This window comes from Chanodichthys erythropterus, chromosome 3 (assembly GCF_024489055.1).
Source record: "Chanodichthys erythropterus isolate Z2021 chromosome 3, ASM2448905v1, whole genome shotgun sequence".
Classification (NCBI taxonomy): Eukaryota; Metazoa; Chordata; class Actinopteri; order Cypriniformes; family Xenocyprididae; genus Chanodichthys; species Chanodichthys erythropterus.
In genome coordinates this window covers 24,906,072-25,036,323 of record NC_090223.1, presented here as the reverse complement: position 1 = coordinate 25,036,323, position 130,252 = coordinate 24,906,072, and the positions used below count along the sequence as shown (strand labels likewise).

The window sequence follows — 130,252 nt, the reverse complement described above, 5'->3', positions numbered from 1 at the left end:
AAGCTCTAACCTGCAATATGCCCTTTAAGCTGGACAATCACACTGTTTTTGCTGCTGTACAGCCAAAATTATGTTCCCTCTATCTCTGTAAAACTACACAATCTGCATTGTAAAAAGAGCTGAATAAATAAAAGGTCAAACGTACAGAATACAGCTATTTATCTATAGACCAACAACTTTTTGACATGAACTGTAAATTACCACAATACATAAATAATTATTAGGCGTGCCTTAGTGGGAAACAACTGACCTAAGCGCCGCGGCAGAAATGTTAACTTGGCCTGCGTCTCAATGTGCATATCCATCCTAAATAGTATGTGACATCAGTCATTTTCAATACTATTTCGGGCGCACATTGGGATGCAGGGTTGAGCTCGTGAGAGAGATTCATTCTCCACAATGATTGGCCGAGAAGACGTAACATGAGATGAGATGGAAGATGTGCCTAACAAAGTTCACGTTAGGATCCACACAGCTAGATCAATGAGCCGATTATTACGACCATCTTTTAAGTGTCACAAAATACTGAAATTATCGTACATTATGGGATTTTTTTTTTTCATTATTGATCGTACAGAGGTCAAAATTATCGTACAAATACGCTGGCAACACTGCAGCGCAGTGATTTGATTAAATGAGCTTTATGACATGAATACAGTACAATCCAAAAGTTTGGAACCACTAAGATTTGTAATGTTTTTAAAAGAAGTTTCGTCTGCTCACCAAGGCTACATTTGAAGAGTTTCGTTGCAAAACGAGATAACTCCGTTTTTAACAGTTTTGTCAAAACATGTTTATTATTATGTTATCATGTTATTATTTTGTTTTATGGTGCTCCTTAGCTGTATTTAAGTTATGAAGGTTTAATCAAAACAAACCAACTGCAGTTGAATTGATTAATTGGAATGCACAACCAAAAAACAAGATTTTTGAAAAAATTAAAAAAACGGAGTTGTCTCGTTTTGCAACGAAACTCTTCATTTATTTAATTAAAAATACAGTAAAAACAGTAATATTGTGAAATATTATTACAATTTAAAATAACTGTTTTCTATTTGAATATATTTCACAAAGTAATTTATTCCTCTGATGGCAAAGCTGAATTTTCAGCATCATTACTCCAGTCTTCAGTGTCACATGATCCTTCAGAAATCATTCTAATATGCTGATCTGCTGCTCAAGAAACATTTAATGTGTACAATTGTACAAAATATTTGTGTACAATATTTTTTTCAGGATTATTTGATGAATAGAAAGTTCAAAAGAACAGTGTTTATCTGAAATCTAATCTTTTGTAACATTATAAATGTCTTTACTGACACTTTTGATTGATTTAATGCATCCTTGCTGAATAAAAGTATTCATTTCTTTAATTTCTTTTCCAAAAAATAAAAATTTTTACTGACCCCAAACTTTTAAACGGTAGTGTATAATGCTACAGAAGCTTTGTATTTCAGATAAATGCTGTTCTTTTGAACTTTCTATTCATCAAGGAATCCTGGAAAAAAAAAAGCACACAACTGTTTTCAACATTGAAAATAATCATAAATGTTTATTGAGCAGCAGATCATCATATTAGAATGATTTCTGAAGGATCATGTGACACTGAAGACTGGAGTAATGATGCTGAAAATTCAGCTTTGCATCACAGGAATAAATTACTTTGTGAAATATATTCAAATAGAAAACAGTTATTTTAAATTGTAATAATATTTCACAATATTACTGTTTTTTACTGTATTTTTAATTAAATAAATGTAGCCTTGGTGAGCAGACGAAACTTCTTTTAAAAACATTAAAAATCTTAGTGGTTCCAAACTTTTGGACTGTACTGTATGTCGATAATCTACGTCAGCATGTTCGAAAGTACACAGTGACGTCAGATTTTGTGATGTTACTCCGACTCAGCTTTTCAAGCAGCAACACAGAAATCGCTCTGAAAAATGCAAAAATAAATATTTTTAACTTATGAATAACATTAATGAGGAGGCCTACCTTTAGTGTTTTTAATGATGTGCAGCCTATACATATCTGTTTACATCTCAAAAAAAGTGTTTTGGGGTTTCATGACCCTTTAACATCAGTGGCTGCTTTATAATAATGTTGTTACAGGACAGGCCTAGGATGTAGATCCAGAATCACAGCACACAAGTAGATAATTCACAGTCAGGTTTGTAGCAAGAAATTCTAGTCCCTGAATGATAAAAGTACCCATTTTAGAGCATGAATCTACGGTGTGATGTGATGGAAGTTGAAGTGTAGTACCTGCTGTCTCTCGTGCACCAGGTGTGATCACATACTCGATCGGTATCGCCTGAGCAGCGCAGGACGAGCTGGAATACATAACAACCGACCCGGACAGAGAGCACTCTTTCTTTGTGGGTGAGTTTGACAGCCTCTACAAGTATGTACCAAAAATTATTCACAACATCTGCAATGATTTCAACCAACCACAGAACTGAAGCATTGTGGATTATCACCAAAAATGCAAGGAGCAAGTGCATTACCACACAGTTCAAGTCACAGTGTTACAGGGTAAAAATTGAGAAAAAAAAATCGCATGGATGGATGTGGATGGAGACACTTTCTTCTGCTCATACTCGATAATCCTCACTCACTGCCATTATAAAGCTTGGATATGTCAGGATATTTATTTATATTTCTCAGATTGTGTTCATCAGAAAGAAGAAAGTCATATACACCTAGGATGGCTTGAGGATGAGTAAAGCTTGGGCTAATTTTCATTTTAAAGTGAACTAATCTTTTAACACCCAGTTGAATAAACGCCTCTTAAAATAAGCCTCTGCAGGATAATTTCAAAATCCCGAAATTTTCAGAGACAGGAGAACAGATATTCTGATGATTGCAGTGTACAGAATTTATCTGAGAAAGCTGTGGCTCGTAAACATACATGATTATTTCAGCACACGGTTTCAGTGCTCATCTTAACTAGTAACTGCAACACTGCAGTGTGTGAGAGACTTGATGAATGAGATCAGATCAGAATGAACAAATGTATTCATTTCTATTAAATATTTTAGTCATTATTCAGTAATTTTTCATCGACAATCATTTCACTGTATGCAATTCAAAACATTTGTAAAAATTCATAATTAATATTCAAAGCAGTGGCGCTGTCAATGCATTTCTGATTAAGATTACTTACATTACATTTCTTTAAGGCAGTTGAGGCATATTCATTCATCTTTTTTAATACGGCTCTTACGAAAATTAACCATGGTTTTACTACAAGTAAAACCAAAAAACAATGGTTATAGTAAAACCATGGTATTTTTAGTAAAATTGTGGTAATACAAGTGGAATCAACCCCTGAAAAAACATGGTTACTACATTCGTGACCTTGGACCACAGAACTACTCATAAGGGTCAATTTTTTAAGAATTAAGATTTATACATCACATATACCTGAAAGCTGCATAAATATGTTTGTATAAAAATAAATAAATGGTTTGTTAGGATAGGACAATATTTGGCCGAGATGCAACCATTTGAAAATCTGGAATCTGAGGGTGCAAAAAAAAAAAAAAACGCCTTTAAAGTTGTCCAAATGAAGTCCTTAGCAATGCATATCCACCCACAAAAATACTTTTTTGATATATTTACAGGAGAAAATTTACCAAATATCTTCATGGAATATATTTACTTAATATCCTAATTATTTTTGGCATAAAAGAAAAATCAATAATTTTAACCCATACAATGTATTGTTGGCTATTGCTACAAATATACCTGCTTGAGTTATGACTGCTATTGTGGTCCAGGGTCACATTTTTCTATATTAAAACCATGGTTATTTTCATAAGGGAGCTCATCAGTCAAATTAATTTAAAAAATGTAAATTCAACAGGTACTATGAAATACGATCAGTATGAGAAAAACACTGTTAATAAAAATAATGGCCTATTAAGGTTGAACCACTGCAGTCACGTGGACTATTTTAACCTTAAAAGTGGTGGTTATCTTGCTGTCTATAGAGGAGTCAGAGCTCTCGGATTTCATCAAAAATATCTTAATTTGTGTTCCAAAGATGAATAAAGGTCTTAGAGGTTTGGAACGACATGAGGGTGAGTCATTAATGACAGAATTTTTGGGGTGAACTAATGTTAACCCTTTAATTGTTTAATTCGTTGATGAATGATTTTCGTCATTATTTTTGGGAACAACATTTTTCACAGACGAAAACGAGACGACGATTAAATAAAAAATAGTTCTGAATTACTAAAACTATGACGAAAATCTACTCTAATATTCGTCAAAGAACAAAAACGAGATGAAAATGATGTAGAGGGACGAAATTGTATCTTTTGAAAGATATCGAGTCATTGAATATCTGCACATTTGAATTGTAACGTGCTGATCTAACCGCGGGAAAACGCTTCTGGCTGCTTCAGACTGAGTGGGTAGCAATCAATGAATAGTGCACTTTTATGTCAAGCGATTGCTTATAAACTAATGTTGGTGACTTATGATAATGTTTGCTATACAATGTTTAAATTGTAATATGTTTTAGACGGTTATAAGAAAGCATATTTTATCTCTCTCATCTGAATTTGAATGAGCAGCCTGCTACAGTGTAGAGTGCAGCCATTTCAAAATAAGAGTCACAGTGAATTTTGGCCTGGATTATATTTAAAAATGTATGCATTATACCATAAATTATTTTTTTCTGGTCATTATTGTTTACACAATAAAGTGTTTTAATTTAATTTAAATCATAGTAAACTATAGCTTCTGCCACAGGAAGGAAAGACTAAGAACATTATTTGACACATTATTCAATACAAAGTTTATGGCCTGGTTTCATAGACAGATCTTAGATTAAGCCAGGATTAGGCCTAAGGTCAATTAGGACATTTAAGTAGCTTTTATAAACATGCCTTAGAAAATATAAATAAGAAATAAACACATATATATATATATATATATATATATAAAAGTAAACTTATCTTATTTTATCTGGTTTCTAAACTTAGCTTAATATGATGTATTCTAACTAAAAATAAAAACTATATAGACATTTAAAAGCCAAAACTAAAAGATATAAATCGAAATTAGAAATCGTTAAACTGTAGAAGAATAAGAAAACATGAGACAATGCCATACCGAGATAAATGAGCAAATATTCCAGGAGCCTTATTTGGATAAACTGTTATCGAATCATAACATTTATCCATACGACCAGCCCATAATAACTCGGAGAGCCGACCCCACATTGCTGCATCCATCCTCATTCATGGATAAGTTAAATATCTGGTTTACAGATCGTGGATATTATTAATTATCTTGTTAAGGCTATAAGTGCACATACCTGTGAATTCATAAAATTAAATAAATCTACAAATCACTTACCCAGTGCGTACAACATTTGGCTTACATACTTAATTTGGCTGTTGAAGTGTTGATTACAAGAAGACAATAAACAATATTTTGAAAAATGTAATTATACAAGCTTTGTTGTTCATGCAAGACTGGATAAAGCATCAGTACAAAATTATATTATAAAATTATATATTGTATTCTGGGTGCAATACATCAGCACATTTCAATCACAATACAATTCTATGAAATATTCAAGCATGCGCTTTCAGATTGGATGGTTTCTCTGTGGAAAAACTCAAAGCAGTCAATAATCTTCTGTGCAAATCATCTTCCCGTAAAGCTTCAGTTTTGCATATAGAAATGACAGTTTCATTTAATGTTCTGTAAATGAATGGGAAACATGAGAGATATGTGTTGTGCAGACAGATCAAATCAAGATCAAGATTAAGGTTAACAGAAGAATTTGAAATGTATTGTGAATGTTTGTTTCGTCTGGAATCAGAGGATAACGCCATAAAAGTTGCCAGGTTTGGCAGACCTGTATAACAAACATCAGACATCCTGTTCTTATCAAGTCCATGCTGCAGCTGTCGGTTCACTTCTGCACATGCAGATTACCATCTCCTTCAGCCTCCTGCATCTTTGCAATGTAAAGCCGATCACTTTCTCCAGCCTGATGGACCATAGTGTCCACTGACTGCATTGTGTTGTTCCTTACTTGGTGTCTGTGTGTGCGTCTCAATCTGCTCCTGAGCTCTTGAATCAGTATTGTGTACACAAGTTCAGGCACTGGCAAGGACTAAAAGCTGCTGTGTGACAGGATGTACAGCAAACAAGCTAAAAAAAAACCCAGGGCTAGATTTCCTGAAACCACAACTCTACGTCATTCTTAAATTATACCTTGAGGCACAGGTGTCAAACTCAGTTCCTGGAGGGCCACGGCCCTGCTCCAACACACATACCTGCAGTTTTCAAATAAGCCTGAAGAACTTGATTAGCTGGATCAGGTGTGTTTATTCAGTTCACTGGCTACATACTTTTGTGTATTTTGGGAAAAATTATGAAAACCCTACAGCTCTGAATTGTGGTGCAAACTCATCGTGCAACAAAACACATTCACTTCCACATATTTTACAATCTGAATATATCATAAAATTCATGATATAGTTAACAAGTTTGTGAATATTTTGAATAAAAAAGGAAAAACAAAATACCTACATATCTGTCTGCTGCATGACACATTTCCAAGGAATTAACACGTTTTAAAATAATGTTCTAAAATAAAGTCACCTTAAACTCACGCCTAGGGCTCAGCTAGAATACAGAGCCCCCAGAATATAGATAAATTACAATATATTTAGTTTGCCCCGCACAGAGTGAATTATCAATTCTCGAACCATCGATATTAACCAGTTCAGCACAACCGCCATGGACAGCACCTGGAAACATCGCACTGAAAGGGTTAGTTCACCCAAAAATGAAAATTATGTCATTAATGTCTCACCCTCATGTCGTTTCACACCCGTAAGACCTTCGTTCATGATGACAAAACACCAAGAGTCCAAACAAACATAACTGTGACATCATAGAGCTAAAAAGTAGAGATGCTACGATACTAAATTTCTCCACCGATACAGATAGCCGATTATTCAGAGTGATATCTGCCGATAACGATACAGATAGTTTGGGGGTTCTGCCTTTTATACCTTCTTTTAAATTAATGATAATTTCATTATAATTAATAATTACAATAATTAAAACTTTATTCTCCATTTCATCAACTTGTTTCAGAGTAACTGGTAAACAATCACATTACTCAAATTAATATTAACACACATTAACTAAATTCTGAAGATTAAATGAATATTTCCTAACTTTCTGAGTGTTATTAATTCATATAATTACTATTACAGTTTTTCTCCATTGGTTTGGCTCATTTCTTGAAACAGAAATTACATTCTCAAAACAACATGGACAAATCTCCGAACCACTTGGCAATTGTTCACAACAGAATTTAATTTCTCATCATTTCATCAAATTGCAAATGTCTAAGTACATGTCTCAATATCTCAGTACATCTTTGCAAATGATTAAGTACAGGAAGCCTACATTTAGCACAATTTTCAAGTGAATAGATCTTGTTGATCTAAACTGATTGTTGATTCTCAGTCTAATGGTCGTTCGCTCCAAAACGTGTCAGCATCATTTCATTGTATAAGTCATCACGTGCACAATAGTCTGTTCAATTGTCAAAATTAGTCAAGAACATAATACCATGAATATCATATATCAATTCTTGGAACATTTGATAAATTTATTACAGCAATTGACAGTCAGGTGAAACTAGAACTTGACTAACGAAGTAGGCGAGGGGGCAATATCTCATATCCCCAGACTTGGCCCACACAATACACAGAAGCTTCTCATCTTCTTGGACCGCCTTCATTTTGATTTGAACCCTGAAAATGAGAGAGGTCTCGTAGGGCCTCACCTACCATAATACGTCATTGTATGGGACAATGTGAATTTCCACCGTGGCCCGCTCACCTGGTACACTACTCATCCAAGGATGGTTATGGTGTTCCTACCACCTTACTCTCAATCCTATTGAGGAGTTTTTCTCTGCTTGGATGTGGAGAGTGTATGAGCATCGGGCTCAAGATCAGAGGTCCCTGCTCCAAGCAATGGACACTGCATGTGAGGATATTACAGGAGATCACTGTAGGGGATGGTTGCGACATGCACACCGTTTCTTCCCTCGTTGCATTGCAAAGGAGAATATACGCTGTGATGTGGACGAGAATCTGTGGCCAGACAGACAGCAGGGTGTGGATGGCCAGGAGGGTGAGGATGATGTCCAGGAAAGGGAGGGTGAGGACAGCGACCAGTGAAGAACTGTTAGTTGTGAAACTCCAGCTTTATTTACAGCACTGTAGGCTGCATATAATATTCACTGTATTTTGTTTGTGTGTTTATATTACAGTATATTATGCTGTATACAATTTCTTTTTACTCTGATGTATGGAAGTTACTTTATGTGTGTGAATGATAATGGTTACAATTTCCTTGGCAGAATGAGTGCAATGTGTGATGTCAAACCTTGGAGGCTACTCTTACCCTAAAATCCTATTTCATTTTTTCAGTTTTATACACAGTGCATGTCGCAACCATCCCCTACAATGATCTCCTGTAATATCCTCAGACACAGCGTCCATTGCATGGAGCAGGGACCTCTGATCTTGAGCCCGATGCTCATACACTCTCCACCTGCAAGCAGAGAAAAAACTCCTCAGTAGGATTGAGGAAAGGAGAGTAATGTGGTAGGAACACCATGACCATCTTTGGATGAGTAGTGAACCAGGCCCTGATGAGCAGGTCACTGTGGAAATTCACATCGCCCCATACAATGACCCATTACAGTTTTAATGTATTATGCTGGCTAGACAAAAACAGTACAGTAACCATTGTCAATGAAGGACTGGCCAAAGCAATTGAGAGTGATCTTTGCCATTTCTGTGGCACTGACTATTTATTTGGTAAAGGGATTTAGTTTTTAAACATGAGTGAACAGTTTTGGGAGAGAGATGAGCTTTTGCAAGTGAGCTATAGTGTTGTGCTGAACTGTAAGACTGTTTTGCTAAATGATCTTAGAGTTTTGAGAATGTAATTTCTGTTTCAAAAAATGAGCCAAACCAATGGAGAAAAACTGTAATATTGAACATCAAACTGGTTTCTTAGCATTTTCTTTACACAAAGCTAGCCTGGATGCCAGCCAAACTTAGCCCCGCCCACAACATTTTGAGGTCGGGGAGTTCGGTCTGGACTCGATCCGTAGAGGAGTAATTATGCCCGAACAGAAACTGTTCGGACCAATCACATTTGTCAGGGCGATGATTGACAGATTATCACCAGAAACGTAATCAGCCACCTCATCAAAGAGCGATTAGGTTGAATTAGTTTACAACAATGATGACTGTTGTTGAAGAACTGAGATGTGTAGATTCCGCCATCACGTCCGTTATAGAAGATATCGACAGCGCATTAATTGGCAAGTAGCTACTCCGTGTATACTTATTCTTTTTACAACACCAGCAAAGATTGTTTACGCTGATCTTCTACTAGTACCAGCATGTGTGCAGTTGAGTTCTGTTGACAACTATGCGTCGCTCAACATACATCACTTACTCTGTAGCTCTGATTGGCTGTAGGTCTATCCAATTGAGGTCTTTCCTGGATCGGTTGAAATACGCCCCCATAATCAAAGCCCAATGGAGCAGTATCAGACTCGTATTCGATTTCGAACTAGAATTGAGTATGACCACGTCAGGCTAACACAAAGCACAAATTCAGTGCATTTTCCTGCCCTCTTTTGATTGACAGGATATATCGGCCCTGACTATTGGCTGTTTATAAACTATCTGCTGATAGTATGAAAATTTGCTTTTATCAGTCGATACTGATTATTGGCCGATATATCGGTGCATCTCAACTAAAAAGTATGATTTTTCTTGTCATCTTCAATTCATACTGTAATTTTTATATTATATATTAAAAAAAAAGTATTTTTCTTTGAAATGACAAAACTGATCCAATATTTTAATGCAGTTTTTAATAAAAAATCATGGATTTGGACTGAAATGTACAGTGTCTGGGAGAGAATATCTTTCAACTCTGCCAAAATCTTGATAATTATTCAGGGTAATAAATGTGTTAAGCCATAGTATGCAAGCAAATTTGTTTGTTTCTGTGTAAGAGACCTTTGAAAATAGAAGTGAAATATTACTTTCCTGCATGCTTGAACATACTTGATCACAGATAAGTAACAGCACATATTTTCTTAAAATTAACTATTATCATATATTATTACATTGACTTTCATTTATCACTCTCAGACTGAGACAGAAATCTTTTATAACTGGCCCCAGTCTTCTTTTAATATTCACTGTGGAATCTAAACATGTCTGAATACTGGACGCATAGAAACCATTGAATTGTAAATGTTGTTGAGATTTTGCAGTAATAAACAGTGAAAACAATACAATACAAAATAACTTCCACCATTTTTTTATTCTACATTGTAAACCCCCTAAAACACAGGAATGAAACAATTCCAAGCAAATCATGTTGAGTGATTTTAGTATTGTTATGAGGCTGTAAATGTAATCCAAGCTCCAGGACCAGCAGGTTTTCACTTTTAATGCTTTTCTAAATGAACATCTGTATAACTATAAGAAAGCTGTTGTAACAGTGTTGAAACACCAAAGACACCTTTATTGAGGCACTCAATACGTTCGAAGTGTTTTCAAACAAAACACTCCTCCTCCTCCTCCTCCTCCTCCTCCTCCTCCTCCTCCTCCTCCTCCTCCTCCTCCTCCTCCTCCTCCTCCTCCTCCTCCTCCTCCTCCTCCTCCTCCTCCTCCTCCTCCTCCTCCTCCTCCTCCTCCTCCTCCTCCTCCTCCTCCTCCTCCTCCTCCTCCTCCTCCTCCTCCTCCTCCTCCTCCTCCTCCTCCTCCTCCTCATACAGAGACCGCATTTTTTTTTTTTTTTTTTTTTTTACAGTGTGTTCAGGGGACAGGCAGCTATTGGATAGTGAGGAGATGTTTGCTGTATGTGACAAAAAATGTTTTGGCCTAAAAATGCGTGACATCGCTTAGAGGACCTTTAAGGATTGCACATTTTGCCTTTGAACATACTACACAAATGTACAAAATACTTCTTGCATGTTAAAGAGATTTAATCCCTAGACATTTATAATAATAATAATAATAATAAAAAACACAAGCTGTACCAATTTAACTGCAGAGGTAAATCATTTACATTAACTCAAGTACGAAAAACAGCATCAATGCACAGTGTAGAGAGTCCACTTCTTAAAGAAGTGCATACATAGTGTACTGCATTTTTTTAGTGTTATTATCACTTCCAGTGAAGCCTTCAAGAAATAAGCAAGATCCCCGAGATGGAAAAAACACCCGTTACTGAGTACAACAGGTTTGAAAGTCACATTTTGGAATGTCTTTCCTGTTGGTCCGGTTGATTTTTTCACCTAGTTTTCAAGGGATCAACCTTTGGCTGTCCATTGAGTGCAATGATTCGTTCTATGTCAACTACCATTTCACTAAGTCTTTCTATGTGTTCATTGACGTTCTCCTCCAACCACTCCTCTAATGTGTCTGGGTAGAAGATAGCCTCCATACTTTCCCGGAAAGTTAGTAAAAAGGAATCCCATTCATTCATCAACCTGACAAAGAAGAAAAGCAAAACTTTAAGTTACTGTATATCCGTGCACTTTATTTATCCCACAGCATGAACTAGCTTTACTTGATCAACTCTTTCAACCAGAATTTCTAGTTGTTGGTTTATAGTAACCCCTACACCTGTTAGCAGACATTAAGTGTTCCAACACATTTTGACAAATATATTTCCGTGAGTTTTGCACGACCTCTCCAGTCAGTCTTAATTAACTGGACAAGGATTTAACAAATGCAAACCGTTTCTAACTTCACTAAAAAGTACCGTCTCAAAACAACAAATGCCTCACTATGACTGTGGAAACCCTGTATCTAAATAATAAACAAAATGTTTTATGAAAAATATAAGACGACAATATACATGCTGGTAATTGTTGAAAAATATGAGGAAAAAAAACAACTTACTTTTTCAGCTCATCTCTGAAAAATCCAAGATTTCGTGGATTTGCAAAGTTACGTTTGCGATTATAAGAACTGAATGATCCCCTGACATGGCTGCACAACACAAGACAAACAAAACAACAAAAAGTCCATGTGAAAGAGAATTAATACTGGCCTATGCTCTGTGTGAATGTCATTTGAGCTCATATTTATCTGACAGATGAAGCAGACTCAATCACTCACTAGCTTTCCATGATCTTTTTGACTGAACTCTCAAGGTTGTTTTTGATCTTCTTCACCATTTCATAAACATCCGAGCCAGGAAAGGAAACAACCTTACTGCAGAACATTTAAGAAAAGATCCATTATAAACATTACAACCCATTCCATTTTAAATTTATTTTAACATCTACCATTCAAGATTGAGGTAGGTATGTTTTAAGTCTCCTATGATCAACAAGCCTGCATTTATTTGAGCAAAAATACAGTAAAAACAGTAATGCAGCTTTCACATGCTCTCAGAATTATCGTAAAATAAGAGTTTCCTAGGTAAAAATTTCACATGAACGCCCTCTGATGTCTTGTTTACCACATACCCAAATTCCTGAGACGGAGAGCTGTTGTGACAGGTATGATTTATTAGTTGTTTTTCTTACAGTCGCTAGATTGTCTTGTCTTGTCATTAATGTAGTGCATATTTACATATATGAATAATCATTTGAAGCATATTGTATGTTTTATACACAGTGAAAATAACCTGCATTTGACTGAAATTACAGAAACATGAGCAAGCGGACTATTTATATGATTGTCAATGAATGGGCGACTAAATTTAATTTATTTTTTTTGTCTCCCATAATTTCTGTTCATTCCGACAAGCTCGTAATCACGACTTCTGAAGCGGGGAACTATTAAATTTCCGATAGCACTTGAAAGGCAGCATTAAAATAGCAGTTTTCTATTTGAATATATTTTAAAATGTAATTTATTCCTGTGATCAAAGCTGAATTTTCTGCATCATTACTCCAGTCTTCAGTGTCACATGATCCTTCAGAAATGGTTTGATATTCAAGAAACATTTTATTATTACTAATGTTAAAAACAGTTCTGCTGCTTAATATTTTTGTGGATTGTTGATGAATAGAAAGTTCAGCAGAAATCAAAATCTTTTCATTTAAATGTAAAAATATATTATATATAAATATGAACAATTTCATACCATTCATTTTTGCTTAGCTCAATTTCACAGCCAATGATGCGTTGTACCTCACTCTGTGCCTTGGCATCAAATGAACCTGACACAAACAAAACACATGACAGCATGATACCTTTGCAATACATCACATTTGATTTTATTCACTTAACCATTCCTGAAATAAAATATGTTGGTCAGCATATTCCATATTTTTTATATTTATATATATATATATATATATATATATATATATATATATATATATATATATATATATATATTTATATATATATATATATATATATATATTCATATGCACCATGTTTCATATACTCTCACCATATTTCAGTGTCTGAAGACAGACAGCCAGAGAAGGGATGGCCACTGGGAGAAGCTCACACAGCACAGTGTGATGCTCATACCTTAAACATACGTTGTTTTTCATTAACAATAATAGTGTATGGTTGTTGATATGCATATTCATTTACTAGATTGCAAACACAGTAATGCTTTAGGTTTGGGAGTTCCTAAAACATTTATATCTTTACGGTTTGCATCATTGCATGTTTGATGGCAAATATTTGAAGAAACAACGGAGTAAAACTGCAAGCTTACCTCTGCCAGCCAGTCAGTGCAATGCCTTGGTATCTCACAGACTTGTACTGCGGCATTGATGTAATGACTTGCTGCCACTGTAGGTGGTTTTTTAAATGGTGATCGATTGGAGTCCACATCTGGTCAATTCCAGAGGCTCCTTTAAATGCGCTAGCAAACCACACGCTGTGAAATCCAGCCTCCTCAAACTTAGCGATATAACTACCTACAAATAACAAGTAAATATGAAATGAGGGCAAAAAATGTGACATACATTAGTGTTCAAAAGTTTGGGTTGGGTAAGATTTTTTAATGTTTTATGAAGAAGTTGAATTGTTTCAGAGGTGAATTTTAAAAGTTTTTATAAAAGAGAAACTCTTTTCTTCTGAATAATGTGCATAGATTAAGCCATTGTAAGCTAATAAACACAGGGATGCAAACAGGTAAAGGGGGAAAAAAGGTGAGAACATTGTGTAGGGCGGGGGAATGCAAAAATGTTTTGCTTTACATGCTCATTTGTAGTTATTTTAAGGGATTTGTTTTTTTATTTATTTATTTTTATTACCTTATACAGTACAGTCCAAAAGTTTGGAACCACGAAGATTTTTAATATTTTTAAAAGAAGTTTCGTCTGCTCACCAAGGCTACATTTATTTAATTAAAAATACAGTAAAAAACAGTAATATTGTGAAATATTACTACAATTTAAAATAACTGTTTTCTATTTGAATATATTTGACAAAGTAATTTATTCCTGTGATCAAAGCTGAATTTTCAGCATCATTACTCCAGTCTTCAGTGTCACATGATCCTTCAGAAATCATTCTAATATGCTGATTTGCTGCTCAAGAAACATTTAATGTGTACAATTGTACAAAATATGTGTATTATATATTTTTTTTCAGGATTATTTGATGAATAGAAAGTTCAAAAGAACTGCATTTATCTGAAATACAAAGCTTCTGTAGCATTATACACTACCGTTCAAAAGTTTGGGGTCAGTAAGAATTTTTATTTTTGTTTTTTTGAAAAGAAATTAAAGAAATTAATACTTTTATTCAGCAAGGATGCATTAAATCAATCAAAAGTGGCAGTAAAGACATTTATAATGTTACAAAAGATTAGATTTCAGATAAACACTGTTCTTTTTAACTTTCTATTCATCAAATAATCCTGAAAAAAAAAATACACATATTTTGTACAATTGTACACATTAAATGTTTCTTGAGCAGCAAATCAGCATATTAGAATGATTTCTGAAGGATCATGTGACACTGAAGACTGGAGTATGATGCTGAAAATTCAGCTTTGCGTCACAGGAATAAATTACTTTGTGAAATATATTCAAATAGAAAACAGTTATTTTAAATTGTAATAATATTTCACAATATTACTGTTTTTTACTGTATTTTTTATTAAATAAATGTAGCCTTGGTGAGCAGAAGAAACTTCTTTTAAAAACATAAATCTTAGTGGTTCCAAACTTTTGGACTGTACTGTATATCCAAAACTAATTTTTCACACACACACACACAAAAAAAAAAACATTCAGTCAAAATCTCATCTTATAAAAGATGAAGTGCTACGCAGGCTATTTATGACAATATTGGCTGATTAGACGGCAATACTGAGCTAAACTGCAAATTGTTTGCCCTCTCTTTTTTCACAGTTCACACATCTCAGACCTCAAATACATAAAATATTACCATTTATAGACATTAGTTTTTAAAGTAAAGAGTAAAAGGAAGCACTGTACAGTACTTATTAAAACAGTAAGTTCTTTGAAACAAACCCCCAATAAAAACAGTTTCTCAATGGATCTATGCAAACCCCATAGGTGACCTATTTTGATCTCAAAAGGTGAGTTATCACTGAACAGTGAGGAGTTTTATAGATTTATAAGTTTTATAAGAAACAAAACACGGCCTCACCGATCACTTTTACATCCATGTCTGGGGTGTACGTCCATATCATGGGCGATGCGAGATCTTGCAAACCTGATGCTAAATATTGAACACTCATGTCAGAATCAAAAACATTACACTTGCTTCTCTGTGCTACTGACATTTTTGTATTTTTGAAAGCTTAAGGGTGCACAAAGTAACATTTTTCCCCACATTATCCCACCACTTTATTTACTTTTTTTTCCCTTCATATTTTTAAGGGATAGTTCACCCAAAAATGAAAATTCTGTCATCATTTACTCACCCTCAAGTTGTTCCAAATCTGTAAAAATTTCTTTGTTCTGCTGAACAGAAAGGAAGATATTTGAAAGAAATGTTTGCAACCAAGAAGATCCCCAAATATCTTCATCTGTGTTCAGCAGAACAAAGAATTATATACAGGTTTGGAACTACTTGAGGGTGAGTAAATGATGACAGAATATTCATTTTTGGGTGAACTAACCCTTTAAGTTAGAGAATAAATTATTTCAGAAGGAGACAAATACACATGTGAACACATCTACAATGGCATCAGTCACAATGATTTGCTTAATCCACACCAATAGGTGTCACTGTAATATGAATGAGTATAAAAACTTAAAAATCTTTTTTTACTATCATTATATGCAAATACATTACAGTAATTGGGCCATGTGTGCAATGTGAGTTTGCATATTTTGGTCATTTCCATAGAGTTTGGTTCGAAATAAAACCTATGCTTTTGGAGCTGTGACAAACTCTGATAATGAGAATTCATAAAAATAAATTTCTCAATTGACACCTGTATTTTAAAGAATTTAAGAATTTAAAGGCTTGCATTAAACCTTTGATAGAGTCGGAGCTGAGCATCCTAAACATGTCATCCCACAAGATCAGCTTGATTCCTCGCTTCAGTTTGGTCATAAATCTCCCCACTGCGGTCACATGATTGAGGAACAGCTTTGCCATGTCTCCATTGTTGGCTTCCAACCAGCGCTTGGAGTCTTCGCTTTCGCCCAGGCCACGCACCTAAATGTATTTTGGTACTTTTTCAAACATGTTAAATAACACAAATATACTTTATGTATTTAATCTCACTTTATTAACCAATGTCTTTGTTGCTGACCTTTGATGAACCAATTCAACCATACTCATAAGCAAAAATGGGGAACTGTTGGGGAAACAGTCATCGTGACTAGCTTTCGTTAACGATGCAGAACAGCAAGTTATGTTGTTTTATGGGAAACGCACCCCAGAATGGCAGCACAGCTGAAAGATTTTCCTTCAGGCTTATTCATTTCACTTTTGATGTCAAAGGGCCTTTACATTTGCCAACAATATAACTTTTTTATTAAGAAAAACAAGCAATTGCAGCCCAGGTGTGAAAGAGTAACACAAAACTAACATAACACATTACTGAAATACAAAATAAAAAGTAGGCCTAACCAAGTTACTTTTTAGGGAGTAAAACAATAAAGATACACAAACCTCATCAGCACCAATGTGGAACCACTCTGCTTCCGGGTGCTTGTTCATAACTTGCGTTAACATGTCTTGAACAAGGTCAATGCTTCCTGGGGCCAGAGGGTTTAAGCTATTGGGAAACGCTTCCACTTCTCTCAATCTGAAATACTTCTCGTGTTTTAACACAAACTGAAATGTGAACAGAAAGAATGGATAAGTGCAAGCAGCAGTGTTAGGCATGCTAATAAAGTCAAAGTAAAATCACAATGCATCTACAGCCAGGGGCGTACCACCAAATTTTGGGCCCTAGGTACAAACCATCTTGCTGGGCCCCTGTACCAAATACCATAGTGATATCAATGGGTGGGGTATTGCATTATCATCATAAAACGCTTAAAATGTAAACAAAATAAGCCACACTATGATTAATATGTTTTTGTTTTATTGTCAAAAGTACTACTAACTTGCTAAAATATCCTTTACTGTCACAATACCTTTTTTAAAGTGTAGGCTAAGTACAAGTTAATTGCTGATTATTTGTCTGTTTAAAATAAATGCAGACTATAGAATCAGTGTACACTAACCGCCAAACTAGACATTCAGTCTTTGAATTACATTTTAAAATAAGTCATTTTCAATCATTAAGATGTGCATTAAACTGAGAACAATCCTGTACTTGATGTAAGAGCGTGCGTGAGCTTAGCATTTGAATGTGTTTTGCCTCCAAACACAACCACCATGAATCACTGACCTCATTGCACATGTAAAAAAATGTGAAGGTGCCTTTAGCGCCTTACTGAAGTATATCCCAATCAGGCATAACATTATGACCACCTTCCTAATATTGTGTTAGTCCCCCTTTTGCTGCCAAAACAGCCCTGACCCATCGAGGCATGGCCTCCACTAGACCCCTGAAGGTGTGCTGTGGTATCTGCTCCAAGATGATAGCAGCAGATCCTTTAAATCCTGTAAGTTGCGAGGTGGAGCCTCCACGGATCGGACTTGTTCGTTCAGCACATCCCACAGATGCTTGATTGGATTGAGATCTGGAGAATTTGGAGGCCAAGTCAACACCTCAAACTCATTCCTGAACCATCTTTGCTTTGTGGCAGGATGCAGTATCCTGTTGAAAGAGCCAGGGAATACCATTTCCATAAAAGGGTGTACATGGTCTGGAACAATGCTTAGGTAGGTGGTAAATGTCAAAGTAACATCCAGATGGATGGCAGGACCCAAGGTTTCCCAGCAGAACATTGCCCAAATCATCACACTGTCTCCGCCGGCTTGCCTTCTTCACATAGTGCATCCTGGTGCCATGTGTTCCCCAGGTAAGCAACGCACACACACCCGGCCATCCACGTGATGTAAAAGAAAACATGATTCATCAGACCAGACCACCATCTTCCGTTGCTCCGTGGTCCAGTTCTGATGCTCACGTGCCCACTGTTGGTGCTTTCAGTAGTGGACAGGGGTCAGCGTGGGCACCCTGACTGGTCTGCAGCTATGCAGCCCCATACACAACAAACTGTGATTCACTGTGTGTTCTGACACCTTTCTATCAGAACCAGCATTAACTTCTTGAGCAATTTGAGCTACAGTAGCTCGTCTGTTGGATCAGACCACACAGGACAGCCTTCGCTCCCCACGTGCATCAATGGACCATGGCCACCCGTGACCTTGTCACCGGTTCACCACTGTTCCTTCTTTGGACCACTTTTGATGGATACTGACCACTGCAGACCGGGAACACCCCACAAGAGCTGCAGTCTTGGAGATGCTCTGACCCAGTCGTCTAGCCATCACAATTTGGCCCTTGTCAAACTCGCTCAAATCCTTATGCTTGCCCATTTTTCCTGCTTCTAACACATTGACTTTGAGGACGTCAAAACGTTCACTTGCTTCCTAATATAACCCTCCCACAAACAGGTGCCGTGATGGAGATAATCAGTGTTATTCACTTCACCTGTCAGTGCTCATAATGTTATGCCTGATTGGTGTATGTAGTGGCACATGTTTGAGAATTGAGATATCTATAGTTATGATACTTAGCTTCTTCTGTACTTGCCTCCAAGTGTCCGAACACCTGCACCAGAGGAATTAGTTCAAGCTTGTGCTGTTTGGCCAGTGACTTGATTTCCTCTATATCTTCCGGACTTTTATGTAAACAATAAAGATAAACAAGTGAGAAATATATGTATAAATAGAGATTAAGATAAAGAAATCAAGATTAAGATTAATAAATCATGAGTTTATGAAATTGCTGCATACAGTAACTATTCGTCAGGATACCTACTTTTGCATTTCACAAAAAAATAACAGCATACAGGTTTGAAATGACATGAGAGTGTGTAAATGATGGAATTTCTATTTTTGAGTCAAATTAAGTCAAGTTCAGTGAGAAGCTCTGAATCAATCACCCACCTGTATGCAAAGCTTGATTTGAGAATTGCGAGTTCCCCCTCATAGGGAAACATATCCTCATATTCCAGCAATATCCCATTAGCACCCAGAGATGACAGTAGAGGGAATATCTGTTAAAGAACATGAATGGAAATATTAAAAAAGGACACTAGTCATACAGGCACGTTTGAAACTATTCAGTTTGCATGCATTGATTCCCACCTCTTTGAGATATTTGACTTTGGGTGCTGCACCTTTCAGATCTAAGTGCACAATCTTTAGTGGATCTGTCGGTGTATTGTTTGGAATTTCTGGTTTCAACTCCTCTTTGTTTGATTGGATTGTGTCTTTTTTCTCTGGCTGAACCTCTGGCTTAACCTCTGGATCTGCATGTTCTATTTTGACAGGATCCTCCTGATTTTTATCCAGATTCAGCGGTGGGATATGCTGGCTAGCCCAGAACTTACCACCTTGTAAAACTTGGTGTGTCTTTTCACTTGCGCCTTGGCTTGTCCTATAAATAGAAGATAAACAAACTGCAGTTACAAGCTTCTTTAGGACAATGAAGCCTGGTTTGAAAGGTGCATAGAAACAAATGTGTACATGAAGACCTTTGAGAACTACAATCCTCACCTGAGGCTTAAGAAAAATTTCATCATGGCAACGATCACCAAGCCACAGATGATTAACCTCATTAACTTTTGACTGTTCATGTCTCTGCAGGTGAATGGGATATAAACCATAAAAATTAAGGCAGGCTTTAAACTCAGGTAACCTTTAAAATGTAAAACTTGCATTGAAATCCACAATAATGACAAGCTAAAAATGTTTACCTGTTTATAATGACAATAGGAAAAACTATTTTAAATACGTATTTATTAAGTATAAGCATTTATAATAATAATAATTATTATTATTATTATCATCATCGCCATAAAACACTTTAAAAAAAAACTTTACAAATGCAAATGAGTACTTGGTCTCATTTTAAAAAATAAAGAAAATGCATCAATAATCAAAGGCTATCGTGCATTTTATATATTTTCTCACAATTCTGACTTAAAGGAGAAATGTTTTCTTTCTTAAATAGAGGCTTTAAAAATGAATGCATATTGTTACTCTTAGAAATATCAAAACGTCTACTTACTTTGTTAAAGATCATTAATCCTTTAGGTAAAAGACTTTATGAATCATATAAACAGACAGATTTACTTCCGCGTGTAGTTTCTTGGTGCTGCAAGTGCATTTGTGCGGCTGAAACCTCGACAGGTTCAACCTGTACAACGTGATATACTCACAGCAGCTTATTTGCATCGATAATTTATGATGACAGATGGCTGGCAAACATCTTAATGCACATGACCAAAACGAACACCTGAACGCAAACAGTGAGCGTGACAGTGAAAGTAAGTGTGCGCGTCACGTCGGCGCTTTACGGCATGGGTTATTTTAGATACAACCCATAGACTGTAAAAGGTACAACCACAAATACCGACCGTAACATATCTTATATATGCGCATATAATATATATAGTACAACCCTGGCAAAAAAGTATGGAATCACCACACTTAGATGATGTTCATCCAGCTTTTTTACTTTATAGCAAACAAACAAATCACATTCCATAATTTTTGCCAAGGGTTGTACATCATGTGACTCATCTTTGTTTAAAAACCAATAGGATGTGAATAGTTCACATAGCATGTCAAGTGAGTCAAAAACAGCAGCATCTAAAAACATTTTTCGTAGTTATATTTTATATAGCAAGTCCAAATCTGAGTTAACTAGTGAAAATACTAGTATTTTGCTTTATTTTAATGTGATTGCAAATGCATGCGATTAAATCAGCATAACAATTTAAGTGAAACGTTTAATCTCTATGTTTTTAGAAAACCAATATATTGGTTGCAAGATGCAACAACGATGAATGAATACCCCAGAGTGACATGTGACAATATAGTTGACCTGGCTGTAGGCCTACAGTTTATTAATCTTAAGTCCCGCCCATAGCCTAGTACTGATTGCTTTGATTGGGCAGAGCCTCTTTCAGGCGGTCCATGATTGGAGAGTTTAGAAGTCATTCACAGAGCTCTACCAACCACATCACAGAGGCATCACTTGGGTAGCAGTGAAAGCAATGGCGTCGCATTTCAGCGGTGTGCTTCAGCTCACGGATCTGGATGATTTTATCACTCCGTCTCAGGTTTAATAGTTGTTTCTGTCTGTAACATTAAAAGCAGCCACATTTCTGTTAATTCAGCGCATTTGCATTATATCAGCTGAATATGTTAGGGGGGAAAAACACCGGTCAGCTGACCAAAAGATACATGATGTAACATTGTGTAGATAACTATACAGTTTCTAAAAGTGACACGTTTCTGACAAGTGTTGTTTTTGAGTCTTGTAGATACTGTAAATGCTAATGATCAAGAACATTTGCTTAGTTCCAGCTCCTGAGGTTGGGTCCACATTATTTGCACGATCAGATACAGAAAGTGATTGTCTAAAACCTAGTGAACTATATAAAATGAATGTACTGTGGCCCTAAAACGTTTTTTTTTTTTTTTTTAGACTTCAGACACACTTAAATGTCACGGCATTGGATAAAATGTCAACAAAGTGGTTTATTTCTAAGAAAAAACAAAAATAGCTAAATAGTTAATAGTTAAAGCTGACAAAAACACGTTTGTTGGGTATTATATTCTATTCAAAATGTATTTTTGTCATGCACTAAAAGTTACTGGCACATCAGTTAATTAAAAATCATTGCCGATTACACTTGGTTTGATATATCACATACAGTATTTGTCATCTAAAGCAATCAAAGTTATACATTTTTAACTATGACCTTACTGTCCAAAAACTTTTTGGGGCCACTTTATGTACACTACCATTCAAAAGTTTGGGGTCTGGAAAACTTTTTAATTGTTTTTGAAACAAGTCCATTATTTGATTAATAAATACAGTAAAAAAAAAAAAAAATAGTAATATTGTTTTATTACCAATTCAAATAACAGTTTTTGTTTTGAATATATTTTAATTTATTCCTGTGATGAAAAAGCTGAATTTTCAGCATCATTACTCCAGTCTTCAGTGTCACATGATCCTACAGAATTCATTCTGATATGATTTGATGCTCATTTCTTATTATTATCAATGTTAAAAACAGTTGTGCTGCTTAATATTTTATATGTAAACCATGATCTTTTTTTAAAAAAATTCTTTGATGAATAGAAATTTGAAAAGAACAGCATTTATTTGAAACAAATCTTTTGTAACATTATAAATGTATTTACTGACATGTTTGGTAAATTTTATGCACCCTAGCTGATAAAAGTGTTTAATTTCGTAAAAATCTTTTCGACCCTTAACATTTGAGTGATAATATATACCAGAATATAATTTCACTGATGTTAACTAATTTACCCACTAATTTATCAGGAATGTGTGAAGCCTGTAAAGGTGGAAAAGAAACAGGGCAAATCTGTGGCTAAAATCCAGATAGAAGATGATGGCAGTTATTTTCAGGTCCATCAGGTAAGTAACACATTTTATTTTGAGTCAGTATTGTGGAGTTGTTTCTAGTTTCGTTTGATAGCAAAAACCAAAGTATGTTTTTGATTTGTCACCTTTGATATTTATGTTGAATATATGCTTGTTACCTAGGATGGTCAAAAGCAAAAGCTGGAGAAAGCGAAGATTACTTTGAACGACTGTCTTGCTTGCAGTGGCTGCATCACTTCTGCGGAAAGTGTCCTTATCACCCAGCAGAGTCATGAGGAACTGTACCGTGTGCTACGTCATAATAAGGTGTTCAGGACATTACACTCATTCAGCTGCATTTAACTTTTTGCTCCAAGTGAATAGTTCACCTAAAAACATGTTTGTGTCTCTCAGCAGCAGGTTAGCAGTAGTGAGCAGAAGGTGGTGGTGGTGTCTGTGTCGCCTCAGTCAAGAGCCTCTCTAGCAGCACATTACGGTCTCAACAGCAGTGAAGTGGCCCGCAGACTAACCAGCTTCCTGAAAAATTTAGGCGAGTTGGAGGCCGCAATTCATCTGACCAGTCAAACACGTTCTCCTTATGCAAGCTTATTTACACCACAAAAGAAAAAAAGGAACTTTTTTTCTCACAATTCTGTTTTTTTCCTTCTTATAATTCTAAGAATTGTAAAATATAAAGTCAGAATGATGAATCAAAATTCACAATAACCTTTTTTATTTTGTGGCTGAAATAAAATCGCAAGATCAGAATTCTGAGAATCAGTCTAAATTACAAGATGTAAACTCATAATTCTGAGAAAAAAAGTTAGAATTATGAGATGGAAACTCAGAATTACAAGAAAAAAGTCTGAATTATGATATTTAAACTCAGAATTAGGTGAAAAACGTTGGAATTATGTGATGGAAACTCAGAATCACCAGGAAAAAAGTCAGAATTACGATATGTACGGTCAGAATTGCAGGAAAAAAGTCAGAATTATAAGATGGAAACTCAGAATTCTGGGAAAAAAGTCAGAATTACGATATGTATGGTCAGAATTGCAGGAAAAAAGTCAGAATTATGAGATGGAAAGTCAGAATTAGGAGGGAAATAGTCTGAATTATGAGATGGAAACTCAGAATTACAAGAAAAAAGAAAGAATTATAAGATGGAATCTCGGAATTCTGGGAAAAAAGTCTTAATTATGAGATGGAAACTCAGAATTATAGGAAAAAAGTCAGAATTATGAGAGGAAACTCAGAATAACAAGGAAAAAATCAGAAATACAAGATGGAAACTCAGAATATATATGTGCAGAATTACAGGAAAAAGTCAGAATTATGCGATGGAAACTCAGAATTAGGAGGGGAAAAAGTCTGAATTACAAAATGTAAACTCAGAATTACAGGGGAAAAAATCTGAATTATGAGATGGAAACTCAGAATTAGGAGGGAATAGTCTGAATTATGAGATGGAAACTCAGAATTACAAGAAAAATTGCGGAATTATGAGATGGAAACAATTACAAGAAAAAGTCAGGATTACGCAATGTAATCTCAGAATTCTGAGAAAAAGGTCAGAATTGTGAAATGTAAAATCAGAATGAGGAAAAAAGTTGAAATTACGCGAAACTCAGAATTAGTACTTTATACCTTACAATTGCAAGCTATTGTGAGAAGAAAAGTCCAAGTTGTAAGAAAAAAGTCTGAATTGTGACAAATTGTCACAATGTGTACTCACCTCTGTGTACTGCGATAATGGAAATGCCATACTGATCTTTCAGGTGTCCATCATGTCTTTGACACCAGCTTCAGTCGCTCTTTCAGCCTGTTAGAAAGCCAGAGGGAGTTTCTGGAGCGATTCAGTCGCAAGGAAGTGGACAAGAAGGCCCTACCAATGCTGGCGTCTGCCTGTCCAGGTAGTCTTTTCTCAATCTGTTCTTTACAGTATTTTCTAACATATTCATGGTAGTGTGTTTTATTATGGGTCCAACATGGATTTATTCCCTGTATTTCATTCAGGGTGGATTTGTTATGCTGAGAAGACTCATGGTGAATTCATCATCCCGTACATCAGCACAACGCGATCGCCCCAGCAGATAATGGGTTCTCTAGTCAAGGGCTATTTTGCCTCTCAGAAGGTACTAAACAATGAACTTCTGTTCAGAGAGGGAGGAACTGCCCACAATGCTTTGTCCCACATTAAAAACCTTTTTTTTGAATTATTTTTGGACTTTGATTTAAATGTTGAGGGTCACAATAGAGATAAAAGTTATTGCATTATGCCTGTATAATTTATAACTTTAAATTGTTTCATTGTAGCTTAACTTTATTGTAAAAAGCACTTAAACTGATTATAAACTGCTTTGGCCTCTGCCATGCTGCACATGTAAAGCCTTTTGTTTTGCAGCTTTCACAAGAGTCGGTACCACAGAAAAGGCTAATCTACTGAACACACACTACTATTGAACACACACCTTTATTTACATAGAATATTAGCATTAGAAATCAAAGTAAATAAAATGACAGGCATCCTGTAAATATTTTGCAGTTACGTTAACAGTGAGTCTCACTTAATTTAATTTACAAATCAAGGTTAAAATTAATTTTGTTCTCCATCTTATGCTTTGACAGGGTATTTCACCACAGAAAATCTATCATGTGACCGTGATGCCCTGCTATGATAAGAAACTAGAGGCTTCCAGACCAGACTTCTACCTCAGTGAGCACGAGACCAGAGAGGTGGACTGTGTTATCACTTCAGGTGAGTGAATCTAACAACATTAAAACATGAACAAACATGAACTACAAGAACGAGGCTCAGTCCCTCATCTTGTAAGAGTTTGGTTCACAGGAGAAGTTCTGAAGATGTTGGAAGAGGAGAATGTGTCCTTGAGAGATGTGGAGTTGGCCCCTTTAGACACAATGTGAGTTCTTTATGTTTGCCAGTCAAACCAATAGTATTAATACTTAATAGAAATTGTGTCATACATGAATGTGTGTTTTAGGTTCAGTAACGTCTGTGGGGAGGAGCTGCTGACTCACGCAGGAAGTGGATCTGGAGGATACCTTCATCACATCTACAAACATGCCGCCAAACAGCTGTTTGGGGTTGAAGTAGATGAACTCACATACAAGACAATGAAGTATGTCTGAACTGTTACAAAGATCCCAGAACTGGTTTATTTGTACACTAATATTTAAAAGGTTGGGGGTCAGTCTTTTTTTATATGTACATACAGTACAGTCCAAAAGTTTGGAACCACTAAGATTTTTAATGTTTTGAAAAGAAGTTTCGTCTGCTCACCAAGGCTACATTTATTTAATTAAAAATACAGTAAAAACAGTAATACTGTGAAATATTATTACAATTTAAAATAACTGTGTACTATTTAAATATATTTGACAAAGTAATTTATTCCTGTGATGCAAAGCTGAATTTTCAGCATCATTACTCCAGTCTTCAGTGTCACATGATCCTTCAGAAATCATTCTAATATGCTGATTTGATGCTCAAGAAACATTTATGATTATTTTCAATGTTGAAAACAGTTTTTTTTTCTCAGGATTCCTTGATGAATAGAAAGTTCAAAAGAACAGCATTTATCTGAAATACAAAGCTTCTGTAACATTATATACACTACCGTTCAAAAGTTTGGGATCAGTAAGAATTTTTATTTTTATTTTTATTTTTTTGAAAAGAAATTAAAGAAATGAATACTTTTATTCAGCAAGGATGCATTAAATCAATCAAAAGTGGCAGTAAAGACATTTATAATGTTACAAAAGATTAGATTTCAGAGAAACACTGTTCTTTTTAACTTTCTATTCATCAAATAATCCTGAAAAAAATATAATACACAAATATTTTGTATAATTGTACACATTAAATGTTTCTTGAGCAGCAGATCAGCATATTAGAATGATTTCTGAAGGATCATGTGACACTGAAGACTGGAGTATGATGCTGAAAATTCAGCTTTGCATCACAGGAATAAATTATATTTTAAAATATATTCCCATAGATAAGTCATTTTAAATTGTAATAATATCTCACAATTTTACTGTTTCTACAGTGTTTTTGATCAAATAAATGCAGCCTTGGTGAACAGAAGAGACTTTTTGCAAAAACATTAAAAAATGTTACCAACCCAAACTTATGAATGGTAGTATATACACTTGATTTCTAAAGTAGTATTACCAAAATAATAAATATTCATATTAAGGTTTAGATAGTTTGGAATTAATAAATGTTCCATCAGGAAATCCTAGAAATTTGAGAGCATTTTTTCAGGTCTGGAAAAGTCAAAATTAATAAAAATAATAACAACCTTAGTTCATGGTAATATAGTGGAAATTTCTATAGCCAATATTTTTTACAGTTATGCTGCTTGAAGGTAATTAGGGCACGTTACGTTTCACGTACAGGTATGAAATTCGGTACAGCCTAATACCTACAAAAAAGTCTCTTGGAGTGAAATCTGAAAACCAACAGGAAGTCAGATATTTTAATTTTTTCTTGCAAAATTTGTGCAGTATTTGCCATTTCCAGGTGTTTAACGAACTACTCCTGGAGCTTTAATCAGATCAAGGTCATATTTGGTCAGTCTAATCTAAAGGCCTTTGCAACGTTAAATTGCGAAGGTCTAGAGTTTTCACTAAGGGGCGTGTCTGTGGTGGCCTGACAAATTTCAATGTTTCACCATGAAACAGGAAGTTGTTGTAACTCTGGCATACAATGTCCGATCTGCCCCAAACTTCACATGTTTGATAACAGTCCTGGCCTGAAGACATCTACATGGCAGTATTCAGTTATAGTCAAAGTGCCACCTGTTTGCAGCAGGAAGTGTGGCACTTTGAAATGACTTTGCAATATTTTCCCTGTATTTACTCGCTTACATGCATGTCGCCCACTGTTCGCTGTTTTTCTGAGACCAACGAGTGGTGGTGAGCCCGGGTGCAAAGGCCCTTACATCGCTGCTTGCAGCTTTAATTATTAGAAAGAAATTACCTAGTCATTTCCAGTTTACTAATTACTAAATTAATACTACTAAATTAGTTAGAAGTAATTTCTATCTAAGACATTGTGTATAAAATAATTTTTAAAAATAACTATTTAAAACAATTTTATGAATGGAAATTGGTCAGAAATTGTAGCAACAATGGAATACCATGGTATTATTTAAAGTACACTGGAACAAAATGTAAATATGAATATGATAATATGATAATCATGAAGTTCCTTGGTATCAATGTTCCTTGATGTTAACAAGATACCCTGATACCTTTTCCATGGAACTACCAGAGAACTGTTATAAGGAATAATATGCATTGCTTGTCACATTTTATTTATTTAAAAAGACTGTTTTTAATAAGTGTTTGTTCTCCAATAAAACTTTCAAAACTCTTCCAAAAGTACCATGGTGCTACCATGGCAAGTTCTGGTAGTACCGTGGTAGCACCTCAGTACTTTTTTCGTAAGGTACATTTCATTTGTCTCTTTTTTTTTTTTTTTCAAACAGAAACAAGGACTTCCAGGAAGTCACTCTAGAGAAGGATGGTCAAGTTCTGCTGCGGTTTGCTGCCGTCTACGGCTTCAGGAACATTCAGAATCTGGTACAGAAGCTGAAACGAGGGAAATCACCTTACCACTTTGTAGAAGTAATGGCATGTCCGTCAGGTAGGAAATTACATCTCTAGTCCTTGAAAACCATCTTTTTGTATCATTCATAAACTTCGTGTAATGTGTTGCATACCTCTCAACGCATGTCGTATGACCTCTACTGGGAAAATCACTGCAGTTAGCATCACTGAAGGAAAATTTTCCTTTTTATAGTTATATTTTGTAATAAATTTTTTTTATTATATTTTTTAAAGAGGCCATATTAAACTAAAACTAAAGTAAGATGAAAATGGAAAAAAAAACTAATAGGTCGTCTTTAATATTTTTTTTTCAATAGTTAATTTAATGCTGTATTTTGACGCCATAGAGTGTAATTCTTTGGGCCTCAAGACCATGTCGTTGATATAATCTTCTGATGCTGTTCTCTTGAATAATATCTATTCTAAACTTGCATAAGCCAAGTCTGCTATAATACATTTAATTGAATCCTACAGGATGCCTTAACGGCGGCGGTCAGCTCAAGCCTTCGTCAGATCAATCCAACAAAGAGTTGCTGCAGCAGGTGGAGGATCTTTACCGTGGTGAACGCACCTCAGTGCCAGAGGAGGACTCGCGAGTGGCTGAACTCTATCAGAGCTGGTTAAAGAGCATGGGAGAGGAGAAAGCCCGACAGTTACTGCACACGCAGTACCACGCCGTAGAAAAAAACACTAGTGGCCTCAGTATAAAGTGGTGAGGAGCTGCTAAGACTCTGATGAACCAAATATATTGTTATATTTCTTCCTTTCTGTGTGCGTTAAGTCAATATTTAAAGTACATTTGAAACTACATCAGATAAACAGATATCTGCTGAAGAACGTTGACTTCAGATTACATATCAAACTGACCTTTATAAGCCTTTTTTCTGTTCATGAATGTTGCCTTGGATTATTTTGGTAAGACTTTACAATAAGGTTCATTAGTCAACATTAGTTAACTACATTAGATAACATGAACTGCACTTCTGCAGCATTTATTAATCTTTATTAATGTTTCAACATTTACTAATACTTAATTAAAATCAAGAGTTGTATAGGTTAACATTAGTCAATGCACTGTGAACTAAAATTAAACAATTGTATTTTTATTAATATTAACAAATGTATTCCTCATGGTTAGTTAATTAACTAAGGAACCTTATTGTAAAAAAATGAACATTATTGAAATATTGTTCCCAATTTTTCTTTCATTATTGTTTCATTTAGTTTCTTTGTAAATTCATTGTCGTTTTTGAGAATACATTTTGATTTGTGATAATAAAAATATGATCACATGTTGCCATGTATATAATCGTTCCATGAATGTAATTATATTTATTGAGGAATTAAACTATTCATATATTTTACTCAAATTTGTGATTCAATTTTATTTTTAAAACAACAAATACCTTTGTATTAAATTATTCCTGCACAGAACAGGAATAATTTAATTTTTCATTTGTGTAACATGGTATTTAAAATGGTATTATGAACCTTGAATTATGGTATACATTTATTTAAATGTTATACCATGATAAAGTTGAATAAGGACTGTTAGACCTTTAGTGTTAAAAGAACAATTAGTATTTTATAATTAGTAGTTAATATTGTTTCATACAAAGCGGGTAATAAAACTGCATCAAGAGAATGTGTAGCTGCATTTCTAGAAAAAAAAAACAGCTGCGTACATTTATATTAAGACTTTATTCAGTTTGAACACTATGATCATAATTACATTTTCTCATAGTTACTTTTGATAACTAGTGCAAGATTGATAAACAATAACTGGATGAGCTAAACCAAGACGAAAAGCTGAAACCAGTATGCAGTGTTGAATATTTTCTACATTCAAAATCATTCAATAACATCAAAATAAACGCAATTAAATCAAATGCAGTTTTCTTAGGACATTAAAACACACCAAATAAAATTTTGCTGGAACACCTCGCTTTGTTAACATTGCCATAACATCTTAAAAATAAGTCTTTTTGATTTACAAAATAAAACATTGCACATTAAGACGAAACATTTTGAAATAAAACTATAATTTAACCACACAACATTAGTTCAGACATGGCCTGGATCTTCCCCAAAATAAAACTTACGCAAGCTTACGTAAATACAATTTGGCCTACAACACAGACTTAGTACATCTGTATTTTTTTTTAATGCAAATCAACGACATGTATTCTTTCAATGATGAAAAATTCAAAATAAAATCTGATTTTGATCTATTGCTTGTAACAGTGATTTAAATACATTGTTTTACAGGTTAACAATCCTGCGTATTGCTCATCGAAGACGATACACTGCCCAAAATTGTGCTTTTGCTATAAACGAAGCGTATGTAAATACCAACAGAGTCCTGCTATTGTTAGAGAAACGATGAGCTGAGATAAGCGTAGCGGTGATGGCCATCGCAAAGACAAAGCTCAAAAGATCAGTTCTTCGGGACTCTAAAGCTGTCCTTCTCCTTACGGATACTTCTCATGGCTTCAATCGGGTCACTGGTCCCAGCATGCTCCTGTACGGACCTCTCTCTGTAGTGCAAACACGTGAGGAAATTAGTAAATTAAAATTAGTAACTTTTTTTTACAATAAGTTCTCATTTGTTAACATTAGTTAATGCTTTAACTAACAATGAGAAATATATTTTTAAAGCATTTTTTTTTTTACCTTTGTTGATATTGGCTAAGAAAATGTGAACGTTCATTTTAGTTCACAGAGCATTAACTTATGTTAGCAGATACAACTTTTGACCTTAATTTATTAGTAAATGCTAAGATTAACATTAACAAATGCTGTAGAATTTTTGATCTTTACCTCATGTTAACTAGCGTAACTTATTGTAAAGTGTTACCAAAAAGTAATAATTATTGTCTTTATTGTTTTTAAAGGTGCAGTGTGTAAATTTTAGGAGGATCTATTGACAGAAATGCAATATAATATACATAAATATGTTTTCAGTGGTGTGTAAAGACCTTACATGATGAACCATTATGTTTTTATTACCTTAGAATGAGTCATTTATATCTACATACACCGCGGGTCCCCTTACATGTTAAGTCGCCATTTTGCGCCAACATTCTACAGTAGACCTAAACGGACAAACTGCTCTACAGAACGCGTTTGATTCACTGGCTACTCTCTGCTACAAACTAAGGTTTTTAGAAAAAGTCCATATAATGGCATTGGCCGCTCGTTTGATGCTTGAAAACCAGCAATTGTGACAGTACTCCATACAACACCAGTGCATCAATCATTGTCTACTGAAGCACAAAGATAGGCATGTGTAAGAGTGTTGCTGTGTTCAGTAGTAGCTAAGTAGCTAAAACTGGTCACTAAATGTCACTAGATGACATCATACTGGCGCGTCCACTGAGCTATATCAATATAAATATAGATTAGTGGGCGACTCACGGAATCTAGATAAGGTTTGTCCAAGAAGTTGCTAAATTTGGCTCTAAGATTTTGAAAAATGTCAAAGCTATGTTTCCATTCACCTATTTTTATGTATGTTTAGGTGCCCTAGAACATCTTTTTAAAAGATGTAATATAAGTCTAAGGTGTCCCCTGAATGTGTCTGTGAAGTTTCAGCTCAAAAGACCCCATAGATTTTTTTAATTCATTTTTTTAACTGCCTATTTTGGGGCATAATTAACTATGCACCGATTCAGGCTGCGGCCCCTTTAAATGCTCATGCTCCCCGCCCACGGAGCTTGTGCTTGCCTTAAACACTGCATAAATAAACTTCACACAGCTAATATAACCCTCAAAATGGATCTTTACAAAGTGTTCGTCATGCAGCATGTCTAATCGCGCAAGTATGGTATTTATTTGGATGTTTACATTTGATTCTGAATGAGTTTGATAGTATGCTCCGTGGCTAAAGCTAACATTACACACTGTTGAAGAGATTTATAAAGAATGAAGTTGTTTATGAATTATACAAACTGCAAGTGTTTAATAATGAAAATAACGACGGCTCTTGTCTCCATGAATACAGTAAGAAACGATGGTAACTTTAACCACATTTAACAGTACATTAGCAACATGCTAACGAAACATTTAGAAAGACAATTTACAAATATCACTAAAAATATCATGATATCATGGATCATGTCAGTTATTATCGCTCCATCTGCCATTTTTCACTATTGTTCTTGCTTGCTTACCTAGTCTGATGATTCAGCTGTGCAGATTCAGACATTAATACTGGCTGCCCTTGTGTAATGCCTTGAACATGAGCTGGCATATGCAAATATTGGGGTCATACATATTAATGATGCAGACTGTTACGTAACAGTCGGTGTTATGTTGAGATTCGCCTGTTCTTCAGAGGTCTTTTAAACAAATGAGGTTTATATAAGAAGGAGGAAACAATGGAGTTTGAGACTCACTGTATGTCATTTCCATGTACTGAACTCTTGTTATTCAACTATGCTGAGGTAAATTCAATTTTCAATTCTAGGGCAAAAAAAATAAAACAAAAAAAGCTGAACGTAAATGTCAAGATGTGCATAAATTCTAAAAATGCACATAAAAATTAAGAAAAATTTTTTTAAGAAGACCTGCACAAAAAGTACGATGGAAATGCATTTACCGATTAAATCCCTCGATGCGCAACAAAGAACTCACGTGACTTCGCCTCAACAGTTGCTGTGATTGATCCGTTGATTAGTCCAGTTATCCAGTTTCATCGCACAGTAACTCAGATGTTGGTTTGATCGTTTTGAAACACCTGAGCTAAAGTGTGTCAGAATTATTTGGTTTAATTCCCTCCCAGAAGTGTCTCACATGATTGCATTCACAAACACCAGTATCCGAACACAAGATAACACGCGTTTATTGCTTTTCATTGGCATGCTCTGAGACTTGTTATTTATGATGAAGAAAAAGAAGAAAAAAAAAAAACAGCTTCTTCCCTGAATGCAGCAAATTTAAATTTTTATTACAGATATTTTGTGCAAATTTACCAGGAAGTGACGATTTTGCTCTCTTGAACACATGGGATGGAAATGCTGCTTTAATCTCAAATGTTTCATGCGATATTCCAATTTTGTTAAATTCGTAATTTTAATTGGAAACAGTGATGTGAAGCGCCCATGAGAAGTAAAGCAGAAGCACAAAGAATCACCACTTCTCACGTGAAGTTCACAACACACGCTTCACAACGTCCCTCTCGCGAACACTCGTATGACAGCAGACCGGAAGTGATGTTTTATAAGTTTATTAGTATTTCTCTTAAACAAACTTATCTTCTTGCTTCAGAAGATACAGATTACTGTCACGATCACTGGTTTTCAAGCATGGTTTACAATAAGGTTTTCAAATGAAACCTTACTGTAAAATGTTACCAAAAAATAAAAATCAATATTTATTTTAAAATAAATGCCTTTATTGTATTTTTAAGCATTTTAATATAGATTTTAAAATGTTTCATTATTCTATATTTTTTCATTAAAAAAATATAGTTTTTTATTTTTTCTTATTTTATTTGTTTCATTTTAGTCCCATAATGTTTTTTTTACCAAGTTCAAACCCATGCTAAAATCAGCAATATTCCATGTCAAGATCATGTGAAATGCACAAACAAGTAATGTGCAAGACGGTCTATCTGATGTATATTTGGGAATGATTTCACATACCTCACTCTCATGAAGGGGTTAAATGTGAACTCATCAGCCACCGTAGAAGGAATGGTTGGCTCTCCGTTATCGTATTTTTCCTAATCAATGTAAGACAAGGTTATTCAAACACTTGCACAATGACAGCATATTCAGCTTAAGTAAATGTATGTTAAAGAAGAGTTAAACACCTTAGCCCAAGCTAACTTCGTCCGGACGGCCTCGTTTTTTGGCTCAACATGACGTGCAAATTTAAGATTATTTATAGTGTACTCGTGCCCACAGTACACACGCTGAAATCAAAGGAAACTGAGTTTAGAACATGCAACTTCATATAACCCAAAATAAGAGTTTAGCACAAAGACAGAGATTTGAGTTTAGATGGGGGAATTGTTACCGTCTCTGGAGGAAGACGGCCTAAAACCTCGATCAAGGCTTTGTACATCTCATCAGCGGTACCTTCAAAAAACTTCCCACAGCCGGCCACGAACAGAGTGTCGCCTATTCATAATGTGAACATAACAAGAAAAACCGGCTTGTTAATACAGTTCTACAAAGTTTGCATATGTCAGACTGTCACAATAGTTTTTGTAGTCTCTGTTCATAAAGGTGGAACTTTTTTTAATTGAGCAAATTAAATCAGTAAGGTTGTTAAATAGCTAAAGGATTATTGCTTACTTAGTGTACACTACCGTTCAAAAGTTTAGGGTCGGTACGATTTTTGTCATTTTTAAAGAAATTAATATTTGTATCCATCATGGATACATTAATTTGATAGAAAGTGATGGTAAAGACATTTTTTTTAATGTATAAAAAGAATAAATGCTGATCTTTCTAATGCTAAACTTTCTATTCATCAAAGAACAACATTATTGAACGTCAATGTTTTCAACATTGATAATAATAAGAAATGTTTCTTGAGAATCAAATCAGCATATTAGAATGATTTCTGAAGGATCATGTGACACTGAAGACTGGAGTAAAGATGATCACATCACAGGAATAAATTACACTTTAAAATATATTAAAAGTTATTTTAAATTGTATTAATATTTCACTATATTTCTGTATTTGATTCTTTCAAAAACATTTATAAAATGTACTAAAACCCAAACTTTTGAACGGTAGTGTATGAAAATATGTCTTACCCGTAAACACAGCTGGTGGTTCAGTGCTGTTTTCTTTTGTTACAAAATAGCAGATGTGGCCGGTGGTGTGACACGGCGTAAACAAACACTTTACATTCAGAGAGCCCACCTGGAATGATCAAACAATCTCAAATGTGTCCAGCGGTATACAGCGGATGCTTCTGATTGGCTAAGCTGCATCCAAAGCCAATTTGTGCACATGTGTTTATACGCTACCATTGAAAAGTTTGGGGTTGGTAAGATTTTTTAATTGTTTTAAGTCAATTTATGCTCACTAAGGCTGCATTTATATGATCAAAAAATACAGTAAAAAAAACTGTAAAAACTGTAAAAATTATTCCAATTTAAAATAACTGTGTTCTATTTTCATATATTTTAATATAATTTATTCCTGTGATCAAAGCTGTATTTTCAGCATCATTACTCGTGTCTTCAGTGTCACATGATCCTTCAGAAATCATTCTAATATGATTTGATGATCAAGAAATATTTATTATTATTATCAATGTTGAAAAAATATATTTTTATGGTTATTCTTTGCTGAATAACCCTATTAATTTCTGTACAAAAAAAAAATCTTACTGACCCCAAACGTTTGAACAGTAGTATTTATATTATATAAACCAGACTTACTTTGAAAGTGTTGTAGTGTGTGACTTTCTGAGTTAAAGCTCCCACTCGGTCATCTCCGCCGTACACCGTCAGTCCCGGCATGAGCTTCACCAGCTTCTCATTACCTCCAGCATGATCCCTGGAAGTTATGAATTCCCATATTAGTAGTGCACACATGGGCTACATACATAACACAAAATGATTGTACTTTATCCCAGGTCTGACTTACCAGTGATGATGTGTGGTCAGGACAGTCTTGAGCTTCACGCCATGCTTTTTGACCGCATCTACAACCTGAGACAGATGACAGTTATGAAGCCATGGGACGCACAATGCGATGTGTAATATGCGCAGTGAAATATTCTTACTTTCTGGGGCTCTACTGGATCCACTATGGCTGCTTCCTTCGTGTCTTCATCGATGAGGAGGTACATGTAGTTGTCCGTGAGAGCAGGAAGCAGTTCGACCTTCATGTCTGACTGTTCCACCAGAGATGACTTCCTAAGAGCGGAGTGAAACCAGGCTGTAGGAACTTCAAAACAGAGATTCGGGATCAGGAAATGTTCTAGCTTGAATAACATCTTTTCGTAATTTCAAAACATGATGAAAAATGTACTAAGGTTAACATAGCTGCCAATAAAATACTAGTCGCTGCAATTTTAGTTACTGTACAATACATTTTACATATTTTCTAGCTGATAAAAGCTGGTTATTTGTGGTCATAAGCTGGTAGTTGACATTGTCTAAACTCTTGAGGAACTGGTTAGACTCATTTTGTAATTGTGCTTCACTGGTGTGACTACTATGGACCTGATTTTCCCAATGTTTAAATTAATCAATTAATCAATATGGCAAAAAAAAAAAAGCTTCTCAGTTTAAAGGAGATCCTACATTCATATGTGACCCTGGACCACAAAACCAGTCATCAGGGGTATATTTGTAGCAATATCCAACAATACATTGTATCATGGGTGTCAAAATTATCGATTTTTCTAGGATATTAAGGATAATAAAATACATTTTTGATATATTTATGGTAGGATATTTAGTAAATTTCCTACCATAAATATATCAAAAATGTATTTTTGTGAGTGGATGTGCATTGCTAAGGACTTCATTTGGACAACTTTAAAGGTGATTTTCTCAATATTTTCACCTTCAGATTCCAAATTTTCAAATAGTTTTATCTCGACCAAATATCCTATCCTAACAAACCATACATCAATGGAAAGATTATTTATTCAGCTTTCAGATGATGTATTAATCTCAAATAAAAAAAAAATAAAAAAAGACCCTTATGACTGGTTTTGTGGTCCAGGGTCACAAATATTATGATTATACCGTTATTAAGATAACAATTACTATTAGTAACTGTAGTATTTCGGTGGAAATTACAATTAGTAGTAATATTGTGAAACATTATTACAATTTTAAATTATATTTAAACATATTTTAAAGAATATATCACCAAAGCTGCATTTATATGATCAAAAATACAGTAAAAACAGTAATATTGTTAAATATTACTGCAATTTATAATAACTGTTTTCTATTTTAATAATTGTCATTTATTCCTGTGATCAAAGCTCCTTCAGAAATCATTTTAATATGATGATTTGATGCCCAAGAAACATTTATTATTTTTATTATCAAATTTGAAAACGGTTTACGATTTTTTGTGAAAACCGTGATACATTTTTTTCAAGATTTTTTTTTTTTTTGATGTATACAAAAGGTCAAAAGAACAGCATTTATCTGAAATAGAAATATTTTCTAAAATTATAAATGTCTTTACTGTCATTTTTAATCAATTTAATGAGTCCAAGCTGAATGAAACTTAATTTCTTTAAAAAAAAAATGTATTTGAGATCTTAGCATTATAATCAAATCAACACTTGGTGTTCATCTATAATGTATTATCTATAATTTATGGAAAATGCATATCTATTATGCTCAAATTGGGCAATGTTTTGATGTTGGTCTAGTCAATCCCTCCATATTGCATTTAATGCAATACTGTAAAAAATAAATAAACAAAATACTGTATGGCAAATACACATCTGTTAAATGGTTTTACAACTTTTAAATGAACTGAAAGCACGAAGTGTTTACAATCACGTCACTCCAAACGCACGACATATACAGTGTTGCATATACATATAATATGATGACTTTAATCATGTTTGCATTATGTTTACACACCACACGTCATGCTCACACATTCATACGTCAACAGCTAAGATGATGTAACTCTACTCTGTCTGAATAGGGAATAGTTCGTTTACTAGATCAAAACACTGACTGCAAATACAGCAAAGGTCCTGTGACAGCACTGACACACGGATGCGTCGCTAAACAAGACATTGCGATCATGCGCGAGTCAAGATCCTCGGGTAAACATACCGAATTTGTGCGAGACCGCTCCGAGAACACCGAGAGTGCAGGCACTCGCCGCCAGCGTCCTGAACCACATATCAGGACTTCAGCTGTCTGCTGTTACAGTCAGCACAGGGAGGAAGTAGAAAGTCTGGTTTAAAGTGCAAATCAGCCCACTTTTTAACTTTGACCCCTCGTCTAACCAATCCAGTACGAGGGAGTGTCGCGCGCTCCGCAACTCTGCTGTATTACGAATCCTACTATAGTGAAGGCGTGGCTAATTATTCACAACTCACGTCAAATGACCTAATCAATATTCATGAACGAGCCTTTTTAAAACATATGAAAGACTTTACTATAAAATACTTCATAATTACTATCCATGTAACTTTTTTCTTTCTAAATTTAAGTTGGACATTTCTTCACAATGCACATTCTGTAATTCTAATCTTGAAACAATACCACATTTATTATCTGAACGTGATTATGCAAATGATTTTTGGAAAGAAGTAGCCTGGCTTATTTTCTGTGCTTATAGCAAACTTTTTATTTTTGAAATAATTAATGTTCTGTTTTTGATGTGGGAAACAGGGTCAAAGGAGATGGACAATGTGTTAAAATTGCTAACTATCTGTGGCCTATTTCATCTTCATAAATGTAAAGTTACTGACTGTAAGCCCAACATTACGCTTTTTTGTATTGATCTAAAACTATTTTATGACTTTCTTTGTTCATCGCTCAACAAGAAAGCTGCTAAAACTGCACTACTGCTAAAAAAATTATGGTTTCATTATAATACCTCCTGTGTATTTCCTGAAAATGAAAGTTTTATATATATATATATATATATATATATATATATATATATATATATATATATATATATATATATATACAGTCTTAGATATTTAAATAATTTTTTGCTTGCTTGTTTATACATCTTTTTTTGTATTTTGTTTCAAAATCTATTTAATCTATCCCCTGTATGTTGTTTAATAATAATAAAAAACATAAAAAACATAAATATATATTGAAGAGTCATAAAAGTACAATACATTAAGAACGTCTATACAATAAGAAAACAACAAGAAAAATATAGAAAAGAAAATTAAAATATTTTATTTACAAATATTATGAGGGAAGAAACACCATATTTAAAATAAATAAATAAATAAATAAATAAAAGAGCCGTTTTGTGGATTGCCTTGCAAGCAATAAAAAATTAGCTAGAGACTTAGGAGATAAATCGAGATAAACCTTAGAATCGAGCGTTGTCATTGGATAGCCATAAGCAAAACCTCTTTAATATTCAATCACGCAGCTTTCGCCATTGGACAGATTTCAAGAACGCTTGTGAGACCTAATTAATATTCATAAGGTCAACCTTCGTCGTAGTAGGATTTTAGATCTCGCTTTCGGGCCTCGTGATTGTGATGAACTTCTTTTAAGCCAAATAATGTTTCCTTGACTTAATTCTAGACAATTACATAGGATTGTTCTTTGTTTTATTTGCTTTAGATTTTTATTTTCGTACTGTAAGTTACGGTGTCTCACCGCCCTCCGTTATCGAGCGACCAAAGGTCACTTTATTTCCGGCTGCAGGACTCGCTGGTGTTGGACTCCAAATGAGCGCAAGGAATATTGCTCGCTTTTGGGAATGGGGAAGGAAAATAATATGCGTCGGGAGAAACTATGCAGATCACGCAAAAGAACTCAAAAACGCAATTCCCAGCGAACCTGTGCTTTTCCTGAAGCCCCCGTCTGCTTACATTAGGGAAGGGTCTCCTATTCTGGTCCCCTTCTACACCAGCAATCTTCACCATGAAGTTGAGCTCGGGGTGGTCATTGGTAAAGGAGGAACTGCTATCCCTCAGTCTTCAGCCATGGACCATGTGGCTGGATACGTGTTATGCCTGGACATGACAGCTCGGGACATTCAGGACGAGTGCAAGTCCAAAGGTCTTCCATGGACCCTGGCCAAAGCTTTCAACACCTCATGTCCCATTAGTGACTTCATTCCCAAGGAGAAGATCCCAGACCCTGGGAGCATCAATCTGTGGTTGAAGGTGAACAATATCCTGAAACAGAATGGAAGCACATCCCAGATGATCTTTTCAATCCCATATCTCATAAACTACATCAGTGAGATCATCTCTTTGGAAGAAGGAGATCTCATTCTCACTGGGACCCCTAAAGGAGTGTCAAGCGTCCAGGAACATGACGAACTTCAAGCTGGGATTGATGGCATTGTGACTATGACATTTACAGTTGATAGAAAAACATGATTTGAAAAAGAATGAACATTCTTGAGTCTCAAATTGCTGAAAAGCACAACCATTTTGATTGTTTTAAATGCAAATGCAATGTCTGACAATGACAAAATCACTGAATGGGAAACATTGTATAATGTTTTTCTTTTCTAAATAAAAAAATGGCACTTAGAGGCTTTTGCATTTGAAGTCTTTACACACACACACTATATATATATATATATATATATATATATATATATATATATATATATATATATATATATATATATAGCTGACTGCTTATTCTTCAATTATAGCGGACACATTTTGGAGGCGTGTTTTGGGTCATTATCCTGTTGTAGGATGAAATTGGCCCCAATCAAGTGCTGTTCACAGGGTATGGCATGGCGCTGTGATAATTTCCTTCCTCAAGGTCCCTTCCACTCTGTACAAATCTCCTATTTACCACCTCCAAAGCACCCCAGACCATCACGCTCCCTCCACCATGCTTGACTGAAGGTATTAAGGTATTGTTCTAGCATCTTTCAATTTGTTCTGCATCTCACAAATGTTGTTCTGTTTGATCCGAAGACCTCAAACTTGGACTCATCTATCCACTTCCAGCCTTCGAGTGTCCAATGTCTGTGCTCTTTTGCCCATCTCAGACTTTTGTTTTTGGCCAGTCTGAGATACGGCTTTTCTTGGCAATTCTGCCATGAAGTCCAGCATCCTGAAGTCACCTCTTCACTGCTGATGCTGACACTGGTGTTTGACGGGTACTATTTATTGCAGCTGCCAGTTGAGGACCTGTGAGGCGTTTTTGTCTTAAACTACACACTCTCAGATATTTGTCTTCTTGCACAGTTGTGCATCAGGCCTACCACTCCTTTTTCTGACCTTGTTAGAGCCAGATTGTGCTTTTCTCTGAGGGGAGTAGTTAACAGCATAATAAGAGATTACGCATCAAGTAGCCTTCCTTTCTAAGGACAACAATAGACTGATGGGTCTCTAATGAAAGTTCTTTCTTTCTGGCCATTTTGAGCCTGTAAACTAACAACTGCTGATGTTCAGATACTAAACTAACATCTTATTCATTTGAATTGTTTGCGAAATGGATAAAATTGTTTGTGAATTGCATGAAAATGTGTTTATCTTTGCAAAACAAAGAAATTTGCAAGTGATCCCAAACTTTTGAGCAGTAGTATATAATATATATATATATATATATATATATATATATAAAATAATGTGATCCTTACTGTTAAGGCAGACTTTTACAGAGACTGTAAATGTGTCTTTATAGGTTCAAAGTGTCAAGCTCCATAATCATTCCCACAAACAATTTATTTACTAATCCCATTTTTTTCTGAGAAGAGGTTTAAGCGGGATTTTAAACTTTGAGCATCTCCTGGGCTTTTCATCAATATGCAACAACACAAAAATGCAGAAGTTTAACAATCAATCATAGTTTAAAGATTGAAATCTCTGTAGTGAGCACACAAACAGTGATACAGCAGAAATAGTTTCCACAATGGATCTTTTGGCATTGTTCTAAACACATAAATACATAAATTATTTCAAAAGTGCTAAAGCAGGGGTGTCCAATCCTGCTCCTGGAGGGACACTGTCCTGCAGTTGAGCTTCAACCCTACTCAAACACACCTGAACCAGCTTATCATGGTCTTACTAGGCATAGGCTACAAGAAACATACAGGTGTGTTAAGGCAAGTTGGAGCCAAACTCAGGACAGTGGCCTACCAGGAGCAGGACTGGACACCCCTATGCTAAACAACATCTAAAAGATGATCTCCACATGACCAAGTGAGGCTGCAGAAATGATTAAATCAGCATTTAGGATCCTTGTTATCAAGTAACCAAAAGACTAACACTTTAAAATGTAACTAGTGATCTATAACAGGCAAACTAAGATCAAATGTGCACTAACGTTCAAAAGTTTGGGGTCAGTATATGATTTTTTTTTTTAAGTATTATTATTTTGAAAACATTTATTGCAGAAGAGACTTTATTAAAAATTAAAATAAAAAAAAAACCCCAAACCTTTGAATGGTAGTGTATATTGTGCATATTATAACAGACTTGATCTTGCATAGTTATGCGTATGGATTGGTAGTAGCAGTTATTCGGAGTAAGCTTCTTCATGTTTCCCATGAGGCTGTTTTACACATCATCACTCTGAACGTTCCTCTGTGGGCTTTTCATCAGAGCGTTTCATTCACCATCCACACGGTAAACACATCCAAGCTTCTCCATATGCTCCTACTGAAACATCCTTATCCAACCATCTGGCTCTACTGCTGTTCATTCTTCACTGTGGAAGAAAGAGAGTGGGCTGTGAGACATTTCAGATGTAGAAGCAGTTATCAATTGCTTACTTGAAGAAATACAGGATGCTATTACTATGTATTTAGATCATTTTAACAGCCATTCATTTACAAATTCAGATTCTGAATAGTTTTCTATCACAGTGGTGCATTAGATATTTTATTTTAGAATTATTGTGGGGCTTTATTTAATGATAGATATACTATACATCCAAATATCATAATATGGCCTACTGGTATTGCTTGTTGTAAAAGCATATACCTTTTGGAATGAACTTCAGAGAGCTGCTGAATATTCAGAAGCGTGAGAGGCCGTGCTTGGGTCCGTCATTCACAAACTCATGGCCAAGACCATTTCCACATTTACCACATTTAACCTGTAAAAGATGTTACAAAATTCATTGTTCACATTGCCCAGATTAGAGATTAAAGGTTTAGTTCACCCAAAAATGAAAAGTTTCAAGTACGGCTGAGCTTCTGTTTACCATATATGAGTGCTCTATGTGAATAAAAGCCTAAATTAAATCTGTTCACCATTATGTCTTTTCAGAAATTTTTGAAACGTCAGTTTTTGGTTCAGTGGATGGGCAGAAATCTCTCAGATTTCATTCAAATATCTTCTTTTGTGTTCCGAGGATGAACAAAAGTCTTATGGGTTTGGAACGACATGAGGGCAAGTATGATGACGATTTTCATTTTTGGGTGAACTAACCCTTTAATAACTTTATGCGCCCTTCAAATGCTATAGGAAATTTTCTATTTCCCACTTCTGAAGATTACGAGCTTGTCACATTCAAGTGCTTTTGTTGTCGGAAAGAAAAGGAATCATTGAGGAATCCAGGTTTATTCTTGCCTATTTATTGGGAAAATCGGTAACACTTTACAATAAGGTTCATTAGATAACATTAGTTAACAACATTAGTGAACATGAACTAATAATGAACATGAACTTCTACAGCATTTATTAATCTTTGTTAATGTTAATTTCAACATTTACTAATACATTATTAAAATCTTGTTAACATTAGTTAATGCACTGTGAACATGAACAAACAGTGAACAGCTGTATTTTCATTAACTAACGTTAACAAAGATGAGTAAATACAGTAACAAATGTATTGCTCATGATTAGTTCATGTTAGTTATTACATTAACTAAAGTTGAAGTAATAAACCTTACTGTAAAGTGTTACAAGAAAATCTTATTAAAGCCAAAATGACATATGGTGTCCCTTTCATTGACAACCATATAAACATTCACAGCGTTATCTATAGTCATCTTGTTGACGATTCTGGAATGTTGGTCAAATACAGGCTATTTGCACTGTATATAAAACATACAATACGTTTCAAAAGGTTATTCATATATGTAAATATGCACTACTTTAATGATGGCAATGTAGCTAAACTAATAAAGAAGAATAGCAGTCACAGCAGCAATCGTTCTCCCCTCTGCCATGTTTAAAGTTTATGGCACGCCCAACTCTGGAACATGGGTATATGAGCTTCCCAGTGGTAAATCTGACTTGAGAGGGCATTCATGTCCGGTTTTTAGGAAACTTGTATTTACGACAATTCCGATAGCATGTGAAAGCAGCATGAAAGGATTAGTTCACTTCAGAATTAAAATTTCCTGAGAATTTACTCACCCCCCTGTCATGCAACATGTTCATGTCTTTCTTTCTTCAGTTGAAAGGAAATTAAGGTTTTTGAGGAAAACATTCCAGGATTATTCTCCTTATAGTGGACTTCACTGGGGACCTACGGGATGAAGGTCAAAATTACAGTTTCAGTGCAGCTTCAAAAGGCTTTAAACGATACCAGACGAGGGATAAGGGTCTTATCTAGCGAAACAATTGGTCATTTCCTTAAAAAAAAAAGAAAAATGTACATACTTTTTACCTACAAATGCTCGTCTTGCACTAGTGTCCACTTCATTACGTAATCATGCTGGAAAGGTCACGCGTGACATAGGCAGAAGTACCAATCTAATGTGTTTACAAAGTGAACGTGCAAAGACAAAGTCAAACGCCCTTTACAAAAAAAGGTAAAACAACGATGTCAGACCATTTTGAAGTTGGAGGAGAAAATGAGATATTTCGGTATTTCCCCCTACGTGACCTTTCCAACGTGATTATGTAATGTGTAAGGACAAAGACACTAGTGCAAGATGATTTTTGGTTAAAAAGCATATAATATTTCTTAATTTTTTTAGAAAATGACTGATGGTTTCGCTAGATAAGACACTTATTCCTCAGCTGGGATCGTGTAGAGCCCTTTGAAGCTGCACTGAACTGTAATTTAGTCCTTCAAACCGTTGGTAGATGCTGAATTTCACTATAAGGAGAAAAATCATGAAATGTTTTCCTCAAAAACCTTAATTTCTTTTCGACTGAAGAAAGAAAGACATGTGAGTAAATTATCAGGAAAATTTAATTCTGAAGTGAACTAATCCCTTAAATGCTCAGTGAAATAGAGTGATGTAGTGCAGTTCATCTACAGACTGCAAACCACTTTATCTTTCACCTTGTAAGCTCCCCATCTCTCCTCATGTTTAGACACACTGTTTTCATGGATGGTTTCTGTGAAGGCTGGCCAGGGTGATGAATGCTCGTATTTGGATCTGCTGGAGAACAGCTCATGTCCACATTCAGCACAAACATACATGCCTGCAGGAGAAACACACACTCAAGCGGTTTGAAACAGTCTCAGATGATCTTATTTTATACAGTTACAAACTTGACAAAAGTCAGTAATACTACTATTCAAAAACATTGTCTTGTAGCAAAAAATATTGTTGATCATCTCCTAACAAGGACACATATTAAAGGAACACTCCACTTTTTTGAAAATAGGCTCATTTTCCAGCTCCCCTAGAGTTAAATAGTTGAGTTTTACCGTTTTCGAATCCATTCAGCTGATGCACCTGCTGCAGCCATGGAACGGCAGCAAAGTTCCTTGATTATTACGCCTGAATGAGAGTATAGTTCCTAGCCATATCGGCCTAGAAAATCACAACTTTTCATTTTCCGTCGGTCTTAGTACACGATGTAACTACAGAAGTGTCAAGTTTTAAATAGGAAAAATATCAAAACTCTTTGGTCATTTTTGAGCGAGATGCTAACGGTCTAATCCGATTCAATGAACTATGCTAAGCTATGCTAAAAGTGGTACCGCCAGACACGAAGAGCGGCTGAATGGATTCGAAAATGGTAAAACTCAACTGTTTAACTCTAGGAGAGTTGGAAAATGAGCCTATTTTCAAAAAAAGTGGAGTGTTCCTTTAAGGTCTGGGTAGATTAGATGGTAAGAAAACAATCAGTTCTCGTAATCAATGTGTTCGATGTGGGAGAAAAGGGGAATGGGGATGAATAAAGATCTGAGCAACTTTGACAAAGGCCAGATTGTTATGGCAAGGCAACTGTGTCAGAGCATCTCCGAAATGGCAATGACACACTGATTCATCTGTGCTCCGAAGCTCATGAAGCAGTGTTTTGAAATCGGCCATCACTACAAGTCGTTATTTTGTTTTTTTTGGTGCACCAAAAATATTCTCGTCACTTTATAATATTAATATTGAACCACTGTACTCACATGAACTGATTTAAATATGTTTTTAGTACATTAATGGATCTTGAGAGAGGAAATGTCATTGCTCCCTATGGAGGCATAGGGAGCAATGACAGAAATATGACAAAATAATTTGTTTTTCGAAGATTAACGAAGGTCTTACGGGTGTGGAACGACATGAGGGTGAATAATTTATGACAGGATTTTCATTTTTGGGTGAACTTACACTTTAATACATTAGCTAATGTTGAAAAATGATACTTTATTGTAAAGTGTTACCTATTAAACTGATCACTGAAACTTAAGGATGAAGAAATGCAACTCGCATTAACATAAATCAACCTTTACTGCCACATTTTTATTGACGCTTTGGCAATATTACAGTCAAATAATAATATAATCATGTCTGAAGCAAAGGCTGAAAAGCATTTGTCTTCTCGAAGCAACAAGAACCATGTGTGATAACTTAAAAACAAGACATTCCCATAGTTGTATTAATCAAGTTAAATACACACACGATCTTACATAAGTTGCCTTGTTTACATATGTTATACAGCAGCTACATCGGGGTCAATTAACTTACCAGTCTCAAAATGATCTTTATAAACCTCCCCTCCGGAGAACGAACAGAAAGACATGACTGCACGACAGGACTGTGGTGAAGTTTAAACGACGGACAGAGAAACTTTCTGTATCAAAGAGTGGAAGAAGCGTGTCTGTACCACGTGATCACACAAGTGTGTCACAGCAGAGATCCGCAGTGTTAAAAAGGCGCAATATCACAAATTAGCTCAGATGTTATAGCAAAATAATAGTTTCTCAACCATAAGAACAACTACACAATAGATATCAGCTAAAGTACTGAGTGCTAGACGTCATTTACGTAACAAAACCAGACAAACATGTCTAGCCTATTCTGTGTAACATGATTACATAAATTACGTTACTTACAACTTATTAAACCTATTTTCGGTGGTTTTGTAAATGTAGACGATAATTGTTGAGGTTTTTAATGAGTGCCAGACTTAAAGGGATAGTTCACCTAAAAATGAAAATTCTGTCATCATTTACTCAGCAGGTGAAAAAATACTATAGTAATTTACAGTAAATACTACAGTGTTCTTGAACCATACTCAGGGATGGATAGTATTTATGATACATGTATTTCAAATACGTATTTCAAAAACAAAATAGTATTTTGTAATTTGTATTTGATAGGGTTGATGAAAATGGCTTTGTATTTTGTATCAAAATACTTTAGAGTTTTGTATTTTTGTAGTTTTAAAATACTGTAAAATACTTTGTAGGAAGTCTGCATGATCACATCATAAAAATGCGGCTTCTGATTGGTGCCTACTCAGTAGTTAGCAGAGACTTGTTGAGTTCAGAACAGATGTTAACTTTTGGTGTTTGTTTTAGTAGCCTAAGCTAAATAGTTTACCAATTTACATAATGTTCTAGAAAACTATTATACCGACCAGCAGCCCCCTGTATTTATGATTAATTAGTTAGAAAGTAGTTGCTATGAATACAGGTGCCATCAGTTGTCTTCTTATGAAGGACTGGTTTGTCATTGAGTCCGTGTTGCTGATGCAAAGTAGGCCCTTTGTTACCAAACACCAAGTAACTAAATTGGAATACAATTATGAGTCATTCGCAAACTGTTAAAAATTAAACTGTTGGTTACTTTAAAACTAACCTTCATCTGGGATATATGTTAATATTTGATCTGTTAAAGCTACATTATATAAATACTCACCATTAGAGGTCACTTATCCTTGATTTTGTGGAATCATGGGATGTGTTGTTTTCATGTCTACAGCTGGTGGAAAAGAATCAGGATGGGACTTGGGCAGAAATCATATTCATGGATGAGAAAAAAGGCTGCTATGAGACACTTGTAAGCTAGATCGATATTAGTCATGGTAAAACATGGTAATCGCAGTAAATCAAGAAAACAAGATTTAAACAAGAAGCTATATATCATGATTAGTTTTCAGTCGATGAATGAATCCAAATACTTTCTCATCTGTCTAGTAAAACATCAAATAGGCCAATTGATGGATGGTTTGTGAAGAAATTTCATGCTCCCTTGTAAAAGTATTTTTTAGTATTTTCAAAATACAAAAATACAGTAGTTTATTTTGATACATGGTGTGGCTGCTGTATTTTGTCATTTATTTTGATACACTTAAAATTAAGGCATTTGGTATTTTATTTTAAAATACATTTTGATGAATTTTTGCCCAACCCTGACCATACTATAGTAAATTGTAGTATACTGTATATATTATAGTGTTTACAACACTTTCTTAATGAATGCTACAGCATAACTATAGTGAACTGATAAACTGTAATAAATACTGTAGTATACTTTAGTTTTTAGTACAGTACACTAGTGTATTGTAGTATAATATACCGTATAGATTAAAGAAAACTTAGTACAGTACTGAGTAAAGTCATTTATTTATATATTGTTGTTATGTTACCACAGCAACTATATAATTACCATAACAAATTAATTCAAATACTTTACTATAGTATGGTTCAAAAACACTATAGTATTTACTATAATTTACTATAATATTTTTCACCTGGGTTGTTCCAAACCTGTATAAATTTCTTTGTTCTGTTGAACACAAAGGAAGATATTTTGAAGAAAGTTTGTAACCTGGCCGTTTTGGGGCACCATTGACTTCCAAAGTAGGAAAAAAAAAATCTATGGAAGTGAATGGTGTCCCACATTCTTCAAAATATCTTTCTTTTGTGTTCAACGGAACAAAGAAATTTATACAGGTTTGGAACAACTTGAGGGTGAGTAAATGATGACAGAATTTTCATTTTTGGATGAACTAACCCTTTAATGGAAAGCTTTGAAACGACTTATTAGTTTATAAATCACTATTTTCACATATTGTATTTGCCTTTTATAACTGAGAACTTTCTGTATTATGTATAACTTTATGTATCAATGCAGTTTTGAAATAAAAAAATACTAACTTACATTGTACAGTAGTGAAACGACGACCTCTGTTGGTAGAAAAACTAATTGCGTGCATAACCTTTCACCTTCAACCTGGCAGTTTATAAACGAAACGAGGATATAAAATGGGCAGTTTAATACAGATTAATAGCATGAGTTTAGTTTTTAAATAAATATCATTAAAAAATAAATAAAAGTAATTTCCACTGAGTTTTTAATCGTAGCTCGGTGACCTTTCTCGCCATGTTTTGTGAAGCGCGCATGCGCATTGTGGAGGAGAGCGAAGGGAGTTTGAGGTCGATTAAAGGGTTTTTGAAATTTCTCTTCCAATACATGGTCGAAAATGCCGGAGGATCACGATAAAGATGTGTACCCAGAGCCTCCCCGCCAGACTCCAGTGGTGGATAAACAAACGGTTCTGCCGAATCCCGCTTTAATATTGTCGAAGCTCTTCTACTACTCGGTGGATGTGCCTGTGACCACATTCAGAGGTGAAGCGACTTCACACTAGTGTTTACATCTGCTTATTCATACTCTCTTATATGTAGTAGCCTTTGTAGTGTGAAAAGAAGATTAGGGACATTTGTATAACCCTTGTATTTGGTGCTATATTGTATATACTGTATATCTATTGTTTTTATATTTATAATTGGCCCTAAATGGATTTAAGACAGTTCCCCTAAATCACACTATGAAAACAAAACGAAGCAAAAATAGGTACAGCAAACCTTAACATTAATACTTCTTACACATTACGAAAAATTAAACCTTTTTAAACCGTATATAACAACTTTATAACAAAAATTGTCGCAAATTATGAATATTATCAACAAAATTGCAACTATTTTAAGAAACATTTTAAACAAATGTCTTATCCTGAAGCTCAAACAGTAGAGCATGGTGTTCGCAACACCAAGATCATGGGTTCGATTCCCAGCAATATTAACATGCATGTAGGAGTAAAAATGTACTCCTTTATTGCAGTGTACCTTTCTCAGGATACAAAGCATCTGCCCAGAGCATAAATGTAAATAAATACCCTCAGAGGGTAGCTGAGAAATGGACATAATAAAAGTTTTTTAGTTTGTATTTTGGGTCTGTGCAGCCGCCTTTAAGCATGAAAAATGCAGGTCAAATTTAATGTTTTTCTTTCCCTTTTTCTTCATTGGTTGGTTGTTTTTATAATAGCAATGCATTTTAGTTTAGTTTCTGTTTTATTTATTGTCATTTCCCTCAAATACAAGTATATATTGAAAAATTCTGCAGCGCAAATTGTATGCTGGACAAAGATATCTCTACACATTGTTAAAGGGTTAGTTCACCCAAAAATGAAAATAATGTCATTTATTACTCACCCTCATGCCGTTCCAGGCCCATAAGACCTTTGTTAATCTTCGGAACACAAATTAAGATATTTTTGTTGAAATCCGATGGCTCCGTGAGGCCTGCATTGACAGCAATGACATTTCCTCTCTCAAGATCCATTAATGTACTAAAAACATGTTTAAACCAGTTCATGTGAGTACAGTGGTTCAATATTAATATTATAAAGCGATGAGAATATTTTTGGTGTGCCAAAAAAACAAAATAACAACTTCAATTTCAAAACACTGCTTCAGAGCATAATGAATCAGTGTGTCGAATCCGGAGCGCCAAAGTCACGTGATTTCAGCAGTTTGGCGGTTTGACACGCGATCCGAATCATGATTCGACACACTGATTCATTTGTGCTCCGAATCTTCCTGAAGCAGTGTTTTGAAATCGGCCATCACTATATAAGTCATTATTTTGTTTTTTTTTGGTGCACCAAAAATATTCTTGTCACTTTATAATATTAATATTGAACCACTGTACTCACATGAACTGAAAATATATTTTAGTACATTAATGAATCTTGAGAGAGGAAGTGTCATTGCTCCCTATGAAGGCCTCGCTGAGTTATCGGATTTCAACAAAAATCTTAATTTGTGTTCTGAAGATTAACAAAGGTCTTACTGGTGTGGAACGGCACGAGGGCGAGTAATTAATGACATTATTATAATTTTTGGGTGAACTAACCCTTTAACAAAATTGTAATAATCAATATCAAAACAATATATTCAAACTATATGTATTTTGTAATAAATGACAACTAAAATCTACTTGGCTTGTAATTCTTTTATTGGTCCTGTTTTTTTGCTCTACCAGGCATTATCGAAGGCATCCAGGGCAATAAGAAGTCTCACTACTATCATCAGAAGTTTCGCCGTGTTCCTGAGCTGACTCAGTGCCAGGAAGGAGATTATCTTTGCTATTATGAGGCTGAGATGCAGTGGAGGAGAGACTAGTATGTTCATCAAAAAAAGCATTGTAGAACTTTTGTTCATATATCTCTATTTTTGCTCACAATCACTATTTTTTATTGTAATTTTGTCTGCAGTAAGGTGGATCAAGAGATCGTGAAGGTGGTCCAGGAGCGTCTTCGGGCCTGCCAGCAGCGTGAGGGTCCCAGTTACAGACAGAACTGTAACAAAGAACTGAAGCAGTTTGATGAAGTGTCCAAGGCCTTTCAGTCACGCTGTGAGTATTTTGTCATTCAATATATAATACAATGGGACAAGCCCAGTTGCAGTAGGTATTGTCTGAAATCCTTTAGCTTGAAACCAAAGCTGTTTATATTAAAGAAGCAATATGTAAGATGTTTGCAGTAAAATATCCACAAAAACACTTGGCCAGTGTTATATTTTGTTCACTTGAGTACTTACAATATCCCAAATGTTTGCAACTATTTGTAAATCTTGAGAAAATTGCAATTTTAACCAAGGCTCTGGGACGGGTGAGGAGTCGCCTGTCAATTGCGTTACTCTCTGTTTCCGTTTTTATTTTGTAGAAACCATGGAAACCCCAAAGACGCTTTAATATTTACATGTTTTAATAGGCAAGAGAACAACTGTTTGGTTACGTTTATAGACAGAAAACGAATGGTTGTTCTATAGCTTAACACGTTTAGTCTTATTGTTTAAATCTAATTTTCTTGATTTTTTTGCGAGTACCATGCTTTACCATGCCTCAGAGAAAAACACTATTTTGTGAAGTAGATAACATAGCATAATCAGATGCAGCTTTATTTTTAATAACAGTAATACAGCATTTTCTCCATCATACAATACATTTTAAATTAATTGCATGCCATTTATCAACACAAGCCATCCAGCATTTAATATGATATTCTAAAATCGATCAATCTTACTGCAGTGTGTAACAGTGTCTCACAGCAGCTGCTGAGCGAACGCACAGAGTAACGTTATAACATCATTTTCAACACTCTCAAATGTATCTAATATGATAAACAGAGCTGCGTTACCTCACACTCATGACCGGAAAAGCGGAAGCAGTGCCGGCGACTGCGTCATAATAAAAGATCTGCTGCTCGTGATTTCCTCCGGCTGTGAGGTGAAGACCAAATGTCCCAAGGCCTTTGTTTTGAATAGGCCTCTAGTGGACAGAAAATATTACATATTGCACCTTTTAATGTACAGGAATTCGTTTTCTGGCTGTTAACCACTTTATTTCTTCTAGACGGGGACCTCGGAGCATACGCCAGTGCGCGAAAGTGTTTGATGAAGCAGAAGGAGAGGATGATGGCAGAGGCACAGAAGGCATAAACCTCCGGTCTTTCGGCTTTTCTATGTCCGTCTCTCTCATCTGTGTATCAAAGTGTAAAATAAAGTTTATTGGAAAGTGACTTTCGAGTAGCTGTTATTTATGAAATCCCACCAGTGTCAGAGTTACCTTAAATATTACTTTCCCTTCAGCTTACTATCAGTTTGTGTTGTTGGTTTTGCATAGACATTTCCAACATTTTAAAAATCAGATTACAGTTTATTTATTTCATGTACTGTGCATGTCTGTGCTTATATGCCAATTGCTGGATAGAGTCGGTATGAAACGGAGGGGGCAAGAGTTTTTGGGGTAACGCTTTACACGTGCGTTACACAATCAGATTACTTTTTTCAAGTGACTAGTAATGCATTACTTTTGAATTCACAACAAAATATCTGAGTTACTTTTTCAAATTAGTAATGCAAGTTTCTTTGTTTTTCACATTTATTGACTGACAGCTCCCCTGTTGAGAGAAATAAAGTACAGAGGTGTTGTGTGTGCTGTGTGAACATGATGGTTACTGTAGATCTAGACTACATGTGAGCAAGCATTTACTCATCTCACTTGCACAAAATTCAGTATTCCTCAAAATGAAAACTGAAATGCAAACTCAGAATATTACGGAAACCTGCAATAAATGTTAAATAACACAAATATACTTTTAACCTCAATTTATTAACCACAGTCTTTGCTGCTGACCTTCGATGATCTAATTCAACCATTCTAATAAGCAAAAATGACTTTCACATTTGTGTTTGATTTTTATGTTTATTTATTGCTGAAGGGTGTTAAACTCCTGCATCCTATTCTTCACCAGAATGGCAGCACAGCTGAAAAGTTTGAGCTTTGCGTGCGCCCTCTACTGTACAGATGTGACTTTGCATTTCATTCAGCCTCAGGCTTATTCAGTTGTGACCTAATAGTTAGAGAGCCAGACTTGTAACCTGAAGGTCACAGGTTTGAGTCTCAGCAAATGCTTAAGAGTCTATAAATGGATCATTATTGCAGTGATTATTATGTTTCTAGCATGTTTTATGTTTGGCAACAGATCTTTTAACTGTAATTGATGGAGTGTGTAGCTTTTCATTTCTTAAACAATCATGTAGGAAGACACATCGTGGTCATATTCCAAAAACTAAAAATTGATGCACTTCTTGATGAAAATAAATTTTGTGATGTTATTTCCATGAAGAGGTGCATCATTTTTTGGTCAAGATGTTGTATTGACAGTGGAAGAGGTGAGCTCTCTGTAAAGTCTCTTCTAGCACATCCCAAAGACTTTCAATGAAATTAAGGTCTGGATTCAGAGGTGTCAATTCATGTGTGAAAATGATTCTTCAAGCTCCATCCCAACCATTCTTTCACAATTTGAGCCTGATGAATCTTGACATTGTCATCCTGGGCTGGAATATGACCATGATGTGTCTTTCTACATGGTTGTTTAAGAAATGAAAAGCTACACATTCCATCTTTTAGGGTTAAAAGAACCGTTGCCAAACATATAACATGCTAGAAACATAATAATCACTGTAATAATGATCCATCCATAGACTCTTAACCATTTGCCTATTTAAATCTACACAGCGACTTTTTCTTTGGCTGGGCAGTATATATCCGATGCTGTCATTCAAAGGTTTGGGAACAGTGAAGTTTTAGAAAGAAACGTAATACTTTTATTCACAAAGATGCAATTGGTCTTCTTTGGAACTTTCTACACATCAGTCCTGGAAAGTATGTTTGCACAAAAATATTAAGCAGCACAACTGTTTTCAACATTGATAATTAGAAGAAATGTTTCTTGAGCAACAAATCATACCAGAATGATTTCTGAAGGATCATGTGACACTGAAGACTGGAGTAACGATGCTGAAAATTCAGCTTTGATCACAGGAATAAATTACTTAAAATATGTTCACAGAATTTTCTTTTGATATACTCCACAATATTATTGTATTTACGATCAAATAAATGCAGTTAACCAAGAAATTTATTGCACATTGAATCCATTGTATAAAAAAAATATGCTTATGCTACTTAGAAAGTGGATAGTTCATTATATTTCAGCCAAATACACTTTGGGGTGCTTCATTTATTTGTACACCCTTTTCTCAAGATTCAGCACTGATTTATGCCATCTAGTTTAAAATTAGTTTACAGGTCAAGGATTTTTTTTATTCTGCATTTAATGAATTTATGTCAAATAAGTGAATTTATGAGAATTAAAAGGGCACCAGAAGTCCCTTCAACCATGATGATCACACATCTCTTATTTTAAACCACCTAAATTACCTGAGAATTTTAACTTGTCCACTTTGTTGGTAAAGCTTTTTGTATGCAAATCAGAAACATCAATTCACAAACAGTGCTACTAGCCTTTACACTTTAATGTCAAACAGAACACAGAGACTCAAAAATGGTTACTTTCTGGACTTTTATTTCAATCCATTGTACAAAATTTAGGAGGCTGGCTGAAGAGCTCCCTGAGTCCTCTGAACAGAGACCCTGGTGTGAGTCTTGGCCAGATGATCAGTGAATTCCTGAAACAAAGACGACACTTTAGTCTCAATTATGACACTAAGCATTTGTTACGAGTCTTGGAAATGCATGTATTACCTGGTAAGGAGACTTGGTAAACACAGTTTCCTTCCAGAGATCAGGTGTCAGATAGCTGTAAGTCTTAGAGATCGCATCGAAGGTGGCCTTGGCTGCAATGAAAACACAAGTTTTTAAAATCAAAATACTTAAGCAAGGACAGCTCGATCCTGAACAGTATTCAAATAAAAGTCCCTTACCAAAGTTGCCAAGAGTGGCAGTGCAGCCCCTGGCAGAGGTGTAGCAGTCATCGATACCAGCCATCATCAGCAGTTTCTTGGGCACAGGAGCAGACACAATGCCGGTACCACGGGGAGCAGGAATGAGACGCACCAGGACTGAACCACAGCGACCGGTCACCTGAACAAATACATATTCAGTCAATGTAAAAAAAAAAAAAAAGTTCAAATTCAAGCTTAGCCAATTATAAAACAACCTTTGAAGTCTCACCTTGCATGGCACGGTATGTGGTTTTCCGATCTTGTTACCCCAGTATCCTCTCCTCACGGGAATGATGGACAGTTTGGCCAGGATGATGGCTCCTCGGATAGCTGTGGCTACCTCTTTGGAGCACTTCACTCCCAGACCAACATGGCCATTGTAGTCACCAATAGCAACAAAGGCCTAGAAGGTTGAGAAACATGAGCAATTATGAATCAGCTGCAAGAGTTGGACTAGTATTGAACACTCAGGAAGACGCAAGTCACCTTAAACCTGGTGCGCTGACCAGCCCTGGTCTGTTTCTGGACAGGCATGATCTTCAGAACCTCATCTTTCAGCGCTGAGCCCAGGAAGAAGTCAATGATCTCAGACTCCTACAGGAAAGAAAAGCATGTTAAGTTTCACAAAAAGAAAGTCAGTTTTATGACACTTTGTGGAGGTCTTTATAACTTTAAAGTCATGATACTGAAGTAGCAACAGATCTTTTTATGATTTTAACATGTAAACTAAGCATTCTGGTGCACTCTGAAAAGAAAAGTGGAAAAACAATTTGCTACAAGCAAAAAAACAAAACAAAACATGAACACATTTATTGACACTAGGGCTGGGCACTGACAAATTTCACAATTGAACTTGATTGATTCAGAAGCTTGCGATTTCAGAAGCTTGATTTCAATTTGATTACTTTCAATTCAATATTGATTAATTTGGGGCCTTTCAGGTACAGTACATGGCAAATTTCCTCAAAGAAAATCTCTCTCAACTAATGCTGTAAACTATACAGGGAACCACAGCTGGTACATCATTATAATATTAAAGGTTAATTGATTTGTAAGCTGCTTAAAAGTAAATTACACAAGTTTTTATAATAACGTTATAATACATTTTTAATGACAATTATGTTTCTACTCCTTTTATATAGGCCTAAACGTTTAAATGGTGGCTGTCATAAAACCGATTTATACATTCAATATTGTTAAAAGTACAATATGCAATAGCCTAGTCACAGTGGATATAAAAAGTCTCCTCTCAAAGTTATTTTTTGTAGTCGACTAACAAGTTTTTGGACATTGAACGGCTTTTCTGTGGTAAATGAACCTTTTTAAGCGGTTTTATTTACGTCTTTCCGTGGTTGAAAAGCTGATTGATCGATTAACATGACATATGGATTTCGGCAAGTTGTGCTGTATCCATCAACATACCTTCAGATATTTATTCACATTTATTTTGTGCTGTAAAGCGGAAGAGATCAGTTCACGTGCACTACAGCGATGTGTCAGTCACGCCACAGAGCGCCAAGAAAGATCATGACAGCTCGAGACATGTATGGTCTGAAGTCTATGGGAAAGTAGCCCATTTTCGATTCTTGTGAGGTTTATTGCGCCTGCAAATTCACCCTGACACCTTTTCGGATCTAAACGATTCACATAAAAGTCATATTGCGATTCAAAACTAATTTTGACTAATTTGCAGGTATGTAAATGGATAGTTTAACCAAGTCTTTAAATTGTCGATTACTCTCTTGTCTCTCCAAACCCATAAGACATTCATCTTCAAAACATAAAATTTTAAAATTTAATTTGAGATATCTGTCCCTCCATTTAAAGTCTGTTCATAATATCTTAATTTGTGTTTCGAAAATGAACGAATATCTTATGGATTTTGAACAACATGAGTGAGTAATTGAAGAGTTTTCATTTTTGGGTGAACTTTCCAGTTGTGACCATGATTAAACATTACTAACTTGGTGTGAATGAATTAATGACTTCAAGATTCATAACGGGCAATCATAAAATAGTGTGAAATTCACTTTCATGTCAACTTCAGTAACGTTACCTTGATTGGCAGAGAATACAGATAGATTTCCTCCAGGGTCTTGATCTTCATATCCTTCACCAGACGACCAAGTTTGGTCACAGGCACCCACTATATAATAACACAAATTAATCAATCTATTAACACACTTAAACGGAAGCTACAGGTTCACAACAATGACAGCTAACGTTACTCGAATAAAAGTCAATGGAAAAACCAACAGAACAGTACAGAATGAATATGAGTATGTATAACTTTACTAAGACATTTAACAATGCAAAATCATAACAGTCAGAGGAGGAGTAAGGTGATGCTTTACCTCCTTATCCTCAGATTTGCCTCCCCGGGCACCGCGGCCTCTTCCACGGCCCCTGCCGCGACCACGACCGCGACCCCGGCCGCCAGTGCCGAAACCTCCGCGAAAACCTCCTCTACCACCGGCGTCGTCCGCCATTTGCTACATAAACAACAAAACACCTCCGTTAATGTCACACACATGTTGAGAATAAATGCACATGCATTCAATTTCACTTGTTTGATATTTTATCAGCTAACATAGACAGTATAACTAAAGTACGTATAAGGAATGGTGTAATTTAACAGGAATCACATTATAACACAAGAACGTACAAATATCTGACTGGCAACACCAGTTCTCCGCCATCTTTGAGACCATCTGGTGTTAAGTGCCCTAAAATGATATTCCTGCTCATCTTATATGATTAATTTTGCGATTACATCGTTTGCAAGCCGTATGCATATGTTTTCTATACGAATGTAAAGTTTTTATTTAGGGATTGCGGAGATAAAAGCAGATTCTGTGAGGATGTGAAAGCGGCAGCGTCCACTTACGTGATGTACGTTCAGGAAGAAGAAGGCCGCACGAGAGCTCGAGGAGGATTTATTCAAGGGGGAATTCTCGCGATATTTTATCACAGCTATGATAGTGACGACCTCCAGTGGCAGTCGTAGCAAAGCAGTTCGTTTGAGCAAACAGGCTAACATATAGACTAGCTGCGAGTAATGACCATGGCATAAATGTTTATGATTTCATTAAAGATTAATTAAAAGAGAGAAAACAAAGTGCATTCTGAAATGGACTGAAAGTAGTTGGTAATTTAAGCCAATGTAGATGTTTCTAGGCAACTTTGTTTTGAAATAGACTGTTGACAAGACACTTCAGACACTGATTAATATTTTGTGATTCTGTCACCATAACAAACTTTCCTTCAGACAAGTGGAGAGAAAACTTCCAAAATGCACATTTTAGTTTATTTTATTAGGACTACACTTGATCTGTTTCTTTTGATTTCAATTATCTCCAGAAATGTCCACTTCAGAGGCACTTAAACCTAACTTTACAGTTTTATTCCTATATATTCTGTAGGTTGTTTGGGGGTTTGTTCATATATCATTTGCAAGGGTTATATATATCATTTTATTCCCAAAAACATGGTGAAAATGTACATATATATATATATATATATATACCCTCATGCCGTTCCACACCCGTAAGACCTTCGTTAATCTTCGGAACACAAATTAAGATATTTTTGTTGAAATCCGATGGCTCCGTAAGGCCCATAAAGGTACTAAAAACATTTAAATCAGTTCATGTGAGTACAGTGGTTCAATATTAATATTATAAAGTAGGGCTGGGCGATATATCGCATGCGATTGTCACGCGCATTTCGTCAGTAAAGCCGGTTCCCTGATTACCGCTAAATCGCCATCACCTGCTTTCAAATGGAGTGCCATTTAATAGACAGAACCGCAGATCACTGACAAGCTACGCAATATCACGTTCATTATCGCAGATGAATCGCCTTCGATAATGAACGCGATATTGCGTAGCTTGTCAGTGATCTGCGGTTCTGTCTATTAAATGGCGATCCATTTGAAAGCAGGTGATGGCGATTTCGCGGCAATCATGAAACCGGCTTTACTGACGAAATGCGCGTGACAATTGCATGTGATATATATCGCATGAAACGTGACTTTGGCGCTCCAAACCTCTGATTCGACACAAAAGATTCATCTGTGCTCCGAAGCTTCCTGAAGCATTGTTTTGAAATCGGCCATCACTATATAAGTCGTTATTTTTTAAATTTTTTTTGGTGCACCAAAAATATTCTTTATAATATTAATATTGAACCACTGTACTCACATGAACTGATTTAACCCTCTACCGCATAGTGTTGCCATATGGCAACATACACTTTGTGTTCATTTCCTTGCCACTGTCTCTTTAACAGAACATTCTCAGTTTTTTTGTTGGTAAGAGAAGACCTTAGTTTAGCCAATGATGTGCTTTGGTTAAGTCCCATGACATGCATTTTTTTTTCTGTGACGCGATTTTCTGACAGACTGCCGTCTCTTGTCGGTAGTTGCTGAAAGCAAACTAAAACGTCAGTAACAAACAAGGACCCGCCCATGTCACATTCACAAAAAAATTGTTAACATCATCTCAGGTAAGTTATGATAAATTATTCACCACTCAAACATTTTTTTATGAAATTAGTTTTTGATAAATCGATAAAATGTCTGTGTTGCCATATGGCAACACTGCGCAATAATGGAATGGCATTATTATAATAGGTTAGATAGCTAGCAAAAGTTAGCTGCAGTCTGTTAAGCTATAACAATAACAACATTAATGCTAGTGATATAATGTTGATTAGTCATATGTTAAGGAGTGCCATGGCATTTGTATTATGGATTAAATCAACATCGGAGATCTGCCACCACAGCCAGTATACTGGCCCAGATCTACCACTGTGTCTCAAAAAGGCAGGTGCAAGTGGCTGTAAGGGTATTGTTAGGGTGAAGTGCACCAAATGTGATGTCTACATGTGTCTCACCTCTGAAAAAAATGCTTTTTGAAGTTTCATACAGAAAAAAGGTGACATTTCAAGGATTATGGGGGGTTCATGTTCATAACCTTCCTCTCATAAGATTGCGTAATGTTGAATTTTCATGAACTATAATATTTTGGGTTTTATGTCAATGTTTTATGATACATGATGAACAGTATTAGATTTTGTTGTACTGTCTACATTTGCAATTCAAATAATAGTCACGAAAAACGTAATGAAATTCAAAGAATATAAAGCATTATTCAGCAAAAGAATAAATTCCATAAATGAAAGCACAAGATGTTGGAAAATAAGTATAAGGTGTTGTTTATATTTACTGCTAAAGCTTATAATAGCACCAATTGATTCAATACAAACAACATTTCTGAGGAAAAATATGAACTATATACACTTACACTTGTTTTAAGTTATTCCCACTATTGCGCATTGTTGCCATATGGCAACATATCATAAAGTACCTTAAAATAATATTTTTTTCCAATTTTTTTCCAAGTTAAGCCATTCTAAGAAAAGAAAAAGAGTAAAATATTTTTTTTTTATAAATTTATCATAATGCGTGCGGTAGAGGGTTAAATATGTTTTTAGTACATTTATGGATCTTGAGAGAGGAAATGTCATTGCTGGCTATGCAGGCCTCACTGAGCCATAAGATTTCAACAAAAATATCTTAATTTGTGTTCCAAAGATTACGGGTGTGGAACGACATGAGAGTGAGTAATAAATGACAGAATTTTCATTTTTGGGTGAACTAACCCTTTAAGGTTGAACCACTGTAGTCACATGGACTATTTTAACCATGTCTTTAATACCTTTCTGGACCTTGAATGAGGTAATAACGTTGCAGTCTATTGGAGGAAATCAGAAATATCTTAATTTGTGTTCTGAAGATGAATGAAGGTCTTACAGGTGTGGAACGACATGAGGGTGAGTGATAAATGACAGAATTTTCATTTTTGGGTGAACTAACCCTTTAATACAGTTTACAGTTTAATACAGTTCACAGTGTAACTGACAGTGTAATGACATAGCAAGAGGGATCACGTGAAATGAGAAATCACATGAAGAAATCACATGAAAAGAGAAAGGTCATCAAGACTCTGGGTCAGCCAACCACTTTCCCCAAACTTAGCTTTCAGGTTTGCAGGAAGTTGCAGGTTTTTAGATGAAAAGGATTAGAGCATTTGATTTCCTTTACTCATCAAGATTTTGGTAAACATCTTCACTATTGTACACATTTTGAACACCTTTAGACTGTAGGGAAGATTGAAAATAAATGTTAGGCTATAACAAGAATTATGACAGAAATCTGAATTAAAACTCCACAGTTATGTAAAAAATGAATGTGCATTTGCTAAAAATATACGTATGTGTGTTTTAAAAGAATATTCCGGAAACCTTGTCTTGGGAAACTTTGTAGCGTGCCTGAATTTTGTCACCACTTAAGTTCCTCTTGCACAGTTCTTGCACCACTCCACTGAAAATCACTACTTGCCTAGTAGAGTCCTCCTGAAAACATCAACACTTTTGACAATCACATACTGTACAGTTTGAAAACCTTAAGATGCATAAATAGAGTCAAACAATACCTTGTTCTCATTTTTACACCATCTTCTTTTAAAGACTGTTTTGAATCGTCCAGTCTATCGATAAAAACATCAAAACATTTTAATTATTTAAATTTCAACTTTCTGAAAAAATACATTTTGAACATTTAATGGTAAACATTGCATTACTTTCAAAAGTACTGTAACTTTAAGTGTACCTTAATGCAGATGATGATGCCCAGGACGAGGAGGCTGTACACTGTCAGCAGGATTAGCAGTGTCAAAAGCAGCACTTGACGGACGTTTAAACCCCTGTCTGGATAAAAATCACAGCTTTTTTTTTAAATAAACAACAACATCCAGATAAGGATATGTGTAACATATTAGCAGAAGGGTGTGATTGGGTCATTCGCCAATGTTTACCTGACACTTTTAAAGTGGTTCCCTGTCCGATTGCTTGCGCCCCACTGTGAGCCACAGTCAGCAGAGCCGCTGCACAGTAATACACCCCACAGTCTGTTTTTGACAAAGAGCTGATTTCCAGATCATGATGATCCAGTTTGTATTTCAGTGGCTGGCTCGACACATCAATCTGGTAGTGATAGTCTTTCCGGAACACATACCAAGAGATCTCAGGTGTGTGTTGACAGCTGGATACATTGACAGAGCAGGGAATAGAGACGGACTGTTGCTCTTTTTTTCTCATGAGCTTCGTTGGCTGTTGGACATCTACCATACATCCTCTGACTGTAGAAATTCAGAATATTATGTTGTTAAATTGAATACATTTAATTTCTGACATTTCATATTATTAATATTTCAAAACTTGGGAAGTAGCCCAACACGTCACACACAAGATTTTTTGTTTTACTAACTCTTCTATAAATGTTCTTTATTGGAATCAATGGTTCACCCTTTGCTCCAATGGTTCTTTACAGTGGAAAAAGTTTCTTCGGATTATTTTAAAAAATGGCTCTTTTAAAAACTGTTGCCTGAAAGATACTTTGGTGAACCCAAAATTGGAATCACTGTGAAAATCCCCTTTTGGAGTGTAGTATAGCATTGACAAGTTCAATCTCTGCTCACCTAAGCCCAGAACAAGAAATGCCATGGTGAAGAAGAAACCAAAGTTCATGTTGATGTCAGAGTTGTTTGTGGCTCCTCTTCCTTTCATTAATATTTCTCTGATTGTTTGTCATTGGAAAAAAATCTCACGCTTAACTGAGAAATAAAAACAGAAATGACTTGTAAAAATGAGAAGTGACACAGACCCATCCCCTCAGTTCTTCCTTCCTCGTGTGAGACTTCTTGTCACCTTGAGTCACCATACTGCTTATAGTGATATTTGAGTAATAATGCATTAAAGTAATTAAAGTAATTAATGCACTACCATGACCATAATGATGACCATAATGATGCAAAATAACTTTAACAACAATAGTGTTGGGGTAACACATCACAAGTAGTGTGTATTATGTAATCAGATTACTTTTTTGATGTAACGAGTAAAGTAACACATTACTTAATAAATTTGCACATTAGCATCTATCTGTCTGTCTATCAATCGATTGGATAGATAGATAGATAGATAGATAGATAGATAGATAGACAGACAGATAGATAGATAGATAGATAGATAGACAGATAGATAGATAGATAGATAGATAGATAGATAGATAGATAGATAGATAGATAGACGGATAGACGGATAGACGGATAGACGGATAGACGGATAGATGGATAGATAGATAGATGGATAGATAGATAGATGGATAGATAGATAGATAGATAGACAGACAGACGGATAGATAGATAGACAGATGGATATCTATCTATCCATCTGTCTGTCTGTCCATCTATCTGTCTATCTATCTATCTATCTGTCGGTCTGTCTGTCTATCTATCTATCTATCTATCTATCTATCTATCTATCTATCTATCAGTCTGTCTGTCTATCTATCTATCCGTCTGTCTGTCTATCTATCTATCTATCTATCTAACTATATCTATCTATCTATCTATCTATCTATCTATCTATCTATCTATCTATCTATCTATCTATCTATCTATCTATCTATCTATCTATCTATCTATCTATCTATCAAACTAAATCTATCTATCTATCTATCTATCTATCTATCTATCTATCTATCTATCTATCTATCTATCTATCTATCTATCTATCTATCTATCTATCTATCTATCTATCTATCTATCTATCTATCTATCTATCTATCTAGGGTAGAGTGGGGAAAAACGCCCCCAATTCCGTTTTTCCCAAAATAACCACTAGATGAAGTCAAGATACATTTTTGTTGCAACTATGGACTCCATTGACAAGAGTGATGATGTAGTGTAGAAGTATTTTCAGTGAAGCACACTGGTGACGTTCCTGAAAGATTTGACTGTAAATGATCTCATTTTCATCAGTAAAAAAAAGTTTTAAAGCTTGTTGTTTTGTAGAACATCACAGTTATATATGATATGACAATCTATCTATCTGACTGTCTGTCTGTTGATCGATCGGTCTGTGTCTATACAGCACAGTACAAAATCATACAGAAAATCAGTCTTTTATCACAAAAACCGAAATTAAAATTACAGAAATGTTCTTAAACATTAGAAAAAAAAATCGCAAATTATGGTCATTAATAATAATAATAATAATAATAATAATAATAATAATATTCTCAATAGTAACTATGGTTACCAAGGTAATTTTTTGAACGGGGGCCTCAGAGGGCGTGGTCAGACGCGTGGAGCTCGCGGCCGCATTAACTACTATTCCCAGCATTCATTGTTCTGTTGGCCACGTCACGTCCACCGGCCACGTCGCCCCTCATTCGCCATATTTCGTGGAGGAATGCTCTGCAGGAGAGCGGCACTCAGCCGGTTCATAGCTATTTCACTCACCCTGAGCTCTCTTTAACGCCACTAAAACCAACCAGAGAGGTAAATAAAACCATCATGAACATCTTTAGGCTAACTGGAGATCTGTCTCATCTAGCTGCCATCATCATCCTGCTGCTCAAGATATGGAAGACCAGGTCCTGCGCAGGTGAGCTAAACTCACACAAAATATACTTTACTCATTCATTTCGTATCTAATTTGCGTGTTTATCAAAGATGGGAAAGACTTTAGACTGGGTTGAGCTGTCTGGAAAAGTCTCGCGATTTTTATGTTAAACCATGAAGCAAAAAATGAAGCATAAAATGAAGTAATTTATGTAGCATGCAAGCTAGTGGTTTAGCTTGACTTGATAGCAACTGAAGTCAAATGTTTTTTGTTTAATTAAAAATGCAGTTGGGTTTTACATGGACAGATCTTTATCTATTTAACATGTTGTAACGATAATGTTTGCTTATGTAGCCTGTACCTTTTGAATATATATGTATATATATACGTTGTAGTATGTAGATGACAAGTTTGTAGTATGTAGAGGACAATATCTTGCATTGTGAGAATCATATATTTGAATATTCAAGTAATTTTATATATTTGAAGTCATGGATTTTAAATTCTCCCTCCTTTTATTTGCCATACATTCCTGAAGTGCATTGCATTCCTTGCCCTGACGTGGCAGTGCATATAGTTTAGTGTGGGTCTCCTGGGTAGTCTAGATGAATGTCTTCAGACTTTTGCTTTGCAGAAATGTAGAGAACTTAGATGCAACCCTTCTGAAATGTGTGAGTTCAGTATTCAGTACTGCTCTTTTTTGTTAAGTAGTTGTCTGAATGTAAATGTTCTTGTCCCCAGGTATCTCTGGGAAGAGCCAGATACTCTTCGCTTTGGTGTTCACCACACGATACCTGGATCTCCTGACATCCTTCATTTCTCTTTACAACACTTGCATGAAGGTAAATGCATAGAATGAACTTTTACATGCACACATCAATACATTCGTCAATCTTAAATTCCAGTGATTGCAAAATCAATATGAGACTAAACAGTTGAGTGTGTTTATCTGTGCACTGTTAATCAATTGTTTGTTTCTGTTCTGTAAAAACAGATCATCTATGTCGGTTGTGCCTATGCCACCGTCTACCTGATCTATGCAAAGTTCAGGGCAACCTATGATGGAAACCATGACACTTTCAGAGTTGAGTTTCTAGTGGTTCCTGTGGGAGGTCTCGCCTTTCTGGTCAACCACGACTTCTCTCCATTAGAGGTGATTATTAGACTCTTCACTGCACTTTTTGGCCATCATAAATGATTTTATGCTTGTCCAGAATTGTTTTTTTTTTAACTTTTATACCTTTTCAAATAATGAACCGGCATTATTATTATGTACAATATTATCTGTTATAACTTGCTTTCATTAATTTTGCTGTATATAAAGGCAAAGTTATTACTTGAAATAGCTACACAATAAATAAATACACACATATGTATGTGTGGGTGTATATGTATTTTATTTTTATATTTTTTTTTGTATGATATAATCAGCTATTTGCTTTTATTTTGATATATAATATATTAAAAAAATCTCGAAATAAAAGCAAATCTTACACAGATTAAGTTTTCAATAAATTGCAAATAATTTAGAGAGTTTTAAGGCATTTCATTTTTCAGCTTCCTTAAAGGATTAGTTCACTTTCAAATAAAATTTTCCTGATGATTTACTCACCCCCATCTCATCCAAGATGTTCATGTCTTTCTTTCTTCAGTCGAAAAGAAATGAAGGTTTTTGATGAAAACATTCCAGGATTTTTCTCCTTATAGTGGACTTTAATGGACTCCAAACGGTTGAAGGTCAAAATTACAGTTTCAGTGCAGCTTCAAAGAGCTTTAAATGATACCAGGCGAGGAATAAGAGTCTTATCTAGCAAAAAAATACAACTGTATATGCTTTATAAACAGATGATCACTTTGCACATGCTTCCGCTTTCCGTATTCTTCAAAATGCTTACACCGTATGTCCTACACCTTCCGTATTCAACTTACGGAATGAATGCAGCGCCAGTTCCGTTTTTTTCCATAAGTTGAATAGGGAAGGCGTACAGCGTTTTCTTTTTGAAGAATACGAAAAGCGGAAGCACGTGCAAGGCGATAATTTGTTTATAAAGCATATAGAGTTGTATTTTTTTCAAAAATGACAGATCATTTCTCTAGATAAGACTCTTATTCCTCGTCTGGTATCATTTAAAGCCCTTTGAAGCTGCACTGAAACTGCAATTTTGACCTTCAACCGTTTGGATTCCATTGAAGTCCACTATATGGAGAATAATCCTGGAATGTTTTCATCAAAAACCTTAATTTCTTTTCAACTGAAGAGAGAAAGACATGAACATCTTGGATGACATGGGGGTGAGTAAATCATCAGGAATTTTATTTGAAAGTGGACTAATCCTTTAAGAATTGAAATAACATTTCTCTGAGGTTTGCAGCTTTTAAAAATGTTAAATAAATATACTTTTTTTGTAAATAAAACTCACCTGTGCTCAAAATATCTTTATGACAGATTCTGTGGACCTTTTCCATCTACCTTGAGTCAGTGGCCATTCTGCCTCAGCTCTTTATGATTAGCAAGACCGGCGAAGCCGAGACCATCACTACCCACTATCTGTTCTGTCTGGGGGTCTATCGCGCCCTCTACCTCTTCAACTGGATCTGGAGGTTCTACTTTGAGGGCTTCTTTGACATGATTGCCATCGTGGCTGGGGTCGTCCAGACTATTCTCTATTGTGACTTCTTCTACCTTTACGTGACAAAAGGTGAGTTTGTATGCACTTACACCTTTGTAAGGATCATGGGTGTGACGTGACATTAAGTTTGGTCTTGACATATAAGTCAGTGTGAAATCATAGTTGATCCAATTTGCTGTACTTGTTGCTGATGTTATTTAAAAAAAGATGGTTTTCCCATCAAATATCCTGGTTCACTCGAAAATATACAATTATGGGAGTATAATGTAATTATGCATAATTTATAGGTATTATTATAGTAACTACATGTAACGTGTAACAAACACACCGTAAAATAAAGTGTAACCCTTTTTTCCCCCACACAGATAATTCATTAATGCATGCATTAATTACAGTTTAAACACTAGTTTAGCTTCTCTTTTTTTTTTGAATTTGGCTTGTTTTAGATGTAAAATCTTTTTATCTTTTAGTGCTTTATTTTCTGAAATCTTTTGTCTGGTCCACAGTGCTGAAAGGAAAGAAGTTGAGTCTACCAGCCTAAGTGCCAAAGAACAGAGAGCTGTGTCTCCATCAGACTTGTAGAGGGGCACAAGCCAATGATGCCACCGCAAGATGCCCAAGACAAAGAACACATAACGCCAGTTCAATCACTGATTTATTTCTCTCCGCCTGGACACCAACCATCCCCTTACAGAAACAAGGACGTTTTCTTCTGTCTTTAGCATCTTGCGATACTTTTTTATTGCTATTAAAAAGAAAAAGAAGAAAAAACTTTTCTATATGCAAGGTGTATTGAAATATTGAATATTGAACAGTGCATTGTACACACTAACTCCAGTTAAATGCGTCATTGTAAATTTTTCCATGATTGGAAATGGTTCCCAGAGTGTTGAATAAGTTCTTTCCTGATTTAAGAGGGAAAATGAAATGTGTGTCCAACAATTCAAATTATTATATCCCATTCTTTTTTTTCTTTTTTTTTCTCCCCCACAGAGTACATGTGGTAAAATCACCCTTTGCTTACATGAGAGGTTTAGCCACCACTGAAAATTAAGTTTTCATCTTTTCACATAAAATGCCTTATTTGTCTTTTGGTTTATGTACATAAGCATTTGTGCTGATGCCCCCATAACAACAAGTCAACTGTAAATAAGAGAATGTTTCATATTTCATTAAGCACAATTCTCCTTGTGTGACCCATATCATTTTTTTTAGGATGTCAACATTTATCAATTATATGCGATATTAAAGCAATTCCTTTATTTCCTGCAGACATCAGCTTGTTGAAATGCAGTAATTTATGGTAAGACCATTACATTTAGTGGTGTGGATACTGTCAAAGCACATATTGGAGTGAATACAAGTTTTGTAGCGTAGTATTTTTTGTTTATGGATTACAGCTTGTTTTCTTTCAGTTCAACATCCCCAATGTTTTTCCCCTCTCGCGTCATTCCTGTAGGGTTTACAGTTATTTTTTTTCTAGTTTTTACATGTCTCCAATAAATATTTTAAGGGACACGATTTTGTGTGTTATTCTTTGGCGCTTTTTTTTTTTTTTTTTAATCAGTTGTCTAATTTTTAGTTGTCGATTTATTCCACTGTTTTCCAGTAATTACAGTATAAACTGACACCTTTTTAATTGATATCATTTTTTCTAATGAACACAAGATGCAGTGATGACAAAAGAAGCAGGAAATACATGGAAATGTTTTGAAATACAAAAAGTCAACCATATCAGTGTTGATGATGCTTATGATCAAGTTTTTCGTCATTTTATTCACAATTTTGGTCCTGTGGTGTGATTAATTTTTAAAAGTAATGTTTCATATAATCTCTCAGTAATCAAACTCATAAAATGCATAGTAATTATAAAAGAACGAGAAAAATACTGTCTAGATTGTTCTAGATGGAGTAGCATATAACATCACACCACAGTTTGGGCACATATATTCAAGTTAAATGTACAAATAAAATATTAATTTTTTTAAAACAATGTATATATGCAGCAGTAAAAACACACCAATGAATAATTAATTCGATTCAAGTACAAAGTACTGGCCACAATGATCCATTGATCCCATTTAGTGACCAACATTCAAACATTTACCACTTATTCTTGAGAACTGGGACAATAACTGTATATTTCAAGGAATTACTGTGAATGAATTATTCAGCATATTTATATGTTTCTGTATATCTGCCTCAAATTTCTCATAAATGTGTTTTTCCTTGCCCATATCATCCAATACAACAGTAGTAACTGATTACATGTAATCTGAATTACGTAATCAGATTCCAACTATTAAGTACTTGTAACTAGATTACATTTTAAAATAGTTACAGTTACTTTTCTATTGATTATGTGATTGCATGTTATTCTCACAGTGGCAGTGAATTATTCATAATTCATTGATTCAACTTCTTTGTTATCTTTTAAATGTTTCTTTCTATAAAAGTCTACTGCTTATATGCGTTCAGAGGGTCTTCCAGGTTTGTGGAATTACACACACAGACCAGCCATAGACATATAATAAACAAGTGTTTGTTAAAAAGGTTTTTTGTTTATAAAAAAAAGTGTTTATTATATGTCCAGCAGCCACTAGTCATGTGACTATCACTGAAAACTGAGACACACAGCATTTGATCACTGCTTACAGAAATCATTTCACTTTTAAGAAGTGTTTTCTCAACGTTGCAACATTGCATATCTAATCAGCTGCTGATTAACACATTAATTATTATTTGAATTATCACTCAGTGAGTCATTTAATGTATTCGTGTCTTTGGAAGGCTTTTGTCTTTCAAACACTTTAAAGGCCCGCTGAAGTGTGTTGGAACGCGCAGCATTATTCAATGTGTTGATGTAATTTCAACTGAAACGGTAAGACAGGGCGGGGCATATCAAACTGCTCCGCCTCTTTTATCTACTTATATCTCCTAAATGTGAATTTTGTCATTGTTTTGGAACACACCAGTTTATTCATAACCTTAAAGGGATCATTCACCCAAAAATGAAAATTTGATGTTTATCTGCTTACCCCCAGGTCATCCAAGATGTAAGTGACTTTGTTTCTTCAGTAGAACACAAATGATGATTTTTAACTCCATCCGTTGCTGTCTGTCAGTCTTATAATGCTTGTCAAAGGGAACAAATTGAGTAAAAAAAAATGCACAGACAAATCCAAATTAAACCCTGTGGCTCGTGACGACACATTGATGTCCTAAGAGACGAAACGATCCGTTTGTGCGAAAAACCGAATAGTATTTATATAATTTTTTATCTCTAAAACACCACTATGTCCAACTGCTTATAAATACTGTTCAGTTTCTTGCACAAACCGATCGTTTTGTGTCTTAGGACATCATATATATATATAAATTTTATGAATTAATTAGCCTACTTAATAGCTTTTCATCCCTGCAGTTCCATCACAAACCCCAGTCTGTGAAACCCTGTTATTATATAACATTTAATGTACTAGTAGTAACTGATTACATGTAATCTGGATTACATAATCAGATTCCAAATATTAAGTACTTGTAACTAGATTACATTTTAAAATACTCATAATCGGTCTACAGTTACTTTTCTATTGGAATCGTGAAACTTTTTGAAACTTTTCTATCGAATCATGATACGGATCGCGTGTCAAACCGCCAAACTGCTGAAATCACGTGACTTTGGCTCTCCGAAGAGCTGATTCAACACACTGATTAATTTATGCTCCGAAGCCTCCTGAAGCAGTGTTTTGAAATCGGCCATCACTAAATAAGTCGTTATTTATTTTTTTACATTTTTTTTGGCGCTCCAAAAATATTCTCGTCGCTTTATAATATTAATATTGAACCACTGTACTCACATGAACTGATTTAAATATGATTTTAGTACATTAATGGATCTTGAGAGAGGAAATGTCATTGCTCCCTATGGAGGCCTCACGGAGCCATCGGATTTCAACAAAAATATCTTAATTTGTGTTCCGAAGATTAACGAAGGTCTTACGGGTGTGGAACGGCATGAGGGTGAGTAATAAATGACAGAATTTTCATTTGTGTAAATAACCTTTTAAAAGTAATGAAAAGTCTTACCAGCTTACTACTGTTGCCATGGTTACCTCTTGTTGCGACCATGATTTCTGTTTGCGACAGTTTACCGTTTTAAAATTTATTATTAATTTAATAATTAATTACATTAATTAATTAATTTATTCAAAATCTTCAATATTAACACCCCCATAATTTGGACCCTGCAATTTGGTCAAGAACAGTCAATGTGATTACGCTCAGTTATGATTAACTGATTAATACTAAAGTGAAAATATTGCGATTTAAAAAAACAAATCAAAACAAAAACTAACGACAGGTAATGTAATGGGGCAGCTTTTGTCCCATCACGTCTCAAGAATTTGTTTTTAGTTTTTTTTAATGAAAATAGAACAGTTTACAAACAGAGCATATCATAAGACAGTGCAATACAAAGTGTAATATTAATTAGTAACAGGGGATCCGAAAATAAAATCATAATATTTAAATGATGTCTCAAGAATCTCAGTGTTACGATACGCAGCGTGACGTCAGCGCGCGATTGTCTGGTCAACAGCTCAGCTGTTGTGGGGCGACCGCGGGAAAATATTCCACGTAATACATCGGCCGGTTCCAGGGAGGGACTCTGGACTTACGTGGGATCCTTGTGGCAGTGTGTCGGAGAATATAACGGAAATATATCCGCATTTGTTCTCAAATTATAAACCAGGGCACATTGGTTTGGGATATAGCGGAGGTTTAAATCTAGGACATTCTCACGAGAGGAAGGAAAATGGAGTTGGATGACGGAGTTGTGTACCAGGACGACCCGGGGACATCGGCGATAATGTCGGAGAGGGTCTCGGGCCTGGCCAACTCCATCTACCGCGAATTCGAGAGACTTATTCGCAAATACGACGAGGACGTGGTGAAAGAGCTGATGCCGCTGGTCGTGGCGGTGCTGGAGAACCTCGACACTGTGTTCGCCGAGAACCAGGAGCATGAAGTGGAGCTGGAGCTCCTGAAGGAGGATAACGAGCAGCTCATTACACAGTACGAACGAGAGAAAGCGCTGAGGAAACACGCGGAGGAGGTGAGTGGAGGAGATTTATCTGTTGACTTCATCTGGGGGAAAACGGGAGGTTGGCATCTTTGTTTTGTTGCAGCATCATGCACGTGCATGAATGGCTTTGTCATCTCACCATGCCTTGTTTAGCCAGTGCTGCCCTTTGATGATGATGATGATGATGATGATGATGAGTCAGTCCTGGGCCTCAAGTGAATCAATAAATAAAAAGTATTATCAATGCATGTTTTTTTAAACGTTCATTACTGTGTCCTCAGATGGTGTCTGGCTCTTGCTGATGGTGAGAACTTAATGTACAAGCAGAGATGGCACCACAATGTTGTTTGCATGCTTCTAAATAAAGGCCAGAGATGGAAAACAACATAAAACAAACAACAGACAAACCGTTTCTTGTCTTACCATGCAAACTACAATGTCAAACGCTTGCCTTGGTGCCATATGGGAGAAACTGGGGCAAGTTGTCACAATGACTAGCTGTAACTGTACGGTTTATATGTATGCATTTAGCACATGCTTTTATCCAAAGCAACTTACAAAATAGGAACTAAAGCAATTCGCCAAAGAGCCAAGAATATTTGTAATTCACAAGGCCTTGTTTATTAGACAAATATCATAGATTAGGAGTCAAAAGTTCAAAATCATAAAGTCAATTTATAAAAACAAAACAACAGACAACAGCAAACTACAGAGTCCAATTCTTGCCTCAGTGCCATATGGGAGACGCAGGGGCAAGTTGTCACAATGACTAGCTGTAACTGTACTGTTTTTAAATCGCATTACATTATATTTATGCATTTAGCACATGCTTTTATCCAAAGCAACTTACAAAATAGGAACAAAAGCAATTCGCCAAAGAGCCAAGAATATTTGTAATTCACAAGGCCTTGTTTACTATACAAATATCATAGATTAGGAGTCAGAGGTGATTTTTGCATGTTGGTTTTAAACACCTAGCTCAAAATCATAAAGTCATTTTATAGGCTATTTTATCAAATTATAGTATATTTGCTTTGTTTATTAGACAAATATAATAGATTAGGAGTCAAAAGTTTTGAGTCAGTGTTTTCTAGAAGTGATTTTTTTTTTTTTTGTTGGTTTTAAACACCTGGTTTATTTGATAAAATAGCCTATAAAATTATTTAAAAGAATATGATGTAAAACTGAGATTTTCAGTTTTACATCATATTCTTTTAAATAATTTTATAGGCTATTTTATCAAATTATAGTATATTTAATGACAGGAACACATTTTTACTCCTTACATGTGTCGTTAGTGTTAAATTATGTTATGAACCTCTTATAGTTTATGCACATGAGTAAACTCTTTGATGTGACTCTAATCTATTTTGGAAATAAGATTACACTGCATTGTACTGTTCTCAACGTGTGTAAGCCCGACTTTGGACAGATTAATGCTGCTCAGTGGCTTTATGTGTTCCTGACACAGTGACGGTTAACTGGGATTATGAGCAATATGTCTGGCACATTATCCAACCAAAACACAAATGAGCTGCATTAATCCCTGTGTGAACTGATACGGGATCTAGGATACATCCTATTATGACAGACTGGTTTCGCTTCCAGAAGAGTGACATAAGGTTGTGATCAATATTCATTGTGGTGAACATTGATCTCTTACTCGCCTTTCTTCTCACCGGAAGTAAGTTTTAAGAATATTCAGGATCATGTTAGGTTTCAGGCCTAATGTGTTACATTTTCATACTGTTTAATATTTTCTTACTGAAAAATAATAGTCACATGTTGTACCACTATGCTGTCCAGTGTTATTTTAGAAGTCGAATGTGACAAGAGCCGTATGTTTGTTGATCTCTTTGCTCGGGGGGGCTGCTGAGTGAGTTTCGTGTGACGGGAACCTAAAGTGACACTGAAACAGCTCCTCTTTATCAGATGCTCTCACTGCACCAGGCTCTCCAGGAGACCCCTGTACTCCAGACATGAAGCATGTGTTCTGTAGGAGAGGGATTCCAATTAGGGAAAATGCGTCAAGATATTACTTCCAGGTCAAGGGATCCTTTGCTGTGACCAGGCTGAAAAACTCTTGCTGCTGGATTCAAACTGTATATTTCTTGTAAAACTTTGTCTGTGCATAATGCATCCTTTTTTTTTTTTTTTTGCTGATTTCACTTAACACTACTGTTCGAAAGTTTGGGATCAGTATGTTTTTTAAAAAGAAACTTCATTTAGGAAGGATGCATTAAACTTATATTTTATATTTCATATAAATGCGTTTCTTTTAAACTTTATTTTCATCAAAGAATACTGTTGTTAATTTGCTATCATTAACTAATTTATCTGCATTGTATCAATGTCTGTGATTTCTAGAGATCTGCATCAACATCGCGTCACATCGGTCAACCATTTATTGACATTTCACATCATAGACTTGTTTGCATATGTATTTGTGCAAAAAAGTTTGGATATAGTTCATTAAATGAAATCCTTTTCTGATTTCAAAACTTTTCTGCCTTTTAATGCTTCAGTCTTGATACATTTGACATTTTAATCTTGTTCCTCAGCCTATAAAAAGGACTTGTAAAAATCCATAAAATTGTAGATAACGTGTCAGGGTTTACACTTATTATCCTATTCTTGATTCTGTTTTTGATCTATTGTAATACCTAGTAGAAATAATAAAGTGCTCAAAGTTTTGTACTTGTAGCTTTTAGTCTGTTAAGTGTGCAGTCAATATGCTAGCTAACTGAAGTTTACTTGAGCAGATATATGCATATAAAAATAGACCAAAAATATTGATGACTCATTGTAAAAAAATGTGCAAGACTGAAATGTCCCCTTCCTTTAAATTAAAAATGCCACCAGAGTTGACTAGCAGCAAGTAGCAAATCACTGTCTATTCTATTCATGTTGTAACAATTAAATCCTGTAACGCCTATTGGCTATTATTAAAAAAAATGCAATGTTTAATTTTTTCTTTGTGTTTTCTGTGAGCAGAAGTTCATTGAATTTGAAGATTCCCAGGAGCAAGAGAAGAAGGACTTGCAGAACCATCTGGAAAGTCTGGGATCACATTCCCGTCAGCTGGAGCTGAAGATCAAGAACTATGCTGATCAGAGTAAGAATCGCATGCTTTTATTTTCTGTTCTCGTTTACGTCTTACTTCCATGGTCTAAAATTTTTTAGAACCTTTTTAGAACATGCGTCTTCTAGTAGGGCTGGGTACTTGACCGGTTCTTCAATATTTAATGTGTTTGAATAAATCTGTCACGTTTTTATGACAGCCACCATTTAAATGTTTATATTTTAAAAAATGAGTTGAAACATAATTGTCATTAAATATATTATTATAGAGGGTATGCATGTGATGTCACCGTCGGCCTGTGTGACTGAGTGGCAAAAAGAAAGAGTGGCAGCATTGGTTTTCAGCATGAACACACAAAAGGAAAAAGAGTTTTGCGATTGACTGTACAATCAATAGATTTGACAAGAAATCTGAGGTATATTTTTATATACCTCAGGACTCCAGGCAGTGAAACATGGATTTGCAGTTATCATTTTGTCAATATGTTGAATTTTGGAGTAAAATCTTACACTATATATTGTATTGAACTTGTTATATATTGAATTGACAACTCATCAATTAAATATTTACCATCTTATATTCTGCATAATTGAGTGTTTTAAATAAACGCTGACAAAACCTATACAAGTTAAGACTGGATGATATATATAACATTAATGTAAGTGACTCAAATGAGCCATTTCTCACCCGGATTTAGACCTACCTATATTGTATTTATACAAAGCGTTCACAGGCAAATTTGCTTTATGTACTTCCCTTCGTCAAAATCAGGCACATATAATGTCTGGAAACACGATTCCTGGCTGCAATATCCACTGGATCTTTGGTAAGTTGAAACAGAAACACTATTGAGTCCAGCCTTTAGTGTAATAGTTTGTTTTACTCGCATTTTCGCAGTTTCCCCTATTAAATCCAGTCATGCAGCAAGCTCTTTTGCCACTCAAGTCCGGCTGAGTGGGCGTGTTCGGGCGGGAAAGTGACGTCAATGCATACCGCCTATAACCTTGTTATTATAAAAACTTCCTTATTTGTAATTTAAATGTAAGTATCCTACAAAAGTTAATTGTAACCTTAGTTGAGAAATCTCTTCACTGAATGCTTACACAGATACACACAGGAGCGTTTGAAAGCAGCCGCCTATGTTTTTGAAGCGTTGCTCATTGTAGGCAAATTACAGACATATCTGTTGAGTACATGAACGCAATGACCAATCAGAGGTGTTAAAGTTAGTCAGAATCTGCTGAAAATGCTAGGGGGAAGTACTTGTCAGCAAAAGTCCCGTGGGAGTGGCCTTGGATGGCAACATGCCCAGTGCATTATGGGTGTTGATGTTTTCCTACCTACAGTATTTGGCAAAAGGGAAGACAATAATCCTTTTTTTATCTGTTTTTTTCTCTAGTCTGCTAGCACCAATTTTAAAAATATTTTTGCCTTTTCTATTGTGTAGGCAGCCATGTTTCAGTGAAAGCCCCTTTTGCCAATGACGAAGTACCCCTTTAATATAAAATGGATATAATCCATGCAATTTAGCTGTTTATATGAAGTATTGGTTGAGTGTTCTTTACACATTGCCCATAATAGAGTACTGTCCCATGATTCAATCTCTCCTCAACCCATTCTACTGATCCCATTATTGACTGGCAGTGATTATGTACAGTTGCGCATTTGCACAGGAAAGAGCCGACATTTTCTTTGACTTCAACATATAGCTGTTTGATTCCTCATGGGCTGTGAGTCATTAATGTGAAAAGAAACAAAATTTGAATTTGAATCATTGTCAGAGCAAATATTTACACCCCTAGTAGTCTGGCTTTGTATAAGAGAGTTTAGTTTGGTTTTGAATTAATGTGATTAATCACTTCAGTCTGAATAAATGCAGTGTTTCCTGTGGCCCTGAATAGCATTACCCATGTTCTGTTGTTCAAAAACATGTGGTAAAAAAGGGGTCAGTTCAGACCGAGTGTGTGCGTTCAGATCGCCCTGTGCTCCAAAAGATGCCTGTGGGTGATAATGATATTAGGCAAGCACCCATACATGCTAATTATGGCTGTCTGCTGTTCTAATCTGGCACTAATTAATTAATTCTGGCATTAATTAATAGAGAATTGCCAGCAAACACTTGTCTGAGATTTGAACTGGATATCAGTTCTACTTGAAATCACTGTGCTGAAATTAAGTATGTAGTAGACAGTGAATTATTATAGCCGGTTTGATGGAGGGATGCATTGGGCAGTTCTGCTGCAGGCTTAGATTTAAACCTGACAGCTAAAAGTGGGTTATGTCTTTGTGTCACCTCTTAAATCAAGCCTGTTTAATGTCCTCTGTGAATATCCTCTCTACAGAACTGCAAATGTTTTTATAGGCCTCACTGAAAGCCTAAGCTTTGCCCACTCAGCCTAGCTTAAAATCTGGTTTCAGGCCAATTTAAAGTGGCAAGCTCACTCACATGGTTTTACAGTTTTACGCCGGGTCATCTTTGGTCATATGGGACGTTCTAACCTGTGTTATGATGATGACTGGAATAATTAGCCTCGTTTCTCTGTCCTCATTTAGTTCTAGGCTCTTCTTTAGAGCTTCTATATGGCATGTAATGTGTGTTCACAAGTGTTGCATGCAATGAGATAACACACCTAAATATTCTCTTTCAAAGTTTTTTAAAAGCAGTTGATGTGTAAAAAAAAACAAAAAAAAAACACACTTGTGAGTACTTATGAACTGAACTACAACTCTAAAATCTTTGCAAAGCACTCTTGTACTGCTGAACTATCATGCTTAATTTAATCTTTCTTACTCTTTATTTCTCAGTAAGTCGATTAGAGGAGCGAGAGGCTGAACTCAAGCGAGAGTATAATTCCCTTCACCTGCGTCACACAGAGGTAAGGGAGAGAGCAAATTCAACACAAAGTAAATGGCATAGGCCATGTACACTTTAAGAGGGACCACCATGTTTTAAAGGTGCAGTGTGTAAATTTTAGTGGCATCCAGTGGCGCTCAACGCACCCTTTCAAAGTGCATAGAGAAGCTACGGTGGCCGTCTGGCCGACACAAGACAAATGTTGTCATTTGAGATGGCAGAGAGTAGTCAGTCTAAAAAAACAGACTACTACTACTGCTACTTCTGTGTGCATATTCAACGTAGTGACGATGCAAGCTGCCTCTAAAAACACGAACGATTTAGAAGAATAACAACATAGTGACGAAACGTGCTCTGTAGAGCAGTTTGTCCATTTAGGGCTGCTGTAGAAACATGCTGACGCATAATGATGACTTGACATGGAGGGGGGACTATTCTAAGGTAATAAAAACATAACGGTGCATTAAGTAAGGTCTTTATACACCACTCAAAACATAGTTATGTATATTATATTGCATTTCTGTCAACAGGTCCTCCCAAATTTTACACACTGCACCTTTAAAGTCTGCATGAAACATAAGTTGCAATGGTCTTTTCTTCCCTATTGTGATTTATAAAAAGTCATGATGTGCATGGATGAATCATTTATAATAAATACTGCAATATTTCATTAAAAAAAAACAAGAACTGTCCATTTTGATTTTATAGTGACTTTAATACAGTCAATTTAAATTAAAATACACTACCGTTCAAAAGTTGGGGGTTAGTAAGCTTTTTTTTTTTTAAAGAAAAGAAATGAATACTTCTAGGCCACATACACACTGCAGCTAAATTCGGTTGTCAATTCACCTTTTAGTGCTTAATTCTATTCTGTTCTGTTCACACACAGTTCAGTAATTTAAGGGAGTAACAACCGAATTAACTCCTGAAAAATGCTGGTAGTGACAACCACATTTACAAAAATACTGCGCATTTAATACTAAAATGTGTACGCAGTTTAACTGAACAACTAGTTGTTAAAGGGTTAGTTCACCCAAAAATGAAAGTTCTGTCATTAATTACTCACCCTCATGTCGTTCCAAACCTGTAAGACCTTCGTTTGTTTAAAAAACCCTCTCTGATTTAATTTGTGTTCCGAAGATAGATGAAAGTCTTGCGGGTTTGGAACGACATGAGGGTGAATACTTAATGAAATTTCATTTTTGGGCGAACTAACCCTTTAAAGGTGCCCTAGAACTTTTTTTCAAAAGATGTAATATAAGTCTAAGGTGTCCCCTGAATGTGTCTGTGAAGTTTCAGCTCAAAATACCCCATAGATTTTTTTTAATTTACTTTTTAACTGCCTATTTTGGGGCATCATTATAAATGAGCCGATTCAGGGTACGCGGCACATTTAAATCCGGTGCTCCATGCCCCAAGAGCTCGCGCTTGCCTTGAACACCATAAAAAAAAGTTCAAACAGCTAATATAACCCTCAAAATGGATCTTAAGTGTTCGTCATGCAGCATGTCTAATCGCGTAAGTATAGTGTTTATTTTGATGTTTACATTTGATTCTGAATGAGTTTGATGGTGCTCTGTGGCTAAAGCTAACATTACACACTGTTGGAGAGATTTATAAAGAATGAAGTTGTGTTTATGCATTATACAGACTGCAAGTGTTTAAAAACGAAAATAACGACATCTCTTGTCTCCGTGAATACAGTAAGAAACGATGGTAACTTTAACCACATTTAACAGTACATTAGCAACATGCTAACGAAACATTTAGAAAGACAATTCACAAATATCACTAAAAATATCATGATATCATGGATCATGTCAGTTATTATCGCTCCATCTGCCTTTTTTCGCTGTTGTCCATGCTTGCTTACCTAGTCTGATGATTCAGCTGTGCACAGATCCAGACGTGTAATGCCTTTCATAATGTTGGGATCATGGACTGGCATATGCAAATATTGGGGGCGTACATATTAATGATCCCGACTGTTACGTAACAGACGGTGTTATGTTGAGATTCGCCTGTTCTTCGGAGGTCTTTTAAACAAATGAGATTTATATAAGAAGGAGGAAACAATGGAGTTTGAGACTCACTGTATGTCATTTCCATGTACTGAACTCTTGTTATTCAACTATGCCAGGATAAATTCAATTTTTGAATCAGGGGCACCTTTAATGACATATATTGACGTGCATCAGAAATGTTTCTCCCTTGTGTGTGGAAAAAATAACAGGGAAAGCGTTACTAGCTTTGACTCAATCGTGTTGCCAGATCTTGCTAGAAAAACAGTTAACGAGAACAAACCCACAATAAACCTAAATAAATCCAAAATCTTTATGCTGAAAATAAGACCAAAATATCGCGACCCACATCTGCTCACTTTAATAACTCTGTAAACTCAATAGCTTAAACTCAAGCTCAAACAACAAGCTCAAAAATGCTTAGAATAAGTGGACATGGCAACACTGTAAGAGCACGCTCTGTGAAGCAGCCTTTAAGCATGCCTAAAACATGCTAAAACCTCTGTCAACTGTGCTTTAGTTAAAATCACTGAGCATGATGAGTCTTTTATCGCTTTAAGATTTCTTTGGTAAGAATAGCGAAGACCAAACATGCGAGACGGCAGAACATTGCTGTGGTTCCCATGCTGTCAATCATAGCCGTTTCATACACGCACCAAATGATAATTTACTTGGCTCAAGCCCGTATTTAAATGCGGTTGTTTCTCGTGAAACTTTACAGTGTGTACGTGGCCTTATTCGGCAAGATGGAATAAATTGATAAAAATGTACAGTTATAATATTACAAAAGATTTCCGTTTCAAATAAATCTTTGAACTTTCTATTCATTAAAGGCTCCTGAAAAAATGTATCATTGTTTCCATAAAAATATTAAGCAGCACAACTGTTTTCAACAAAGATAATGATAAGAAATGTTTCTTGATCATCAAATCATCATATTAGAATGATTTCTGAAGGATCATGTGACACTGAAAACTGGAGTAATGATGCTGAAAATTCAGCTTTGATCACACAGCTTTGATTTACAATACAAAACAATTCTTTTAAATTGTAATAATATTTCACATTCCTGTTTTGGTGTATTTTTGATCAAATAAATGCAGCCTTGGTAAGCAGATGAGACTAATCTTACAACCCAAACAAAACTGGTGGACCAGTGGACCGAGACCCATCTTTTCAGCGGTCTCGGTGCGCACCAGGGTTCGGATGGCAGCGTTCACATATGTTTAAATGAACCACACTAACAAAGCAATCGACACACCAGGGTTTGTTTTAATCGAACCAAACATGACAAGTGTGAACGCACCCTTAGAAGAGAATTTACAACTACATTTAGCTGTAGAGTCTCTTACTGCAGCTCTTAAATTAATCCACCTTCTTTTTGTCCATTTGTTCCACAGATGATCCACAACTACATGGAACATGTGGAACGGATCAGGCTGCAGCAGACAGGAGAGACCTCTGAAACGGGAACGCTGGGCCGAGTTCGGTAAGACGGACATAATCCTAGATCTGTGCTAGAAAGAAATGTCATGTAGTTGACTGAGAACTGGCAAACCGATTCAGAAGCAGATTGCTTATATAGATTGAAATAAATTTAGAACAATGGCTAATTGCACTCTACATTTATTTTAATATATGATGCAGTTTAGCTTTTGTCATGATTTTTAACCTTCTTTTTTTTTTTTTTTTTTAAGGAAAGAGCGGCCCCTGTCTCTGGGAGTCTTTCCCATGTCTGGTGGGAGCACTTCTCTGACACCTGACGTCCAGGGCAGAGCCGAGACTCCTGGGACGGAGGGCTGGAGGTTCAACAATCTCAGTCATCAGCGCTCTAACGCCAGCCTCAAGGTACAATAACGGCCCACATCATTTTCTACTGAGACACTAAGACAAATGTCGAGGGAATTTTCACTAGGACATGAAAAGCATTTAGAATAGTTTACTAGATAATAATACATTTAATAGACAAAAGATTTGAAATGACTCTGGGAAGAGAGGATCATAGATACATACTTGATGTTTCATACATGTTTAGCTTTGTTTTGTGTGGATATCTTCTGAAACAAGAGCTGTTTGTGTAATGATAAATGTTTGCTGGTGGATAGGGAAGAAAATATGAGCAGTGGTTGGTCAACGGATGTTGCCACGGAAACATTAGGCAGTCATGACGCATCAACAGTGACCCATTTTAACAAATTTCCTACAGGTTTAAACAAGATTTAAGGGATTTAACTGCATTAGTTAAACAACCTCAGAGTCCCTGTATTAACACCATTCATTTGATCTATTTTTTTTTTATTTTTTTTTAGGATAGGCTGTTGTAAGCTTGTTTTAAGGATGTTTAGATAATTCTATTTCAGTCTAATATGAAATGTGACATATTTTCAGAATAACTGCATATTAAAAAAAAAATTTTGAATTGGACAAATATGTTCAATCATACAGAACATTCACTCATAATGTTACAGCAATTTTTCTTTATGTGAACTGATGCTTCAACATCCACGTTCACCTCCATGAAACATGGCAACATTAAGAATTTGAAGCTCTCTTGAATGTGTCGCTGCTTTAAATGTTCCCATGCTCAATAATGTTATGTTAGAGTTGTGTTTTCCCACCCACCAATGCTAGATCACAGCACAAACACAAACACATGTGAGCACTGTTGTGTTTTGTGTTGTGCCAGTGTTGCAAACAAATATAAGATGCCACGTCCCAATTTTCTTGTCCAAGCAGTTGGAAGCAGAGGACGCTCCAAAGAACAGGGAGGGTAAGGATGTTCTGGAGGCTTGGGATTCGCTGGCAAACGACTGCAAGGTAGCAAGGCTCCGTGCCGGCGGACAGTGTGTAGTGCAAATCACTGTTGTCCTCTATATAATAGTCAGAAAGTTTATTCACAGAACCATGTCTGGTGTTTTAGCTGCATGCAACTACAAAGATGTTTAACGTCCAAAAACGTAACGTAAAAAGAGCATGTCAAAATGATCTTTAGTTACCAGTAATCTAGGATATACACTGCCCGGACAAAAAAAAAAAAAAGTCGCTGTTTGGATTTTAAGGCAAATACTTAAGAATCTATGAATGGATTACAGTGATTATTATGTTTCTAGCATGTTATGTTTGGCAAAAGTTCTTCTAACTCTAATTGATGGAGTGTGTAGCTTTTCTTTACTTAAACAACCATGTAGGAAGACGCATCATGGTCATATTTCAAGATGACAATGTCAAGATTCACCAGGCTCAAATTGTGAAAGAATGGTTGTAAGGGAGCTTGAAGAAGCATTTTCACACATGAATTGGCACCTCTGAGTCCAGACCATAGATTGTAAAAAAAAGATGGATGACGCACCTTCACTCTCTTCCATTGTAGTAACTGAAGCCGGCTAGTATGTCAATAGCGCTGACATCTTGAGTCTTGAGTCTGCGCATAGTGAACTTGGAGCCCGAGTCTGTGCAGTAGTGAGCCCGAAGTGGAGTAGCGATATCAAGGTCCTGCCCAAACTCCCGCAAAATCGGTTAATGCTGCAGAATAACATTATGTCGGTGTGAAATAAACAGTTCTGGAAATGTAGAAATTAAAGTTAATCTCCTCTCGAAGATCCCGAAAAAAGTCTGTTGGTGCTTCAGTGATGACATCGCTCAAAAAAGCTGTAATCTCAGCTGTCAATCATGACGTGAAAACCTGCATTTTTTTATAGCATCAAATAACTAAAAACAAACCTATTTAAAGAACGAACACTTGAACTAACATCAGTGTGATTAAAAACTGCCTAAAATGACAGAAAGCATCTTTGGAAGAAAAAATATTTGACATGTAGTTTGACTGTTTAGTTTGTCTCGCGTTCATTACATTTCATGGAGAGGGTGGGGTTTATGACCTATACTGCATCCAGCAACCTGGGGGCGATCGAGACTCGTGTGGCACGCTTGGTCCAGACCTTAAATTCTTTGAAAGTCTTTGGGATGTGCTGAAGGAGACTTTACAGAGAGCTCACCTCTTGCACAGTCAATACAAGATCTTTTAAAAAAATTGATGCACATCTTGATGGAAGTAACATCACAACATTTATTTCTATCAGGAGGTGCATCATTTTTTGGTCAAGATCTTGTATTGACCATGCAAGAGGTGAGCTCTCTGTAAAGTCTCCTTCAGCACATCACAATGACTTTCAATGAATTTAAGGTCTGGACTCAATTGATGTGTGAAAATTATCCTTCATGCTCTCTGAACCATTCTTTCACAATTTGAGCCTGATGAATCTTGACATTGTCATCCTGGAATATGGCCATGATGACCACACTCCATCTGTTAGGGTTTAAAGAACCAAACATATAACATGCTAGAAACATAATAATCACTGTAATAATGATCCATCCATAGACTCTTAAGTATTTACCTATTAAAATCCAAACAGCGACTTTTTTTTTTTGCTGGGCAGTGTAGTTGCATACAGCTAACGCATGCTGTTAATTTCGCTTTCACCGCATGCCATTTCAGTTTCACGCTGTCTTAGATTTCATTATTCATTCACATTTTTTAATCAAAATGGTAGCTGATAGTGTTGCTTGTCTTTAGTTTTAACACACATTGTAGCTATTATTTCGTTTTAACCTGTGTTGTTTGGGAATGTTACTTTTAAAAGAAATGTGTTACATTTATTTCTTTACTCCTGACAGAAGTAACTCTGTTAGATTATTTTGAGTAGTGGAAAGTAAAGTTAGTTTTGTATTATTTTGGCTAAAGTGTGTGGGTATGTAAAACAAAAACAGTTAGCAATAAAATTTTTCAATTTTAGTAGGTTACATTTATTTTATTCATTCTATTGAATGAGAAAAATAGAGGGCGTGGCTTGTTTTTCCCTGGGGGAATTGATTGGATCTAGAAAATGGGCGTTCCATTCGGACTGACAGTTGGAGGGGATGTTCTATCCAGGCTGATATCAAACTGATATCATCAGAGAAGGAAGGCCATTCCAGAGGGGAAGTACTTTTTCAGATTTTGATCAAAAATTACAAATACAAAAAAAAAAAAAGTTTTGGGATTAAATTGCTCGGATGATTTGTTCATCACAAGATTAGTAATATGCACTAACAAAGTAGATGGGGGTCAATTTTGATTTCTTGCTGACTTTAACATGCTACCCCCAACACTTGGCTTTAATGTAGCTTTTCTTTTTTTCTGTTCTATAAATGACTGCATTGATTTCAGTTGTTGTATTCACAGCAATACTTTTAACTTATTTCATTATTCATTTGTTAATGGTTTGCTTTGTTGTTTGGGGTGTGTTGTGTGTAAATGGTAAATCTCTCTGTGTTGCAATATTTTTGTCGAGATTGACCGATAATTGGTTTAGGTGATTTTTAAAAACTTTTTTTTCAGTTCTTTAACATTGGTAAGGTATTCATAGACAAATCACTTATTTCATGAATTGTTTGGATAAAATTATAAACTTGTATACACATTTTTATTAAACATTAAAGTTACAAAACAACTTTGCACGATTATATTGACAACACTATTATTATAATTATTATTATTATGCATACACTTTTGCATTGTTCTGTTATTATTAAAACCATTTTTTATAATTGTTTTTGTATTAATATTTTTTTTATTATTGTAAAAAAGTAGAATTTGTTCTGCATATAAACTTATAGCTTATACATTTAAAAAATGTATTTGCTAACAATTAACCATCAATGTTACAAAACAACTTTGGATGTTTATAATAACATATCATTATTATTATTATGCATAATTTTAAATATTTTTTTTTAATAATTATTTTTTATTATTGTGTATTACTAAAAGCACAAAGTAAAGAATATTTGAATTTGTTTCTGGATATCAGACAGTTAAAAAATAATCTGTATCAGTCAATCTCAAAAAGTTTTTTGGTGTTCTAATCACTGTTCTCTGTTTTGTTTTGTTGTTATTTGTGTATCTTGTGAGCTTTCTTACAGTAGCATCAATGAGCTGTCTAGTGTTTCTCTTGTTTTTACAGTCTTATTCTATTTTCATACCTTTATCCTGAACTGACATTGATTTATCTAGTTATTATTTGACACCAATTTCATAATCCCCTTTTCAAATGAGTTTCAGTGCCAGCAGTTATGAATATTATTCATTATATTTTTCATTGTGTCAGTCCTGTGTGTGTGTTGGTCTCACCTCAGGTTGTTTAATGTGCAGGGATAAAGTCAATATCCCTACCCCTCTAAGCTTTCATGTTTTTCATGCTCTTCTCTGTCCCTGAGCTGTGACCTCTGACCTTCACGTAATGATCATTGTGCATTGAATGATTTCAGGATGAGCTATCTGACCTCAGCCAGGGTGGCTCAAAGTCTGTCACTCCCATGTCCACTACGGCCTCTGACCTGGCCCTGGACTCTCATCGAGAGGATGGAGATGGATTCTGGAAGAACACAGAGGTTCAGGCTGTTCCCGGGACCAGGAGCGTCTCTGCGGGTTAGACACTCTTTTACTGTGGATGGAAAGCATCAACAGAAATTTAAATAACTCTAAAATTGCAGAATGTTATGCAGATGGTGCTTCATTTACTGTTTTACACTACCATTCAAAAGTGCAGGGTTGGTAAGTTTTTTTTTTAAATTTTAATTTTTTTATTTACTTGATCAAAAAACAGTAAAACAGTGATATTGTGAAATATTATGACAAGTTTTAAAATGTAATTTATTTCTGTGATTTTTCAAAGCTGAATTTTCAGCATCATTACTCCAGTCTTCAGTGTCACATGATCCTTCAGAAATCATTCTAAAATAATGATTTGATGCTCAAGAGACATTTATGATTATTGTTAATGTTGAAAACAGTTGTGCTGCTTCATATTTTTGTGGAATCCATGATAAATATATATTTTTTTCAGATTCTTTGATGAAAAGAAGTTTGAAAAGAACAGTATTTATTTGAAACGGAAATCTTTTGTGACGTTATAAATGTCGTTACTGTCACTTTTGATCAATTTAATGTGTCCATGCTGAATGGAAGCTTACTTACCCCAAACTTTTGAACAGAAATTTGTCATTTACATTTACAGTTATGCACTTGGCAGACACTTTTATTTAAAGCAACTTACATTGCATTCAAAGTACAATTGTTTTTACGAATTCATTCTCTACTGATTGAGCTACATGAATATATACTAATATAAGATGCAATTCAGGAATAAACTCTAGCAACCATGTATTGTTTCACTGGAAAATAGAAATCTGTTCCTCAGTCAGAATTTACACTACCTAATGTGCTTTTCAGACCTTGTTATCAAAGTGTATGAGTGAAAAAAGAACAATTTCACTCACTCTTGACAAGAGTTTACTATGAGTAATATGAGTACATATTGCAGATCACTTGTTAAATGCATTCAGTCCCCAGAACAAGACAGACAAATATGTAATTGTCCATTCTGATTATTCAGGTCTGGCTGATAATGAGGAGAAGTCAGATGTTCAGGCCATTATTGAGTCCACCCCAGAGCTGGACATGGACCTCGGATATAAAGGTGCAAGGTAACCAAAAAATCAAACGCTTTGTCTGAAACATTTGAATGTGTCTATGATGCCCAGAAATACTGTTTATTTAGGCAGTGTACAAGGTTTTGATAGAGATGACCAGTGCTGGAATAACTCAAGTAAGGTGCATATTGAAATCAGAGTAAAGTAATGCATTACTTTATAAATGTAATATTTGAGTTACTTTTTTAAAAAAAGTAATGCACATTACTTTTCATTTTAATTAACTTGCTTAAACATTTTTTTTAAAGTACTGAATTAAAATTCTCTCTCTCCTCCATAACACAGTCACTTACACATGCACACTCAAGTGTGCGCAAGAACAGAGAAAATGTACGAAAGTGCAACACATTATTTTCAACTTTCAATAAAAAGAGAATTGTACAGTAGGTAATATTGTAAAGTTAAGAGATCTTTTGTATGGCATACTTAGCTCTAGGGGTCAGGAAACATTGTAAGTGCTCAGAATAGAATAATATTCTAAATGTGTTTTTAAAAGAAAATGAAGGTGTATGTTATATAGGCTATGTTGCTAAATGAATTCTACAGTAAAATCTCCTGCAAAGCCTGGAAGAGAGCGAGCCTCAGCCAGGTGAGATAATGAACCTGAAAAGTAATGTAACAATTACTTTCCACAAAGTAACTAAGTAATCAGTTACTTTTTAAGCAAGTAACGCAATATTGTTACGCATTAAAAGTAACTTTCCCAACAATGGAGATGACACATTAAAACCTCAGTTTAATAGGATTCTCTAAACTGAACTTAACTGAGTAACTGCAGTGTTTCCCTCTCAGAAGAAATCCAGTTCTGGCATATATTTGAAGGATGTAACATGCTTGTTGCTGATGTGTTGAAGTACCCCGACCCGAGGGATTGAGAACATGGCGTTTGACCGCAACACGGACTCTCTCTTTGAAGAAGTGTCATCAGCAGGCACAGGTTTGATTGGAGACGTGGATGAAGGAGCAGATCTGTTGGGTGCGTTTACTGCTGTTCATTTTCAGATATTGAAGAGAAAAGCGTATTACACAAACATGACATTTTTACCTGAGCTTGATTTTTCGAAACATTAAATGTGTGTAATTTCCATCATAATGAGATGAGCTCTGTGATATAGTGGCACAGTCCCATGATGCTCTGCTCTGCATGTTGAACTGACCCAGATTTCTCTCTCCATGCCCTGTTGTCCTGTTCTTCCCTCTAACCGCAGTGGAGTACTCCGGTGTGTATGACATCCTTGCTTCTTTATGTCATAGAGTCGGCATCTTTTCCTCTTTTTCACTTAGCATCATTCTTAGCATCTAAATCTTCCATTCATATGTCTTCATACTTTCCCCTTTAACTAAATCATACAGCAAATAAATGGTGCCAGCCATATGGGTTTGGACTAGAGCAGCAACATATGAACATTTTTACCTAATGTCCTTATTTTCAACTATATGTAGCACACATTATTCTCAAGGCCACACAGAATCTGCTGACGTTTTCACATTTTCTGCAGTAATTATTATAGAAATCTTCTGTGGATTTACACATGATAAAGTTTGTGAAACAGTGCTATATATATATATATATATATATATATATATATATATATATATATATATATATATATATATATATATATATATATATATATATATATATATATATATATATATATAGTAGTGTTTTGTAATACTGTTACAATTTATAATAACTGTTTTCTATATGAATATATTTTAAAATGTCATTTATTCCTGTGATTTCAAAGCTGAATTTTCAGCATCATTACTGCAGTCTTCAGTGTCACATGATCCTACATTAATCATTCTAATATGATGATTTGATCATCAAGAAACATTTCCTATCATTATCAGTGTTGAAAACAGCTGTGCTGATTAATATTTTTTGGAGACTGGGGTACAGTACAGTACTTACTTTTTTTTTTTTTCAGGATTCTTTGAATACAAAAGGTTAAAAAAAACAACAAAAAAAACAGATTTATTTGAAATAGAAATATTTTGTAACATTATAAATATATTTAATGTTGCTTTTGATCAATTTAATATGTCCTTGCTGAATCAAAGTATTAATTTCTTTCAAAAAAATCTTACAAATCCCAGACTTTTGAATGGTGGCATATATATTATATGTATTTTAAAAGGCAAGGCACTTTTAAAAGGTAAAACACATTTTTATCAGAAAATATTGATCAAGAACAGTTTTCAACCAAATACTTTGTGCAAATAAATAATGTGCATTACATGTTTTAAAGATTTAGTCATAAAGGCATTGTAACTTAGACATTTTGAGCATCCCTAAAATTTCGTAGAGCTAATTTTCGTAGCTCAAAAATAATTTTATACCCCCAAAATTACTTAAATTACCCAAGTCAGCCATAATATTAAATAAACTTGGCATGAATTCAGTGTGGGCCTAGTTATATATCTAATCTAAATGTGGTAGAATAGTCGTGCTGATCTGTCAGTGGACTCTCCACTCTTTCCAGCATCTCTCTTGGTTTTTCTGTGACCTGTTAACTCTCACCTCACAGCTGTCCATTCCTGTTTCACTCTCCATGTGTCTGTCTCTCTGTCGAACACATGCAGTGCATGCGCTTTCACATCCGAGTCTTTCCGGTAAGACCCTTCATATGGCCTGTCCAACCTAAAAACACAGGGCACATAAAACTCATCTCAAACGTTTTGGATTTGTGAACAGTGTTTTTATCATCAGATCATTGCAGTTGTCATCAGTTTGCCCTGGTTTTACTGTAATCATTTTGTGTTGTATTTTGCAGGCATGAGTCGTGAGGTGGAGAATCTTATTCAGGAAAATGTTCAATTGCTTGAGACGAAGTGAGTCAAGTTTTTTTTGCTTTTTACAGTTTATTTCCTGTTTTATGTGGCTTTGTTGTTGACCCCATGTTTGTGTGCACAGAAATGCGTTGAACGTGGTGAAGAATGATCTGATTGCTCGTGTGGATGAGCTCTCCTGTGAGAAAGAGGTTCTTCAGGGGGAGCTGGATGCGGTTTTGCTGGCCAAAACCAAACTAGAGGAGAAAAACAAGGAGCTGGAGGAGGAACTCAAAAAGTGAGTCATTGCTTTGTCCAAATAAAAAGCCAAAGGGGCTCGTTTATAGGTAGTTTTCAAGGTCTAGTTATCATGCAGTAGTAGAATAAATCAAACGTTACATATTCAGGTTAGCAGCCACAGGTGATGTTTATATCACATTAATTTGTGTCTTTTTCATAACATGCTACTTGGACTGTAATGTAATTAAATGTGTAACTAGACTGTACAATTGCAGTGAAAATTAGGGACTCATAAAAATATTTTATAACACAGAGTGAAAGTGGAGACAGAAGTTGCCAAACAGAACAATAATAAAGATGAAGATGAGGTGAGTATTATTTTTTATATATATATATATATATATATCATGTGATCATTTGACTGACTGGAGTAATGATGCTGAAAATTCAGCTTTGATCACAGGAATCAAATATATCAAAATATATTAAAACAGAAAGAAGTTCTTTTAAATTGAAATAATATTTCACAATATTTCTGTTTTTACTATATTTTTGATAAAGTAAATACAGCCTTGGTGAGCAATAAGAGACTTCTTTCAGAAAAGTTAATAAACTTTACTGAACTAAACTTTTTAACGGGAGTGCATATTTCAGTTCTTCTGAAGCCACATGAAAGTATAACTTGTTTGTCACAGAAATTGTTGCTAATACATATTCAGTCTACATTTTATGTGATTTGTTCCATTGCTAGTTTGGCAAATTATATTATTATATTTGAAAACATGTAATGACAGCTAATACATGTTGAAATAATAAATGCTACGCCCATATGTGTGTGTAACTTTGTGTCCACTTTCGTTGGGTTTCCGCAGAGCGATGTGCCCACAGCTCAGAGGAGAAGGTTCACGCGGGTGGAGATGGCTCGAGTCCTGATGGAGCGAAATCAGTACAAGGAGAGACTGATGGAGCTGCAGGAGGCAGTCAGGTGGACAGAAATGATCCGGTAAACATTTCACTGTAACACAGTACTGTAAATAAAGGATATTTAATCTTTAAAGTGCCCCTATTATGCTTGTTCGGGTATTACCTTTCATGTAGTGTGTAATATGGCTGTTTGTGAATGTAAAAGGTTTGCAAAGTTTCAAAGATCAAAATGCACAACAAAGTTATTGTCACCTAAAGGAAAGAAGCTATTCTGAACTGCCTGAAATGAGTTGTCAGTAATTCCAGTCAAAAATTGACTGAGCTACACCTGTTTGAGTCAGCAAAGGCCATTTTGAGAAAAATCGATTTAAAGTTTTCTGAAGGTTACAAAACAAAATCACCTAGCCTAAAACCATACCTTAAAATCCCTGGTAACACCACCAAATTTGGCACAAATTTATTCAAAACCCATATCTATAGGAAAAAATATATAAATGACTTTTTTTCCCCCATGATTCCACAATTGTTTGATTAACATTAATGAAACAGACAGCCCATATATATTAAGACCTACTGTATCACACAGATCTGATATAATGTTACACATCAGATGTTTTTCCACAACAGTTAACCAAACGTTCGCTTAAAGGTGCAGTATGTAAGATTTCTGTCCGCTAGAGGTCACTAGAGGCCTATTCAAAACAAAGGCGTAGCTTGATGACGGCAAGTTTGAGAGCGGAATCTTGGGACATGTGATCTCCACCTCAAGTACTGGTGCAAAAGAAAAGGGATAGGACTCGGGAAGAAATCATGTTCATGGATGTGATTATTAACGTTACTGTAGTATGAAGCAGAGCAGGACCGAGTGTTGTGGGAGCTGAACGAGGCCGCTGGAGCGATTCTTCAACACTTTTATTATGCCGCAGTCGCCGGCGCTGCTTCCGCTTTTCCGGTCACGAGTATGAGGTAATGCAGCTCGTTTATCATATTAGATACTAGTGATGGGAAGTTCGGATCATTTTACTGACTCAGACTTTTGAGTCTCGTTCAACAAAATGAACGAATCTTTTTTCGAGTCATTTCGTTCATTTTAGCAAAATTTAATTAAAATGTTACGTGTTACTTCCCCAACACATCTACTACTTATGCAAACATTGATCACACTACAAACAATACAAAACTACAATGCTATAAGATTCAGAAATGATTAATTCTTTACCTGGGTCTTCAGTTTATGAAAAGCTGATTAAGCTCACCTCACCTCTTGTCTGACAAGTCTTCGGGTTTAAGTCCTTCCTTAATGACGTGACAGGCAGTCCCATATGCTAAACCATGCATTCTGAGCCGGTAAGAGAACTGATTAGTTCATCTCATGAGTCTTTCGGGTTTTTGAGTCGTTCCTTAATCACGTGACAGACCCATACGTTATTTCTGACATTTCTGTCACTGTTTTTGTTACTGTTTCTTGAGGATCTGTGGTGTGTTATTATAAATAAATAAAGCCCTGTTATGAATAAAGTATTGATTAATTTATCTTTTTGACTGTCTATCTGTAAATAAACACTAGGCTATATAATAATATAATAATCCAAGCCTACAATACAAAGTATTTATAGCCTAGTTTGTTCATTTTTACTCCAATTTTGAGTTTGCTGTTATAATAATTGCTTTTCCTAGTCAGACTTGACATATTAGTCTAATATATGTATAAGAAGATTGCTCAAAAAGGACATAATGACATAAATTAAAAGCAAATAACATTTTGAATTTGAATTATTAATGTTAGTTTAAGACATCAAGGTTATGATAACTTCAGCTTTAACAGTTGTAACACAAACTCAAACAAAACTGGAGAGTTAACGTTATTTACTAATAAATATAATGTGCTTGGGTCACACAGCATAGCGTATGGGTCTGTCACGTGATTAAGGAACGACTCAAAACCCGAAAGACTCATGAAATGAACTGATCAATTGAATCATCAGGTGAACTACTACTAGCAGTACAGAACCTGTAGAATATTGCACATGCGCGACTGAACGAATCACCCCCCAAGACGACTCATTCTTCCCGAGTCACATTAAAGATTCGTTCAAAATGAACGAATCGTTCAAGAACGACACATCACTATTAGATACATTTGAGTGTGTTGAAAATGTTATAACTAGGGATGCTTATTTCGGTTAAATTTCTCGACCGACAACCGACGCTCGTTATCCGATTATTAACCGTCGTTAACTGATAAGATTATAATATTGTATAGCCTATATGATGATAATATGACATATATAGGCTATGACATTAAATAAAAAATACAATTGACGAGTGTCTGTGTCTTCCACGGGTTTATTTTAACATGCAAACAGCAGCATAGAACAGATACAACAGAACCTGGATTCACATTATCAAATTGTCACGCACCTGCAGCGTTTCTGACAACAGAAAAAAATAATTTAAATAAAAGGCATAAAATAAATAGGCCTACACTAAATATTTTTCACTTAATTGTTTAACAAATTAAAAAGACAAAACAAAAACACGGTGAATCCATTGAAGCTTTGAACAACAGGTATTTTAGACATTTTTTTCCGTCAAATAAAAATAGCAGGCCTAACGTTACCTCAAGGATTGTTATTGTTATGACCACGGACGGTGCACGTGTGCATACCCAACGCGTCTTTCCGCGCTCATGAGCAAAGGAGTTTCTTTGAAAGGCTCGCGCACGAGACTGAGCGGAATGCGGGAAATGAAGTATACCATGGCCCTAATTGTAATGGACTGGAGCTCACGGTTCCCATCGAGAGAAATGGGAACGCAGGGGCACCGCGATGCGACCGCAAAAGGCACTTTCACTTTCGTGATCAAAGTGTATGCCACTGATAAGCTTTGTAAATGCAGTATTACAGTAGCTATACACATACCAATTAAACGCGCAGGTCTCCTCTCGTGCGTCCTCCCACTGTGTCGCCGGTCGAGGCAATAATTTTCGTTTCGCTTTTAGATATCTCTTTTATAGATGCCATCAATGCTTTTAACTCAAAACAGTCCATAAACTACAAATCCTTCAGTCATGCCAGCTCGCGCGTCAATCTGAGAGATCAGCCTCTTACCTTAAAGTGTCAAATTTTTCGGTTTGTGAATGGACGGTTTTGCTTGATTTGACAAACGCTAACGTTCGGCCACGATATATATACCATCGACCTGTCCTAAAACGTTAGCACACATCGATTGCTTGGAGATTGCGTGTTTCTCTGTTCGAGAGCGCGCGTTTCCTCTTCTTCACATCTGCGACAAAACAGTTGATTATTTATGAACGAAAGCTCACAGAAACGTGAAAATGGTTTCATTTGAAAAAAAAATATATCCTAAGCTAAAAGATGATATATTGTGACTGATTGAAGCAGCCCTTATCAAAAGTGCGGGGGTCGAATTCTGTCTTTTCAAAACTGCGGGGGTCCTGATCCCCCTGTCCCCCGCGCCAACGGCGCGCCTGACCCTTTCTATCGAAATGGTCAGTATTCTTTTTCGCTCGCTTCATTTTGCTGGTTGCTTAGCGAAATATGTCTGGCACGTGTGAAACGCCCCGCGAGTTATATATATATATATATATATATATATATATATATATATATATATAATATAAAATATAGAGGTATATAGAGGTATAGTTTTCTTTAACCATGCAGCAAACAATTAAAAAAAAACAAAACAAAACAAAAAAAACATTTAACTGATAGTATTAATCGGTTAAAATTCTTACTTTCGGTTAACGGTTAAACGTTCAATGTGAGCATCCCTAGTTATAATGTTACTCTGTGCGTTCACTCGGCGGCTGCTGTGAGACACTTGTTTGAGACACACTGCAGTAAGATTGATCGATTTTAGAATATATTAAATGCTGGATGGCTTATGTTGATAAATGGCATGCAATTAATTTGGAGAAAATTCTGTATTACTGCTACTAAAAATAAAGCTGCATCTGATTATGCTATGTTAGCTACTTGACAAAATAGTGTTTTTCTCTGAGGCATGGTAAAGCATGGTACTCGCAAGAAAAACTAAAAAAAAAAAACTAAACTAAACGTGTTGATCTATATAACAATAATCGGTTTTCTGTCTATAAATATATCAAAACAGTTGTTCCCTTGTCTATTAAAACATGTAATATATTAAAGCATCTTTGGTGTTTCCATGGTTTCTACAAAATAAAACCGGAAACCGAGGGTAACACGGGTATGACCCAATCGACAGACGACTCCTCACACGTCCCGGAGCCTTGATTAAAATTGCAATTTTAAGATTTACAAATAGTTGCAAACATTTGGGATATTGTAAGTACTCAAGTGAACAAAATATATAACACTGGCCTAGTGGTTTTTTGGATATTTTACGGCAAAAATCTTACATATTGCAACTTTTAAGATATAACAGATTATGTTTGCATGAATACTGTAATTCTGTGTATATGTGTATATCAAGATTGAGGCGTCTTTGTGAGCGCTTCAGATCTGTCAGTCAGCGCAAGTAAGATAGTTTAGTTTACATCAGCATGAGTTTGAAAATCACATTTCGTTGGTTCAGATTCATGCCACTGAGAATTAACTATGAATATTCACAAAGTTGAAATAAAGATACTTTTAGATGTTTAATTGCGATTTGGGGCATTGGGATCGCTAGATAAAGGCTTAATGAACTAATTTTTGTGAAAACCTCAGTTTTTCGTTTGTAGTTCGAAATTAGCCCGGGTGCATTCTGACTCATTTTGACAGCACAGGTCACGTATATTTGTTAGCACAGCAGCCAAACGAACCACATCTATGGTGTTACTGTTTTGTTTATTTCTGCTGTCTTCAGTGTCTGACCAGACCCTCTTTTTTACGCTCAAATTGAGCTCTGTTCTCATACTAATTGTCCAAGAAAGTAGGCCAGTTTTTCTGGCTCATGAGCAAAAACCCCACGGAGCCACACAGAGACGCATATCTGGTTGCTTACGGCTCTCCTACAGTGATGTCTTGTTTTTTCACAGAGCTTCAAGGGAGAACTCTGAAGTTGCAGAGAAGAAGAGATCAAGCATCAGGCAATTGTAAGACCTTTTATCTCAACTGCTCTTGAAAATTCATCCAATCCATGCTAGTCCTTCAGATCACAAATGTGCCTGTTCACATCCATCTCTCTGTGTCCTGTTCCAGCTTCAGTCACCTGTTCAGTTCCTCCAGTTCCTCAACATCCAGCAACACAGCGAGAGGTTTACAGTCCAACGTCAAGTACAACCCACCCAGCATCATGAAAAAGAGCAACACCTTCTCCCAGTTTCCCAGAGAAAAATCCAAAGCATTCGACTTCCTCAAAGAAGAGTAACTCTTCTGTTTTACCTTGTCAAAAATATTGAATTTTTTTTTACAAATTTTATGTCTGTTGAGAGCCATTTAGATCTAGAAACTTCATATGAGGATGTCGTCTGGCATCGCACAGCACGTCAAACTCAATTCATCATGCTCTGATCTCCTCCTCTCTTTGTTGTTTTCTCTGTTTTTTTGTCATTAGGGTGGACTCGGGTGGTTCTCTGTCCCGACGGGAACAGAAGCGTGCCCAGTACCAGCATGTGAAAGCCCACATGCAGAAAGAGGATGGCAGGGTGACTGCACATGGCTGGAGTCTCCCAGGCAAATGCAAGGCAAGAGACCTACATCTTGATAGATAGATAGTTAAATTATTTGTCCCCAGAGAGGAAATTTGATAGTCTATATTCACAAACAGGCAATGATTTTTGTCTTAATTTTTTTATTTATTTATTTATTTTTTATTTTATTTTATGAAACTCATTATAGATATTTTTTTTTTTTTTGTAATATATATATATATATATATATATATATATATATATATATATATATATATATATATATATATATATATATATATATATATAATATAATATAATTTTACAAAAAAAAATCTATAATTGAACTATCTTTTTCTTAAAGGGGTCCTATTATGCTAATTTACAGGTTCATAATTTTGTTTATTAATTCTAATAATTAATTTTAGTTAAGATATGCTATGATATGATATGATCCTTATTTTACATGTATAGACTTTTTTTTTTTTTTTTTTTTTATTGTTTGCCCATATTATCAACATAACATTAACAGTATCACAACATATATAAACATGTTACAGATTGTACGAAATCAAGAGTCACAAGTTAAAAAAGAAGAAAAATAAGAAAAAAGGATGTATTCAAATGTAAACACAACACAAAAAAACAAAACAAAAAGGTCACAGTATTTTAGAGCAGTCTTTACATAGGAAATAAAAAGAAAATTAAAGAAAGTTAAAAAACAGTCTACATGTATAGACTTTAATGGAACGTTAGGTCATGAATATTTGCTTCAAAAGTAATTTTTGACTTCTGATTTTAACATTTTATAGGAAAAAATGTGTACAAACCCTGTTTATGATTTATTTTTATTTGTTGTTTTTTATTTTATTTTGTTTGTTTTATTTTGTTTTTATCTTGTCTTATGTGATATTTAAAAACACTGCAACATTTGCCTTTATCTTAATTTTTTTTATTCCATATTTTCTACATTTATTTTAAATATATATAATTGTACTATTATCCTGTTCTGCTTAGGTTGCCAATGGTGGCCATGCAGAGAACAAAATAAACCTACCTGTTCCTGTGTGTCTCAAGCCACTGGAGCAGAAAGATGCTTCTATGAAGGTGAGGACTTGAAGGAAGGTAATTTAATGAGGAAAGACGAAGTATGAATAGTTTGAAAATCATAATGACATTAAATATGAAAATAATTGAAATCAGACCATACTGCTTTTTCAGTTTTCCTGTGCATTTCGCTTCACTTATTCAGGTTCACAACCTTCGCCAGACCTTACTTTGCTGATATATGAACTCCTGTTGTCAGCCTCTAATATATCTATTTTTCTGATTTTCCCCTGTGCAGCTCCTGTGTGCAGCTGGAGTGAACCTCTCAGGTGGGCGGTCATGTGATGGAGGCTCTGGCATTTCTGGTGAAGAGTCTACGGTGGAGAATGACACCTCCAAACATAGGAAAGGCTCTCAGAGTAGCCTAGATCAGCTGGAGCAGGAACATAAAGTAAAATATTTCGATAAACATGGAAAACATGAACTTGTTTGAAGTACAAGAGCTTGATGTAGAAATTAGACAAAGCTCATTCTGAAATCATGATGGTCATGGCATCAAAAGTATGAGCTCATTAATAGCCGGCCATATTTACATAACCTGTTTGGAATGTAGAATCTTGGTGAGTGTGTTACTTAGCCTAGCCAATCATAATAAAGATCATTTATATATAGAAACTACATGCATATACATACAGAAAGGCACAGTGGCACAAACCTATAAATCAGGGTGAGGTAAATCAAAATCAGTAATAATTTAGTTTTTAATGACTATGTAAGAAACCTTGAATAACATTGTAAATGGATTTTAACAAATGAAAATGCTACGAAAGTGTAGAATATGGGTCCTTTAAACTAGGCATTTGGGCTTGAATTCCCATGAGGGAGTCAAAAATAGACATAATTTAAAGGGGAAAAAAGTTTATTTTGCATACACTCTAAAAAATAACTGTAAAAAACAAAACAAACTTACACAGTAAAAAACTTTCCTTGAAACAGTAAAATACCGTAAAAACAATGCATTCTGGGTAACATTTAAAAACAGTATTTTTTTTACCCCATTGGCAGACATTTTTGCTTGTTCTACACATAAAGTTGCATATATTTTTTCAGAAAACAACACTTGTTATCTTATGTCATTTTGGTTCTCAAGTCATTGCATCTTGATTTTAAGGATGTTTGAGGATATTTGTACTGGAAAACAAGACAAAATACTGAGTTTTTGCAGTATAATAAATATTTAAAGTATTAGTTCTCCATGCAGTGCTATTCTGTGTGTTGACAGGAACAGGAACGGGAGCAGACGGTGCATGTGGAGATGTCCAGTCGTGTTTGGATCTGTACGAGCACTCACTCCTCCACGAAAGTGATGGTCATAGATGTGACACGGCCTGATGACCTGCTGGACAGCTTCTACGTCTGTAACTCATGTGTGCTGTGTATCGCCAGTGTACCAGGTCAGAATTGTAAATCCCTTATAACAAGCATATTTGTACACATCATCTGTTGTACACTCATGTTTCTTTCAGTCATAGGCATAAATAGTTTATAATTATATCGATAAACGAATACAAAATGTAAATGGTATCATTGAACTAGGGCTGCGTGATTTGGACAACATTAAGACATGATTTAAGACATCCAGGCAAAAAAAAAACAGAGACCACTCTCTGATTCCAGCAGAAAGTTACTTTTTAAGCGTGACTTCTTTACATGAAACCAACTCAGACCTTTTTCAGTGTTCAAACTTAAAGAGAGTGCATTGACTTTGTACCTTGACTTTGAAATTGGGGTCAAACCTCATTTTAGTCCGCATTACACTTGGTTATACATTTAAGAGCATCAAAACGCCATTTATTGTTGTATTTTTATGATAAATTGTATAGAATTTGAAAGAGGAGACTTTATTTCTTATCAAAAGTAACAAAGCACAAAGCTCTTTGTGATTATTGGATAGGAAGCTCCCTACAAATAATGCATGTTGCAGGAATAAAGCGTTCACCAGGCAACCCTGGCTTGAACTATGAGTGATTCATAGAGCCTGCTTTAACATCACTATTTTTTAACTGTTAATTCGTTATGTTCGCATTAACTCGCCCTAAATTCAACATGAGATTTTCTTCACACACAGTATGAGTTGCAGTTTTTCCGCCCCCTTTCGACTGTCAGGATATAATTGGCCCTGATCATCGGTTGTTTTAACAGTTGGCCGATGGCCTATAGTGAAAATAATTGCTTTTATTAGCTGATACCTGTTATGGCCGATACGTTGGTGCATCTATAGTTTTGTTGCTTGCAATTCTTTGAATGGCAGCAAAGTAAGTGAAATGATTGCAGTGCTAAGTATGATGTGGCAAAGCCAATTGTAAATTTATGTTTGCCTTGAAAAAGAGATGATAAAAAAGAGAGTGGAGAAATAATTCACATAATTCACACAATTAACTCTTAGGAGGCAATTAACTCTGCCATTAAAATATGAATAAAAAGCAATAATTCAGTTTATTGTAATGTGATTTCCAGGCGTCTTGGAGACAGACTATCCCGCAGGGGAGGAGATTCCTCAGGACTTGGAGGCGGGACCAGACAGTTTATTGGCCAGTAGCAGCTCTCAGGGCAGTGAGGGTGTGTTGAGTGACGTGTCAGCGGTGGGCTGCAGCGTTGAAGAGTCCAGCTCAGGATCTCAGACGGGCAGCACAGGAGTCAACGAACAGTCAGCAGAACAGAGTCCTGCCAGAGGAAGTGGTAAGAACCTTTTGCATCTTGGTGTATAAATCGTTGTTTCGGCAACTTTTTATAGAACCAATAGTTCAGACTCTGAATTTTGGTTGGATGAGCTATTTGAAGTTTAAAAGTAAACTCTTGGCTTACCTGACACTTGGAAGTAATGATTTAAAAAAAAAAAAAATGCTGCTTCATGAAGCTTCAAAACATTTCTGAATCTTTTGTTTTGAATCAGTGGTTCTGAACTTGTTTCAGATTTGCCAAGTCACTTGATTTCAGCAAACGAGGCTTCATTACGTCATAAAGTTTTGAGCCTTGGTTTTGAAACATTTCAGAATTCAGAAGGTTTGTTGCTAGCTGGCATGGATTTGGAGAACCCATGTACAAGTGCCTAATGGTTTTAACTGATCTCGGGTCAGTTTTGTAATGTAGGTTAATTTCTTTTAAAAAAATTTAATGAATTTAATACTTATGTGTGTACAATACAAAAAGGATAATATTATTTAATTGCTTCTACACAAAATTACCCCTACTACTTTAATTATTTGTATATTACATTTAATAGATTATACTTGTATGAAAACACATGCAGTTAGTTTGTAAGAGGTATTTGGGCTGAATTTTCAATGCATGTGTGTCCGTTGCATTGACCAGCCAGTCTTTCAGTGTTTCAAGCTCTTCTGAACAGTGAATCATTTTGTGAAGCAAGTGGTTCACTTGATTCAGAGTTTCTCCCATCATTACTTGTAAGTCCCTCTGTTGTAGATCTCTCCAGAGCTCCCAGTGAAGATGGGGTCCCTGCAGCAGAGGAGGCTATGGAGGCCACTGAGGAAGACCAGGAGAGCCCAGGACAGGACACCAGTCAGCCAGGGATCTACACAGAGCATGTGTTTACAGACCCACTCGGAACAGAGTCTTCTGGGGCTTCAGCAGGGAATGATAACCAAAGGTGAGTCAGACCTTCTATCTTATCTTTGTTGATTTACATCCAGATTTGGATGGGAACTCATCCTTGATTGGGTTCCTTGCCAGGGAGTCTGATCAGGACGGGGACTATACAGTCTCAGCAGGTGGCAAGGTGGATCTGGCAAAAGAAGAGACCCAGCGGATGAGCAGCGCGCTGCCCACCATGTGGCTGGGGGCTCAGAACGGCTGGTGAGCATCTGGCCACAAGCACTATATACATTTCCTTTATGGCAACAGACTTTAAAAGGATAATAAAGATTTGAATTTGCCTGCATTTATTTTGAAACACTGAATACTGAAACTTTTCGAAAAATGTCAAAAGTTTAAATATAGAGAGAGAATATAATTTTCAATAAATTGGCAAAATGAGTTTTATATATTATGAGTTTATATACTAGTATGAATTTGTATGTATATATATATATATATATATATATATATATGAGTATATACACTATTGTTCAAAAAGTAAGTGTTCAGTAAGTTTGTTTATTTGAAAGAAATTAATACTTTATTCAGCAATGACTCATTAAATGGATAAAAAGTCACAGTAAAGACTATTATAATGTTATAAATAAATTTCAAATAAATCCTGTTCGTTTGAACTTTTTGTTCATCAAAGAATCCTGAAACAAAATATTAAGCAGCATTGATAATAACATTGATAATAATAATAAATGTTTCTTGAGCATCAAATCATCATAATAAAATGATTTCTAAAGGATCATGTGACACTGAAGACTGCAGTAATGAAGCTGAAAATTCAGTTTTTAAAATGCAATTACATTTTACAGCATGTTCACAAATAAAAACAGGTGTTTTAAATTGTAATAATATTTCACAATATCACTTTTTTTACTGTATTTTTGATTAAATAAATGCAGCCTTGGTAAGACATGTTTCAAAAAATGTAAAGAAATCTTAAAGGGGTCATGACATGACATGTCAGCTATTAAGCGTCTGAACAAGCCGTTTTTTGGAGCTTGATTAAATAAATGCTTTGTTCATAATGAGAAGGACGTTTTAAGCTATGAAACTTGCAGGATGTTTTAAAGGTCCCGTTCTTCGTGATCCCATGTTTCAAACTTTAGTTAGTGTGTAATGTTGTTGTTAGAGTATAAATAAAATCTGTAAAATTTTAAAGCTCAAAGTTCAATGCCAAGCGAGATATTTTATTTAACAGAAGTCGCCTACATCGAACGGCCAGTTTGGACTACATCCCTCTACTTCCTTCTTTAATGACGTCACTAAAACATTTTTGACTAACCTCCGCCCACAGGAATACACAAAAAAGGGGGGCGTGGTCTTGTTGCGCTCCCACGGAGAAGAGCAAGAGTTGCGTTTGTAGAGTGTGTTTGCCGCCATGTCGTCGAAACTCTGTTATTTTCATCCTGCAGTCCAATCACCTTTGTTTGGCCTTCCCAGGGACGCTGTACTTAGAGATCAATGGTTACAATTTATGTTTAACTCGGTTCCCGAAAATTATAATTTTGGTGTCCTTACTGCAATAGTTAATGTTGGACTGCAGTGCACATAATGGCCACAAGAGGGGACTATGTTTATGTAAATGGCTGTTTTCCCTAATGAGGTACTCTTCTGATTGAGTGCTAACGTTGTACATTTTCTGTCGCTGCTTGTGGAGATTAAAGATTTCAGTCTCTCGGGAATTATTGTCTTTTGTGTTCATTCGGCACAACACCACAATAATCCACATGTAAAACTATGTGCAGCACACGTTACGGTAAGAGGCGTGACCTTTCCGGGCAAGATGCGCTAAGCTGCTGTCGAATCACAACACAGGAACCGCTGGCACAATCAGAACTCGTTATGTATTTCTGAAGGAGGGACTTCATAGAACAAGGAAGTCATCAGCCCATCAGACCGTGGAAACAGCGGTATACAGATAAGTAAATTATGTGAAAAATACTGTTTTTTTTACACGCGAAACATGAACACATGTTATATTGCACACTATAAACACAATCAAAGCTTCAAAAAAAACACGAAAAACGGGACCTTTAATGGTACAAAGACCTCTTATATGTCAATCGATCAAGACAAATTTGATTTCTCATGTCATGACCCCTTTAATTATTCGAAACTTTTGACCGGTAATGATGGATTTGTTTTGTTGTTGATGTTTATCTTCTTATTGTACATAAAAACAAAATACTGCCATATTTCTGTGGATCTCACTTTTACAACCTGTATTTTTTGTAGTATTTTTGTCCAATTGAAATTTGTGAAAAATCAGTTTTTGTCAGCTGAACGATCAACACTTAAGTACTCAACAGTAAGACACAGCCTGCCTTGTTTGTTGTGTTTACTTTGACTAAGATCTTCAGTATAGCAACTGCACTGTACTGGAAAAATGATTTAGAGAGCTGTTTAATGTGCTGTTTAATCGGATATCAATGATTTGTTATATTGCACCATTGAAAATCAATCTGACAATTGCAAATGTTTTTATGTAGTTTATACGTGCACTCATCTGTCGCTCGATGGAGGAAGTGTCTTCATGCTGTGAAACTGAAGGATTCCATCTTGAACATTGTGTAAGTGGAAAGTGACATTACAAATTCAGGAAGATAATAACTTTTGGAATATTGTTTATTTTATATTTGAGTGGGATTTCAATGTATGTAGCCAGATGATAAAGCAGTTTGCTTTTTAGCTATATTTTATTGCACTTTTATTCATTATTAAGCTGAAATCAAAAGAAAACATTGAGTACTAATGATATTTTATATGGTTTCTCTACATAGACATGTGAAAGGCCGTGTTTTGGTGGCTCTGGCTGACGGTACACTGGCCATCTTCCACAGAGGTCTTGGTAAGACACTGTCAGTTTGCTAATAATTCAGGTACTCATCCCAACTTCGACATTTAGCTGTATAAAACCATCTTGCTTCTACTTTTACAGACAGCCAGTGGGATTTAACCAACTACCACCTCTTAGACCTCGGCCGGCCACATCACTCAATCCGCTGCATGACCGTTGTGCATGATAAAGTGTGGTGCGGCTACAGGAACAAGATCTATGTCATTCAGCCCAGAGCAATGAAAATAGAGGTTCAGTAGTCCTTACTCTATTAGCTTTTGCATTTTTGAAAAATGTTGCATGCAATTTTTATTAGTATTAATTACATCGGTAATACTTTAACTAATGTTTAACTAATGAACCTTATTGTAAAGTATTAACTAACATGAACTAACCATGAACAATACATTTGTTACTGTATGTACTAATCTTCATTAACATTTATTAGTTAGCAGTATTTGACTCTGGGAGGACACTGGTAGGAGTGGCCTTGATCGGCAACATGCCCAGTGCATTATGAGTGTTGATGTTTTCCTCCATTTTTGGCAAAAGGGAAGACAACAGCTTTTTTTTTCTCTGTTTTGTCTAGTCAGATAGCACCAATTTAAAAAATTGTTTCACCTTTCTACCATATAGGCAGCCAAGTTTTACAGAAAGCCCATTTCGCCAGTGGTGAAGCACCCTTTTAACTTGCTTAAACATGATATTTTTACAATGTGTTGTGATACATTTCTCATTGGGTATTGGTGAAACAGAAGTCTTTTGACGCCCACCCGCGTAAGGAGAGTCAGGTGCGTCAGCTGGCCTGGGTAGGTGATGGGATCTGGGTGTCCATCCGGCTAGACTCCACCCTCCGCCTCTTCCATGCTCACACCTTCCAGCATCTCCAGGATGTGGACATTGAGCCTTATGTCAGCAAAATGTTAGGTGAGAATACTGAGAGAAATTTAGTTTTGAGGTGTAACATCACTTTACACCTTAACATTCCTGAGTATTGCTAGAATTTTTGGGGTGTTTTTTTTTTGTTTTGTTTTTTGTTTTTTTTGCAAACCCAGATTAGCCTGACAGCAGGCCTGCAAAGACCCATTGTCTCGCAGTGTACCTTTAAACATTTTGAACAGGAGTGCGTGTCTGCAAAACACATGAAATTAAGATTTGAGCCCTTTTATGGTATGCTTTGGAATAAACACACAATTGATTGGATCTCCACATGTCTTTAACAGGAACAGGAAAACTGGGCTTCTCTTTTGTGAGAATCACCGCTCTAATGGTTTCCTGTAACCGGCTGTGGGTTGGAACAGGAAATGGTGTCATCATATCCATCCCATTATCAGATGGTAAGCTAATATGGCAACACACATAAACATATGTACATCAGTATTTGATATGGAAGGCAGCTTTAGTTTCAGTATCTTTGGCCACTTCTCTGTTTCTCTCCTCCTGTCTTCTCTTTCTCATCTCATCTCTGTAGCTGTAGGTCAGTGTGGATATCTAGGTCAGAGGGGTGAGTGGGAAACACACTGTTGACAGCAGATTATTTCTGAAACAAAGCTGTCTTGCTTGGCTTGTTTGCTTTTATGCTCAGCTTTGTTCAATATTTCATCTCCAAGTTCTTTGTTCTTAGTTCCTCTCAGATCTTGCTCTCTCTCCAACCACCTTCATCTTTCTGAGCTGATCAACAGTGAATCTGCTTCTAATCGAAATTTGCTTTTAATGCTTTAATATTAATGGCTGTATCCCAGTAATTTCGCAACAAGGCTGTGCTTTGAATTTGACAGGCATCTGCGCTGCAAGATACTAACTGCTAACATTAGATGCTTTAGACACTTGTGTTTAAACATTTTTTCCCCAGCAGCTAATAAGACGGTGGGAGCGATCGCCTGTCGTCCAGGTGGAGCAGTGCGAGTGTACGGCGATGACACCGTGGACGGTACTGTGACTGGCTCGTACGTACCGTACTGCTCCATGGCACACGCTCAGCTCTGCTTCCATGGCCACAGGGATGCTGTTAAATTCTTTGCTACAGTTCCAGGTATGACCTCAAAACTAGTGCTGTCAATCAATAAAAAAAAGAAAAAAAAGAACGAATTGCACATTTTCTCTGTAATTAATCAAGATTAAAAACATTGGAGTTTTTATATTTTTATATTGTAATAATTTCACAGTTACTCTCCAACCAACAGTATATTTTAAATATTTGTTTAATTTGTTTAATGGCATCTTTTTATGAATGAAGGCCAGTATCTCTGATACTAATACTAGTACTGATGTCCCTATGACATTTATTTATTTTTTATTTTTTACAGTACATTCAACATTACACTATAACTAAAAGCTATCAATTTCAACATTTATTAGGCTTTAAAAATAACAACTTTTAATTTAAAACTGGAGTCCATTTTTAACTTTTTTGTGGTTAAAAATGATCCAAAATCCAACATTTTTGAGCAAGTACATCTCCTTACCTTTGCCCAATTCACAACGATAAGCTTGTAATAATGTTTTCTAATAAGAGAGGTACTGGTATAGTATGCTATATTATTATTATCACTTGACTTCGCTGTTGTATCTTTAATGCTACAAGTGGCCCCCAGTTATCTTTTCTGACATATATTACCATTCAATGTTTTCGTCTTTTTGGGTTTTTTGTTGTTGTTGTTGTTTTGGTAACACTTTATTTTATGGTTCAATTTTCAGTTAATTTTCAACTAGTTGCTTATTAGCTTGTATATCAGTTGTTTAATAGTACTTATAAAGCACATATTAAAGCTGCAGTTCATAACATTTTTTTTTTTTTTTGTTAAAATTAATCAAAATACATTTTTGAGCAAATACATAACCAGTCAGTGTTCAAAACTACCTTACCCTGATTCACAACGGTAAGCTTGTATTAATGTTTTATAATGACATTGATACTAGTGGGTTTCCGCGAAAAAAATCGAGCATGCAGCCATTCGTCTTTGCGTCATTAAATCAATTTTTTATAAAGGAGTCCCAGCTAGTAGGCTATATCACATGTGGAGGATGCTGCTGGTAGCCGATGCACAACCCACGTAAAGATGATAATTACGCAAATAACTGCAATTGCAGCTTTCAAACAGAGATGGCGACAAAGAGGCACAACTTACAGACTGCAGCTTAAAAACGATCTTCACATAAACCCTTTAAAATAAATGTCACATTTACCTGTGGCCTTCTTATACCTGTCTAACAGGTAGGAAATATACAGAAATTGAATAAAGTTATCAAACACTTTACAGTCTTCACTGAATAAAATATAAATTAAATATAGACTAATCCTTATTAAAGCTACAATTTTCTTGGTTACCTTTGTTCTTTGTTCGCCATCCTAGGTGTATCTTCTTTCAGACGTACACAATCAGAGATATATTTAAAAACATCCTTAGTCCTCCAAGGTTTATAATGGTTGTGAATGGGGGGCTGTGTTTTGAAGTAAAAAATAATGCATCCATCAATAAAAAAGTAATCCATATGACTCCAGGGGGTTAATAAATTAATATTGTTTTAAATCTTTGGTGTTTGATATAATGATTGGTGGAGTGCAAATGTGTTAATGCTGTGTTTCAGGTCAGGTTATTGTGCCAGGAGCTGAAGGCACACCTGAGACCTCAGACTCTTCAGCCCCAGATGGCAAGAGCATGCTTATCATGAGTGGAGGAGAGGGATACATCGACTTCAGAATCGGTTAGAGCTTCAGTACCTGTGTCTCCAGGAGTCCTTTTTAACCCTATTCATATAGTTCTCTAATTTTTGAAATTCTGAGAATGAACAAAGCTACTGAAAAAATGGTCTGCTGACATTATAAAACCATCTTTTTTTTTCTCTCAGGTGATGAGGATGGTGGTTTGGGACGAGATGAAGATGAAGAATCAGCTGAACCTACTTTGAAACTGCAGTCGGCTCCTGCCAAACCCGAGCGCAGTTATGTTATAGTCTGGCAGGTTGCGCTTGGCAGTGAGTGACTGATAAATCACTGCTGCGGGTTAAGCGGAGAACTCTAGATCAAACCCACATGGGCTTATTATTTTACAACATACTTTTCTTCTTATTAATACAGATATTATTATTATATAGTGTTGTTCTTAATACCTACATCACATTAAGTTCTTTAATATTTTTTGCTTAGATGTTTATTTAATTTTATTGTTTTATATAAATCTGGCATCGACAGAAAAGAGATAAGTGTTGAAATGAAGGAAGGAGCAAAACAATGACTTTAAGTCCGTCCACAACTATATCGCAACAATACGAAAATCGTGTGCTAAAAAGTCTTAACGGTTTACAACATATAACTTTAGGGAACTGTTGTAATGTTAGCTGCTTGAGATGATTTTTGTGAGTTTTTTTTTTTATGTTCTTCACAGAATTGATCAGAGGTTTCTCTGTGCACTATGGCAGTGGTAGCATTGTGTAGTTCATGTATATAGAAACTCAGAGAGCTATTTTTGCTATCTGTCTAGCGTAGATCTCACGAGTGGTATGTCTCGGCACCTTACAGCATGGTGTGCGTGTCTGTATGTGTGTATTTCTCGCTTGCATGAGTCCTGTATCATTCCTAGACGGAGCCCTGGAGCTCTAGAAATTTGGGCTTCCGTCACGCTAGAGCTTGCTGGCACTTTAAAGACAGTACCGAACATAGACAAACATAATCTCTGGAAAGAATAACATATGGTAGAGCTGCACAATTCAAATGATTTTTTGTTTCAAATAGAGATCACAATTCTCCCACGATTCTGAACAGACAACTAAACAAAATAACGTAATTTACTAGAGGTTTGGACAAAATGTTAATTGCTGCAGTTTATTTAAAATGTTTAATTTCATTTTAATTAATAATTAAAAAAAAAATAATAATTCAGTGACTCACTCGTTCACTTGTTTCATGAATGGATGAATTTGCGTTTTTGAACAAATCTCTTGAATGAATGATTTTCCATTTTTTTTAACAGTCACTTGTCGCCACCTACTGGTGTAACAATGTAATGAATGATGATACAATCCTTATTGGAAGCGCCACTTTACTTTCAAAAGGTGATTTGCACTATTTTGATTGCTACCGTAGACATCAGTGTTTACATCCAAACTATAAACTTTTATCCCAGTACTTCTGTGATCATTTGAATTATGGTAAGACAGAAATGACGATAATGTGAGGTTAAAAAGACTTTTTGTGAAGCTGTTTAAAACATATATGACGGATCTGAATGTTCTGGTGTGATTTTGTCAAAAGTTTAATAGACAGGCGATACGCTGTCATTTGGGCATAAAGCTTCATTTACACTACCAGCGACAAAGCAATGATCCCTTTCATTTCAACGGAGAGCTGTCGATTTCCGTTGACACAAGTGACAGTGACTGTTAGACAGAATCGTGTGGGTGTTTGTTTTTTGTAAATATTAATTGTGCAGCTCTAATACATGGTAGTGTTTATCGTAGTTGAGATGGTCTGCCCTTTTACCAAAGGATGAAATGTAGAACAAATAACACATACTAAACAGCCTAGTTGTCAAATATTTTGCATTGCCAAGGCTTTTTGATGTTCTGTGACTCTCTTGAATGGACAAACAACGGACAAAATAATGTTAATAAAAAATTGACAGGGATTGTATAATAAATTATTTGTATTTCTTGTGTTGGATTTAGTTTTGTTTGCTTCAGCACTAAGCATCCCAGATAATTAATGTGGGGTTTTGTCTGTATTTTATGTCCCAGGCCTGGGTTCGAGTGTGTTAAGTTTTCTAATTATGAGTTTTGTGCTCCTTTTGTATCTGCTCTGTACGACACTTTTATTGTACCTTGATGTCTGTTGAAGCAAATGCAACATGATATTTGACTTTTTATGGGGAAATGGGTCGGTTTTGGGCTTTTTGTTTCTTTTAAATTCTGACACATAAAGGGAATCTTTATATCCTTGTCGTCACCATTCCAAGTATTTATTTTTCATAATGAACTTTGTGGTTCAGAATGTAACTTTTTACATGTTTGTGAACAAGGACGTTATTTTGCTTTACGTCAGACACCTTTCTGAAGCGATGTTGTTATGTTTAAGGAACTGACTAATATAATGTTGACAGTATTAGACGGCGTATGACGTATAACCTCTGTGGATCGTTCGAAAATCAACGTTTATTGTACTGAGCTATGCATGTTTTTTTTTTTGTTTTTTTATAAGTATACTGCAGTTTGTTCATGTTTGTTTGTCGCCACATTTTTGGGTGGCTGTGTGTAAATGTGTGAGTGTGTGTGGAGATGATTGAGAAATACTGCATTTGTGTGTGTGGAAGAGTGTGTGTGTGTGTTAGTCGCTATATCCCTTAACTCTTACTGGACTTGCTGTGTGTGCCACAGCTTGTCATTACTGTGTTTTTTTTGTCAAAAGTTTGCTAAAACTGCATCATAGCCTTATTTTTAAACTCTATTAAACTCAATTTCATGGGGAACTCACTTTCTGTCTTGGTTTTATTCTCTAATGTTTTCATATGTTCCCTTTCATAGGTTCACTCAATGCTGCGTACCGTCGCTATGGGAACACCTCCGGTGTGGCAAATGTCTGAAGCCTTTATACCATCATGCCATTTATTGACCAGTAGCACTCAGCACCGCCCCAAGAAATATGTCACGTTTGCTCATATCAGCGTGCTACACGTGATTTCATTTCCTTCAGGAAAGCGGATTATCTGTTCCCCGTAGGAAAGCGTTTTTGTTGTGTTCTTGCATTAGAGGAGCATTGTGCAGACCTGGTTGTCTTTGTTAGCAATGATTTGCGGCCTACCCCAAAATGAGATTTCTTTCAGTTGTGAACCATTTGATGATGACATGCTGTCTACAGCGGCCTCTGATTCTGGGGAGCTTATGGCTGAATTGTGCAGTTCTCTCCCTCCAAGTGGACAGGAGAACCATCTTATATTGAGCACTTCCCCATCTTATATTGAGTTGTTAGATGTAATTACTTGGGCTGTAGATAAGCTGGGGCTAGAATGGGACAATGAAGAAACTAGACGGCTGATTTTTGACTAGTCACCCCTAGTCCAGCCCCATAAGCCTCTTCCCTTCTTCCAAGACCTCCAACAAGAAGTATCGAAGTAATGTAAGCAGCCATTTTCGGCGCGTATTATGAATCCTGCCGCCACTCACTGTTCCAATATGGCGGAGCATGTATACGCTGTGATGGTGATCATAGAAAATACTCTTGCGGTCCATCTCGCACCGAACTATGCTCCTGCTTGGAAGTCAAGCCTCCTGCTGCTCTCCAAGCCGTGTAGGATTACTTCTACTTTTTTAGTCGGGAAATCTTACATGGCCGCTGGATAGGTGGCGGCCACTCTTCATTCTATGGCTTTGCTCCAAGCTTATCAAATAGACATGCTTAAAGAGTTGGATGAGGGAGAGGGCCTAACTCCAGAGGCTGTCAAGGAGCTCAGACGGGCTACTGACTTGGTGCTCAGAGCTACCAAGCATACTGCCTGGGCAATAGGCAGTTGAGTGCCATCTTTGGCTTACTCTAAGTGACATCAAAGAAAAGGACAAAAGTTTTCTTTTAGATGCCCCTGTGTCCAAAGACGTCCTGTTTGGGATTCGGTTACTGCTGTGGTGGAAAAAATGTGCAGCGAAGCCGCAGTTTGCTGCTTTTCACCACTCAGGTCTAGGGAAGTCGAGCGACAGCCACTTGCAGTTCATTCACGCTCATCTTCTTTACAGCACTCCCTTGAGGTGCAGCAGAGTGAGACATCGCCTATAGAACCCCCTCATCCTAGGACTCACCCACCGGTTCGCTCGCGACCTGAGTTGGACGGCCAAGGTCTCTCGTTCCCAGGCCCCCAGCAGCAGTTCCTGATTCCCTCACTTGTCCTCGGAGGCCAGGCCCTTCTTAAGAGAATTTGGATGAACCCTGCAAGCATATTCGCCTCTCTCATTGTGGCCTTCCAGCTCCGGTCTTGACTGTCCTGCTGCATATTGCGCCTTGGGCAATTTTGGGACAGCATTTGCTTAGACACAGGGGGCCTTTTGTGCTTCCGTTAAAGCATACAAGTCGCTGCTCCGAGAGCCTGAACTGTATAGAGTGCTCAATATAAACATGCAATACACTTACAGTGCAGCTTACAGTTAAGCTGTTCTGCCCCGACCAGTTCCTCTGGACGGAAAGCTGATTGTGAAAGTGAAAGCAGAGCGCAAATTCTGAGTATGAGACACCCCATCTGAGTACGGGCTATACGTCACGTCGCATTTCACCCATCCAAGTGCACACAGAGCCCAAGGAGCGATTGGAGGTTAGGTGCCTTTCTCAAGGGCACCTCGGTTGTGAGGTGGAATGAGAGTGGAAGAGAGCGCTGTTCATTCACTCCCCAACATACATTTCCTGCCGCTACTGAGACTTGAACCTGCGTCGTTCAGGTTACAAGTCCAAATCTCTAACCATTAGGCCACAACTGATAGCACTATGTTTTGGAACGGCGTTACCGCGGAAGGAGCCCTGGCCTCAGAGATGTTGCTCAACACGCTATGAGAAAGCACATCTGCCCCTGGCGAGCTCTGTCAAGCGGCCAGACATGAAGATTCCAGGTTGGGATGCCATATCCTTTCCTGTGTTTAAAAAAGAGGTCCCCTCAGCGGGATTGTCCATTTGAGGGGCTTCCAGCATCTCCAACCGTTCTAGGAACCATGGATGATTGGTCCATTTCAATGCCACTAAGAGAACTGATTCGCTGCTCTCTATGATTTTGCTAAGCACAGAAAGCCGTAGTTTCACTGGAGGAAAGGCATACTTGCGTGCTTTCAGCCAGCTGTGTGCGAGTGCATCCAACCCCAAGGGAGACTGCGTTAGTGAGTAAAACGGTGGGCAGTGAGTGTTCACTGTGGATGTGAAGAGATCCACCTCTGCCATGCTGAATACACTCCAAATTCAATTCAGTTCACATTTATTTGTATAGCACTTTTCACAATACATATAGTTTCAAACTAGCTTTACAGAAAATTCATTTCAACATTACAATTTAGAGTAATCTGTTATCAGAGGTGACTGTCCAAGTTATGCATTTCAAGAATTGTATACAAATCCTGCAGTTAGCTAACAATGTATTAGTTAAACAATGTATTAATTTAAAGCAGAAACAAAGAGTAAGAAGTAAAGAATACATGTTGTTAACAAATGATTAGGATATGGAAAAATGTAGCATAGGTTCATGTTGATTCAATTTGAAGTCCTATCAGTCCTCTCGAGTCGTCTCTTCACTGGTGTTGGGACATCTGAAGTCCTCAGAGGAGCTGGTGCCATCTTTTCACAGGTGTTGAGGCATCTGAAGTCTTCATTAAAGGCTGGATCCAAACTGGAGCTGACATACTCTCTACACCCTAAAAAATGCTGGGTTAAAAACAACCCAAGTTGGGTTGAAAATGTTTGCCCAACCTGCTGGGTAGTTTTACTTAACTCAACTATTGTTTAAAAATTACAGTATTGCTTACTTAAAATGAACCCAAAATATCTTGAAAATTAACGTTTATTAATATGTTTAATAAATGAACATTTTAATTTCATTTTAGATTCATTTTAAGTCAGCAATGTAGTCATTTTCAAACAATAGTTTTTAAAACTACCCAGCAGGTTGGGCAAACGTTTAACCCAACAGTTGGGTTAAAACAACCCAATCGCTGGGTTTGTCCATTTTCAACCCAACTTGGTGTTTTTTTAACCCAGCATTTTTTAGAGTGTAGTTACCTCGTGATGGGCATCCCACGATAAAACAGAAAAGCAAATGGAAAATAATTAGCATAGCTGCTTTTCTTAACACGAAGGAAAGATAGTCATGTGCATTTGATCTGATATATCTCTGATATAAAACATTAGTCCTGTTTGACAGAAATCGATTCGATAATATCAACAACTGAAAGATTAAACTTCTATTGACACCCTTTCGATGTTTGATTTTAATGACATTTATTCACTTTTATACTATGGCTTTTGGTACTGTGTTTATGTCGCCCCTTCACATGCAAAGTGGAGTAAAACCTGGATTTTTAAGTGTATCCAGTTGACAACCGCTGATCCATATGATATAGTGGAAGAACATACTGCGTTTCGCCAGCAGGTGGCAGCACTGCACTTTTCCCGCAGGCCTTTAGCAACATGAGGAGCATTACACATGCTGCTGACGGTGAGAGAGAGAGAAACAGAGCTGCAGCACTTACATAAGAGAGCCAGCTGCTCTCTTCAGCTATTTTCCCTGTGTGTGTGTTTTCTGCTCACCTACCCGCTCACATACTCTGAGGACAGTGAAATCCCACACCTCCATAATTTTTTGTTATTGTTATTTTAGCTGTGTTCATGTCTCTTGCAAAAACATAAATATACAATTTTGAACACTATGTACCTTAGTAATACCATGCTTGTTTGTTTTTTGTTCTTTGAAAGACCTTGGCTTGTTCCAAAATTTACATAGTATATGAATATGCTAATCATTCAGGCCCTTGTTTTTACCATCTTTTACCATATAACATTAGGTAACATTTACAATGTGATTTGATTTCATAATGTCTTCAGGTCTTTCAGCAGCTACACTGTTATTCAACAACGTTCAAAGGCTTAAGCTCAAAGTTAGAAAGTACCAAGCATGTATGTGAGTATTACAATCTTTTAATGTGAGCGTTTAGACTGTGTGAAGATGTTGCATGCTGTCATGATCACCAGCTGGAGTGCCCTGGTTAGCCACCAGAGGGCACTCCATCCCGGACTATTGCCTCACCTTATCGGACTTCATCTCCCATGATCCTTTGTCCCAGACTCATTACACATGTTGTGAGTGTCTGTCTATTTATACCCAGTTTGTTCTGTCAGTTACATCGAGGTTTTGTACTATTGTTACCTGCACTTCTGAGCACTCTCTGGTTTTGTTTTCTTGTTTTTCCTAGACTGATTTATGTGTTTTGACTCTTGCCTGGCTGTGACAACGATTCTGGATATCCTAATAAAAAACTACAATCGGATCTTACTTGAGTCTTAGAGCATCTGTGACACATGCTTTGAATACACACACAGTCCTTGTGTTCACTTGTGAAAAAAAAACACTTTAGCATACTTTTAAAAAGAGAACTTATTACAGAAATAATACTCAGGTAACGCTTTACATTCGTTAACATGAACTAACAATAAACAATATTTTAACAGCATTTATTATTTTTAGTTAACTTAAATTTTTAAAATCAAGAGTTGTGTCTGTTAACATTAATAAAAGCACTGTGAACTAACATGAACAAACGAACAACTATATTCATTAACTAACATTAAGAAAGGTTAATAAATTATATTCATGTTACTAATGCATTAATCAATATACTTAAAGTGTACTGCTGAATGTACTGACAAACATTATGGTAAAATAAAATATACTTGAATGTCATATGAATATCAAACTAACCGTTAAATTATAATCAAGTACTTTACGTGTTTTAGTATGTTAGTGAACACATCAAACTTTAAAGCATGACAATATTATTAAAGGTGCCATCGAACGCTTTTTTACAAGATGTAATATAAGTCTAAGGTGTCCCCTGAACGTGTCTGTGAAGTTTCAGCTCAGAATACCCCATAGATTTTTTTTTTTATTCATTTTTTTAGCTGCCTATTTTGGGGCATAATTAGAAATGTGCCGATTCAGGTTGCGGCCCCTTTAAATGCTGACGCTCCCCGCCCCTGGAGATGGTGCTTGCCTTAAACAGTGCATAAACAAAGTTTACACAGCTAATATAACCCTCAAAATTGATCTTTACAAAGTGTTCGTCATGCATACTGCGTGCATACATCGAATTATGTGAGTATTGTATACTGTTATATTGTTTACATTTGATTCTGAATGAGTTTGAGGCTGTGCTCCGTGGCTAACGGCTAATGCTACACTGTTGGAGAGATTTATAAAGAATGAAGTTGTGTTTATGAATTATACAGACTCCAAGTGTTTAATAATTTAAATAATGACGGCTCGTCTCCGTGAATACAGTAAGAAACGATGGTAACTTTAACCACATTTAACATTACATTAGCAACATGCTAACGAAACTTTTAGAAAGACAATTTACAAATATCACTAAAAATATCATGTAATCATGGATCATGTCAGTTATTATTGTTCCATCTGCCATTTTTCACTATTGTCCTTGCTTGCTTACCTAGTCTGATGATTCAGCTGTGCACAGATCCAGATGTTAATACTGGCTGCCCTTGTGTAATGCCTTGATCATGGGCTGGCATATGCAAATATTGGGGGCGTACATATTAATGATCCCGACTGTTACGTAACAGTCGGTGTTATGTTGAGATTCGCCTGTTCTTCGGAGGTCTTTTAAACAAATGAGATTTATATAAGAAGGAGGAAACAATGGAGTTTGAAACTCACTGTATGTCATTTCCATGTACTGAACTCTTGTTATTCAACTATGCCAAGATAAATTCAATTTTTAATTCTAGGGCACCTTTAAAACATAATAATTTAAAATGTACTTTAAAGGAAAACTTTTAATTTAACATTATTACAAAGTGTACTTTTTAAAAGTTTACTTAAGTATGTTAAAAAAAACAGTCATGAAAGTCTTTAAAGGGATAGTTCAGCCAAAAATTTTGTTATCATTTACTCACCCTGATGTTGTTTCCTGTTTGAGTTTCTTTCCTCCGCTGAACACAAAAGATGGTTATTATAAAGAATGTTGGCAATCAAACCGCTGACGGTAGCCGTCGACTTCCATAGTAGGAAAAAATACAGAAGTACACAATACAGAAGTCAATGGTTACCATCAACTGTCTAGTTACCAACATTCTGTAAACCATCTTCTGTGGCTTTTAATTTAGTTTTATGTAATTTGCATTTTTTAAAAAGTATACATTTATGGTTTGAAGTGCACATAGTACAACTATTGCATTTCTTTTTCACAAGGGCTTGAATGTGCCATTACAGAGCGTGCAAAAAACAGGTTTTTCAAATGAGTAGGTCACGGGTCAAAGAGCAGCGGCAACATGGTCAACGTCCAAGCAAATGTCAGGGTTTCCCTGCAGCTGAATCAGGAATTATGAATCACAGGAGCTGGGCAAGACAAGACTGTGTGAATGCGACAAACTGTCCATGTGAAGTTTAGTATCACGAGGGGTATAAGGGGTGATGTCCTTCCCCAGGCCATTCCCTCTAAACATAGAAGCACCACGACTGACCATGTGCTTTGTGTGATGTATATTTTGGTGAGGTGTTAGTGTGTCTGGCTGGGATTGTGAGCACATGCAAAAGGGAGAAGAGTGTGAAAGGTTTGTTGATTTCATTGGTATCTCTATATTTACACACACACACACACACACACACACACACACACACACACACACACACACACACACACACACACACACACACACACACACAACAGCTCAAGTGTCTGGCAGTGCTTTGTTTATCATCGGTTGCACAGCTGTCCATTTCTTGCCCATTACGCCTGTTCTTACTGTAAAGTCTTATTTTTTGAATCATTATTTTTATTTTAACATTACATTTAAAGGCACCACCTCAAAACAATAGCAATTTTAGTTTGATTTAAATACAAGCAGTAAGATATTTGGAAGAATGTTTGTAACCAAGCAGATCTCGCCCCCCATTGACTACCATAGTATTAATTTCTTTTCGTAATATGGTAGTAGGTGGGGGCCGAGATCTGCTTGGTTACAAACATTCTTCCAAATAACTTACTTTTGTGTACAGCAGAACAAATAAATTTATACAGGGGGAGTAAATGATGATAGAATTTTCATTTTTGGGTGAACTATCCCTTTAAGAGGTTATAAAAGGGCATTTCTTAAAGGAACAATTTTAACAAAACCTTAAATTCTGTCATAATTTGCTCACATTACTCTCAAATGTCATTCGTTCTTCTGTATATTGAAAATGGGCATATTGTGTTTGGTTTAGAGGACACGTGAGAACAGATTGACGTCAAATCTGGTGTGCTACGTGTTAATATGCACATGTGGAAATGATTTTCAAGAGCTACTGCATTAATAGTGGATAATGACTTAATTTTGGGTCTTTTCATCACATAAAGCTATTGTATGGCTCTAAAACACTTGAACTATAGTGCACAAGGAGTACTTTTATATACTTTTTTGGAGCTTGATAGCCTCTGGTCAGCAGGCACATGCACAGAGAGAACCCATACTGCCCTTTTGGCCTCATTTGGCCCATGGCATCAATTCTCAGCCCGACATTCTTAAAGGGATAGTTCAACCAAAATTCTGTCATCATTTACTCACCCTCATGTTGTTCCAAACTTGTATGAGTTTCTTTCTTCTGTTGAACATGAACAAAGATATTGTTTGGTAACCAAATAGTTGATGGACCCCATTGACTTTCATAGTAGGAAAAAAAAATACTATGGTCAATAAAGTCTAAAGTCTACTAAGTCAATGGGGTCCATCAACTGTTTGGTTACACAGCAGAAGAAAGAAGTTCATACAGGTTTGGAACAACTTGAGGGTGAGTAAATAATGGCTTAAAGGGATAGTTCACCCAATACTAAAAAAAAAAAAAAAAAAAAAAAAGTCATCCTGTTGTTCCAAACCTGTATGAATTTCTTTCTTCTGCTGAATACAAAAGAAGATATTTGGAAGAATGCTGGTAATGGGCCCCATTGACTTCTATAGTATGGAGGAAAAAAAAAATACTATGGAAGTCAATGAGTCCAACTGTTGGGTTACTGACATTCTTCAAAATATCTTCTTTTGTGTTCAACAGAAGAAAGAAATTCATACAGGTTTGGAACAACTTGAGGGTGAGTAAATGATAACAGAAATTTCATTTTTGGGTGAACTATCCCTTTAATTTTCACTTTAGGGTGAACTATCCCTTTAATAATTCTGTGAGACGGCACTCTCCGACGTCTCTTGTCACATCCACCCACGCTCTCATCCATGACTCCCGGGCCTTCCTTCATTGGTGACAGGCAGGTAACCATCGTGTTTGCTCTAAACTTCTGCACTGTTTGTCACCGCTGTGAAAATAAACCACTATTAAAACATCTCAATACAGCCTGCCTAACTTAGGCAATAGCCCTCCATTAAACTTAGCAAACAAGCTAGTCTGGTTTTGACGTAAAATAGCGTCGTGCAAGGTCATAAATGCTACCAAAATTAATAAAAATACTTGATCCAGCCTAAAAAACACTTTTTTTGTCATGAGCCGGTTTTTGTTAGATTTCATTGGTGATTTCAAATATAAAATTAAATCGTAAGGTTGGCAAATTTGATGTTTCCCCATTCAAAGAGATAGGAGCTGCATGATGCCCAGGATGCCCGAGAGGCGTTTCAAAGATGGCCGCCGAGTGAAATGACTTGTCTTAAAGGGACTTTGTTCAAACTTAATTCTATGAAGCGACGGGAATATTGTGCTCAAAATCAAAATGTAAACAGCATATGAGAATGACACAAAAAAGAGGATATTGTTGAATTAATTTTTTTAATTTTTGTTTTGTTTTTGTGCACAAAAAGTATTCTTGTCCCTTCATAAAATTAAGGTTGAACCACTGCAGTCACGTTGACTATTTTAACCATGTCTCTAATACCTTTCTGGACCTTGAAAGTGGTGGTTAAATTGCTCTCAGATTTCATCAAAAATATTTTAATGCCCCCGAAATTCAAGATATGAATTGCCCTTGTATTTTGTGTTTATAACAAAATGGAGTTAAGCAATATCACACGAGCAAGAGTGTGTTTTCTCAAATATACTGTAAGCATGATTGCAAAATGTGATATTCATTTCAATTTATACTACAGTACAATAAGTTGATTATATGAATTTACTATTTTTAGACAGAACGTTGTCAAATTGTACTGTTTTTGCTCTATTTTGCCAAAGAAAATAGTTCCAAACAAAGCAAAAAAGTTGCGTCTCCTAGCAACACACAGCGGCATTTCGTTCTTGAATGAGTTACAGTTTTTGAATGAATCGGGTGAGTCAATGATTCAATGACCCATTCATAAAGTCAGTGGATTGCTTCTTTCATGAACGAATTGGTTGGTTTGAATGAATCGGTTGAAAGAATGATTCTATGATTCACTTATCACGACATACCACCACCTACTGGAGGTTTTAGTTTCTTATATAATAGTATAATTTCATTTTACCCAACATTTCATATTTCTATATTCAAAATGTTTGATTTATATTGTTAATCTCATAACATTATTTAGGCAATTGTAATCACAGTTGTAAATGGATTATGATAAATGGTAAGAATACTGAAAAAATGTATCGCGTTTCCACAAAAATATTAAGCAGCAAACTGAAACTGTTTTCAACACTGATAATAATGAGAAATGTTTCTTGAGTCATCATATCAGAAAGATTTCTGAAGGATCATGTGACAGTGAAGACTGGAGTAATGATGCTGAAAATTCAACTTTTGATTCACAGAAATAAATGACATTTTACAATAATATATTAAAATAGAAAATTTATTTAAAAGTTATTTAAAATTGTAATAATTCACAATATTTGTTGTTTTTTGATCAAATAAATACAGCTTTGGTGATCATAAGAGACTTCTTTTAAAGACATTTAAAGGATCTTACCACCACCACCAAACATCTGAACACTAGCATTTATGTGCATTGTATAAAAAAGAACAGCGTGGACATTTTTCAAAACATCTCCTTTAATGTTCCACAAACACAAACAGGTTCAGAATGACATGAGAGTGAGTAAAAAGGGTTATAAAACAGGATATAAACCGTCTGCTCAGTCTGTGTGTGGTTTAGTTAATGAAGTAAAAATGAGTTTGTCGTCAGTTTGTTATCCCTCTCATTACTGCCCATCCGTTGACCTATCCGCCCTGTGATGTGTCTGTAATTTATCAAGGCCTCTGAAGGCTGTAATGATTCAGGCTTTTTAATATCCCTGCACTGCAGTCCTCCAAATTTAGAGGTACAAAGTGAGTGTGTGTGTGTGTGTGTGTGTGTGTGTGTACTCAGCATGTTTTTTTCCACTCGGCTCACAAAGTCGCCCCTAAATTTATCCTGACAGTCTCTGGGGAAATGCCTGGAGAACAGTGCTTATAACCACAAAGGGGCTTGCAGAGCACAAAACTAGAACAAGAGCAGCCGAGACATTTCTCTAGAACAAAACCTGTCACGGGACGCTAAAGTTTGAGCAGCTCCGCTCCATGATTTTGACAGGCCAAAAGTATAGAATAGTTCCCTAAGTGTAGAAGTACACTATGAAAGCTAAGACCAAATATATAGAAAGGTAGTTTGATGTTTCTGTTGCTTTGAAGGTTTGGAGGTTTTCTGGGTAAACTGCAGTGGATTGCTTTGTGGTTGTTAGGGTGTTCTTGTTGGTTGCTAGGTGAATTCTTAGTGACCCAATCATTCTGGCGTCATTCTGGCTCGGGTTGCTTATTTAGTGTCAGTGTATGAGATTTTTTTTTTCTTTTTCTTTTTGCATGTTTTTAAAATTCTGATCATGTAGAAAAGTAGTAGTGCACCATTATGCAACAAGCTGCATGATTTGAGGTGTTATTCATGTCGAATGGCGCAGGATGGGTTACTCAACAAAGTTTAACGTCTAGGGTGTGTGTGTGTGTGTGTGTGTGTGTGTGTGTGTGTGTTATTATGAGCATTAGTAATAGTGGTGGTTGCCTTAGAAAGTACAGAATGTGCTCCATAGATTAAAACATGTCAGAACATGCATGAGAGTAAAACCAGTCACATGTTTCGTAACTACCTCAATAAACCTCTTGCATTTTAGCCTGGAGGAGAATACAATGTAAAAGGCCTTGACCCCCTTTTACATTGGCCCCCAATGTAACAACACACACACACACACACACACACACACACACACACACACACACACACACACACACACACACACACACACACACACACACACACACACACACACACACACATGTTTGTTTTTGTGAATTGTGGGGACTTTCCATAGACTTCAATGCATTTTACACTGAACAAACTGTACATTCTATCCCCCTACCCTGCCCCTACCCCTAAACCTAACCCTCACAGGAAACTGTGCAAACTTTTACTTTTTCACAAAAACTCATTCTATATGATTTATAAACCCATTTACATTGTGGGGACCGCTGGCTGGTCCCCACGATGTAGGTGAACTCAGGTTTATATTACATCATGGGGACATTTGGTCCCCACAATGTAATATAAACAAAAGCACACACACACACACACACACACACACACACACACACACACACACACCTCTACCTCTGGGGAAAAGGTGCTGCTTAAATTCCCAGTGCTCCCTCTCATCCTCCTGTCACAGCAGATAGCCAATCATTGGAGTCAGACAGCCATTACTTCCTGCTTATGGGAAGTAAAGAGAGAGAAATATATATATATATATATATATAAGTAATTGGAGAAACTGCAATACTCAACATCGCAGATATAACAATTCCCTCCTGTCATTTAAAAATGCAAGTCACCTTTTTGATAGAGGAATCAGATGTTTTTTACTCAACACCTGTATTTGTGATTTGAGGCAAAGATGCAAAATATTCAGTATAATTGAGGTTGGGGTCGGTAAGATTTTTCAGTGTCTTTTAAGTCTCTTATTTCAATGTTGATTTTATTTGATCATAAAACAATGTAAAAACCTGAATATTGCAAAATTTTATTAGACTTTAAAATATCTGTTTTCTATTTGAATATATTTTAAAGGGTTAGTTCACCCAAAAATGAAATTTCTGTCATTAATTACTCACCCTCATGTCGTTCTACACCAATAAGAGCTTTGTTCATCTTCAGAACAAAAATTAAGATATTTTTGATCAAATCTGAAATATGTAACTGCAGTGGTTCAAACCAAAGACTATAGAATAACACAAGACGTGTCACTCCTATTGTTTTGAATGGGAGAAAGTGTAACGCGCAATATGGCGGAATAAGCACCGCCTTCTAAATAAGAGTCAGTCGGGGACTGGTAAAGTCATCGCGTCACTTCAGCGGCCGTTAGAATCACCGGTTTCTATAGAAACAGACAGACGCGCGCCTCCAAAGAGACGCGTATTTAGGTCTGCGCATGCGCATTAGCTTGATCTAGCCTAAAAAATACAGTTTTTTTTGTCATGAGCCGGTTGTTGTTAGATTTCATTGGCGATTTAAAATATGAAATTTAATCGTAAGGTTGGCAAATTTGATGTTTACCCATTCAAAGAGATAGGAGCTGCATGATGCCCAGGATGCCCGAGAGGCGTTTCAAAGATGGCCGACGAGTGAAATGACTTGTCTTAAAGGGACTTTGTTCAAACTTAATTCTATGAAGCGACGGGAATATTGTGCTCAAAATCAAAATGTAAACAGCATATGAGAATGACACAAAAGAGAGGATATTGTTGAATTAATTTTTTAAATTTTTGTTTTGTTTTTGTGCACAAAAATTATTCTTGTCCCTTCATAAAATTAAGGTTGAACCACTGCAGTCACGTTGACTATTTTAACCATGTCTTTAATACCTTTCTGGACCTTGAAAGTGGTGGTTAAATTGCTCTCAGATTTCATCAAAAATATTTTAATTTGAGTTTTGAAGATGATTGAAGGTCTTACGGGTGTGGAAAGACATGAGGGTGAGTTATTAATGACTGAATATTCATTTTTGGGTAAACTAACCCTTTAAAATGTAATTTATTCCTGTGAAGTCAAAGCTGAATTTTCCAGTCTTCAATCAATGTCACATGATCCTTCAGAACTCATTCTAATATGCTGATTTGATGCTCAAGAAACATTATTCTGATTATTATTATCAATGTTGTAATCAGCTGTGCTGCTTAATATATTTGTTGAAATTGATGAATAGAACAGTCAAAAGCTCTGCATTTTTGTAACATTATAAAAATGACTTTACAGTCACTTTTGATCAATTAAGTACATTCTTGCTGAATAAAACTATTAATTCCTTTTTTTGTTTAAAAAATATTAGTGTATGCTATTAAAGCAAAAACTTAGCCAAAAGTTTTGGAGATTTCAGTCTTTCCTCCATGTTGAGAGCTGTAGTAGGCTATATAACTACATTAGCTGCCCGGGGTGTTGCAAAATGGCCGCCAAGTGAAGCGATAATGCATTCAGAATCCATTTTACTTTTGTAATGTGATGTTTTTTCAAGTGAAACGGTTATTCAATGAGAATAAAATGAAGGGCAGCACTTGATTTTATGTACTTAGAATTGATTGAATTGTAAAAAGCGGTGTATTTGTTTGAAGGGCACCAGTTGAACAGAAAGAGGACTAGTGAAAACGTATTCAAATTGAAAGTGAAGCAAAGAAGGCTCCCTTTATAATCACTGAAGCTGTCAATCACTGCTACGTTCAGCGCCTGCTAACTGAGATCTACACTCCTGCGATGAATCTCTTATTTACATTGTGTTTACGCTTTTTTAGTAATATGAAAGTGTCACCCGAGCTTGCAGAACGAAAACGCCGTGTTGATCAGATTCTGACTAATTTAAACACCTCTAATTGGCCATTGAGTTCACGCGCTCAACAGATTTGTCTCTGATTGGCTGCAATGATCAACGCTTCAAAAACATGTCATAAATTGAAACTTTTGACACTCTACACAGTTACACACAGGAGCGCTTGAAAGCAGCCGCCAATTTTTTAAATTTCAGTACCAACTTGGTACCGGTACTTTTGACAACCCGAATGTTGACTTTAAGCGTGCTTTGGTTTTTGGGAATGAGGGACAGGTGCTTTAGGAATCGTGTTTAATTTATCACTTTGACTCAGCACCTGTGCTCTCTGTATCCTGTTTCATGGATCACTGTGTTGGCTTTCACAGCATCTCTCTCTTTCTCTTTCCTATTCCCATTTGTCTCCTCCTCCTCATTCCATCAGCACCATCCTGCTCTCTCTCGCTCTGATGTGCGTCACAGGCTGAGTAAACACGTTTGCTGTGGGGTCTGCTGCTCACCTGCTTTGAATTTTACATAGAGAGTGGGCTAGAAGCTGAGAGAGACTATGTGTGTGTGTGTGTGTGTGTGTGTGTGTGTTAGATGAGCTCCTCTGATCTCAGAGGCATGAAGACACATGCTTCATTAGCCATGTGTCAGAGACAGACCTTCGGAGATCACTGACCACTGCAGCTCAACACTAGCAACATCTGTTTGCACATTTCAGGATTCATTTTATATGGCAGATCATAAGTTTATTCGGATCTCATAAGCCTGCTGGAAACTGTACCAGAGCCCCATTAAACGAGAAATACAGCCAGAAAATTCGGTCATTATTTGCTCACCCTCATGTTACTCCAAACCTGTATAAATTTAGCTGTGGAAAACAAAGAATTTCTGAAGAATTTTCATTTTTGAAAAGATACAGATAGATAGATAAATATATATATATATATATATATATATATAGATAGATAGATAGATAGATAGATAGATAGATAGATAGATATAGATATAATATATAATTACTTAAATTTTGGTGTGTTGTCCACATAAAGCTATTGTATGGCTTAAGACAACTTGAAATATAGTGTAGTTGTAGTAGTTATATTGACCACTTTTATGGTTCTTTTTGGAGTTTGGAAGTATAAACTGATTTTGTATGGAAAAGAGCTGTGTGAAGATCCATCAAATGGTCTTTTTGTGCCCCACAAAAATAAATGACTGCAAACAGGTTTGGAACAACATGTAAAAAAACAAAAACAAAAAAAAATCTGAAGGAAAACTATTAATTTAAAAACCCAAATGAAGTCAAAATTGCAACTTTTAGTCCATATAATTAACTTTGCCACCATCTATATGCTAAATATGTCTAAAATGTTAAAAATAGAGGTAAAAATAGTAAAAAAAAAATAATAATAATAATAAAAAAATATTTACACTAATGTTTAAAAGTTTGGGGTCTATTTTGTAAAGAAAATTAATCATTATTCAGCAAGGATGCAATGCAATTAATCAAAAGTTACAGAAAATACATTTATAGTGTAACAAAAAATATATTTCAAATAAATGCTGTCCTTTTTCTATTCATCAAATGATCCTGAAAATTGTATCACAGTTTCCACAAAAATATTAAGCAGCATTGTTGATTATAATAAGAAGAAATGTGTCTTGAGAATCAAATCATCATATCAAAATGATTTCTGAAGGATCATGTGACACTGAAGACTGAAGTAATGATGCTGAAAATTCAGCTTTTGATTCACAGAAATAAATTGCATTTTACAATAATATATTAAAATAGAAAATTTATTTAAAAGTTATTTAAAATTGTAATAATTCACAATATTTGTTTTTTGATCAAATAAATACAGCTTTGGTGATCATAAGAGACTTCTTTTAAAGACATTTAAAGGATCTTACCACCACCAAACAATGCATTTACTTGCATTGTATAAAAAAGAACAGCGTGGACATTCTTCAAAACATCTCCTTTAATGTTCCACAAACACAAACAGGTTCAGAATGACATACGAGTGAGTAAAAAATGCTATTCCTTTAACAGGGTATAAACCGTCTGCTCAGTCTGTGGTTTGAGTGGGTTGTTAATGAAGTAAAAATGCTGTATACAAACTACATATCAGACTACTACAGACTAGGCTATGCTGAAAATAAATATTTCCATCTGAGTTAGTATCACGTGTGATGGTGTGCTTTCTGTGTCTAAGTCAGCATTGTTCTGGCTTTCACCGCTCGTGTTTTCAGCACCTTGGACAGCGGCCAAACAGAAGCATGTCTCTGAGTAAGTGCGAGAGATTCTCCCGTCGGTGTGCTGTGATTGGTCAGATTTTGAGAGGCTCTGTGACTCATAATGATGCCAGAAGGCAGCGACAGAGTGATGAGCTCAACCATGACTGAACTGAGCCTCTTGACAGAGAGCCCAACCAGCACCTGTGTCTGTTAGTCCACACCGCCACTGTCCCAACACAACAAAAACAAACACCACAAACCTTTTCTTAAAGGAGTGGTCTGGGTTCAATACAAGTTCAACAGATAGTTCCAAAAAAAATTACTATTCTGTCATAATTTATTGACCCTCATACTGTTGCAAAACCCATTCAAAAGTTGCTAAAATGTTTTAATGTTTTTGAAAGATGTCTCTCATGCTCACCCAGGTTGCATTTATTTGATGAGAAATACATTAAAAACAGTCATATTTCAGAAATCATTCTTATATGCTGATTTAATGCTCAAAAAAAACAACAACAACAAAAAAAAAACATTATTATTATCATCAGTGTTGAAAACTGTTGTGCTGCTTAAAAGGATAGTTCACCCCAAAATGAAAATTAGCCCAAGATTTACTCACCCTCAAGCCATCCTAGGTGTATATGACTTTCTTCTTTCAGACAAACACAATCAGAGATCTATTTTAAAATATCCTGGCTCTTCCAAGGTTTATAACTGTTGTGAAAAAAAAAAAAATGCTTACATCCATACGGCTCCAGTGGGTTAATAAATGCCTTCTGAAGCAAAGAAAAATATTGTAAGAAAAATATCCATATTTAAATTTAAATAACTAGCTTGCACCAGACAACCATACGCAGAACACGCAAGTCGACCTGCGCCAAATGAGTAACCCCTGACACGATGAATGATGCAGGATTTTGGAGTATCATAAGCTTAGATGCCTCTCGTGGTTCAAACAAATAGGGCTGGACAACAAACTCAAGCTCCTCTTCTCTTATCAACATTTCTCTTTAAAAATTCTCATTTTAGACTTCTAATTCGTGGCCGGTGATTTGTTTTGCTCTATCTGAGTTTCCGCGTTCATTAATTTGTCATGTATCGGGCTCTTCCGACACAAATTGATGTATACGACCATCTGCAGAAGCTAGTTAATGTAGTTAAAGGGTTAGTTCACCCAAATATTAAAATTCTGTCATTAAGAACCTTATGTCGTTCTACACCCTTAAGACCTTCGTTCATCTTCAGAACACAAATTAAGATATTTTTGATAAAATCTGATGGCTCAGTGAGGCCTCCATTGCTTGCAAGTTAATTTCCTTTTCAATCTTTTGTTTCGAATCAGTGGTTCGGAGCGCGTATCAAACTGTCAAAGTCATGTGAACTATTGAAATTTCAAAACACTTATGACGTAATAAAGCCTCGTTTATTGAAATCATGTGATTTTGGTGCTCTGAACCAAATGATTCGTAAAGTTTTGAAGCTTCATGAAGCAGTGTTTTGAAATCGTCGATCACTAGATATTGTTGAATAAAGTCGTTATTTTGGTTTTTTTGGCGCACAAGAAGTATTTCTGTTGTTTCATAACATTATGGTTGAACCACTGTACTCACATGAACTGTTTTAAATACATTTTAAGTACCTTTCTGGGCATTGAAAAAGGAAATGATCCTGCAGGCAATGGAGGCCTCACTGAACCATCAGATTTTATCACAAATATCTTAAT

The 130,252-nt window shown here is 35.8% G+C and overlaps 10 protein-coding genes across 20 annotated transcripts; 5 read left to right on the top strand and 5 right to left on the bottom strand.

Annotated features, from left to right (window-relative positions):
- Positions 1 to 10,870: 10,870 nt before the first annotated feature.
- On the bottom strand, positions 10,871 to 20,946 carry zgc:113333 (beta-N-acetylhexosaminidase). The gene is made up of 14 exons (XM_067372479.1): positions 20,695 to 20,946; positions 20,181 to 20,264; positions 19,770 to 20,061; positions 19,569 to 19,678; positions 19,213 to 19,300; positions 17,172 to 17,336; positions 16,529 to 16,712; positions 15,693 to 15,764; positions 13,783 to 13,987; positions 13,507 to 13,589; positions 13,192 to 13,267; positions 12,216 to 12,311; positions 11,997 to 12,086; positions 10,871 to 11,581 (listed from the first exon to the last, which is right to left on the bottom strand). The coding sequence occupies exons 2-14, from the start codon at positions 20,258 to 20,260 to the stop codon at positions 11,383 to 11,385; spliced, it is 1,740 nt and encodes a 579-aa protein (XP_067228580.1). The 5' UTR covers positions 20,261 to 20,264; positions 20,695 to 20,946; the 3' UTR covers positions 10,871 to 11,382.
- Positions 20,947 to 21,664: 718 nt separating this feature from the next.
- On the top strand, positions 21,665 to 30,008 carry narfl (nuclear prelamin A recognition factor-like). Of its 2 annotated transcripts, none has more exons than XM_067372467.1 (11): positions 21,665 to 21,751; positions 22,990 to 23,085; positions 23,215 to 23,358; positions 23,449 to 23,581; positions 24,813 to 24,947; positions 25,051 to 25,169; positions 25,663 to 25,792; positions 25,883 to 25,955; positions 26,037 to 26,174; positions 28,551 to 28,708; positions 29,146 to 30,008. In XM_067372467.1, exons 1-11 carry the CDS (start codon positions 21,686 to 21,688, stop codon positions 29,385 to 29,387), a joined length of 1,434 nt encoding a protein of 477 aa, XP_067228568.1. In that variant the 5' UTR covers positions 21,665 to 21,685; the 3' UTR covers positions 29,388 to 30,008. The 2 variants fall into 2 exon arrangements, with proteins under 2 accessions (XP_067228568.1, XP_067228559.1); XM_067372458.1 differs by having other exon boundaries at positions 23,446 to 23,581.
- A 345-nt stretch (positions 30,009 to 30,353) lies between these two features.
- hagh (hydroxyacylglutathione hydrolase) lies at positions 30,354 to 38,591 on the bottom strand. Its single transcript, XM_067381467.1, has 9 exons — positions 38,459 to 38,591; positions 36,424 to 36,587; positions 36,285 to 36,349; positions 36,077 to 36,194; positions 35,444 to 35,552; positions 34,693 to 34,796; positions 34,487 to 34,588; positions 34,317 to 34,396; positions 30,354 to 31,208 (listed from the first exon to the last, which is right to left on the bottom strand). Exons 1-9 carry the CDS (start codon positions 38,526 to 38,528, stop codon positions 31,109 to 31,111), a joined length of 912 nt encoding a protein of 303 aa, XP_067237568.1. The 5' UTR covers positions 38,529 to 38,591; the 3' UTR covers positions 30,354 to 31,108.
- A 1,115-nt stretch (positions 38,592 to 39,706) lies between these two features.
- On the top strand, positions 39,707 to 40,863 carry fahd1 (fumarylacetoacetate hydrolase domain containing 1). Its single transcript, XM_067372446.1, has one exon. The coding sequence runs from the start codon at positions 40,057 to 40,059 to the stop codon at positions 40,714 to 40,716; it is 660 nt and encodes a 219-aa protein (XP_067228547.1). The 5' UTR covers positions 39,707 to 40,056; the 3' UTR covers positions 40,717 to 40,863.
- Positions 40,864 to 41,982: 1,119 nt separating this feature from the next.
- On the bottom strand, positions 41,983 to 47,394 carry msrb1a (methionine sulfoxide reductase B1a). Its single transcript, XM_067372432.1, has 4 exons — positions 47,178 to 47,394; positions 45,551 to 45,693; positions 43,288 to 43,402; positions 41,983 to 43,012 (listed from the first exon to the last, which is right to left on the bottom strand). The coding sequence occupies exons 1-4, from the start codon at positions 47,230 to 47,232 to the stop codon at positions 42,993 to 42,995; spliced, it is 333 nt and encodes a 110-aa protein (XP_067228533.1). The 5' UTR covers positions 47,233 to 47,394; the 3' UTR covers positions 41,983 to 42,992.
- A 2,445-nt stretch (positions 47,395 to 49,839) lies between these two features.
- Positions 49,840 to 53,301, top strand: ndufb10 (NADH:ubiquinone oxidoreductase subunit B10). The gene is made up of 4 exons (XM_067372420.1): positions 49,840 to 50,068; positions 51,765 to 51,903; positions 51,997 to 52,136; positions 53,136 to 53,301. The coding sequence occupies exons 1-4, from the start codon at positions 49,921 to 49,923 to the stop codon at positions 53,219 to 53,221; spliced, it is 513 nt and encodes a 170-aa protein (XP_067228521.1). The 5' UTR covers positions 49,840 to 49,920; the 3' UTR covers positions 53,222 to 53,301.
- A 2,330-nt stretch (positions 53,302 to 55,631) lies between these two features.
- On the bottom strand, positions 55,632 to 59,087 carry rps2 (ribosomal protein S2). The gene is made up of 8 exons (XM_067381465.1): positions 58,920 to 59,087; positions 58,387 to 58,524; positions 58,089 to 58,178; positions 56,519 to 56,626; positions 56,262 to 56,435; positions 56,012 to 56,171; positions 55,833 to 55,924; positions 55,632 to 55,756 (listed from the first exon to the last, which is right to left on the bottom strand). The coding sequence occupies exons 1-8, from the start codon at positions 59,070 to 59,072 to the stop codon at positions 55,676 to 55,678; spliced, it is 996 nt and encodes a 331-aa protein (XP_067237566.1). The 5' UTR covers positions 59,073 to 59,087; the 3' UTR covers positions 55,632 to 55,675.
- Positions 59,088 to 61,522: 2,435 nt separating this feature from the next.
- Positions 61,523 to 63,741, bottom strand: si:ch211-139g16.8 (immunoglobulin superfamily member 6). Its single transcript, XM_067381466.1, has 6 exons — positions 63,574 to 63,741; positions 62,911 to 63,234; positions 62,706 to 62,803; positions 62,530 to 62,583; positions 62,339 to 62,449; positions 61,523 to 62,194 (listed from the first exon to the last, which is right to left on the bottom strand). The coding sequence occupies exons 1-6, from the start codon at positions 63,659 to 63,661 to the stop codon at positions 62,135 to 62,137; spliced, it is 735 nt and encodes a 244-aa protein (XP_067237567.1). The 5' UTR covers positions 63,662 to 63,741; the 3' UTR covers positions 61,523 to 62,134.
- A 1,582-nt stretch (positions 63,742 to 65,323) lies between these two features.
- On the top strand, positions 65,324 to 69,066 carry kdelr2a (KDEL endoplasmic reticulum protein retention receptor 2a). The gene is made up of 5 exons (XM_067372410.1): positions 65,324 to 65,545; positions 66,245 to 66,345; positions 66,498 to 66,656; positions 67,950 to 68,202; positions 68,640 to 69,066. The coding sequence occupies exons 1-5, from the start codon at positions 65,455 to 65,457 to the stop codon at positions 68,672 to 68,674; spliced, it is 639 nt and encodes a 212-aa protein (XP_067228511.1). The 5' UTR covers positions 65,324 to 65,454; the 3' UTR covers positions 68,675 to 69,066.
- A 3,665-nt stretch (positions 69,067 to 72,731) lies between these two features.
- spag9a (sperm associated antigen 9a) lies at positions 72,732 to 112,275 on the top strand. Of its 10 annotated transcripts, XM_067381464.1 has the most exons (33): positions 73,125 to 73,249; positions 73,501 to 73,523; positions 76,214 to 76,334; positions 79,107 to 79,177; positions 82,577 to 82,665; positions 82,874 to 83,024; positions 83,910 to 83,993; positions 87,486 to 87,645; positions 88,613 to 88,703; positions 89,564 to 89,685; positions 89,918 to 89,929; positions 91,490 to 91,547; positions 91,630 to 91,782; positions 92,038 to 92,092; positions 92,597 to 92,727; positions 97,675 to 97,731; positions 97,838 to 98,002; positions 98,193 to 98,322; positions 99,286 to 99,375; positions 99,614 to 99,766; positions 100,598 to 100,769; positions 101,833 to 102,054; positions 102,799 to 102,982; positions 103,066 to 103,188; positions 105,474 to 105,554; positions 105,765 to 105,832; positions 105,923 to 106,071; positions 106,576 to 106,747; positions 107,044 to 107,157; positions 107,292 to 107,324; positions 107,673 to 107,852; positions 109,409 to 109,525; positions 109,670 to 112,275. In XM_067381464.1, the coding sequence occupies exons 2-33, from the start codon at positions 73,521 to 73,523 to the stop codon at positions 109,801 to 109,803; spliced, it is 3,645 nt and encodes a 1,214-aa protein (XP_067237565.1). In that variant the 5' UTR covers positions 73,125 to 73,249; positions 73,501 to 73,520; the 3' UTR covers positions 109,804 to 112,275. The 10 variants fall into 10 exon arrangements, with proteins under 10 accessions (XP_067237558.1, XP_067237557.1, XP_067237556.1 ...); XM_067381457.1 differs by lacking the exon at positions 73,501 to 73,523 and having other exon boundaries at positions 72,732 to 73,249; positions 83,913 to 83,993; positions 107,676 to 107,852; XM_067381456.1 differs by lacking the exon at positions 73,501 to 73,523 and having other exon boundaries at positions 72,732 to 73,249; positions 83,913 to 83,993.
- Positions 112,276 to 130,252: the final 17,977 nt, after the last annotated feature.

Coding starts and splice junctions, on each gene's coding strand:
- zgc:113333 (XM_067372479.1), bottom strand. CDS start 20,260: ATGAACAGTCAAAAGTTAATGAGGTTAATCATCTGTGGCTTGGTGATC. Junction 20,062..20,180: donor AAATTTTTCTTAAGCCTCAG/GTGAGGATTGTA, acceptor TTCTATTTATAG/GACAAGCCAAGGCGCAAGTG. Junction 12,312..13,191: donor GAGCTAAGCAAAAATGAATG/GTATGAAATTGT, acceptor AATGTTCTGCAG/TAAGGTTGTTTCCTTTCCTG.
- narfl (XM_067372458.1), top strand. CDS start 21,686: ATGGCGTCGCATTTCAGCGGTGTGCTTCAGCTCACGGATCTGGATGAT. Junction 24,948..25,050: donor GCTGGCGTCTGCCTGTCCAG/GTAGTCTTTTCT, acceptor TATTTCATTCAG/GGTGGATTTGTTATGCTGAG. Junction 26,175..28,550: donor CTCACATACAAGACAATGAA/GTATGTCTGAAC, acceptor TTTTTCAAACAG/AAACAAGGACTTCCAGGAAG.
- hagh (XM_067381467.1), bottom strand. CDS start 38,528: ATGTGGTTCAGGACGCTGGCGGCGAGTGCCTGCACTCTCGGTGTTCTC. Junction 34,797..35,443: donor ACCACCAGCTGTGTTTACGG/GTAAGACATATT, acceptor CATTATGAATAG/GCGACACTCTGTTCGTGGCC. Junction 34,397..34,486: donor CGAAGTTAGCTTGGGCTAAG/GTGTTTAACTCT, acceptor TACATTGATTAG/GAAAAATACGATAACGGAGA.
- fahd1 (XM_067372446.1), top strand. CDS start 40,057: ATGAGCGCAAGGAATATTGCTCGCTTTTGGGAATGGGGAAGGAAAATA.
- ndufb10 (XM_067372420.1), top strand. CDS start 49,921: ATGCCGGAGGATCACGATAAAGATGTGTACCCAGAGCCTCCCCGCCAG. Junction 50,069..51,764: donor GCCTGTGACCACATTCAGAG/GTGAAGCGACTT, acceptor TTGCTCTACCAG/GCATTATCGAAGGCATCCAG. Junction 52,137..53,135: donor CAAGGCCTTTCAGTCACGCT/GTGAGTATTTTG, acceptor TATTTCTTCTAG/ACGGGGACCTCGGAGCATAC.
- rps2 (XM_067381465.1), bottom strand. CDS start 59,072: ATGTTAGCCTGTTTGCTCAAACGAACTGCTTTGCTACGACTGCCACTG. Junction 58,525..58,919: donor TCTTCCTGAACGTACATCAC/GTAAGTGGACGC, acceptor TTGTTTATGTAG/CAAATGGCGGACGACGCCGG. Junction 56,172..56,261: donor CACATACCGTGCCATGCAAG/GTGAGACTTCAA, acceptor GTATTTGTTCAG/GTGACCGGTCGCTGTGGTTC.
- si:ch211-139g16.8 (XM_067381466.1), bottom strand. CDS start 63,661: ATGAAAGGAAGAGGAGCCACAAACAACTCTGACATCAACATGAACTTT. Junction 62,450..62,529: donor GGTGTAAAAATGAGAACAAG/GTATTGTTTGAC, acceptor TGATGTTTTCAG/GAGGACTCTACTAGGCAAGT. Junction 62,195..62,338: donor ACAAAGTTTCCCAAGACAAG/GTTTCCGGAATA, acceptor TCTTCCCTACAG/TCTAAAGGTGTTCAAAATGT.
- kdelr2a (XM_067372410.1), top strand. CDS start 65,455: ATGAACATCTTTAGGCTAACTGGAGATCTGTCTCATCTAGCTGCCATC. Junction 65,546..66,244: donor GAAGACCAGGTCCTGCGCAG/GTGAGCTAAACT, acceptor TCTTGTCCCCAG/GTATCTCTGGGAAGAGCCAG. Junction 68,203..68,639: donor CTACCTTTACGTGACAAAAG/GTGAGTTTGTAT, acceptor TCTGGTCCACAG/TGCTGAAAGGAAAGAAGTTG.
- spag9a (XM_067381454.1), top strand. CDS start 72,950: ATGGAGTTGGATGACGGAGTTGTGTACCAGGACGACCCGGGGACATCG. Junction 99,767..100,597: donor AGCTGGAGCAGGAACATAAA/GTAAAATATTTC, acceptor GTGTGTTGACAG/GAACAGGAACGGGAGCAGAC. Junction 107,158..107,291: donor ATCCATCCCATTATCAGATG/GTAAGCTAATAT, acceptor TCATCTCTGTAG/CTGTAGGTCAGTGTGGATAT.